The sequence below is a fragment of the Haliotis rufescens genome, unplaced genomic scaffold, assembly GCF_023055435.1.
Source record: "Haliotis rufescens isolate VD_foot unplaced genomic scaffold, xgHalRufe1.0.p SCAF_3, whole genome shotgun sequence".
Classification (NCBI taxonomy): Eukaryota; Metazoa; Mollusca; class Gastropoda; order Lepetellida; family Haliotidae; genus Haliotis; species Haliotis rufescens.
In genome coordinates this window covers 38,355,074-38,499,252 of record NW_025964001.1, presented here as the reverse complement: position 1 = coordinate 38,499,252, position 144,179 = coordinate 38,355,074, and the positions used below count along the sequence as shown (strand labels likewise).

At 40.1% G+C, this 144,179-nt stretch overlaps 7 protein-coding genes across 8 annotated transcripts; 4 read left to right on the top strand and 3 right to left on the bottom strand.

Annotated features, from left to right (window-relative positions):
• Positions 1-9,576: 9,576 nt before the first annotated feature.
• LOC124118394 lies at positions 9,577-15,698 on the bottom strand. Its single transcript, XM_046480501.2, has 5 exons — positions 15,392-15,698; positions 14,680-14,766; positions 14,077-14,282; positions 12,447-12,524; positions 9,577-11,344 (listed from the first exon to the last, which is right to left on the bottom strand). Exons 1-5 carry the CDS (start codon positions 15,675-15,677, stop codon positions 11,249-11,251), a joined length of 753 nt encoding a protein of 250 aa, XP_046336457.2. The 5' UTR covers positions 15,678-15,698; the 3' UTR covers positions 9,577-11,248.
• A 26,394-nt stretch (positions 15,699-42,092) lies between these two features.
• LOC124118403 lies at positions 42,093-55,658 on the bottom strand. The gene is made up of 6 exons (XM_048402939.1): positions 55,381-55,658; positions 47,481-47,772; positions 46,770-46,856; positions 46,142-46,347; positions 45,166-45,243; positions 42,093-43,870 (listed from the first exon to the last, which is right to left on the bottom strand). The coding sequence occupies exons 2-6, from the start codon at positions 47,764-47,766 to the stop codon at positions 43,775-43,777; spliced, it is 753 nt and encodes a 250-aa protein (XP_048258896.1). The 5' UTR covers positions 47,767-47,772; positions 55,381-55,658; the 3' UTR covers positions 42,093-43,774.
• Positions 55,659-58,879: 3,221 nt separating this feature from the next.
• LOC124118553 (calmodulin-like) lies at positions 58,880-66,378 on the bottom strand. 2 transcript variants are annotated; one of them, XM_046480730.2, is made up of 5 exons: positions 66,111-66,378; positions 62,467-62,491; positions 61,721-61,855; positions 59,781-60,020; positions 58,880-59,223 (listed from the first exon to the last, which is right to left on the bottom strand). In XM_046480730.2, exons 1-5 carry the CDS (start codon positions 66,111-66,113, stop codon positions 59,198-59,200), a joined length of 429 nt encoding a protein of 142 aa, XP_046336686.1. In that variant the 5' UTR covers positions 66,114-66,378; the 3' UTR covers positions 58,880-59,197. The 2 variants fall into 2 exon arrangements, with proteins under 2 accessions (XP_046336686.1, XP_046336676.1); XM_046480720.2 differs by lacking the exon at positions 66,111-66,378 and adding an exon at positions 62,916-62,942.
• Positions 66,379-71,506: 5,128 nt separating this feature from the next.
• Positions 71,507-105,699, top strand: LOC124120286 (calmodulin-like protein 12). The gene is made up of 12 exons (XM_048403409.1): positions 71,507-71,649; positions 72,669-72,696; positions 73,730-73,873; positions 74,657-74,925; positions 76,395-76,422; positions 77,213-77,356; positions 77,653-77,898; positions 83,545-83,561; positions 101,985-102,015; positions 103,291-103,434; positions 104,301-104,540; positions 105,451-105,699. Exons 1-12 carry the CDS (start codon positions 71,647-71,649, stop codon positions 105,477-105,479), a joined length of 1,323 nt encoding a protein of 440 aa, XP_048259366.1. The 5' UTR covers positions 71,507-71,646; the 3' UTR covers positions 105,480-105,699.
• Positions 105,700-107,841: 2,142 nt separating this feature from the next.
• Positions 107,842-110,168, top strand: LOC124118466 (calmodulin-like). Its single transcript, XM_046480582.2, has 5 exons — positions 107,842-107,937; positions 108,105-108,141; positions 108,556-108,699; positions 109,190-109,465; positions 109,989-110,168. Exons 1-5 carry the CDS (start codon positions 107,935-107,937, stop codon positions 110,015-110,017), a joined length of 489 nt encoding a protein of 162 aa, XP_046336538.2. The 5' UTR covers positions 107,842-107,934; the 3' UTR covers positions 110,018-110,168.
• A 1,728-nt stretch (positions 110,169-111,896) lies between these two features.
• Positions 111,897-116,748, top strand: LOC124118536 (calmodulin-like). The gene is made up of 5 exons (XM_046480695.2): positions 111,897-111,977; positions 112,899-112,929; positions 113,694-113,837; positions 115,956-116,198; positions 116,531-116,748. Exons 1-5 carry the CDS (start codon positions 111,975-111,977, stop codon positions 116,557-116,559), a joined length of 450 nt encoding a protein of 149 aa, XP_046336651.1. The 5' UTR covers positions 111,897-111,974; the 3' UTR covers positions 116,560-116,748.
• A 2,310-nt stretch (positions 116,749-119,058) lies between these two features.
• Positions 119,059-142,335, top strand: LOC124118562 (alpha-actinin A-like). The gene is made up of 12 exons (XM_046480743.2): positions 119,059-119,180; positions 119,758-119,794; positions 120,474-120,617; positions 121,239-121,481; positions 124,916-125,059; positions 126,098-126,340; positions 131,604-131,747; positions 132,316-132,464; positions 139,562-139,592; positions 140,124-140,267; positions 140,903-141,145; positions 141,905-142,335. Exons 1-12 carry the CDS (start codon positions 119,178-119,180, stop codon positions 141,931-141,933), a joined length of 1,554 nt encoding a protein of 517 aa, XP_046336699.1. The 5' UTR covers positions 119,059-119,177; the 3' UTR covers positions 141,934-142,335.
• Positions 142,336-144,179: the final 1,844 nt, after the last annotated feature.

Here is a 144,179-nt window from a genome sequence, read left to right as displayed (position 1 = left end):
TATAGACGTTTATTTGTTGTTTAACGCCGCACTCAGCATTATTCCAGCTATATGACGGCGGTCTGTGAATAATCGAGTCTGGGCCAGACAATCCAGTGATTGATATCATTAGCATCGATCCACGCAATTGGGATCGATGACATGCATCAACCAAGTCAGCGAGCCTGACCACCCGATCCCGTTAGTCGCCTCTTACGACAAGCATAGTCGCCTTTAAGGGTAAGCATGGGTTGCTGAAGACCTATTCTATCCCGGATATTCACGGGTCATATTGCTAGGGACACAATTATTATAGTGAAAACAAAATCATCAGCGTGTACATCGCAGATTCATGAATCATATCCCTTCATATTCAACGTAACACCGAATGGTGATGCTTATATATTTTCTTTTTCACGTTTGGATAATAAATTTTCTGAAATGATTCATAATTTACCATCGCGCTCTTATTTACCAATAAAAAAACCCATCGAATTTATACTCAATTAAAATTAAGATATCGGATATATGATTATTGAAATAATTTTTCACAAATTTAGAAAGGTTCCTTACACCTTCAATAACGTAATGCAGGCAAGTTCCCGAAAATTTACAAATTTTATGTTCGCTTTGGTCTTAACCTTGGTATGAATGAAAACATCAGGAATTGTTTACTTGGTAAGGTGTAGTTATCTATAAGGAATAAATGTGCAAGATATTTCTTCAATTGGCCCTTTAATGAAGCACTGACTGTTAGAAATTGTCCACCCTCTTTACAGTGCCATAAGCTAAACCAATTCAGTATGCTCAATCTTAAGAATGAAGTTGTTTCATTTTAATGTTCTTGAGTTATAGGACCAAACATATTTGTTGAGCTGTTCCTTCAAAGGAATGACTCAAACGGGTTCACTTAAATGGGATGTTTTTAAAAACAACATCTGTCCTCGAAAATGTTTGAAATATTATTTTGGCCTCACAGTTTTTTGTATTTGGAGAAATAATGTACGCAGCCGGAGCCGTACAGCGGAATCTGCTTAGTGCAGGGATTTTTTATGATCATGGAAAGGTGTTTGTTGCTTTTATTTATTGCCGTGCTGATTGAAGATGCGTACTCAAACGTGTCTGAAACAAATTTCCAAGACCCAAATAGTATCAAATGGTAGCCTCTTAAAGATTTGTTATGCCATGATGACAAGGAGGTATGCACGTGTATATCTATGGAAACGTTTAATGATAAACTATGTTTGTGATTTGTTACATGCACTATGATCTCTATGTCGGAGACACGGTAGACTACTTTTTCTCTTTAACCACACTTACTAGTATGTACTGACGAACTTGTATTAGTAAGTATTTAAGTTAATTTTAATGTGTATTATGTAACCTGGCGTCTTTCTTATTAGAGAAGGGGTATTGGGGAAGCCGAGTGGTTCAAGCCTTGGCTCATCCCGCCGAAGACCCGTGTTCGATTCCCCACATGGGTATAATGTGTGAAGCCCATTTCTGGTGTCCCCCGCCGTGATATTGTTGGAATATTGCTACACGCGGCGTAAAAACATACACAAACATATTAGCGATCATCTATTAAATGTTCATGATACCATGTGGTTATGATAAAGAATGAAACTGGGACATTCAACCGAGTAAATTATCTTTTAAACCGTTTTGAACTTTACACACTTATTTCAATTGATGTGTGCACACCGACACATGGACGCAAACAGCCGCCGGCATTTCACCAGGGTCTTGTGTGTATTACAATCACTCAAGACCCACAAGACATCCTGCCTCCGTCCCAGTAGAGTATCCGGATGTATGGTCACCATGTCAATAATACCTGACTTAAATATGCAAAGTATTGATCGTCTTCACCAAATGTCTCGATGTTGCTGACTCGTAGATGGTTGATTGTAAGTGGTGAACGGTATGTCGTGTTGTAGGTAGTTACGTACATTGTTGGTTGTAGGTGGTGAATGGTTTGGTTTATTGTGGGTAGTTACTTACATTGTTGGTTGTAGGTGGTGAATGGTATGGTGTATTTGTGATATTTGTTCATTTGTTTGTTTGTTTGTGGTTTAACGCCGCACTCACCAATGTTCGAGCTATATGACGGCGGTCTGTTAATAATTGAGTCTGGACCAGGTGGTGAACGGCATGGTGCAGATCAACATAAATACGGCATGGTATAGTGACCCCGAGCCGACCTGTCTTAGTTCTAACCCCTAAAACCCAGTGCCATATATAATAAACGTTTATTTTTTCTTCCCAACGCAAAGACGTTACCTTGAACACATAACACCGGAATTATGATGGTAACAAATCTTGTGAGAAAAGTCTGTAAAGAACTACCTCAGTAAGTCAGACACAATGACAAGACGTCAAAATGGCCGACACGATAAACGTGACGGGAGAGATTTCCGAAATTGTTAATGAACCTGTGGCGGTTACATGTGTTAGTCATCATTGATCAACTGACCGATTATTGAAAGGTGAATAAAGATGTGTCAAACAGACACAAAGGTAAATTCAAAGATTGCTGGAGACGGTCAATGCCAGCCTAGGTACGGATCGAGTCGATACTACGATAGTTTATGTGTGCATTTCTTTGTTTGTTCATTAGGATAGGCCGTAGCGAGGATATTCGTGAACAATCATGCAGTCACGCTCTCTGACATTTCTCAATGTATACTGAAACGCTGAGACCAAGAATAAAGGTTCTAAATGATCAGAAAGAACGCTCATGTATGTTTTTGTGCTTAGGAATTCCAAGGGGTTTGGAAGTAGTCCGTCAGTGTTTACGTCATGAAAAAAAGAACACGGTCTCGTGAAAAACGTATAAACGTCAAATTGTGTCGTTCATACACTTATGAGAACGTCAACTGCGCGGGCATGTGACCGACCTCTCCTCCAATGGAAAAGCCTATATCGTGTAAACGTCAAATTAAAAAAATATAAACAAGTGACGACGCCGAATAACTTACCCCTGCTATATTACTTGCTTTGTTTGTCTATTTGAATTTCTATTTAATTAAATCTATCATATCATTGATATAGTAAGAATGTAATGGAGAAGTTGGTTGATTTCCCGTTAATTCGCAATCATGAACCAATCTGATTATCTAAACAACAAAGTAAATTCATCTGGAAAAAAATGGTCCGTCGTAAATCTTTTAAAAATGAACTATGATGACATTCTCAAAGACATAAACAAATGTATGAACGTTACTACGTTTGCGGTTAGAGGGCAAATTTCAAGATTCTTGTAATGGCCGCGCCCACACTGGTGGCAGCGATGTTACCGAGAGTGTAACGAAGGTGTCACGCGCTGGGAAGGAACTTGATGCCATACAATGACTCGTTGAGTACTTGCTGTTGTTTGACAATTGTATGTCAACATACTGTTTTCGCGATCAAAATAGCAATCCTCTAACGGTGACCTGTCAAACTTTTCCATACGTTTTTTCGGCAATATTCCCAGTCATGCGCTTATTGTTATTTTTAATTAGAATATATCATCTGGTAAAATACTAGTTTCATGAACATGAATTTAAAACAAAATAATACTGATCTCATTTGAAAAAATAAATACTTTTAAATTATTTTTGATTGACCCAGTATTTTGTACGTAAAATATGATCTAAATATCAAATCAATTTTAAGAACGATTTAGGTATTATGGTAATACTTACCGGTTGGTGTTATATTTTCAAAGTAGATCGTGTCCGCTTTTGTCGTCGCCGACAACGTTGTTGTGAAAACCGTAGAGTGTCCGGTGCAGTCAGCAGAAGCTTTGTTGAAAAACACAGACTTGCAGTTCGGATCCCCCAAACAGGCAATAATGCAAGTGGATAAACGCCCAGAGCCTTTCCTCGACCAAAGAGCGGAGACCTTCACAACATAACCGTTGAAACCTTCCAGTCTCATGAAATAACCATGTCGTATGCCCCCACTTGTTAGAACATGCCGAATTAAAATGATAAAAATGAAGATAACCGGACAATATCTTTTGACGTCCATCTCCACCAGAGAATGTGTACAGGAGGATGAAAAGGCTTCAGTGAATTTGTTCGTTATCTTAAACAATACATATCCACGACGGTTGCTTTGTTCACTCGACAGCTTCGTTTACTTGACATGCTCCAGAGCTTCGATTGGGATGACGGTCTATCCTGTTGCACGGAATCACCACGACGGTCGTCCCTTATGTCTGAACATGATAACTATTTTTAATGCTAGAATATGTCGCTTGGGGTACATTGGGACATTGGCACCTTTATTCTCGCCAGATCTATGGTCACGCGGCAATGCTCAGTCACCGTTTGACTGACTCCCTGTGTGACAATATATTGCTTTTGGAAGCCGAGTTTGTTGTTTTCAGTATTGGCTTGGATTTTCCACAATCACCAGTAGGTATAGTGATACGTCCCCATGGTCCCATTCAGTATGCAGACTATCCTACTGTTGAATTATCGTAATTTCAATATCAACGACTGTATTTCTTACTTGTTGTTTAACGCTGCTCTGAGCAGTCGTCCATCTTTACGACGGCGTGGGACATATCACACCCCGGAATCCCCACTGACCAAGGCCTGTAGTTGATATACCTGACTGTTTAGGTTGATGGATGTCATTTCTAACTTTAATGTATCACTGATGTGTCTTTTTACCCATAATTGTCGCTATGTCTAAAAATGCAGATCTAAAATAATCTTCTCATTGACTACTTCCCAATGAGTGTTACAACCAATAAGCAGGGGGTGTAAGGGATCACCCATTTAAGATTCTGGGTGTGTGTGTGTGTGTGTGTGTGTGTGTGTGTGTGTGTCAGAACGACCTTTCATCCGACAGTGACAGTTGGAATGTGTTTTCTAATCATGCAACCTCGAAAACGTTAACACGGAACGACAGTTACGGCGAGTTCGTCTGAGTCTGTCAAAATTCCATGGGATAAACATTTGAACCGAGGAGGCGTTGCACACTTCGTGGGAAGCACTGCCATACAATCGCGACCAAATATTAGACATTCCGGAATGTTCGTTTGATCAGTTTTCATAAAGCTCGAGGAAGCTGCTTTCAAATTGGCTGATGTCGACTTTTTGTTAGTCATTTCAGAGGTCGGTCAAATTTCGCGAAGGGTCGTTCTGACGTGACCCGTAATGGGATGTCCTGATTTTAATGAGATTGAATTGTTGCATGAGTTTCAATTTCTTTTCAGTTTTTTTTGTACTGTGAAACATATCCATTCACTATTAGTTGTAATATTTAATAAAAATTGTCAATGAAATAATACTTGGTTTTATATGAGTATAAAGTTAGTATTCAGTTTGGTTTAACGCCGCTTTAAACAGTTTCAGATATATCAAGGCAGCCAGCTTAATGTGGGAGGAAAGCCCAAGGTGTGCAGGCCTTAGTAGCACTTTGTCGAGATCCAGTATCATAAATTTGTGGCGTGCCCAAGGGACGCAAGTCTGCATGGCGAATTGCGGCGCCATAGACGACTGGGCACAGGAAATCAAAGATCACGAAATCAATATGGACTACCCTGGAATAAAGTGCGATTCACTTTTTGTTTTTTCGGAAAGTTACTGTGACTCAAAGCACTCGTGTGTGGGATTGAGTTAGGATTGAACAACGGAAGTATACAAGCACAGTGCACTTCGTCCACTACTAGAGAAATGAAGATTGTGCAAAAATGCCTGATTTGCCTGACTAAATACACTTAATTATTCAACCCCAGAAGATTTGAATAGTCTTGTTTGTGGAAAAATACAAAGACATGCAAAGTGTGCAAGGTTTGAAAGGGAGAAAAGTTATACTTTGCATTCAGAAGTCTTTAGTAGATACTCTTGGTCCTGAACTATTTCTTAGAATATTTGACGTGAATGTAATAATTTAAATATTGCTTTATGGATCAGAGGTATGGGGGTCGATCAAACGATAAAATGGAAACTGCACATATCACTGAGAAAAAAAGTCTTGTGAATTCTAGTTGCTTAATATTTTTTGTTTGTTTGTTTGTTGTTTAACGCCGCACTCAGCTTAATAAGTAACAGCGGCAAGAATATTAATAAATCGCGAATTTCTATCCTGTCTGGTAGATTTCACGAAGATGCTGAAGATTAGTAAATATCACTTATTCAATTAGTATAATTCACTTGTTAAACCACACTGTAAAATTGTGTCTGTCTAAACACATTTAGGGTCTTAAGCACACGAAATGAGCTATCGCCACAAAGCAAAAATACGACCTAAACACAATATCCTCATTATCCAAACAGAATTTAAACATCTTTAAACATGTTTAATAATGTGCATATCATCAGGCTTAAAGTCAAATATGGATGAAGTGTATAATATATATATTGAAATAAGATGTGCAAATCAGTTTCACAGGCACTTGCATAACACATATACCACCAGGACGTACAACGAACTTGGTACGATATTAAAATTAATGAACACATAAAAAAAGCTAAGGGTGACTAGGAAAACTGACAGTTGTGACTACAAATCAAGAGGTTGCAGGTTCGAATCCCACCGATGTTTAAAATTCTTTGTGTTCATCAATGTGTTGTTGCTGTACACTAATAGTATTTTTCTAATACAGTAGTGAGTCAATTGTTTGATAGGCATTACTTAGAAGTTGACGGATGACAAGATAGACACAATTGTATGGATAACAACTTCTTTAATACTGTGAAAAGCGACGTTTCGGTAGAGATCCTTATACCGTTGTCAAGCAATATATATATATATATTATATCACGGCGTGTCAGCTTAATGTGGGAGGAAATCCCGAAGTAATGCAGGCAGGTCTCAGACGTTTACCACTTCGGTGAAACCCATGAGCAAGGGTATGGTGCTGACAAACCTAGAAACATAATCAGGGCGAACCGCGATTCGAACCAGCAATCAAAGGCTTCTGTCCAAGGGACGCAACTCTGCACAGCGAATCGCGGCGCCTTAGACGACTGGGCCACCCGTGCAGTGAACCTGACAGTGAAAGTATGTATCTGATTACTACTTAACCCATTTAGAAAGTGACGATAGGCCATATTGTGAAACTAGAACTAAGTTATGACACAGAGGAAAGTCCCCCAACATTTTAGTGCTGAGTGGACAGTGAAATTCAATAAGTTAAACTAAGTAAACTTTAAAAACTATTTTTGTTAGTGATATTGGCGCTTTCTTGGTATCAAGATACCTAGCCCTTACCACATAGTGCATGAAGAGTGCGGTCGATATCCATTATCTATTTATGCATTCAATTGAATATTACTGTCAATCCAGGATAAGTTGAATCAACTCACAAAACGCTTTTGAGGCGCACAGATGTTTGGCAAACATATTTGGTTTGTTACAGGTAGAGAGGGTGTACGCATGTTGTGAACGTGCAGGTCATGACATATCTGAAAGTAACCACCGCATTAGAACACCGCAAAGCAGTTACAAGGCTAAGACTCAGTGCTCACGACCTTAAAATTGAGAGAGGAAGATACTTTAACACTCCAACAGAAGAAAGATTATGAACCTTCTGTGATTTTGATGAAATAGAAGATGAGGAACACTTCCTGTTACAATGCCCTCTGTACAAAGACCTGAGACAGGAACTATATTCATCACCAATATTGGCTATGCACATGATATCTCTAAAAATACTTTTAAATCCACCAGAGCCTTTTGCCAAAAATTATCTCCAATTTCATTCACAAAATGTTCAGGCAAAGAAAATCTGCATCTCCTCTCTAGCAATATTATCATAGCAATATTTTTATTCTTTTGTGTATATGTCAATGTTTCATTAGTCATGTTCATGTTTTGTACCCTGCCCCCTGTGAGTGTTTATGTACAATATATATTCTTCTTCTGACGATGAAGGTGACTCGTGGACTCGTGTTGCTCAGAAGACTAATAAGAGGCCGATTTGACTAGTCGATACATGACTACTCTGAAAGTCGTTTGATAGAAGTTAATTACAAACCAATAAATATGTCAAGACTAGGTAGGCATTGCCAAATTATACATTCTCGAGAAGTGTCCTATAATGATATAAATTAAATGACTCTCAAAGCACTTTTCAAATCTAGCATTGTCACTGGTCTGTCTGTATCTGTGCTAAAGCACATCATGCATCAGATTATCCAGTTGTCTCGATTCCCGTGTGTGTGCCTGTATGTGCGTGTCCGGGGTGGGGTTGATTGGGTCGACTTGGGGCTGATCTTAGATGTTTACCACTTTAGTGAAACTAAACCGTATGATGCAGACAAACCTGGATATATTATCACGAGGAAGCGGGATTCGAATCACCAACCATTGAGACGCTTAATTTATCTCCATACATTTGATCAACCATCACCTATACCAGCTTCTCGGACCGTGGACTGCCGGTTTGGAATAGGTTCTCTCTTCCACACGATTGTTGTAATTAGGTGCCAGAATGAGGGAAAATGCGGTTTAACCTCGCGTTAAAGAATATTGCACTTGCATAACAACGACCAGAATGACAATCGGATGACAGTGTGCCCTCGTGCCCCGACCGCGTTGATCGTTGGACATGCTGTCAATCATCACTGGCCGAACTCAATTTTGTACCGGCCGCTTACACAGCTTAACATCGTTTGTACCAGATCCCTTTAATCCGAAAACCTCTGGAACGTCTTGTTGGGAGTGTCAGTGGGAATATACGTCAAAACAACTCCGCACACTGCACCTATTATTAATTAATCATCTGCCCGTCCTCGTGAAATAGGGGCGGTCGGGTAGCAAAGTGGTTAAAGCGTTAATAAAGTAAATATTGACCTGTTTATCATGTCACTAACCCACTGTGGAATCTCCCAACCCCACATTATGCATTTAGGAGGCGGTGGGGTAGTCTAGTGGTTAAAGCGGTGGCTCGTCACGGCGAAGTGAGTGAGTTAAAGTTTAACGTCACGTCGGCAATATTTTAGCCATGTCTCGTCACGGCAAAGACCGACACAGTTCAGTGAGTGAAGCCCATTTCTTGTGTCCCCCGACGTGATATTGCTGAAATATTGTTAAAAGTGGCTTAAATCCATATGCAATTACTTACTTGTGATGCAGTTGAGTGAATTCGAAGTTGAATATCGCTATCTCGAACTAGTGGAATGATGATAAATTACATTTTCGACACCTGTATAATCGTGTTAATGGGACATCAATCACCGACAATACCAAAAGGTAAATATTTTATTTCATAAACAATTCATTAAGATGAAGGTAGAATTGACTTTTATAAAGTGTCCGATCTGAAGTTCAGGGTTTCAGCAATCTACATGTATATCCGAACGTTATATCGAGTGAGTGAGTGAGTTCGGTTTTACGCCGCTTTTAGCAATATTCCAGCAATATCACGGCGGGGGACACCAGAGTTATATCGAAGCATATTGTGCAAATATTATGCGTCGCTATATCGTTTCGTCAGCGAAAGATGACAATTTCGATACTACTGACCTTCAATTATTGCAGGCCGAGCACTAATTTGGGACACGATGTCCTAATTGCCAACTGATGAATATACTGTGAGTCTGAATGTCGGCTTTACGGAGCTAAAAACCCTGTAAAAACAGCACGCAAATGTTTGGGGAAAATACTTTATTTTCAACAACAAATTGACAAATATCGCTATGTTACACAATGAGATCTTGTTGACAGGTGGGATTATGTTACAAGTTTAAGTATTTGTGCCGCACGTGAGGTTTAAGAACAAATAGCATGAAGGAATCAAAATCTGGAAGAGAGAAAATACGGAATGCCTGTGGGGACAAAAGTGCTCCATGCTGAGCGTTCAATGACAAGAAATAAACACTTGTTGGATTGTCCAGTGATTTGTGGCTCAACCTGTTTTATGTCCAGGAGGGCTGTGGTATTTGGATGAACATTTTGGAGGCTTGCATCTGACGGTTCACACTGGTTGATACTAATCACGAATAATATAATGTTTATGTCAGATCATGAATTCAACGATGTTGATGATAGATCATGAATTTAGCTTAGTTTGTGTTAGGTAATGAATACAACGTTGTTTATGAAAGATCATGAATAAAACATAATCTATGCAAGATCGTGAATATAACAAAAACACAGTGTGCAGAGCGGGTAGGCGTTTGATTTGTGCTCGAAGCATTGAACCTGCATTAAAGCACTCACTAAACAATACATCATCGACATAACAACAGCAGATATGTTGTTTCTTCCTGCCTCATCAACAACAAAACGTCAATAATATAATACTTAAAATTTAAGTAAAAGGGTTAGAGTTCTTGCAGTATGTAACGCAACGATAACGTTGTTCTAAAAAACGGGATAAATAATTTGCATATTTTAAATAGATAGTTTATCACATGGGTTGGGGTTGTTAATAAATGTAATGCACGAGGTTTTTTTCTAAAATGTGATTGATAAAGAACACAACTTAAATTCAGTATTGAAAGATACAAACAACATGAATTTCACTTTGACAAACACGAATCACAGCTTGTAGGGTAATAAGTTTAATATTGCACATGGCCCAGCCTTCATCACGTGACAAAACAAGGAGATAATAACCGATAACATAGATATCGAGTTTGTAAGGATTTTAACAAAAAAACAAAAAACAATGGAGAATACCATGAATAAGTGGTAGATTTGCAATCTGAATTCAATTGCTATAATGTTGTATTTCTTTCAAGGTAATTGAATCGAATTTGCATTGTGTTCAAATGATTGATGACTGGTATACTACACAAGAGCCCTGTAAACGTTTGGAACATATTCAGATTCACCCGAATAGCTACACAGAGTCATAGATAATGTTGGGACGTTGTTCAATAACTGTCAAATAGATGGATACACGATTCCAGCTTCTTAATGCTATTAAAAGCTGACCTTTTGTTGTGATACTGTTCTTTAATAGCCATACAGATGGTGTATCCTCATTTTTTGGACAGTATCCTACTTGTTTGTTACTGGATATTTACATTTTAATTTAGATAATATGGTGCTCCCTAGTATTTGATTACATCAGCAAATGTTCTAAGGGAGATAACTTCTCTGACAAGGTATAACACCTGCTAATGATTTTATTCATCACTGGCCGTGTTGGCATTTTTAACATATAATACTGTTGCCATAAGCCTGATTCACGTGCGTCTTACCGGTCTGTGTTAATTAATAAATGTAAACATAAAATGGCATCCATTGCGGTCGGAAGAGCTGTTGCGCAGGACCGGAAGTCAGCACTAAGACTGAGCAAGTTGTGCTTCCTTTTCTACTGGTGCTTGTACTTAATGACAGGCGACTTTTTGGCAACAACTCTCATTTTCTGGCCATGGAAATATGGGTTTGGAAGAGACTCCCCAGCAGACTGAAAAAGAATAGAAGAAAAATAGAAGACGGCGCCTGACTCTGTCACGTGGTATGAAACAAGGCTGTTGATTTGTCATCTCTTCTTACATTTTGGAAAACTGAAGCAGAGATGAACATCTTTTAATAAAGATTTTACTGACGAACGGTTAGTGAAGTGACATTTGAGATGTGATTCACATTTATCATAACTTAACTATGTATGTGAAACTTAAACCACTGACGCACTGTACATGTGGCAACATCTTGAAGACATACATGAATGTACCAATTCCTTATGTTATGTGGCAGTGGAGGTACGTATATTTGTTGTGATTATGAATGCAAATGATTGAAGCGCTCGAAAAAATGTCTAGGGCCTGCGGCAGCGGCCAAAAAATGAAATTTAGTTACTTCTTGTGGATGACAGGCTTAATCGTTGAAGAAGTTTCGGATTGAGAAGGTTTCTAGAAAGCTGGCTGTACGAAGGGACTTTGGGCATTTTACGACCTGACTTGCGTCTTATGTACATGCCAAGTGCGGATTTGATTCCTATCAGAAACACCAAGATTATGTCAGGTTTCAGGATACAGGCGACCCGTGAAGGTTCGGGTTAGAATAGGTCTTCAGCAACCCATGCTTGCCGTAAAAGGCGACAAAAGTGACAAATTTCTGAATATTCGTGAGTGAACTATCATTAATAACAGGGCCTGATACTTGCTGCTGCTGCCACGTGTTTGACCCATTGTTTGATTGTAAGTCTATCGCTGTGTTTCAATATAGTGTATTGATTATTAATTGATCCTGTGTGGACATTACTGATTCCACAAATTAGTTCTGTGGTTACCGCTGTCCGGATTTACCTCTGCGTTTTAAATTCGAAATTACCTCGTAACAACTATTTATATTATTCTAATGAGTATAGTGTTATTACTTTGTACTCGTGCTTAACAACATCACATTAACACCCACGAGGCACTGCCACATAAAGTATAGTCTCTGTTTGGGCATGCTATTTGTGGTTATTGATAAATGCCCGAGGCGCAAGACTGGTCACAGGCAACAAGTGTTCTGACCCTAGGTCATTCTTGGACAGAAGGTCATACTTTCCTGACGTAACTTACTCTTTTATTCCGGCTGAGCTCGGGCGACTTCTTGGCCACGAGTGACTCTCTCTTGGACTCATCAGGCATGAAGGAGTTCTGGAAGAAAAGGGCAGGTTACTATAAGATTGAAAACATTGAAAAAATGTGTCTACCTGTCAACTAATTTAATTCCGAAGACCTTCGATGGTGGTTGAATTAACTCCTAATGTCGCCACCATTTCGAAGGGTTGGGACCTGCTGGTTGGTTAAAGGATTTGGGACCTGCTGGCTGGTTAAAGGATGTGAACAGTATTTCTGTGATATCACGGCTTGTGGAAGGGAAGTCCGACGTGACCCACGTCATGGATGTGTCAACGTGCATGTTGACGGGGAATTAGCTCTTGGGGGAATAAAGGACAAAATCGACATCACTGTCCCGGAACGCTTTATGCACAACATGTAAACAATAAACAACAATTGCACAATGAGCGGAATACCTGCTCTGACAACACAAACACAGCAATGAGCGGACTTTCCAGCTCAGGCGTACAAGAGGTGAGCGGAGCTCCAGCTCACCTCAGGGCGTTTCCTACGAGCAGCATATCCTGCTCGAGGTCGTCCCTATGCCAGCACTCGGAATACCAAGCCTGACTAACACCGTAGTAACTGTGTAATGGTAGCACATATATAGTAATGAACAACAATGGACAGACAAAGAGACAACGACGTTGCTTTGGACATATGGGCGTGATTAACAAACACAGTTCATGGGATGATCAATTAGGGCAATAAATGCCATACTGTAAAAAGCAGTAGTTAAAGGTAAGTGATATGGTAGTCCAGGCTGACTGACAGTCAAAATACAATGAAATGTTGATGAGGATTAACAACGGGGATTAGCGCCTAAAACGTAATGACAATTAAGTTATGGAGACATGGCTACAGGGTAAATTGCCCTTGAAGTCAAATGTACTGCAGACAATGGTAGTCATAAATCAGTCGCTATGACAGATGTTACAACCTAGGTCAACCTATGATCAACCCTATATCATAAATAGGGAGAATCTGGATCCTGGAACGACGAAGAGACGCAACTCTTCAGACTGGAGATTCACACAGACAAAAGAAAATGGATATGGGATGATATAAGCCCGGACGACATCATCCTCTATACATCCAGCCCTCGCATGTCAGTAAACCTTCCCTAACTCCCGGATCCATTCCCGTAGTTTTCGCAATCTTAAATTACCTGCCCTTGATTTCTAGTTGCCAAGTTCATGGGCTACGCTACTAGGTCTAATGTAGCAATCATAATGCGAGTTACACACCAGCCTCAATGTTCGGTTGGCCAGTCCCATTGATTATGATCGAGTTTGCGAGAAATGAGACATTGAAAAACCGACGCAAAGGAATCCCTCTTGATGGAAAGGGTGTCTTCGTGTCCATGTAAACCGGCGGTGGCTTTGGTTTCTGGGTAATACGAGTTACCTCCCTTAACCTTTCCCTGTCCCTTATGTCGGCGTTTGATTGGTCGGCAAAATGTTATTGAAAATCAAGAATGGGTGATTTGCGATCTCAAGAACAAGGGTAATGGATCCAGTAGTTTTAACGAAATGCTTGCCCTGGACATATAGGGGATGGGTGACATCACCAAGTACACTATACTTACTAAATCAGAGGCTCCGAGTGTGTTGAGTTCGGCCATGACCTGCTTGATTGCGGCGCTGTCACCCTGGGATTTGCTGCTGACGGTGCCCCGACCCTCGGGACAGGCGAGCATGTGCTCTGTGTCACACGGGCAGTCCTGCTTCGCCATCAGCTCACGGTTGTAATCAGCGGTGTTGTTGAAGTGCTCCACGCAGTTGTTGTCTCTGGCTACAACATCACGCACGACGATGGTTAGATAGGGAAGATGTGTAAATATCGGAATAACAGCTTCTTGCTTGCTTCTTCCTAATTTAATATATTACAGAATGTTTTGATATTGTGGGATTTGCAGTAGGGGAGGGAGAGAGATTTGTACGCATCGTTCTATCAGACGGGGCAGGGGTAAGGTAGGTTGTAGTTTGTGTGTGGGGGGTGGGGTGGGGAGGGCGTAGTAGATGGAACTCATCCTTGTATCCGATAGGGCAGGGATCAGGTAAGTTGTAGTGGGTTGGTGGAGGGGGTGGGGGCGGAGTAGGCGGTACTCGCCGTTGTATCTGATGGTGCAGGGAATAGGTGGGTCGCAGTTGGGATGGGGGGCGGGGGCGGGGGCGGGGGCGGAACTCACCATTGTATCCGATGGGGCAGGGGTTAGGTGGGTTGCAGTAGGCTGGGAGAGGTTTGTCCGTCTTGGCTTTACCTCCAGCTGCTCCACCTGCAATAAATTATAAATTATCATTTACTTTACAAGAAGGACTTTCTTGAAAAAATCTGACGATGATTGTTTTGTTCTTCCTGCAGACAATAAGTCTTTTTTGAGGGGTGGGGGGCTAATTTCTTTATTGTAAGTTGGTTGGTTGGTTGTTTAACGCCGCACTCAGCAATATTCCAGCTATATGACGGCGGTCTGTAAATAATCTAGTCTGGACCAGACAATCCAGTGATGAATATCATGAACATCGAGCAACGCAACTGGGATTGATGACATGCATCAACCAAGTCAGCGAGCCTATCCCCTCCCGATCCCGTTAGTCGCCTCTTACGACAAGCATAGTCGCCTTTTACGGCAAGCATGGGTTGCTGAAGACCCATCTACACCGGAATCTTCACGGGTCTTTTTTTATTTTAAGAAGTTATTTAACACATGAATACTTTGTGTGTTGGGATATGACCGGTTGAAATCGGTGATTTAATTATTACATGTCTGTTGTTGTGCTACAAGGATCTTCACTACCAAGTGGTTTCAATGCATTCTTCCTACTACACGTTACAGGAAAATACCAACACTAACATAATTCTGAATAACCTTTAACATTCAAAACAGGCCCTAAGGCCCTCACCTGTTATAGACTGAGATCCAAACAGAGAGCTCTGTTCAATGTGTTCCTGGTCACGGAGATGCGTGCCCCCAAACTGGGGGTACTTGTACATTGCGTCACCGTAAGGGGCGGCCCAGTCACCGCTGCGGCTGTCAATATCGTCCCCAGTGTAATCGTCGAAGTTGTTGAGGTTCTGCATGCGGTAGAGGCGGGCCAGGTCGACAAGGGTGTCATAAGAACGGTCGAGGGAGAGCTCGGCTACACTGAGGGTCACGGCCGTGGCCAGCACGAGAAACAGCTTCATCATGGTTGGCTGGAAGAGAATAATAATAACAATAATGATGAATATAAGATGATGATAATGATAAAAACTAATGACTACCACTTCGACGACAACGACAACGTTATGATGATTTCAGATCACATATGCCATCATAACTGGAAATGACTAGTTTGGAGGTCATGGGAATGTTTTTCAAATTGGTATGAACGTTATCAGACATGTTGTAAAAGTAAAAGAAAAATACTTCCCGAATACCCCTTTGATATTTGTAATGTTATTGAACTGGGCCTCAGTATGAATATTTATAAAACAATTACAAACCCTTACCTTCGAAATTTTCGCCGTAATAGAGGTTCAAATAGAGTTACCCTTCGAGCATTATGAAATCCATTGAAGAATACCTATCACATATTTTGAATAAGGATCTCATGTATCACAAATGCGGTGCAATGGATATTAATGGCTCAAATGGCCGATTGCGTACTCATAACATCAACTGTTTGGGCTATTCAGATTCGATTATTTACACGCTTTCGTATAGCTTGAGTATTGCAAACTTGCATTATTGCTTGATATCGTAATTAATAAAAGCATTCACTTACTCACACACACCGTTTATAGCATTTTACAATCAAAACGCGCATTGCATAAAACAAATCTGTTAAAAAAGAAGCAATTTATCTGTATCAGATGAAGAACGCAATGGACTTTTAGAACTGGTGTATGCTGTACAATGTCAGATAAACGTCCTTGCATAACAGAAGCCATTCTACACCATTACCCTACATCCCGTCACATAGAAATGTCACAAGTCAAACATCCCAAGCGTTGCTTGAAGAAACGCAAAGAGCAAGGGTGATCCTGTTATTGATGTGTACGGTCCACAGGCACTGAGCAATGAGTTGATTAGCCCTGTTAACGATTCCTTGAAATAGGAGCGCTCTCTTCTTCATCCCGGCCATACGCCAGGGACACAACCGTGCAATGAGAGTAAACAGGTCGGAAGATTGTGCGCGTCGCATAATTACACCCACCAGTTCTTGATTATAAACCAGACTGAAATTCTGATTGTTAGGATTCAGGAGACTCCCTGGAATGCTTTGTTTTATAGGCAAATTGTTCGTTCGTCTTGTCGTCGGAGGCGGTGGGCGAATCCTTGAAACAATATTGAAATTACAAAGCGACAAAAAACATTTCCAAAATGTCTACAAAAAGCAGAGTCAGTTGTATGATTCATACTGAACTGACGGCCAAAAGAATCTTTACCATAGTTTTAAATCGCTAAAAGATAGATGCATGAAGCAAAATTTATAAGAAGGATCAAACACTCAACGAAATCAACATTTAATATGACAGGCATACAGCATCCGATATTGGCAAGACATTGAGTTGGGGTAGCAAAAACAAGCTTTCAAAGTAAGGGACAAAGGGCAAACACTTCTAAAATCGCTTAAGTTCAATGACAAGTCACATTGATAGCGTGTAGTATGAGCCCATGCCCATCTCAATGACGATAATGTTTGGGCTGTCAATAACTGTCCCCTGTAAGGTCTGTAGAGTCCTGAGCCTTGAGTTGCCCGGCCAATGTCTGTCGACTAACTATATGCCCTAAGGCATTCGTCGCTGATGACATCTGGAGATGCAAAGTACGCTAGTACTGGTTTTCATTGGGCGTAGTTACCCTGGGTCTTAGCCTATCTGATGTCTGCCCTGTCAGCAACAAGGGAGCAACCAAAAGTTCGAGCAATGTGGGCATGGGTGGCTCCCATCATATCCGGGGCCCGCTCGCGTTGTTCGGGTGTCAGTCGTGGATTTCTGGTGGCTTTTGATCAGTGTGATTATCTGACATGTCGTCCGTATCATTTATATTCCCTTATTGCACGTCTAGTTTCGGCTGCCAAAGCGGCACGTATTTTTCGCATTCTCTACAAGAAATACGTGTCATGGACGTGCATCACTTTCTGCATAAAGCATTGTTGTGTTTTGACAATGTGTTTTGCTTTGATTTAGTTTGAACTTGTGTTTTTAAATTTTTGCAATTTCATTTTTAATGTTACTGGTAAAGTTCTTTTGTCCGTCCGTTTATATGATGTGCTTATGAATGAATATCGCGAAGATCCGGTATTATAACTAATTGATGATTAGACATAAACATATGTTTAAGATATGGTTGGAATCGTACAATTGATTCTGCTTTAACAAGAATTTCACTATGATTATGTGTTTTGTTGCTTCTATATTTAGATTCATCAGTTTAACCTTTGAAATTGATCACCTCACCGCTGCAATCACTGGAACTTTCTACATTCTGGTACATATGATACAATATCTTTTAACTAAAGCATTTATCCATGACAAGCTTATGGCATAAAAACATGACAAAATTATGCAAATTAGATATGCAAATTAGATAACCGGAATTGGGACCTTTTTTTGCTGGTGCACGTGAGCAGGTGTTCAAAACAATATGGATACCTTTGATGTTTGATGTTGGAGACAAAGTTTTAATAGATCAAAGGGGGAGTGCTACAGTGATACCAGTGTTGCCAAATGGATATTTAAGGTTAACGGCTGATGGTACCGAAATTGAATTTGACTGTGATGAAAGCAGATTATCAAAAATTCCCAGTGACCAACGTTTCGTCATCGAAACACCATCGTCGAACAAGGCGAAGCACACGACGAACACAAAGCCTAAAGATCTCCAAGGAAGATTTGTCGCTGTTGAGGACGGCATGATCGATGGCGTGATGCCAGACAATCAAATCAAATATTGCAGATAACCATACTAACCCTGACCAGCACAAGTAAATATCCAACATGTTTTCGCGAAACACTCCATCCCACACTGTGACATCCCAGTTTGTTGATGATATTCCTGTCATGCAGAGCGACCCCTCGCGTTATGTCCAAATCGTCAGTAGACAACACAGTCAGCGGTCTCAAATTATGCATGTTATACTATGTTTGCTGGTGGAAACATAATGATTAATCTCGTTAAACATGCACGCCCGATGCCAGTCAAAAGACGCCGGATTGTCATTGAAAGTGACAGTAACAAGAGTTAAGAGGTTGTTTACTTTTGGTTTCACGGTAACTTCACACGGCAATGGAAAACATGTATCACTGCGCACTAAGATTTCGACAAGTTACTGAAGTTAATTTTAATGCATGTATGTCTTCAAAGGGAAACAATGATTTAAAATAAAAAAAAAGAATTCATCACTCGTGTTTTTTGAATATGGGAAATATCATCCTCGTCCTGTTAACCGGTTAACTAAGACTCAGTTAAAAAAACACTCGTGATGGATACTCTCTTTGTATTAGAGGACCTGATGTAATTATATATTGAGTATAAATATATGTTAAGCTTATACGCATATGACGCAGTTCAATCGAGGTACTGAAGTTAGTGAAAACTATATTACTATTTGAAAGAGGAATTACCTGATACTGACTTCTTTGTTTGTGGCGATTTCATCGGTCGCACGGGTGTTGAACTTGATTATATTTACCTTGACGCTGCTGATAACCTCCCCTGAGAAGATACCGTGTATGTTAAAGTTGAAGCTCCACCTTTGTAACCGAATCGTATAAACAAAGACAGTGGTTTTAACAATTGTGGTAGAGAACTTCTAGATCTGTGTAAAACATGATAGATGTAGACACAAATGGATTAAAAGTAAAGCCAAGTTATATATCTTTTAAATATATTTAGAAAATATTCATCCTCAGAAAATGATGGATGTTATAACAAACCAAAGACTGCATTCCGTAAACTTTGTAAACAAAAACAACTACAACACAAGAGGGTAGTCATCGATTAACTCCATCAGGCAGCAAGGAACAGTGACTGTACAGCATTTTGGCATCTTGTAATATTTATCCTCTCGGTCACAGGAACCTAGTATAAGCCCCTCCTCTTGGTTAGATTATTGTAAGGAATTCTTAAATGATTATTGTCTTTGTCAAGACGAAATTTTATCAAGTGACTTTACAGAACAAGATGTAATGAATGCAAAAAGAAATCTTTAGAACAATAAATGCCCTGGGGATGATGATTACTTCTGAATTCTATTAAGCTGCTGAAGATTCCCTGATTCCTGGTGACTACCCAGAATCGTGGAGCACCGCAATAATATTACCATTACAAAAGAAAGGTTCTGTCAATGATCCTAATAACGTTCGAGGTATTTCCATCCTCCGTGTTTTGAGTAAAATGTTTGCATATATTTTTAACATGACGTTTAGATTTGTTTCTTGATGTAAATGGATTGATTGATGAATATCAAAGAGGAATTAAAAAGGTTCACTCGACTATCGATAGCACTTTTATCCGATACAAAAGTACGTATGAAAATGTAAAGCTACTGTAACATATAATCATGGTAAGAAACAAAGAAAGAGTTCTTGTGGTGTGAAACAACGCCGAACCTTAAGCCCCGTGCTATTTTCTCTTTTTATTTATGAACTTGTAGCATATATATAATATATATGGTAAATGTAATCAGGGTATATTTATAACAAAACACACGTTTAATATTATTGCATTTGTACTTGGTTCTGGTGGCAGATAGTGTTATTAAGCAGACAGTATAGTCATCTTCGGTCAGTGTTGTTCATTCTTCTTACTGAAGGAAATGTTTTACTCTTATTTACTTATATCCTTATACAAATGCCACTTAGGAACATTTTCAAATTGTTGTGGAATTCCATCATGGAATTTTGTGATGGACGGCTCTTTCAGTGGCACCAATCTGCTTTGTCACAGTCTCCGTGAAGAGCCAAGTACAAAAACAAACATGTATGAAAGGAAAGAATTAAGTTAATGACAATATTGTCGGCACAGAGATATGTACAAAGTTGATCAAACAAAATCCGATATTAATGGTATTGCAGATGTCAATCATAGACAAAGAAGTGGCCATTAGATTGAATTCTGCGTAGCCCCGTATCTTGTTACGGCATATGTCTTCGCCGGCGACAATATATGCTAACGTTCACGGCACATATTGTCGGCATTCGTCAGAACAAAAACAAATAAACTTGGAGATGACGATGTTGTTTATGATGATGGTCATGTTGATTATAATGATCATCATTATTACATTATAGAAAACATGTTTGACTTATATTCGTCAATATGCCAATTTGTCTGCGGCATCTATCTCGAACGCTATACAATCTAGCTTCACGAAACTCCATACACTTATTGATCACATAGAGCACTGGTGCCTGTTGCTATTTGGAGATTTTCCAAAGTTGTATTTTGGAGAGTTCCACGTCAACTTTGAAAATTGACGGACAGTGTCATTTCTAAATAACCATGTACATCTAAAACTATACAACCCAGCATATTTCTTAAAATTACTTTAAAAAATTGTTTGCACTTGTTTTGCTGGTATTGGTGCTTTGAAATATTTAGCGTTTTTATAGTATTACTTTTTTACTATTGCTGGGCGGGATCCAATACTTAAAAAGTGTAGGCCTACATGACAACTTCATAAGCTTGTGTGTCAGGTGATGTATACACGCAGGGCATGTATATATGCCTTTGGATTCAGAGATGCATATTCCAAATTTTACTGTTTTTATTTGGAAATATAAGCAAACAATAATATAGAGTAGAATGTTGTAGAAATTAAAATAAGTGAAACAGTATATATTTTAGTGTTTCATATGTACAGTAGATGAGAATGTAAAAACAAGAATTCCCCAATATAAATATCTCTCCCCTAAATATATTATATCATATATTGTGCAGAATAGTTTAATAAACATACTTAGCATAATAGAAGTGGTATTTAAATAAATATCATATAGATAAACATATACAAAAGTACACAGACATTACAAAGTTTTACAGATAAAAATATACCGTAACAGCAATCAAAATATATCTAACTGGTTTTTATAACTAGTGTACGAGGGATGGTCAGAAAGTTCTAAGCTTAACAAACAAAATCAATAATTGTGAAAATGTTTGAAATTGTATTTTGCAACATAATCTCCCTGCTTTCCACTACACTTCTCATATCAATAGTGAAGTTTTTTCCCTCCATACTCGCCAGCACACAAAGTCAGCGATCTAACCCTTCTGGGAGCAGTGCCAACTTGTCAGAGGGGTCCACAAATTACAGTACGTGATCTTCACTACCAGTCGTTTTAGTGGAAGCCTCGGCGGCTGAGTTGGTCAGATCGTTGACTTTTTGTGCTGGCAATTATGTGCCTCACTCTAGCAGTGTGGGTTCGAATCCTGTGCGTGAATCTGTACTTCACTTTGAAAGTGTTATCCCAAATATAACATTTGTTACATTTGACCTCTTTCTTAATGTCATTGTGTGTTCAAACTCAAACAATGTACTAAACTGACTAGTTCACTTTGTTATGGCCCATAGATGAAAGTTAGTTAGGCTTATAACCTTCTGACCAGCGCTAGTATCAGAGGTATGCTCCAACACTACCCATTTCATAAGACAAAACAATTGTGGTTTCTTGTCGCAGAATTATATGTTAAGTTCAATTTGTATTTCAAAATAAAACAGTTTTGAGATCATATCCATTCTTTTAGAAGTAACAATTTCATCTAATTACTGTACACTGAAGTCCAATGAAAGTATAATGTACAGCTTCTTCCATAATGGTGTCCGCCTTAACAATATCCTGAGTCATTTAAAAATCAGTCATATCTATCTGCTTTCAAATCACTGCATCCCCGGCATATATCGTCGCCGGCGATAATATGTGACGATTGGCGACAATACGTGCCGTGAACGTTGGCATATGTTGTCGTCAGCGACATAAAATTAATATACGCCCGAAGACAATATATGCCTTAACACATCTGCTCACACATGAAATATTCTCCAATATATAGATAGTTTTCACATTGCTGGTTCTTTATGCATCTGAACTGAATTTTTGAAGATTAGTGAAATAAAACACGAATATAAAGATAACATTTACCACATGGTGACGTCCTTACAAGTAACATTCTCAAACTTGAAGGGCGCCTGTCTGATCTACATGGTTCAACAAGACATTACTGCGAGGGTATACGAAGATTATTAAGAGGGAACGCGAGTGTATAGAGAGGGAACGGTACAGATAATTTATTTTATCCATGAACTTCTGTTCTTTTGTCCACTGTGTGGGTTAGGTATTTTGAGAAAAAAAGATTATTTAGTAATTTGAAGGAAATTGTAATAAAATAATGATAATTTTATGTCCATCTAATGCATTTAAGCTCTCTATCTGAGTGGTATTTAGGATAAAATATACATTCTGTTCATCACTAACCCCTCAATTCACAATAAGAAGATACGTTTGACTTAAGCAGGTGTCTGACAGAGAAAGTGAGATTCAAAAGTAGAACATGTGTAGGAGCTGTATTTCATCCCTTTGAAAAAGGACGTATATCCGCAACTTTGTCCCGCTTTGGGATATCCACTAGTCCATATGTCGTTGTTGTCCATGATGGCGCCGTTAGTCCAGTAGAATTGCCCGTCAGTGCTACTGCGGGTGATACCTACCCATAGCGAATTTGCCAATGACTTTCCTGAACTTCTCCTGTCTTTAAAGAAAGAGAAAGAGCAATTTCACTTTCTAATGAACCCCTGTAGTTTATATTGATCAAGGCATAATGTAAATGCAAATGATGGCAAGATGTGACAACCAGCCACGTTAACATAGAGCTATGATAGCTGAAATCATTCACAAAGAAAGAAGTGAGTGAGTGAGTTTGGTTTAACGCAACTTAAAACTCTATTTCAGGTGTCTAACGGCGTGTCAACTTGATGTTGGGGGAAAGGCAGAAGGGTAGTAGTGTGGTGCTGACAAAACTAGACACACAATCAAACCCACAATCATAGGTGTCTAAGGGATGACGCCTTTTCAACAATTCATCGACCTCAATCGACCATTCTTTAATCCCCCAAAACCCCGAAAATTTATAAAGTTTTGATTTTATTAGTGACAATTTAAACTTGAATGAAACAAACAAAATTAATTAAATCCGTTAATCAGGTACAGTAAGGTACGCTAAAGCTCTCAGATATCAATACATGGAAGCCTACCACATACTGTCTTGCAAGATACACGCTATTTCTGACAAAACAGTACCATTCTTGTATACTCACTATCTAGGAACATCTTCACTGCGTCGAACCTTTCCTGTGTGTCCAGTGACGCCATATCGCCTCCATTCTGTATGCATGTTGTGCGTGCGGCATTCCAGTTTTTGTAAGAGTCAAAGTATGTGTACGTGACTGGTCCTGTAAACGGAGCTGCCGTAGTTGTAGTGGTGGTGGTTGTGGTGGTTGTGGTGGTTGTGGTGGTAGGCGTTGTAGTTGTAGTGGTGGTGGTTGTGGTGGTAGGTGTTGTAGTTGTGGTGGTAGGCGTTGTAGTTGTAGTGGTGGTGGTTGTGGTGGTAGGTGTTGTAGTTGTAGTGGTGGTGGTAGATGTTGTAGTTGTAGTTGTAGTGGAGGTGGTTGTGGTGGTAGGCGTTGTAGTTGTAGTTGTGGTGGTAGGTGTTTTAGTTGTAGTGGTGGTGATTGTGGTGGTAGGCGTTGTAGTTGTAGTGGTGGTGGTTGTGGTGGTAGGCGTTGTAGTTGTTGTGGTAGGCGTTGTAGTTGTAGTGGTGGTGGTTGTGATGGTAGGTGTTGTAGTTGTGGTGGCTGTGGTTGTTGCGGTAGATGTTGGAGTTGTAGTTGTGGTGGTAGGGGTTTTAGTTGTAGTTGTCGTGGTTGTAGTTGTGGGAAGTGTTGTAGTTGTGGTGGCTGTTGTTCTTGCAGCAGTTGTTGTAGCAGCAGTTGTTGAGGCAGCAGTTATGGTTGGAGTTGTTTGATCTAAACAGAAATGTTATTATTATATAATACTTCAGTGTAAAAGACATAACACTTGGTATTTCACTGCAGTGAACATAACACTTGATATTTCACTGCAGTGACCATAACACTTGATATTTCACTGCAGTGAACATAACACTTGATATTTCACTGCAGTGAGCGTAACAATTTGACGGAGCTATTGTCATACAAAAGTTACCTCCCCTTACATTGTCTCCCTTTGTCGTAAGTGACATGTCATACATAAATTGATGACGCTCTTTTTACGTTAAGTCCACATTGATAAGGCGAAATAATGACCGACGGTCGTTTTTTCAAGTTAAAATCTTTTCTTGCCGTTTGTTATTCTCTCGAAAATGTTTCTTTAGAAACTGTAAATTTCTCTCGTCAATCGACTGTTCGTTTCGCAAAGTGCCATTTTTGTTACTTGACCAACGTATATTCTTTCGCTTCCAACAGCTGGCGGTCTCCTAGTTTTCAAGAATATTTTGTTGTTGTAAAAGTTGATTTTGCATATATATGATATAGTCATCCCTAAATGAATGATAAAGAATTTTCGCGACACTAAATATTTTTTTTATACTTTTGGATATATTTTTAAGATTTTGCAAATATGAAAATACTTTTTAAGTAGCAAATACAAGGGTTAGTGAACCATCCCTGGGTTAGGTAGGTAGAATTTACGTTTCAAGGTTTTACATTTGTGATGAAATAATTAAATTTTCTGGTAGACAAGTACACAAAAAGGGATATTCCATGTGAGAAACATGATATTTCACTCGACACATGAAATATCCTCTATTGTTTGAGGTAGAGGTTTGTAAAAGAAAATATATATATCTTTTTCAAGAACTCCACTGCATTCAGGCTTTTTCGTTTACTAGAATTCTGTCATACATGGGCAATTGAATACAATTAGGAGGTAAACATAGTGTGTTTTTAATGTAGAGCTAGATTAAACTGAGGTGTGTCCTTAACCTGCATGAGACATATATTTCTACTCTACAACCACAAAGATAGTAAACATCATTTGTTCATACCCACTGTCCTAGGAGACTAAACATAAAACGTCTGCGACAGAGAATCAATATTAAATTGTGATAAAACCAGGTTTTCGCGATGGTACCCAACATAAACACATACAAAGACAAGTCAGTTTGTCACCTGGATAAACACAGGAACATATGGCATAAGTACAAAATAACATCGGATATATTTTTTGTCACTGTTGCGTCAATTTGAAAAATGTCCTCCTCGTGTCTTCCATAAACCATTTTGAAAGCTTTACTGAACAAGAGTCCTGATGATCCTCTTTGAAATCTTGGTTGAAAGAGCGTGCTCGGTTGTTCCTCAAAATGTTGTGAAATGTGGACACACTTTATCTGAATGCATATATTTAAATATGAAAGAGAAGAGACGGTTTCACTGGTATCTTTTATTATCCGCCGCCGGGTCAGAATGGCCGAAGGGGGATTATGTCGTGGCGCAGTCCGTCCGTCTTCATTTGCCTTATTATGAGAGAGAGTACTAAGCTTGTGAAATCAACTACTCCTACAGTTTCCAGAGAATATCCCTGACACTCTACACACATGATGTCGACATGTTGATGATATGCATATCGCAGTCCCGTTTTGTTTCGACTAATTTTGACAGAGTTACTGCCCCTGTTTTACGGAGCTTCATAAAATCTACTCCTCCTCCAGTTTCCAGAGAATATCCCTGACGCTCTACACACAAGATGTCGACATGTTGATGATACGCATATCGCAGAAAACTCGTTAAAAAAATTCATGCGGGGGATGTTGTGCTCTCTGATCAGCACTCTTGTTGTATTTGGAGAAAGAATGTTCACAGCCCGAGCCGTACAACGGAATATGCTTAGGGCAGGGATTTCTTATGATTATGGAAACTTAAGTATTTTTTGCCTTGCTGATTGAAGAAGCGTACTCAAACGTGTCTGAAACAAATTTCCAAGCCTCAAATAGTATCAAATGGTAGCCCCTACTGCCCCTATTTTACGGAGCTTCATTTGCCTAATTGTGAGAGAGGGTACTAAGCTTGTGAAATCAACTCCTCCTACAGATTCCAGAGAATATCCCTGACACTCTACACACAAGATACCGACATGTTGATGATACGCATATCGCAGTCCCGTTTCATTTCGACTAATTTTGACAGAGTTACTGCTCCTATTTTACGGAGCTTCATTTGCCTTATTGTGAGAGAGGGAACTAAGCTTGTGAAATCAACTCCTCCTACAGTTTCCAGAGAATATCCCTGACACTCTACACACATGATGTCGACATGTTGATGATACGCATATCGCAGTCCCGTTTTATTTCGACTCATTTTGACAGAGTTACTGCCCCTGTTTTACGGAGCTTCATTTGCCTTATTGTGAGAGAGGGTACTAAGCTTGTGAAATCAACTCCTCCTACAGTTTCCAGAGAATATCCCTGACACTCTACAACATGATGTCGACATGTTGATGATACGCATATCGCAGTCCCGTTTCGTTTCGACTAATTTTGACGAGTTACTGCCCCTATTATACGGAGCTCCATTTGCCTAATTGTGAGAGAGGGTACTAAGCTTGTGAAATCAACTACTCCTACAGTTTCCAGAGAATATCCCTGACACTCTACACACAAGATTTCGACATGTTGATGATACGCATATCACAGTCCCGTTTCATTTCGACTAATTTTGACAGAGTTACTGCCCCTGTTTTACGGAGCTTCATAAAATCTACTCCTCCTCCAGTTTCCACAGAATAAACCTGACGCTCTACACACAAGATGTCGACATGTTGATGATACGCATATCGCAGAAAACTCGTTAAAAAAATTCATGCGGGGGATGTTGTGCTCTCTGATCAGCACTCTTGTTGTATTTGGAGAAAGAATGTTCACAGCCCGAGCCGTACAACGGAATATGCTTAGGGCAGGGATTTCTTATGATTATGGAAACTTAAGTATTTTTTGCCTTGCTGATTGAAGAAGCGTACTCAAACGTGTCTGAAACAAATTTCCAAGCCTCAAATAGTATCAAATGGTAGCCTCTTAAAGATTTGTTATGCCATGATGACAAGGAGGTATGCACGTGTATATCTATGGAAACGTTTATTGATAAAATATGTTTGTGATTTGTTACATGTACTATGATCTCCATGTCGGAGACACGGTAGACTATTTTTTCTCTTTAACCACACTTACTGGCATGTGCTGACGAACTTTTATTAGTAAGTATTTAAGTTTATTTTAATGTGTATCATGTAACCTGGAGCTTTTCTTATAAGAGAAGGGGTTAAAGCCTTCGCTCATCCCGCCGAAGACCCATATTCGATTCCCCACATGAGTGCAATTAGTCCAGTAATTAAAAGGTCCAGGTTCAACAAAATTGACGGAAAAGGTTTATTGCTGGATTTTGGTGCCTTGGCACCTATACATTAAAATAAAAAATAGTTTACCAAAATCGGCCGCCAATAAAAGTAATAATAGTCATAAACGTGGAACCAATAACATTAAAAACATTTATAATAATGCTTCAAATTGACAAAAAAAGTACATAAATTAGTTAATATCAGTAATTCTTGCAGAACATGAACCGATTTATTATAATGTTGACGTTTTACATATAAAATCATCCAGTTTATTGTCTTCACATAAATAATCAAGTTAGAAAAAAATATAATTGAAAAAACCCAAAGTATTCCCTTCTTCAAAATGGCGGCCGAGCATACAATGTTTTAAAGATAGACCTCAAGAACATAAAGGTATGTATAAGCTATTTTTCTTTTATAGCTAAAATGAAAACTTGTATAATATATAGTTGATTGGCTCTAGAGAGCAATAACTGATGAAAATATGAACAAATATAAAAATAAAATTTGAAACAGAGCCTTAAAATTAACATCAACATTTGTTTCAAGGAAAATCAAGGGAGATAATCCAAACTCCGGGAAGCAGTTATTTTTCTCAAATGGTATTAGCTTCTCAGAAACTTAATTAAAAGTCAATTCAGAAGATATAATCAAGACATTTAGCACACAAATCATTTGCTATAATCGGAAAAGCAACATGTGTATCTGTACACATGTAAACCATATTTCTATCAACTGTTACTATTCGCAGGTGACTATTCTCAACTGAAGGTGTCCTATGTAGATCACAGATGGCGACTTGTTTGCTATGTATGGAACCAGTTAACCTGGACAAAATCCAGGATTATGTGAAGTTGACAGCAAAATGCTGCTGTAGCATTAATAATGCAAACAGACTGCACAAATTAGATGCACCAGACATCATATACAACTGTAGCCTGTTGGTACACAGACAGTGTTGAAGTATGCATATAAATCCAAGGGCAATCAAAGTAGCTGAAAACTCTTCGATCATATGTTTAAGCCTTAAATTTTGAAACTCACTGTTTTCTATGTGGTACATGTATTGACCAGGATGTTGCATACAAACATCCATATAGAAGTGTACTTCAGCCGTACGATGGCTCTTGAGTTACTCAACGTATGTCAACAAGCAAGATGATTGGGCCAAGATGGTACAGTCAAGTATCGTGCCCATATACGATCTACCAGCTGAAGAAGCTATCCATCACCATGCTTGTGATAAGAATTTTCGGAGAGGGACAAGTATACCTGCAGCTTATATTGAACATGAGGAGGCTCCACCAAAGAAACGGAGACTTGGTCGACTGAAGTGTATGTCCTAGATGACAGCATTTGAGATTGCCATTTATTACTTGGAAGAGAATGATGATGAAACGATTCCTTTGGACAATTTGCATCACATTATGAAGTCAATGAGTGCACTAAGTGATGATCAACTACACACTACATCTCAGCTGAAAAGGGAATTCATGAATCACTATGGGAACAAGGTATTCATAACTACAATCAGGCAACAACCTAACATTGCATCACATGGACAGTTTGATTAAAGTTGGGGGAGGATACATTCATACGCAGGTAGAGAGCATGTTGAAACATGTTGATGTGTATCTCGACAATGAGCAGATGGCATTGATTGACACTAATCTTGATTACCTCCCACATGCATTACCCATCCTCCTTCAAGCTATCATCAAGAGCTGAAACAGTCAACCCCATACTGCGTCATTGGGTCAGGCAATAATGCATTCGACATGTCCCCATCATTTCTGCCTCCTCGACAAGTTTGACAAAGTATCACACTATAACACAAATATGGTCATCGTAATTTAGTGGATATGATAAGCCAACTCGGTTTCAGCTCCTCGTAAATTTAGAAAATTCTCGGTGACCACTCATGGTGTTCACCTAATCAGAGACATTGCAGATACATTCGTGCAATACCAGGCTGGTTATATAGATCATGCCAGCAAAAGGTTTGATGGCACTGGCTCAATCCATGCCATGGGCGAGATGGTGAAACGGAGGGTACCAAGAGTTAAGGTGGACTTGGATGATGTTAAAAAAATCAACAGTGTCAAACTATTCTCACAAAGAAATCCAAAGGCAGTACTGGCGAACATTATCTATCCACCAATTGGTGACTTCTGTCTTGATGAAAAGAATAGCAAACTAGATATTTTGTGGAGTGCGCCATTTCTGTGTGTGTCGACCACTGTGTTCCGGTTGCATGCAGTTGCTCCATTCTGACATTCCATACCCCAGGAAGAGCTCATATATAATCTTGTCGATTATCAACATGACACCAAGTGACGAATCCTGTGTCAGATCAACGCTGGAGTATATTTCCAAACATGCCAGACGACATGGAATTACACCGGTTATTACAATCGACCAGCAACTTTGGTGAATTGCATACATGATCATCGAATCACGGCCAGCTGATAGCCCCTTGCATCAAATAGCCCTGGTCTTGGGGGGATTCAATACTGAGAAGAGTTTTGTGGGTACAGTTGGGAATCTGATGGCTGGATCTGGGTTAAAGGAGATTATCACTCAAGTATTTTCAGAGGGTAGTACAGATCAGATGTTGTCCGGCAAATCAGTGTTACAAGCTGTGAGGGCTCATTTCTTGAGGAACCACTTCTGCAATGCTCTTATCGTGTTTAATGGTTATTTTGGTGTTTTTCGACCAAGGATGAGACCCATCAGAGAAGAACTGGAAGTGAGATTGGAGTAGATGTGGATTTCACACCAGACATGATTCTGAAAATGAAGAAAAAGACCTTTTGGCAAATGAAAGAAACAAACAGAAATTCATCACTATGTTGGGGTCAAAAATCGAAAAAGGTGGGTTTTCAGATCAAACACTCATCCGGAGATGCTGACTATGACATTGCAATGTCTGCTTGTACATTGGCTCAAACACAGCCTGTGGTAGTGGTAGGGAATGACACCGACCTTCTCATCCTGTTGCAATATCACTTCAGACCGGATACCATGAGGCCATCTTTCTTCAGACAAGTGCAAAGATCATTGACATCTTCCTCCTACAGATGATCCTTGATCCTAATCTCAGCCATTCTTTTCTCTTTGTACATGCATTGTCAGGGACCGACACAACATCGAGGCCATATGGCATAGGGATGGTCTCAGGAATATTCAAATGTTTTCATGGTGACAGGTGGAAACCATGCAGAAATCGAGAAGGCTGGTAATCAGGCACTTGCAATCCTCTACGGCTGTATGCCTGGCTTGGATTTGAATTCTGAACGTGTGACAAAATTCACTGAGAAGGTATGTATCAAGCTCAAATTACCTACCCCTTCCACACCTTCCACTGACATCAGATGCTGCCAGATTGCCCAGCCAACGAATCTGACTCCAAGTGCAGACCTGGCTAGGTAACAATATGGATGCGACAGAATGGGGCTGGACGCTTCACAAGAGCAACAAGGGCACTATATTGAAACCAATCACAAGGCACCAAGCTGTCACTCCTAAATTTCTGTTGAAAATAATCAGATACAATTGCACTGGAAAGTGTGATGAAAACACATGCTCATGCAGAATTTTTTTGTCTACAATGTACCTCAGCATGTGGACAATGCAAAGGGATGACATGTTCAAATGGACCAAGTCATCACTTTTCTGACATTACTGAATAATCGTCTCTTCATGTCCAGTATATGAATGTGAATATAAAGACTGTCTTGAACTTTAGACATTTAAATTGATAGTAAGTTTGACTTGTAAACTGTAGTATTGCAGGGTTATTCCCTCTTTATAAGCCCGTGTTAAGTATTTTGTAGTCCGCTATGGAACAATTGCATTTTTTTCACATTTCGGGGAGCCGTAATTTATTTCTGTGTAAGATTTCACTTCAAAATTGTTAAATTTATATTCCCTTGCTTGATCCTATGAAGTTGATTATAAATAGAGTCATCATCCATGTTTAGATTTTGATTGATTCTTTTTTTTAAACTTTTTCGATTTTCGTTTGTATTGATGGTGGCCATCTTGGATTTGACCTATTTTGGGTGTTTCCCCAAGTCAAATTTTGGTAAACTATTTTTTTTTGTAAAGTAGACCTATCAAGGCAGTGAAATGTGTTAAAAAACCTTTTCCGTCAATTTTGTTGAACCTTCATGAAAAATAAACCTTTAATTACCGGACTAAATGTGTGAAGCCCATTTCTGGTGTCCCCCGCCGTGATATTGTTGGAATATTGCTACAAGCAGCGTAAAAACGTACACAAACATATTAGCGATCATCTATTAAGTGTTCATGATACCATGTGGTTATGATAAAGAATGAAATTGGGACATTCAACCGAATAAGTTTTCTTTTGGACCGTTTTGAACTTTACACACTTATTTCAGTCGATGTGTGCACACCGACACATGGACGCAAACAGCCGCCGGCATTTCACCAGGGTCTTGTGTGTATCACAATCACTCAAGACCCACAAGACATCCTGCCTCCGTCCCAGTAGAGTATCTGGATGTATGGTCACCATGTCAATAATGCCTGACTTAAATATGCAAAGTATTGATCGTCTTCACCAAATGTCTCGATGTTGCTGACTCGTAGATTGTTAGTAGTGAACGGTATGTCGTGTTGTAGGTAGTTACTTACATTGTTGGTTGTAGGTGGTGAATGGTTTGGTGTATTGTGGGTAGTAACTTACATTGTTGGTTGTAGGTGGTGAATGGTATGGTGTATTTGTGATATTTGTTCATTTGTTCATTTGTTTGTTTGTTTGTGGTTTAACGCCGCACTAACCAATGTTCGAGCTATATGACGGCGGTCTGTTAATAATCGAGTCTGGACCAGGTGGTGAACGGCATGGTGCAGATCAACATAAATACGGCACGGTATAGTGACCCCGAGCCGACCTGTCTTAGTTCTAACCCCCTAAAACCCAGTGCCATTTATAATACACGTTTATTTTTTCTTCCCAACGCAAAGACGTTACCTTGAACACATAACACCGGAGTTATGATGGTAACAAATCTTGTCCCTTTATTTATACTTTCAAGACTGAATAAATTCATTTCAGCGAAAGCGCGTGTGGGTTTATCGGCAGATCATACCAACTCGCCAAAATATTTACCTGATGACCAGGTAAACGGTATTGTCGCCTGAAACGAACCTTAGTCGTCAGAAAATGGATGTCCATATATCCATAAGTAGTAAATATATATATGTAGTCTCTATTTCCCTATTTAAGAAACAAACTACTCTTGGTCGTTGTTTATGCAACACTGCAGGGAGAATAAAATCCTGAATATTTTCACGCTTCCTCACTTCCTTTGCACGAGGAACTTCTTGGATTTAAAAAAAATATCATTTAAGGATTGACTTTGTTCGGTTCATTGAGGTATGAAACTTCATAGGACCTGTCAATCAAGGCAAGAGACGAGAAGCACAGCAACAGACTAACGAACCGGATCAAATATAGGTTCGGGAGAAGGCGGCTTTTTCAAATGACTTGGTCAATTACCGCCAGATTCAAACATTAGTTCCATGAGAACGGGAAGACACAGATGGATATGTGCGGGTTAGAAATGAAACCTGAAGACATGAAATATAAGTCTGTCATATTGGGATTCCCAGACATTCCGCAGTAATAAAAGTAGTCGGCTTCGGTTGGCGTGGCTTATTTTTTTAAATTCATTGGGAAATGAACACATTCCGGCGCAGTGGTGACTTAGCTGGTCGCATGGAACTCTGGGCAGGAGAGTGTGAAATGAATGCAATTACACTTGACCACTTCAACTAATCAGAATGTAGGAATTACAATGAACACAACGAAAATTTAATTATTTGAAAATGATTCGGCTTAAGGGTCTTTTGATACCAGTTTCTTCCTCTGCCGACATGAATCTCACATAAGAAAACCTTCATTTGTCTATAATGTCCGGCCCTGTGTCTATCGGTAAGCAGTTAACTTACACGACGTCATCACAGGTTTGAAGACGTGACGTCATCTAAAGCATGACGTCATATATCAGTTCAACTGATTGTTTTAGCTCGGATAAGACATCATTGCAAACATGACGTCATGTAACAATGAGAATCTGTCACTGATCTGAGAAGACGCCACGGATTTGGGTGCCGCCATAGGTCTACATTTATTTCACAGATGCCATACTCAAGCTCCTCACAACGATTGCCCGTTCGCGGAGCTCTCTATACTAGCGCTGCCACCAGTCAAAACTCCTCACTGTGATAGGTGGCCACAACCATGTTCGGCCCTCACTCTATGAAGGTTCATACTCCAATGAACTCAAACAAAGTGAAAGTCATTTCTTATAAAAAAAATTTCACAATTTCTTACCTCAAAAGATGTAGGCCAAGATCTAAACATAATTTCATTTTGTACGTGTGACTTCATCTTTACATACAACAACCTGTTATGTCGCGGAATAAATTAGATCCTCAAAAAGAAAGGTGACATGAGCGTATGGATACACAACTTGCTCTTCAGAAACATCTTGCGCAACACATGTGTTCAAATAATATCACCGTTAGATGAGAAGGTCTGAGAAGAACGACCTCAGTAAGTCAGTCACAATGACAGCGCGTCGTAATACAGTTACATCAAGTACAAGACGTCAAATGTGTTAGGCATCATTGATCAACTGGCCGATCTTTGAAAGGTGATTAAAGATGCGTGAAACCGACAATAAGGTAAACTCATAGTGTGCTGGAGACGGTCGCTGTCAGCCTAGACACGAATCGATTCGATACTGACGATAGTTTAGATGAGCATTTCTTCCTTTGTCATTAGGGGAGACCGTAGCGAGGATATTCATGAACAATCATGCAGTCAAACCCTCAGACGTTTCTCAATGTATATTGAAACGCTGAGACCAAGACTAAAGGTTCTAAATGATCAGAAAGAAGGCTCATGTATGTGTTCGTGCTTGGGAATTACAAGGGGTTTCCCCAGGACTGTGGAAGTAGTCCGTCAGTGTTTACGTCATTAAAGAACACGATCTCGTGTAAAACGTATGAACGTCAAATTGTGTCGTTCATACACTTATGAGAACGTCAACTGTGACCGACCTCTCGTCCAATGGAAAAGCCGTATATCGTGTAAACGTCAAATTAAAAAATATAAACAAGTGACGACGCCGAATAACTTACCCCTGCTATATTACTTGCTTTGTTTGACTATTTGAATCTCTATTTCATTAAATCTATCATATCATTGACATAGTAAGAATGTAATGGAGAAGTTGGTTGATTTCCCGTTAATTCGCAATCATGAACCAATCGGATTATCTAAACAACAAAGTAAATTCATCTGGGAAAAAATGGTCCATCGTAAATCTTTTAAAAATGAACTATGATGACATTCCCAAAGACATGAACAAATGTATGAACGTTACTACGTTTGCGGTTAGAGGGCAAATTTCAAGATTCTTGTAATGGCCGCGCCCACACTGGTGGCAGCGATGTTACCGAGAGTGTAACGAAGGTGTCACGCGCTGGGAAGGAACTTGATGCCATACTATGACTCGTTGAGTACTTGCTGTTGTTTGACATTTGTATGTCAACATACTGTTTTCGCGATCAAAATAGCAATCCTCTAACGGTGACCTGTCAAATTTTTCCATACGTTTTTTCGGCAATATTCCCAGTCATGCGCTTATTGTTATTTTTAATATTAAAATATATTATCTGGTAAAATACTAGTTTCATGAACATGAATTTAAAACGAAAAAAAACTGATCACATTTAAAAAAAATAAATACTTTTAAAATATTTTTGATTGACCCAGTATTTTGTACGTAAAATATGATCTAAATACCAAATCAATTTTAAGAACAATTTAGGTATTATGGTAATACTTACCGGTTGGTGTTATATTTTTAAAGTAGATCGTGTCCGCTTCTGTCGTCGCCGACAACGTTGTTGTGAAAACCGTAGAGTGGCCGGTGCAGTCAGCAGAGGCTTTGTTGAAAAACACAGACTTGCAGTTCAGATCCCCCAAACAGGCAATAATGCAAGTGGATAAACGCCCAGAGCTTTTCCTCGACCAAAGAGCGGAGACCTTCACAACATAACCGTTGAAACCTTCCAGTCTCATGAAATAACCATGTTGTATGCCCCCACTTGTTAGAACATGCCGAATTAAAATGATAAAAGTGAAGATAACCGGACAATATCTTTTGACGCCCATCTCCACCAGAGAATGTGTACAGGAGGATGAAAAGGCGTCAATGAATTTGTTCGTTATCTTAAACAAAACATATCCACGACGGTTGCTTTGTTCACTCGACACCTTCATTCACTTGACATGCTCCAGAGCTTCGATTGAGATGACGGTCGTCCCTATTGTCTGAACATGTTAAGTTAACTATTTTTAATGCTAGAATATGTCGCTTGGGGGACATTGGGACATTGGCACCTTTATTCTCGCCAGATCTATGGTCACGCGGCAATGCTCAGTCACCGTTTGACTGGCTCCCTGTGTGACCATGTATTGCTTTTGGAAGCGGAGTTTGTTGTTTTCAGTATTGGCTTGGATTTTCCACAATCACAAGTAGCTATAGTGATACGTCCCCATGGTCCCATTCAGTATGCAGACTATCCTACTGTTGAATTATCGAGATTTCAATATCAACGACTGTATTTCTTACTTGTTGTTTAACGCCGCTCCCAGCAGTCGTCCATCTTTACGACGGCGTGGGACATATCACACCCCGGAATCCCCACTGACCAAGGCCTGTAGTTGATATACCTGACTGTTTAGGTTGATGGATGTCATTTCCAACTTTAATGTATCACTGATGTGTCTTTTTACTCATAGTTGTCGCTATGTCTAAAAATGCAGATCTAAAATAATCTTCTCATTGACCATGTATTGCTTTTGGAAGCGGAGTTTGTTGTTTTCAGTATTGGCTTGGATTTTCCACAATCACAAGTAGCTATAGTGATACGTCCCCATGGTCCCATTCAGTATGCAGACTATCCTACTGTTGAATTATCGAGATTTCAATATCAACGACTGTATTTCTTACTTGTTGTTTAACGCCGCTCCCAGCAGTCGTCCATCTTTACGACGGCGTGGGACATATCACACCCCGGAATCCCCACTGACCAAGGCCTGTAGTTGATATACCTGACTGTTTAGGTTGATGGATGTCATTTCCAACTTTAATGTATCACTGATGTGTCTTTTTACTCATAGTTGTCGCTATGTCTAAAAATGCAGATCTAAAATAATCTTCTCATTGACTACTTCCCATTGAGTGTTACAACCAATAAGCAGGGGGTGTTATTAGGGATCACCCATTTAAGATTCTGTGTGTGTGTGTGTGTGTGTGTGTGTGTGTGTGTGTGTGTGTGTGTGTGTGTGTGTGTGTGTGAGAACGACCTTTCATCCGACAGTGACAGTTGGAATGTGTTTTCTAATCATGCAACCTCGAAAACGTTAACACGGAACGACAGTTACGGCGAGTTCGTCTGAGTCTGTCAAAATTCCATGGGATAAACATTTGAACCGAGGAGGCGTTGCACAGTTCGTGGGAAGCACTGCCATACAATCGCGACCAAATATTAGACATTCCGGAATGTTCGTTTGTTCAGTTTTCATAAAGCTCGAGGAAGCTGCTTTCAAATTGGCTGATGTCGACTTTTTGTTAGTCATTTCAGAGGTCGGTCAAATTTCGTGAAGGGTCGTTCTGACGTGACCCGTAATGGGATGTCCTGATTTTAATGAGATTGAATTGTTGCATGAGTTTCAATTTCTTTTCAGTTTTTTTTGTACTGTGAAACATATCCATTCACTATTAGTTGTAATATTGAATAAAAATTGTCAATGAAATAATACTTGGTTTTATATGAGTATAAAGTTAGTATTCAGTTTGGTTTAACGCCGCTTTAAACAGTTTCAGATATATCAAGGCGTGCCAGCTTAATGTGGGAGGAAAGCCCAAGGTGTGCAGGCCTTAGTAGCACTTTGTCGAGATCCAGTATCATAAATTTGTGGCGTGCCCAAGGGACGCAAGTCTGCATGGCGAATTGCGGCGCCATAGACGACTGGGCACAGGAAATCAAAGATCACGAAATCAATATGGACTACCCTGGAATAAAGTGCGATTCACTTTTTGTTTTTTCGGAAAGTTACTGTGACTCAAAGCACTCGTGTGTGGGATTAAGTTAGGATTGAACAACGGAAGTATACAAGCACAGTGCACTTCGTCCACTACTAGAGAAATGAAGATTGTGCAAAAATGCCTGATTTGCCTGACTAAATACACTTAATTATTCAACCCCAGAAGATTTGAATAGTCTTGTTTGTGGAAAAATACAAAGACATGCAAAGTGTGCAAGGTTTGAAAGGGAGAAAAGTTATACTTTGCATTCAGAAGTCATTAGTAGATACTCTTGGTCCTGAACTATTTCTTAGAATATTTGACGTGAATGTAATAATTTCAATATTGCTTTATGGATCAGAGGTATGGGGGTCGATCAAACGATAAAATGGAAACTGCACATATCACTGAGAAAAAAAGTCTTGTGAATTCTAGTTGCTTAATATTTTTTGTTTGTTTGTTTGTTGTTTAACGCCGCACTCAGCTTAATAAGTAACAGCGGCAAGAATATTAATAAATCGCGAATTTCTATCCTGTCTGGTTGATTTCACGAAGATGCTGAAGATTAGTAAATATCACTTATTCAATTAGTATAATTCACTTGTTAAACCACACTGTAAAATTGTGTCTGTCTAAACACATTTAGGGTCTTAAGCACACGAAATGAGCTATCGCCACAAAGCAAAAATACGACCTAAACACAATATCCTCATTATCCAAACAGAATTTAAACATCTTTAAACATGTTTAATAATGTGCATATCATCAGGCTTAAAGTCAAATATGGATGAAGTGTATAATATATATATTGAAATAAGATGTGCAAATCAGTTTCACAGGCACTTGCATAACACATATACCACCAGGACGTACAACGAACTTGGTACGATATTAAAATTAATGAACACATAAAAAAAGCTAAGGGTGACTAGGAAAATTGACAGTTGTGACTACAAATCAAGAGGTTGCAGGTTCGAATCCCACCGATGTTTAAAATTCTTTGTGTTCATCAATGTGTTGTTGCTGTATACTAATAGTATTTTTCTAATACAGTAGTGAGTGAATTGTTTGATAGGCATTACTTAGAAGTTGACGGATGACAAGATAGACACAATTGTATGGATAACAACTTCTTTAATACTGTGAAAAGCGACGTTTCGGTAGAGATCCTTATACCGTTGTCAAGCAATATATATATATATATTATATCACGGCGTGTCAGCTTAATGTGGGAGGAAATCCCGAAGTAATGCAGGCAGGTCTCAGACGTTTACCACTTCGGTGAAACCCATGAGCAAGGGTATGGTGCTGACAAACCTAGAAACATAATCAGGGCGAACCGCGATTCGAACCAGCAATCAAAGGCTTCTGTCCAAGGGACGCAACTCTGCACAGCTAATCGCGGCGCCTTAGACGACTGGGCCACCCGTGCAGTGAACCTGACAGTGAAAGTATGTATCTGATTACTACTTAACCCATTTAGTAAGTGACGATAGGCCATATTGTGAAACTAGAACTAAGTTATGACACAGAGGAAAGTCCCCCAACATTTTAGTGCTGAGTGGACAGTGAAATTCAATAAGTTAAACTAAGTAAACTTTAAAAACTATTTTTGTTAGTGATATTGGCGCTTTCTTGGTATCAAGATACCTAGCCCTTACCACATAGTGCATGAAGAGTGCGGTCGATATCCATTATCTATTTATGCATTCAATTGAATATTACTGTCAATCCAGGATAAGTTGAATCAACTCACAAAACGCTTTTGAGGCGCACAGATGTTTGGCAAACATATTTGGTTTGTTACAGGTAGAGAGGGTGTACGCATGTTGTGAACGTGCAGGTCATGACATATCTGAAAGTAACCACCGCATTAGAACACCGCAAAGCAGTTACAAGGCTAAGACTCAGTGCTCACGACCTTCAAATTGAGAGAGGAAGATACTTTAACACTCCAACAGAAGAAAGATTATGAACCTTCTGTGATTTTGATGAAATAGAAGATGAGGAACACTTCCTGTTACAATGCCCTCTGTACAAAGACCTGAGACAGGAACTATATTCATCACCAATATTGGCTATGCACATGATATCTCTAAAAATACTTTTAAATCCACCAGAGCCTTTTGCCAAAAATTATCTCCAATTTCATTCACAAAATGTTCCGGCAAAGAAAATCTGCATCTCCTCTCTAGCAATATTATCATAGCAATATTTTTATTCTTTTGTGTATATGTCAATGTTTCATTAGTCATGTTCATGTTTTGTACCCTGCCCCCTGTGAGTGTTTATGTACAATATATATTCTTCTTCTTCTGACGATGAAGGTGACACGTGGACTCGTGTTGCTCAGAAGACTAATAAGAGGCTGATTTGACAAGTCGATACATGACTACTCTGAAAGTCGTTTGATAGAAGTTAATTACAAACCAATAAATATGTCAAGACTAGGTAGGCATTGCCAAATTATTCATTCTCGAGAAGTGTCCTATAATGATATAAATTAAATGACTCTCAAAGCACTTTTCAGATCTAGCATTGTCACTGGTCTGTCTGTATCTGTGCTAAAGCACATCATGCATCAGATTATCCAGTTGTCTCGATTCCCGTGTGTGTGCCTGTGTATGCGTGTCCGGGGTGGGGTTGATTGGGTCGACTTGGGGCTGATCTTAGATGTTTACCACTTTAGTGAAACTAAACCGTATGATGCAGACAAACCTGGATATATTATCACGAGGAAGCGGGATTCGAATCACCAACCATTGAGACGCTTAATTTATCTCCATACATTTGATCAACCATCACCTATACCAGCTTCTCGGACCGTGGACTGCCGGTTTGGAATAGGTTCTCTCTTCCACACGATTGTTGTAATTAGGTGCCAGAATGAGGGAAAATGCGGTTTAACCTCGCGTTAAAGAATATTGCACTTGCATAACAACGAACAGAATGACAATCGGATGACAGTGTGCCCTCGTGCCCCGACCGCGTTGATCGTTGGACATGCTGTCAATCATCACTGGCCGAACTCAATTTTGTACCGGCCGCTTACACAGCTTAACATCGTTTGTACCAGATCCCTTTAATCCGAAAACCTCTGGAACGTCTTGTTGGGAGTGTCAGTGGGAATATACGTCAAAACAACTCCGCACACTGCTCCTATTATTAATTAATCGTCTGCCCGTCCTCGTGAAATAGGGGCGGTCGGGTAGCAAAGTGGTTAAAGCGTTAATAAAGTAAATATTGACCTGTTTATCATGTCACTAACCCACTGTGGAATCTCCCAACCCCACATTATGCATTTAGGAGGCGGTGGGGTGGTCTAGTGGTTAAAGCGGTGGCTCGTCACGGCGAAGTGAGTGAGTTAAAGTTTAACGTCACGTCGGCAATATTTTAGCCATGTCTCGTCACGGCAAAGACCGACACAGTTCAGTGAGTGAAGCCCATTTCTTGTGTCCCCCGACGTGATATTGCTGAAATATTGTTAAAAGGGGCTTAAATCCATATGCAATTACTTACTTGTGATGCAGTTGAGTGAATTCGAAGTTGAATATCGCTATCTCGAACTAGTGGAATGATGATAAATTACATTTTCGACACCTGTATAATCGAGTTAATGGGACATCAATCACCGACAATACCAAAAGGTAAATATTTCATTTCATAAACAATTCATTAAGATGAAGGTAGAATTGACTTTTATTAAGTGTCCGATCTGAAGTTCAGGGTTTCAGCAATCTACATGTATATCAGAACGTTATATCGAGTGAGTGAGTGAGTTCGGTTTTACGCCGCTTTTAGCAATATTCCAGCAATATCACGGCGGGGGACACCAGAGTTATATCGAAGTATATTGTGCACCCATATGTATCGGAGCAAGGGTAGATCGGAAATGTTATGCGTCGCTATATCGCATCGTCAGCGAAAGATGACAATTTCGATACTACTGACCTTCAATTATTACAGGCCGAGCACTTATGTGGGACACGATGTTCTTATTGCCAACTGATGAATTTACTGTGAGTCTGAATGTCGGCTTTACGGAGCAAAATACCCTGTAAAAACAGCACGCACATTTTTGGGGAAAATACTTTATTTTCAACAACAAATTGACAAATATCGCTATGTTACACAATGAGATCTTGTTGACAGGTGGGATTATGTTACAAGTTTAAGTATTTGTGCCGCACGTGAGGTTTAAGAACAAATAGCATGAAGGAATCAAAATCTGGAAGAAAGAAAATACGGAATGCCTGTGGGGACAAAAGTGCTCCATGCTGAGCGTTCAATGACAAGAAATAAACACTTGTTGGATTGTCCAGTGATTTGTGGCTCAACCTGTTTTAGGTCCAGGAGGGCTGTGGTATTTGGATGAACATTTTGGAGGTTCTGACGGTTCACACTGGTTGATACTAATCATGAATAATATAATGTTTATGTCAGATCATGAATTCAACGATGTTGATGATAGATCATGAATTTAGCTTAGTTTGTGTTAGGTAATGAATACAACGTTGTTTATGAAAGATCATGAATAAAACATAATCTATGCAAGATCGTGAATATAACCAAAACACAGTGTGCAGAGCGGGTAGGCGTTTGATTTGTGCTCGAAGCATTGAACCTGCATTAAAGCACTCACTAAACAATACATCATCGACATAACAACAGCAGATATGTTGTTTCTTCCTGCCTCATCAACAACAAAACGTCAATAATATAATACTTAAAATTTAAGTAAAAGGGTTAGAGTTCTTGCAGTATGTAACGCAACGATAACGTTGTTCTAAAAAACGGGATAAATAATTTGCATATTTTAAATATAAAGTTTATCACATGGGTTGGGGTTGTTAATAAATGTAATTCACAAACAATGCGAGTTTTTTTCCTAAAATTTGATTGATAAAGAACACAACTTAAATTCAGTATTGAAAGATACAAACAACATGAATTTCACTTTGACAAACACGAATCACAGCTTGTAGGGTAATAAGTTTAATATTGCACATGGCCCAGCCTTCATCACGTGACCAAAGAAGGAGATAATAACCGATAACATAGATATCGAGTTTGTAAGGATTTTAACATAAAAAAACCCAAAAAACAATGGAGAATACCATGAATAAGTGGTAGGTTTTCAATCTAAATCCCTTTGCCATAATGTTGTATTTCTTTCAAGGTAATTGAATTGAATTTGCATTGTGTTCAAATGATTGATGACTGGTATACTACACAAGAGTCCTATAAACGTTTGGAACATATTCAGATTCACCCGAATAGCTACACAGATTCATAGATAATGTTGGGACGTTGTTCAATAACTGTTAAATAGATGGATACACGATTCCAGCTTTTTAATTCTACTAAAAGCTGACCTTTTGTTGTGATACTGTTCTTTAATAGCCATACAGATGGTGTATCCTCATTTTTTGGACAGTATCCTACTTGTTTGTTACTGGATATTTACATTTTAATTTAGATAATGTGGTGCTCCCTAGTATTAGATTACATCAGCAAATGTACTAAGGGAGATAACTACTCTGACAAGGTATAACACCTGCTGATGATTTTATTCATCACTGGCCGTGTTGGCATTTTTAACATATAATACTGTTGCCATAAGCCTGATTCACTTGCGTCTAACCGGTCTGTGTTAATTAATAAATGTAAACATAAAATGGCATCCATTGAGGTCAGAAGAGCTGTTGCGCAGGACCGGAAGTCAGCACTAAGACTGAGCAAGTTGTGCTTCCTTTTCTACTGGTGCTTGTACTTAATGACAGGCGACTTTTTGGCAACAACTCTCATTTTCTGGCCATGGAAATATGGGTTTGGAAGAGACTCCCCAGCCGACTGAAAAAGAATAGAAGAATAATAGAAGACGGCGCCTGACTCTGTCACGTGGTATGAAACAGGCTGTTGATTTGTCATCTCTTCTTACATTTTGGAAAACTGAAGCAGAGATGATAATCTTTTAATAAAGATTTTACTGACGAACGGTTAGTGAAGTGACATTTGAGATGTGATTCACATTTATCAACTTAACTATGTATGTGAAACTTACACTGACGCATTGTACATGTAGCAACATCTTGAAGACACACACGAATGTACCAATTCATTTTGTTATGTGGCAGTGGAGGTAGTTGTGCGTATATTTGTTGTGATTATGAATGCAAATGATTGAAGCGCTCGAAAATTTCTAGGGCCTGCGGCAGCGGCCAAAAAGTAAAATTTAGTTACTTCTTGTGGATGGTCTAAGACAACCATGACAGGCTTAATCGTTGAAGAAGTTTCGGATTGAGAAGGTTTCTAGAAGGGTGGCTGTACGAAGGGACTTTGGGCTCTTATGGGCGTCTTATGAACATGCCAAGTGCGGATTTGATTCCTATCAGAAAACACCAAGTTTATGTCAGATTTCAGGATACAGGCGACCCGTGAAGATCCAGGGTAGAATAGGTCTTCAGCAACCTATGCTTGCCGTAAAAGGCGACTATGCTTGTCGTAAGAGGCGACTAACGGGATAGGGTGGTCAGGCTCGCTGACTGAGTTGATGCATGTCATCGATCCCAATTGCGTGGATCGATGCTCATGATATTAATCACTGGATTGTCTGGTCCAGACTCGATTATTTATAATACTGTAATATTGCTAAGTGCGGCAAACAAACCAGCCAAATCAGGATACAGGCTTGTTTCAAGACATGCAAAAGTGACAAATTTCTGAACATTCGTGAGTGAACTATCATTAATAACAGGGCCAGATACTTGCTGCTGCTACCACGTGTTTGACCCATTGTTTGATTGTAAGTCTATCACTGTGTTTCAATATAGGGTATTGATTATTAATTGAACTTGTGTGTACATTACTGTTTCAACAAATTAGTTCTGTGGTTACCGCTGTCTGGATTAACCTCTGCGTTTTAAATTCGAAATTACCTTCTAATTATATTCTTCTAATGAGTATAGTGTTATTAGTTAGTACTCATGCTTAGCAACATCACATTAACACTCACGAAGCACTGCCGCATTAAGTATAGCCTCTGTTTGGACATGCTATTTGTGGTTATTGATAAATCCCCATGGTTCAAATGTTCTGACCCTAGGTCATTCTTGGACAGAAGGTCATACTTTCCTGACGTAACTTACTCTTTTATTCCGGCTGAGCTCGGGCGACTTCTTGGCCACGAGTGACTCTCTCTTGGACTCATCAGGCATGAAGGAGTTCTGGAAGAAAAGGGCAGGTTACTATAAGATTGAAAACATTGAAAACATGTGTCTACCTGTCAACTAATTTAATTCCAAAGACCTTCGATGGTGGTTGAATTAACTCCTAATGTCGCCACCATTTCGAAGGGTTGGGACCTGCTGGTTGGTTAAAGGATTTGGGACCTGCTGGTTGGTTAAAGGATGTGAACAGTATTGCAGTGATATCACGGCTCGTGGAATGGAAGTCCGACGTGACCCACGTCATGGACGTTACAACCTAGGTCAACCTATGATCAACCCTATATCATAAATAGGGAGAATCTGGATCCTGGAACTACGAAGAGACGCAACTCTTCAGACTGGAGATTCACACAGACAAAAGAAAATTGATATGGGATGATATAAGCCCGGACGACATCATCTTCTATACATCCAGCCCTCGCATGTCAGTAAACCCTCCCTAACTCCCGGATCCATTCCCGTTTTCGCAATCTTAAATTACCTGATTTCTGGTTGCAAAGTTCATGGGCTACGCTACTAGGTCTAATGTAGCAATCATAATGCGAGTTACACACCAGCCTCAATGTGGGGTTGGCCAGACCCATTGATTATGATCGAGTTTGCGAGAAATGAGACATTGAAAAACCGACGCAAAGGAATCCCTCTTGATGGAAAGGGTGTCTTCGTGTCCATTAAAACCGGCGGCGGCTTTGGTTTTTAGGTAATACGAGTGACCTCCCTTAACCTTTCCCTGTCCCTTATGTCGGCGTTTGATTGATCGGCAAAATGTTATTGAAAATCAAGAATGGGTGATTTGCGATCTCAAGAACAAGGGTAATGGATCCAGTAGTTTTAACGAAATGCTTGCCCTGGACATATAGAGGATGGGTGACATCACCAAGTACACTATACTTACTAAATCAGAGGCTCCGAGTGTGTTGAGTTCGGCCATGACCTGCTTGATTGCGGCGCTGTCACCCTGGGATTTGCTGCTGACGGTGCCCCGACCCTCGGGACAGGCGAACATGTGCTCTGTGTCACACGGGCAGTCCTGCTTCGCCATCAGCTCACGGTTGTAATCAGCGGTGTTGTTGAAGTGCTCCACGCAGTTGTTGTCTCTGGCTACAACATCACGCACGACGATGGTGAGATAGGGAAGATGTGTAACTATCGGAATAACAACTTCTTGCTTGCTTCTTCCTAATTTAATATATTACAGAATGTTTTGATATTGTGGGATTTTAGTAGGGCATCGTTCTATCAGACGGGGCAGGGGTAAGGTAGGTTGTAGTTTGTGTGTGGGGGGTGGGGTGGGGAGGGCGTAGTAGATGGAACTCATCGTTGTATCCGATAGGGCAGGGATCAGGTAAGTTGTAATGGGTGGGGTGGGGGTGGGATGGAGTAGGCGGTACTCGCCGTTGTATCTGATGGTGCAGGGGTTAGGTGGGTCGCAGCGGAACTCACCATTGTATCCGATGGGGCAGGGATCAGGTAAATTGTAGTGGGTTGGTGGAGGGGGTGGGGGTGGAGTAGGCGGAACTCACCATTGTATCCGATGGGGCAGGGGTTAGGTGGGTTGCAGTAGGCTGGGAGAGGTTTGTCCGTCTTGGCTTTACCTCCAGCTGCGCCACCTGCAATAAATTATAAATTATCATTTACTTTACAAGAAGGACTTTCTTGAAAAAATCAGACAATGATTGTTTTGTTCTTCCTCCAATAAGTCTTTTTTGAGGGGTGGGGGGCTAATTTCTTTATTGTAAGTTTGTTGGTTGGTTGTTTAACGCCGCACTCAGCAATATTCCAGCTATATGACGGCGGACTGTAAATAATCGAGTCTGGACCAGACAATCCAGTGATTAATATCATGAGCATCGAGCCACGAAATTGGGATCGATGACATGCATCAACCAAGTCAGCAAGCCTGACCCCCCGATCCCGTTAGTCGGCTTTTACGACAAGTATAGTCGCCTTTTACGGCAAGCATGGGTTGCTGAAGACCTATTCTACCCCGGAATCTTCACGGGTCTTTTTTTTATATTGTAAGTCGCCATTTAACACATGATTACTTTGTGTGTTGGGATATGACCGGGTTGAAATCGGTGACTTAATTATTACATGTCTGTTGTTGTGCTACGAGGATCTTCACTACCAAGTGGTTTCAATGCATTCTTCCTACTACACGTTACAGGAAAATACCAACACTAACATAATTCTGAATAACCTTTAACATTCAACACAGGCCCTAAGGCTCTCACCTGTTATAGACTGAGATCCAAACAGAGAGCTCTGTTCAATGTGTTCCTGGTCACGGAGATGCGTGCCCCCAAACTGGGGGTCCTTGTACATTGCGTCCCCGTAAGGGGCGGCCCAGTCACCGCTGCGGCTGTCAATATCGTCCCCAGTGTAATCGTCGAAGTTGTTGAGGTTCTGCATGCGGTAGAGGCGGGCCAGGTCGACAAGGGTGTCATAAGAACGGTCGAGGGAGAACTCGGCTACACTGAGGGTCACGGCCGTGGCCAGCACGAGAAACAGCTTCATCATGGTTGGCTGGAAGAGAATAATAATAACAATAATGATGAATATAAGATGATGATAATGATAAAAACTAATGACTACCACTTCGACGACAACGACAACGTTATGATGATTTCAGATCACATATGCCATCATAACTGGAAAAGACTAGTTTGGTCATGGGAATGTTTTTCAAATTGGTATGAACGTTATCAGACACGTGTAAAAGTAAAAGAAAAATACCCCTTTGATATTTGTAATGTTATTGAACTGGACCTCAGTATGAATATTTATAAAACAATTACAAACCCTTACTTTCGAAATTTTCGCCGTAATAGAGGTTCAAATAGAGTTACCCTTCGAGCATTATGAAATCCATTGAAAGTTACCTTTCACATATTTTGAATAAGGATCTCATGTATCACAAATGCGGTGCAATGGATATTAAAGGCTCAAAATGCCGATTGCGTACTCTTAACATCAACTGTTTGGGCTATTCAGATTCGATTATTTACACGCTTTCGTATAGCTTGAGTATTGCAAACTTGCATTATTGCTTTATATTGTAATTAATAAAAGCATTCACTTACTCACACGTACCGTTTATAGCATTGTACAATCAAAACGCGCATTGCATAAACAAATCTGTTAAAAAGAAGCAATTTATCTATATCAGATGAAGGACGCAGTGGACGTTAAGAACTGGTGTATGCTGAACAATGTCAGATAAACGTCCTTGCATAACAGAAGCCATTCTACACCATTAGAAATGTCACAAGACAAACATCCCAAGCGTTGCTTGAAGAAACGCAAAGAGCAAGGGTGATCCTGTTATTGATGTGTACGGTCCACAGGCACTGAGCAATGAGTTGATTAGTCCTGTTAACGATTCCTTGAAATAGGAGAGCTCTCTTCTTCATCCCGGCCATACGCCAGGGACACAACCGTGCAATGAGAATAAACAGGTCGGAAGATTGTGCGCGTCGCATAATTACACCCACCAGTTCTTGATTATAAACCAGACTGAAATTCTGATTGTTAGGATCCAGGAGACTCCCTGGAATGCTTTGTTTTATAGGCAAATTGTTCGTTCGTTTTGTCGTCGGAAGCGGTGGGCGAATCCTTGAAACAATATTGAAATTACAAAGCGACAAAAAAACATTTCCAAAATGTCTACAAAAAGCAGAGTCAGTTGTATGATTCATACTGAACTGACGGCCAAAAGAATCTTTACCATAGTTTTAAATCGCTAAAAGATAGATGCATGAAGCAAAATTTATAAGAAGGATCAAACACTCAACCAAATCAACATTTAATATGACAGGCATACAGCATCCGATATTGGCAAGACATTGAGTTGGGGTAGCAAAAACAAGCTTTCAACGTAAGGGACAAAGGGCAAACACTTCTAAAATCGATTAAGTTTAATGACAAGTCACATTATAGCGTGTAGTATGAGCCCATGCCCATCTCAATGACGATGATGTTTGGGCTGTCAATAACTGTCCCCTGTAAGGTCTGTAGAGTCCTGAGCCTTGAGTTGCCTGGCCACTGTCTGTCGACTAACTATATGCCCTAAGGCATTCGTCGCTGATGACATCTGGAGATGCAAAGTACGCAAGTACTGGTTTTCATTGGGCGTAGTTACCCTGGGTCTGCCTGTTCTTAGCCTGTCTGATGTCTGCCCTGTCAGCAACAAGGGAGCAACCAAAACTACGATTATGTGTTTTGTTGCTTCTATATTTAGATACATCAGTTTAACCTTTGAAATTGATCACCTCACAGCTGCCATCCTTGGAACTTTCTAACTGTGTCTCGAGAACACCTCTCAATGACTAACATATTTCTACGATTTCTATCTTCACTGGAAAGCCGAATATTTGGAAAACCGCCTTCTGAATTAAGGCAATATGCCGCAGAAAGGTGTGTGAGTGAGTGAATGATGATTGACGGAACATCCGGCAACAGTCCATTTATGTCACAGTGACCTGTAAGTGAAAGCATGAAACCAGTGAGTGAAAGCATGAGCACCAACACACTCCATCGATGAACCCTGACCACTTGATCCCCATTTTAGTCGTCTCTTACGGGATCAACGAGGCACTGAGAAATCCATAGCTGTGTTTGTTTGCATGTTTGTTGTTTAACGCAGCATGCAGGAATTTTCCAGCTATATGAAGACGCTCTGTAAATAATCGAGACTGGACCAAACAGTGCAGTGATTGATATTACGAGGATCGATCCACGCAAATGGGATTCGATGACACCCGATCCCGTTAGTCGCCTCTTACGACAAGCATAGTCGCCTTTTACGGCAAGCATGGGTTGCTGAAGTCCTATTCTGACCCGGATCTTCAGGGGTCATATTGCCTGGGACACAATTATTATAGTGAAAACAAAATCATCATATAGACACACGTATATTTTAACTGCATAGAAGGGTGGAAGTTCATAGTGTTGCATGAATGGCTCGTATTAAATGCGTGAAGCACATAGGAATTCTAAATTGAGTAACGTAAATATTGTTTTTGAAGAAATAAAAAATATGGGCATAAGCTGTCGGAAACAAGATGGAACTATATTTGTAGACAGAAGGGATAGGCGATCTAAATGATGAATAGCCCATTGGAAGCCATGACTAGAACAGATTGTGGCTATTTAAGCAATTGGCATTTCACGTACAAACATTTACAGCCATATTTGTAACCATGGCAACAGAAACACTTCAATTATACTCCGTTTACAAAGTTTTCAGAAATAGCACAACTCCAGTTGCATTGAAAATAGTTTCAGTGTGACAAACACGCGAGAAGAACAATGGATTCTCAGTGGAACATATCACAATCTTCAAATCTCCAGCACAACAGAATATCATTGGGTTCTGACGTTGGGATCTACAAAAGTACATTGTTGCACACGATCTACGTCACTTACATGTTATGGGAAGGTTCTGGAAAGGAGTCTTATTATACATGGAATCTCCGTCAAAAGGTTAACAGTTAACATAAAGCAATAACTTCATGTCTTCTTATCTTGCTGGTAGTGGACGTTGTCCGTGACTGAGAGGTGTGCACGTCATCGCCATTGCTGTATGTAAAGTATGTATGGCAGTTTCAACCTCAGCATTGATATATGCACAACAAAGGCATGCTATCGTAAAAATCTGATGATAAACAAAATAATTGTTTAAGTAGACGTGATAAGTCTTGTTGTGACAGATGATGGGTTATGGCGTTTTGTAACTATCATTTCATCGGCATTATTAATCCAAAGAGATTCTGTCATTGTCACGAAAGCGTTCATCACAAGGCTTGTCATAAAATATGTTAACCTTTCCCATCTGAAAATGAACGTGCGTGACAATTGTGCTTGACAAATTGTCCTTTCTTTTCAATTCAGGCATACATTGCATATACAATTGTCAATAGCATCATTAAGCCACTCATATTAATGCCAGTTATATCATTAAGGTGTGTATGTCATTGTCAGTGACATCATTAAGGCGTGTATGTCATTGTCAGTGACATCATTACGGAGTGTATGTCAGTATAAGTGGTATCAGTAAGGCGTGTATGTCATTGTCAGCGGTATGATTAAGGCGTGTATATCTGTATAAGTGGTATCATTAAGGTGTGTATGTCATTGTCAGTGACATCATTAAGGCGTGTATGTCATTGTCAGTGATATCATTACGGAGTGTATGTCAGTATAAGTGGTATCAGTAAGGCGTGTATGTCATTGTCAGCGGTATGATTAAGGCGTGTATATCTGTATAAGTGGTATCATTAAGGCGTGTATGTCATTGTCAGTGATATCATTACGGAGTGTATGTCAGTATAAGTGGTATCATTAAGGCGTGTATGTCATTGTCAGCGGTATCATTACGACGTGTATGTCATTGTCAGTGATATCATTACGGAGTATATGTCAGTATAAGTGGTATCATTAAGGCGTGTATGTCATTGTCAGCGGTATCATTACGGCGTGTATGTCATTGTCAGTGACATCATTACGGAGTATATGTCAGTATAAGTGGTATCAGTAAGGCGTGTATGTCATTGTCAGCGGTATCATTACGGCGTGTATGTCATTGTCAGTGACATCATTACGGAGTATATGTCAGTATAGGTGGTATCAGTAAGGCGTGTATGTCATTGACAGCGGTATCATTACGACGTGTATGTCATTGTCAGTGATATCATTACGGAGTATATGTCAGTATAAGTGGTATCATTAAGGCGTGTATGGCATTGTCAGTGATATCATTAAGGCGTGTATGTCATTGTCAGCGGCATCTTTACGGAGTCTATGTCAGTATAAGTGGTATCATTAGGGCGTGTATGTTATTGTCAGCGGTATCATTAAGAAGTGTTTGTCATTGTTAGTGATATCAGAAAGATGAGTATGTCATTGTCAGTGACATCATTAAGGCGTGTATGTTATTGTCAGCGGTATCATTACGAAGTGTTTGTCATTGTCAGTGATATCAGAAAGATGAGTATGTCATTGTCACTGGTATCATTCAGGAGTATGCCATTTCCATTGGTATCCTTAGGACGTGAATGTCATTGTCAGCGGTATCATGTTCGCATGTTCGCCATTGTCACTAGACATGCCAGCAATGGTAAACTGTCAACAGCAGCATAGAAATTGATACAGTTATAGCATGAGAACGTTCTCTCCATAATCATGAAAGTAATCATGTTCTTGTAAACATGTTTAATTAACACTACCCGTTGTGGTGGAGTTTCACAACATCTCAGTTTGGTTTGTATCACGCCTACTTCATGGTACCTAAGCTTCGAGTCTCGGTCCTTTGCTCACCAATAAAGGGGCCATGTGTTCACACTTTATTTGAGCACAGAGGTAATTAGCAGGCAATGTGTTTGGGTATAATGGGACTGTGTAGCGAGGTAATACAAATTACCACGTCCATCCATGGATGTAAGATTATGTCATGCAGTGTGACGGAGTTGCAATATTAATACGCGCTATAAGTGGTCGATAAATAATCCAAGTTGCCAGAAGCTAAATGCAGTGTAAATGTAAATATTGTAGTAGCATCAACATCGGGGAGGAACTACACGTCTTCTGATCTATGACACATTTTGCGGATTGATGGAACTTCATTCCGTCCCTTCTTCCTCATTTGTTCATCAAGCCACAAGCCGCATTAACCTCTTTGATGCAATATAAGTAATTCACATAAATCCAACAAGTTTCGTAACAACACAATAATATAACATATCATGTACTCTATGTGTGCGATATGTATTTTCATATATTTAACGGGCGGTGGGGTAGCGTAGTGGTTAAAGCGTTCGCTCGTCACGCCGATGGATCGGGTTCGATTCCCCATATGGGTACAATGTGTGAAGCCCATTTCTGTTGTCCCCTGGTGATATTGAGGGAATATTGCTAAACCCCTACTAACTCACTTCCACGCTCATATACAAATATTGTGTTTTAAATCGTTCTGTGGGTCTTGTAGCCAAGACATTTTCAATGATCTGATATTTCGATCTTTCCAAAATACATAAAATTACTGTCACACGTCAAGTGTATATTCAGCAACTGGTAATCCAGGATAGGTTGGACCAACTCACAAAACGCGTTTGAGACAAGTAGGCGGCGCAGAGAAGTTGGGCAAATGTATTTGTTATAGGTAGGGAAGGTGCACGCATGTTGTGCACTGTCAGCCCGTATCAAATAGATCACCCTCGAATAACCAGTTCTTGTTTGTTTCGTTTTAGCGACCATCTTTTCCAGTAAGTTTCGTACAATTCTTTTTCACCAGGGATGAGTATATTTTTTTAATGAAAGAGCAGGGTTAACACACTGGGCAATACTTAGAGTAGCTTGCCATTTCTTTCAGACATTGATATATATAGAGAATCTCACCCGAGTGTCTTTTGATATCAAATATATCAACACAAGTTGATAAAAGTGGAAAGATTCCGAGGCTTGCCGAGGATATTTGCCACTTTTATCAACGAGTGTTGATATATTTGATATCAAAAGACACGAGGGTGAGATTTTATTTATCATTCAACATAATTCTTCCAACTTTTCAGTTTGTAGACAGTAATTAGGAGTGTCTTCAGTGTAAAAAGTACTGCTAACAAATTCAGTGGCAGAGCCATTATTGATGTCATTTGATTGTGACGTCATGGTAACCAGTGACGTCACAATGGTCTGCAAAGCATTGTGATGTAATTTCATTGCAGCGGAATCTACAGTGTAGATATCGCTTGATCTCATCCAAGCGATATCTCCTGTGGGAGCCAGTTTTGGATGATAAACAATAGATATACAGATGGAAAATCTATCAGCCGCTTGTTTTTCTGACCGAGGATTACCTTACAGACGGACCGCCTCCGTGGTCTAATGGTAGAGCGTCCGCCCGGAGAGCGGAAGGTCCGGGGCCGCGTCATACCAAAAGACGTTAACAGATGGTACTTGTTGTTACCCTGTCTGGCGCTCGGCATTAAGGGTCTAAAACAAGGACTGGTCGGCTCGGAGTCAGTATACTGTGTCTGAGTGGGGTATTCATGTTAAACTGCGGCATGGTATATCCGTGTGCTAGCACTAAAATTCGGCATCAGTACGGACTAGTACAAGCAGCCACACACACAGATACACGTGCATGCACGTTGCTATATAAGTGCAATAATCTTGGACGCGACGTTAAACCCCATTTCACCTCACCTTACAGACCGTATACAGCTGTCTATTACTGACAACGCAAAACAACATTCATTCAGTAACTAAGTCGTATTTTAGAGACGAACGACAACATGTATGGATACTAGAAACTGAAAAAAATTAATGTTATTAAACGCCATGCAATTGATCATGATAGGCTAAAGATGCTACATAAGGGTTAACTAAACTCTCACTGAATCAATACCATTTATGACTTTTGCCCACGCAATCTGGCTTGTGTTCACGGTGATGTCTTGTAAACGGCGATGGGTAACAATGGCTGTGTGTGTTTAATGGATGATATGATGCCCCCTACAGTGTTGTGATGAGGTCACTATCGACTGGATCGACACCTTTGGGCATATATTCGACTGACAATCGCCGCATGAGGGCGTACCATGACGAATAACGGCTTTGTGTAACGAGAACCACGATGCGACACATTGACTCGACCAGATAAACACAGTCTCCGAGACGATTGCTTTTATCGATTTTTGAAGTGATGTCAAACGTTTTGGATATTTCATGAATATTTTATCTAGTATTTTAAAATTTGGTTTAAAATCTATTCCACCCCCTATAAAACTCGAACAGAAAGAACTCTTATAGAGTAATCAATTATGTTAAGATTAAGACGATGCTCTAATTATATCTAGCTTGTTTCTGCATCAAAATTTACACGATCTATGAAATCACCTGTTATTGGGAATATGGAATGATTGCTAGAAATCTCTAGTCTACGAACAATACTGAATATGTATATCAACAGTAGTCAGTATTCTTCACGTTCGACATATGTCGAGGAGAAAGCAGTAAAACCACACGATTACATGCGCAAAGATTGGTGCCAATATGTCCAGTGTTTTGGTTAGATTCTAGATAGTCTACAACAACATTCCCCTATTCAAACGAAACATGTGGAATAATTGTGCTTACCGTTTCTGGTGACTGCCCTGTTGAAAGATGGAAGAAAAATGGCCGACTATTGACGTCACAACGGGTCCTCGTCAGTTTCACTCAATATTCATGGAACATTCGAAGATGGTCAGTTCGTAGAAAAGAAAACCATGCGCCTATTGCACTGCTAGGGTGGAATGGATGCTGCTAGTTTTGCAATACAACCCAGTCTGACTCAGGAACACAGTCGTCTGGAGGTGTGTCTGTAAATGGCAGATGCAAACTGCTATTTGTCTGACTAAGTGCCAAATATATCGATTAGGAAGAGCAATTGAATGCGTTATTCGGCAAACCTCCCCGTGGTGAGAATGGCGTCTCCGTGTTGCCATGGCGACCATGTAGCAAATCGATAGTTGCTTCGCGGTAGACCTAGGTGAGAGGAGTTCGGACGTCACACAACTGTCATAACAATTAGCACTTAGAATCGTGGAGCCTGTGTATGGTATTAATCCTGTTTACAGGATAGCATTGCGACACCAGTCTTCTAATGGGTTATATCTGAACACGGAACCTTGGAGGGGGTGATTTAAGCTAAAACCGGGAGCAAAATACAGTAATTATGGACACAATTGCTCTTTCATGTGATATTTTGTATATACTAGTATCTATTTGTAGACGTCTTTTCTCAGATTCAGGGCTTGGAATAAATCAGCTGCCTTAATTTCATAGATGGTTTTGTACTTTTAAATTGAGACGGAGGACCCGAAGGCTGGAATGAACTGACTTGGTGATTTCGAACTGATGGAACCGATTTCGAGATAACTGTACTGTCGAGATAAATTATCGCTAAAGACCATGACCTACGAGGGCTGGTTGAAAAGTTCTAAGCCTAACTGTGAAAGACCCGTACCAAGTCGATGGTTTTCATTTATGTCTCCACATAGTCCCCTTCCAGGTTTACACACTTTTTCCAGCGATGCTGCAAAGCCTGGATGCCGGTCAAGAAGAAAGTGTCTTCAGCCACCCTAAAAAAGTCATTCACAGCGGAAATGACGTCATCATTACTAGGAAAATGGCGACCGGCTAGTTCCTTTTTCAGTTTGGGAAATAGGTGGAAGTCTGACGGGGCCAAATTGGGTGAATAAGGGGGATGGTCAATGAGTTCGAAACCACAATCATGGATCGCTGACATGGCAACCACCGATTTGTGAACAGGAGCATTGTCTTGGTGGAACAGGACTCATTTAGTGAGCATTCCCCGTCGCTTAGCTTTGATAGCTTCACGCAACTGTCTCAGTAGGTCAGCATAAAATCTTCCATTGATATTCTGGCTTTTTTCAAGATAGTCAATCAGCAGAATACCCTTGGAATCCAAAAAGACTGAAGCCATCACCTTTCCAGCAGAAGGAACCGACTTGGTTTTTTGGGGGGCTGGTGATTCCGTATGCTTCCATTGTTTAGACTGAATTTTGGTTTCTGGTTGAAAGTGATGAATCCAGGTCTCATCCATGGTTACAAATCGGGCCAAAAAATCATCGGGATCTGCTTCAAAACGGTATAAATTGTCACGGGACGTCAGGAATCTGACACGTTTCTGATCCGCTGTCAAGAGCTTTGGCACCCATCTTGCAGAAACTTTTGTCATTCCCAACTCGTTGGTGATAATGTGCTCAACCCTCTCATGAGAGATGCTCACAACACTGGCAATATGTCGAGTGGTCAATCGTCGATCAGCCATCACCATGTCATGCACCCGGGTAATGTTTTCCGGAATGGTTGCTGTTGAAGGCCTTCCTGCACGCTTGTCATCGTCAAGGCTCTCTCTGCCAGGCTTGAATTCCGCAGCCCACTTCTTTACAGTGGAAAAGGAAGGGGCATCATCCCCTAAAGTGGAGACCATGTCAGCATGTATCTGCGTTGGAGTTAGCTCTTTCAGTTGCAGGTACTTGATGACTGCCCTAAGCCAGTTTTGTCCATTTCTGGTGATTTCAATCGGTAGGTTCACAAGATGGTCTGGTACAAAGACGATAATAACACTACAGTTGCAGTTCTTATGTCTATGATTCATTAAATGATTGTACTTGTTGGTGGCAAAAGTTTCTTTCAATCCGATTGAGATATCCCACTTAGGCTTAGAACTTTTCAGCCAGCCCTCGTATATTGTGTTGTAACATGTAGTCTACCTATCAGGGGGACGTGCAAGATGATTGCACTCATGTAGCGACGTGCAGGTGTGTGATTGCCTGCACCGGTGTGGCCGGTTTTACAGTGCTAGCCCACTGAGATACCAACAATTTCATTCGCCTTCATTGCGTCAAGAGTGGGTGAGTGAGTGGTGCTATTCCAAACACTCCCTTTCGCTGTGACGTCACTATAGCCCTCTGGGCGTCTATCTGGCACCCTGTCACGTGAATGGAGAGTCCATGTTGTGAATTTAGCTGTAGTTGCGATTAATATTTTCTCAAAGAAATGTTGCGACCATTGTCTATGTCATCACTGAATACTCCTGTCGTACCAATTTATGTAATGAAATTTTTAAACAAGAAATGCACCAAACACATGCAGCATCTGAGTTCGCAGAATCTTGATAATTGCTGCTGCTATATTACGGTCACAGAAAAGAGTAAGTTGTCTATTAATCAGCTGTAAATATGTATCACACTATGAAACTTAAAATGTCCCCCCTCGTGTAATGGCTATTGAGTTATATGTATAAATTCTTTAATATGCCAAATATGATGTCTTTGGGCCTGTTGCCTTTAGAACTTTTAAATAAAATCATTTTATAACAATACAAAGTAGGGGCCAACAGATGTCGTCTTAGAAAACATCGAGCCTATATATGTAAAACTTCTGATATAACGTCGCGTTCAAAATAATTTCACTTATATAGCATGCGTGCGTGCGTGCGTGCGTGCGTGCGTGCGTGTGTGTGTGTGTGGCTGGCTGCTTTTACTGGTCCGGACTAATGCCGATCAGTCTTTGAGCCCCTTAATGCCGAGCGCCAGACAGGGTGACACCAAGTACGATCTTTTAACGCTCTCCGGGTGGACGATCTACCACTAGACCACGGAGAAAGTCTTATCCCGATTGAGCATGTGAAGCTACAGGTTATAATGGACAACTAACCACTTTCACCTGTTTTAGGTGCATATTTGCATAAGGTTAGCGCATGCATGTGTGCGTGCGTGTGCGTATGTGTGCGCGTGCGCGCATGTGCATGTGTCTGCTTGTGTCGGTTTTATAGCGCTCAGTCCAATAAGAAACCATGCTGCAGTTTAGCATCAATACCCCACTCAGATATCTTTAATCGTACAATCCTTAAACGATTTTGGTACGAAGCCGCCAAAATATGACTGAGAATGTGTAGATTTTTTGAGCCACACATGTAAACAACTCTCAACGCCTGATTGTCACACGTTTTGCTCAGTTTTTAGATCATGCTAAGTTGGCCCAAAAAGTCTTCATAATACCCCACTCTATTCCCATTTATACTCATAAATTAAGGTCTTTCGTGAATATAATGCGAAGCACATTCTTTATAATATCATAATTTTATTTACAATCATAACACTCAATATAACATGTATTCTTGATGCGGTGATGCGGGCAAAAAGGTGACTTGGTTATCATATTCATCACATTCGACTTATGTTAAAGTTTGATGCTGTATATATATTATGTGAATATACCACAGACATGATTATAATTGTACCAGCTGAGCTGATTTAAAAATTGGGGAAATTGGAGGCGACAGAGTGCGGTGTTCATCAATGGCATCATCAATGGTCCCAGAAGAGATGGTTGTTAGGCTGATGCTGGTTGGTTGGTTCCTCAGTCACATGACCACCACAAGTTATCTGGTCATCAGGTAGATGAAATCTGTGACAAGAAAGATTAAAAATAGCAGATCATTATTTGTAAAACACTTAAATAAAATCGCTCCGATTTTCTTTACAAAAATATGTTTCTGAAAACAAATGGGTAATGAAATTAGAATAAAACACACACAAAAACAAAGAAAAAAATGAACACCATCTTATATCCCACTCATTGAAAATATGTATATTTTGCTAAGGTTCCCTATTTCTGTATGGCGCTGTCGGGCAAAGAACCCCGGATCTTCACGCTTTCCGGGCGGACGCTTTACCACTAGACTACGAAAGCGATCTGGGCCCCGTTCTACAAAGCGATCTTAGCGCTACGATCGTCGTAAGTCAGTGTTAAAGAATGGGAGTTACGATCAACTTAGAGCTAAGATCACTTTGTGGAACGGGGCCCTGTTCCCATTGCGCGGTTAAGTCTGTTTGTATGCATATTATTAAACGAAATAACATACTAATGCTGTCTATATGTGATTGAGTTCTATGTTTTATTAAGTTAGGTCCTGGGTGTCAAACAGTTACAATACAACGCATCGGTTCCCCCCTTCTCCGCACCTGAACACGTGATGTTCCCTGTTTTATCAATGTCCAGCTCCTGCAGGAGAACGTTGAACTCATCGTCCGTCATTCTGTCTCCCAAGGTTGTCAACAGGTGGCGCAGTTCTGTGGCGTTCACGTTTCCACTTCCCTCTCGGTCAATGACCTCGAAGGCCTCTTTAAGTTGTCTGTTGGTGTCTGACGGTTGAATTGAGTCCGCCATTCTCTGAAACGTCTTCAAATCCACCTTCCCGCGTTCTGTATGTGATGTGTAGAATTAGGTATATAATACATTCACTCATTACCAGTCAGACTAAACAACTTTCTCACGAGCATAATAATGTAGCACGATTGTGTATTTCTGTTTTTCTTCTTCTAAATTCCAGTTATATAACGGCGGCCCGTAAATATTTGAATCTCTCCCAGACAAACCAGGAATTGGCAAAGCTTTCCGCGCACGACACACAAAACTGAGCCTGTGACGGACTCCATAAAGCGGTCTTGGCACTAACACGATCGTAACTCCCATACTTTTATATAGACTTACGACAATCGTTGCCTTGACCTCCCGATCCATTTAGACACATCTTAATACACGCAAAGTGGTCCTGGGACCTATAATTGTAACCTAGAGTTCCCATGAGTTCGGGGATGAGGGCAGTAACCATTACACGCTGTAAGCTGGTTCGCGAAACAGTTTTTCCACAATAATGTCGCATATAAGGTTAGGTTCATGTCACTTTGAGTAATCTTACAACGCAGGTCGCACACGTTTACCACTTTGCGGAAACCCACGAACACGGGTATGGTACCGAGACACCAAGGATTATAATGTGTACGAATCTCGGATTCGAACCCGCGATCAGCATCTTGGCACGAAAATGGGAACGCAACTCTGCTCAGCGAATTGGCGTGAATGAGAGTGAGTGAGTGAGTTGGGTTTAACGCCTCTTTTAACAGTATTCCAGTTATATCGCAGCGTATCAGCTTAATGTGGGAGGAAAGCCCGAAGTGATGCAGGTCTCAGACGTTTACCACTTCGGTGAAACCCACGAGCACGGGTATGGTGCTGACAACCCTAGAAACATAATCGGGGCGAACCGGGATTCGAACCCATAATCATAGTTTTCTGGCGCGCCCAAGGGACGCAACTCTGCACAGCGAATCGCGGCGCCTCAGACGACTGGGCCACCCGTGCCCCCGCGGGAATGAGAGACCGGACCAAACATTCTATAGCAAGTTATTGTTAGTAAATTCAGTTCATATCAGACGTCAACGCCAGAGAATAACCAGTCTCGGTTATCTGCCGAAACAGATTCCACTGGGCGCAAAAGGCAAAATAGCCAAGTCAGTTATATGAATTGATCACTGAAAATCAGTGATGACACATAATGTTCGCGAAACACTGGATGCATCTTCAGCTATTAACATACCCTTTGAATGACGGAATTCAGCTCCTTCACTTGGGTGCCCGTGAAGATCCGGGATAGAATAGATCTTCAGCAACCCATGCTTGACGTAAAAGGCGACTATGCTTGTCGTAAAATGCGACTAACGGGATCGGGTGGTCAGGCTCGCTGACCTGGTTGATGCATGTCATCTTTTCCCAATTGCGTGGATCGATGCGCATGATATTAATCACTGGATTGTCTGGTCCAGACTCGATTATTTACAGACCGCCGTCATATAGCTGGAATATTGCTGAGTGCGGCGTTAAACAACAAACCAACCAACCAACCTTCACTTAAGGAACTTCAAATATTATGTTTTCATGTATGGTTCGAGCGAAAACATGGCGAAACATGAGGCGAAACATGGGGCGGAACATATAGCGAAACATATGGCGAAACGTATGGCGACAAAGGACATAGTTACTGCACCATGGTTAAAAGATAAGTATGTAATAACAGCTACCACTACTAGGCGCCCATGATTCAGAGACATTACATTGAACTCACTCTCAACTTGAACACTTCTCATCAGCGCCGTCAGTTCTGTATTAGTGATCACGTGACCAAGTGCCCGGATGGGAGTCCCAATTTCATTGGCTGGTATATAGCCATCGCCATCTGAGTCAAACATTTTGAACACATCTGAAAAAAACCATATGTTTAGATTTATTTACGATGCCATTATAATTCATATTTCATTTAAACTATTACGAGGGGTTGCGTTTTGTGCCAAGGTTTGATAGCCATGATGAAAACCATGGATCATAATCGGGCAAAACTGGGATTCATACTCACGACCAGCTTATCCTGGCACGGCAAAGGGAAGCAACTGTCTTGGGAGTTTTGGTGGCTTTAACCACTGCGTGATCCGTGCTCAGGACTAGCATGAACATTGGTATGTATAACAAGGCTTGTTTTTTGGATGTGTAAAGACGCCCAAAAGATCTGTACTGAAGGGTCGAAGTATTAATGAAAATATCTGGTTTTGCAGCTGAAAATAAATCCATACAAAATCCCAGCAACCCCTCCCCCTACCTCCACACACACACGTACGCACGCACACACACGCACGCACACATACACACACACACACTCCTCCTTCCCCAACACACGCACGCACACATACACACACAAACACGCACACACACGCACGCACGCACGCACGCACGCACGCACGCACGCACGCACGCACGCACACACACACACACACACACACACACACACACACACACTTTTAAAGCAATTGTACATACCGGGAACAGATACGGCCTCGTTCGTCTGAAAATGAAAAACATTCAGTTAATTCTGATCTTGGTTTTTAATGTTTGAAGATAATAATGTTCAAGTGAAGAAAAAACATAAAATACGCCAACATTCGACCAATTTCCTTCTTGTTGTTGTGGTATCAATCCACGTGCACAAACTTAAATCAATCGGCTCGATCTTGCTTTTCACACCAGATAATCCACCATATACTGGCCTGTGTGGACCGTTTCATGGTTTCTGGGGTATATTTAGTGTATTGTGGATATCAATGGTGGTATAACGGGGAACATTTGCTGCAGGGGACTTACCACCTTTCATCACAGAGCATCTGACACCACACATCGTGTCATTGTGACTTCAGGGAAATCTATATTTCGTTTCAAACCTTTACACGCGTTAGCTACAGCATTCTTTTGATAACGTCAGTACAACTTACACCGGACACCATCTGTTCGATTGGGGCGCAGGTTGCGCCGTGTGTTCTTCTGCCTATGTATACCTGTGATGCTCCTTCGCGATGCGGTCTATCAAGGCAGGTTTATTGCAGATGACACTGGGACAACCTGATAATCTACTTAAAGATTAAAAGGCAACTAGGAACGTATTTACATTCTTTTCAACCTTTGATCGTGAAGCTTAAGGTGAGGTGGGTAAGCCTAGTGGTTAAAGCGGTCGCTCGTCACACCGAAGACCTTGGTTCGATTCCCCTCTTGGGTACAATGTGTGAAACCCATTTCTGGTGTTCCCGGCCGTGATATTACTGCAATATTAAATAATACGGCGTAAAACAATACTCACTCACTCGTAAAGCTTAACGTAACGTGATGCTCTGTTAACCCTGGACCGGAGTCTTGGATTACATGTTGAGTTATCCGGACTTTGAGACAAGCGGAGATAACTGACTAGACTTAATTCCTGATTGTTTGCAACACAAAGGCTTTCCACCCTAAGGAGGCTAAGAAGCCGTCATATTACTGAAACTGTTAAACCAAACTCATTCACTCACAAATGACGCAATGAAAGTGCTTGAAATTGTTGTACATGCAGGGGGCACGAGTGGCCAAGTCGTCTAAGGCGCCGCGATTCGCTGTGCAGAGTTGCACACCAGAAACCTATGATTGTGGGTTCGAATCCCGGTTCGCCCCGATTATGTTTCTTGGTTTGTCAGCACCATACCCGTGCTCGTGGGTTTCGCCGAAGTGGTAAACGTCTGAAACCTGCATCACTTCGGGCTTTCCTCCCACATTAAGCTGACACGCCGCGATGTGACTGGAATAATGTTAAACGCGGCGTTAAACCCAACTCACTCACTCACTGTTGTGCGTGCTGTCGCCTAGGAAGAACTCATTAACGTATTGAAATAAAGCTTCTGAATATTTCTTTTACAAACTGTCTTCATGGATGTAAAGCGTAAGCTATCTTTTTACATTCATATCTACATGGACTAATGTTTGTTATTTATTTGTGTATGTGCCTGGGCCCCGATCTATAAAGCGTTCGTTGCTACGAGTAATGTCTCTTTTTACGAACGGTTGTGACGCGAGTGCCTGATAAGTGTATCCGTCGAGCTTAGTGGCCTGAAGGGTTTGCTAGATGCGAGTGGGAATATTTGTCCTGATATGGTTTATTGAAACATATAGACTTGACCCGTCAAATGACCCTGCGTTATAGCTGTGCTACCCGGTGTGTTTAGACAGAGTAAGTAAACGGTGTGTTTGGGCGATGCTGTAACAGGCCGGGAACGTCATCATGGTGACTTCTTTAGTCCAAACTGTTTTCGGCGAGTTATTATTTTGAAACAGTGTATGTAAGATAATTATTTGGTATAGCTCGATAATAATAATGAGAATAATCAACCACTGTTGGTTGCCACACGTTTCATGTAAAATACCTCTTAATATGGTGTAACTCCTAGACGAAAAGTAATAAAAAAACTTATTTCTATTTTTAAATCGAGGTCGGTCACAATTTTTTTTTTGTCAGAGTATAGTATACCAGCGTGTGGGAGACCCTGGTTAGAATTCTTCCCAAACAACCAACGCATGTCGTAGGATTCGAGTAAATGGATCGGGAGGTCAGGTGACATGTTTGTACCCCATGTCTGCACCCCATGTCTGCACCCCATGTTTCCTCTGAGCATGTCATTCTACCCCGACGGCACACAAAACAAACAAAACAAACAAAGCGTACTCGTTAAACCAGCCAAAGGTAATTCTATAGGTAAAGTAAAGCTATTATGGAAAAGCCAACTCCATGTTCTCCTTTTGTGAACTATCCTAAGTAAACAATGCATTATGGAGGACAAAACACATTGTACAAACATTATGTCCATTTAAATATAATAATATTTTATAACAGTACAAATATGTGTTTCGGATGCTGTTAACTTGTCAAGGGTCTGGGATAAGCCCAGGGTTTATGATCTACAGTTGGCGTCAGTGACTGCAATGACCTGATTGGAGCAGGTCGCGCTACACCTGCACCTTCACCAGGCCCTGTTATCAGGAGTGTGTCAAATCACTTATACTTCTTATAGCTTATAACTCGGCAACCATGGACTGTTCAGTATATATATGTTAGAGGGAATATGTATAACCAGGGAATATGTATAATCTCTGAAATTTAGGGAATATATTTAATGTCTGATTCACTCAGGGAATATACATAATCCCTAACATTTTCAGGTATTTTACATATTCCCTGATTTAACATCGAGTTTTTTAGACATATTCCCTGACATTACTTTTGAGGCTCTTATATGGTCAAATGTGATATAAAAAAACCCAAATTATTTATAAGAAGATAAATTTATTTGACATGATAACGAATACCTGTCACTTAACTTAACAATTAGTCTTCACTGTAATCAAAACAATGCAAATATTATATATTACAGGGTACATGTATAACAAATTCATGCATGCAATATTAAGTTTAATGTTAACGTGTTGTCATTAATAATCTCTTGAAATATATTGTTATTGGAATATTAAATGTGATAAAAAATGAATATTCTTAAATAATCACGTGAAATATCATTGAAATTAGCTTTGTGAAAGAAATTAGCTATACTAATAAATATATTGACATTGAAATCTACAGAAGGCTAAGCTGTTTACATGAGGGTTTTTTATGTGTGACTAATCGTTTATCATGTTGAGCGATGATGTTTAACATCTTTGTACTTTGGAGTCAACGCTCCTTATGAAATGACGCCTCGTCATATTCATTGTAATCTCCGCTGTGCTTAAGACCATCTAGTAAGGATTAGGTACGGGGTTTGCATAACACGACAGGTGTAAACGAAGAAATGAAGAGACAGGTCTAAACCAGCCCCAAGAAACGTGGAGCGATGTTGTTTCATACATTTGATATTATAGCAGCTTTAAAAAAACCGCATGAACACCAATAGAGTTGGTATCGTCGCTGATAACGTTGCACTACAGCAAGAAACCCGTGCCCCCATTTCTCAAATGTGAAATGAAACGCCTTTCATTTTACCTATATCTAAATATTTCGTTACATACAAACAGCGCTAAAGTAATTATTAACCAATACTCACTTTTCAAAACTGCTACATGTCATTTTTGAATGGTTTTCGTGGGTTAAATATGGTCAATATTACACTCACCATAGGTATGTCTTTGTCAGGCTGCGTCGGTGGCAATGCAGTAGTTGTATACCAACAGTACTCGCTATAACGTGCACACAGCTTCGAAAACCCGATAAATACGCGCGGTGCTTGTAGAACTGGTTAATCCTCACCTGTATGTACCTACGGTATGATGACTGAGGATTAACATACCAGGGAGGATTGTCTCGGATAGATAACACTCTAGGATTACGTACTGCAGTTTTTCTTTCAGTGGGACAAACCAAACACACAAGAAGTGAAAGCAGTGTGATGATAAACGTCGTGGGAGTGATCGGCAGGGCGGAGCCTGCATGAGCTTTCAAGACTACCCCGGCGTTATAGCGGGTATTAAGATGACTACTACTGGTTAACATGTTATGTATGAATGCATGTATAAATAAATAAATATCATACCGAGGAAATTTGGTAGAAATGTTGGTTTCGAGGTTTGATATTGCTGAATTACAAAATTCTTTTTTAGTTGTTGTAATGTTCTCCGAATTGGTTTATATCTGTATATACGTGCGGAGCACGACCTTATTATGCATAACGTTGTTGTTTGTTTGTTACTTCGCACCGCACTCAGTAATATTCCAGCTCTATGAAGCGGTCTGTAAGTAATCGAGTCAAACCAGTGATTGACATCATGAGCATCGATCTACGTAATTGGGATACGATGACTGGCATCAACCATGTCAGCGAGCCTGACCACCCGATCCCGTTAGTCGCCTCTTACGACAAGCATGGGTTGCTGGAGATCCAACCCGGCTCGTGGTGTAAAACCAAACGTGGGACGCATAAAACCCTATTTACCATTCGTGATCACGCGACTCATAATATTTGCGGACCGCGTCCGTGGTCTAGTGGTAGGGCGTCCACCCGGAGAGTGGAAGGTCCGGGGTTCGATCCCCGGCCGCGTCATACTAAAAGACGTTAAAAGACGGTACTTGTTGTTACCCTGTCTGGCGCTCGGCATTAAGGGGCTAAAACAAGGACTGGTCGGCTCGGAGTCAGTATAATGTGTCTGAGTGGGGTATTTATGTTAAACTGCGGCATGGTATCTCAGTGGGCTAGCACTATAAATCGGCATCAGTCCGGACTAGTACAAGCAGCCACACAAACACACACACGTACATGCACGTCGCTATATAAGTGCAATAATCTTGGACGCGACGTTAAACCCAATTTCACCTCACCTATAATATTTGCGACAATCCGGAGAATTACGAGGAGCTAACGAGGTTACACTGTGTAAAACGAATGGCAATGGTCGCTATTTGTCGGGTGACCTAAAGCCATATTAGTATATAAGTTCCCTTGAATATAGTGGATGCTTTAATTGCCGAGTTTTACACAGGTACGTGGGGGCGAAGTGGGTTTTGTCCGGTGTTTGTGTAGCTAGACTGATGTTTTGTTTCAATAATAGAGATTACAAGTATTTCCCAGCCTGGTAAGAAAGGAGATAAGCCGATTTAATGATGTTCCGGCCGACCTCCAGATATGGCGTGTTGTCGCCGAGGACGTAACGCCCAGTTTCATCAATCAACTCTCATGGTCGTCATCCTCCAGGCGATCTTAGCGTTACGACTATGCTTTAACATCACCGCATTTAAGTGAGTGAGTGAGTGAGTTTGGTTTAACGCCGCTTTTAACAGTATTCCAGTTATATCAAGGCGTGTCAGCTTTATGTGGGAGGAAAGCCCGAAGTGGTGCAGGTCTCAGACGTTTACCACTTCGGTGAACCCACGAGTACTTGTATGGTGCTGACAAACCTAGAAACATAATCGGGGTGAACCGGGATTCGAACCTACAAGCATAGTTTTCTGGCGTGCCCAAGGGACGCAACTCTGCACAGCGAATCGCGGCGCCTCAGACGACTGGACAACCCGTGCCCCCAACCACATTTAAGACGAAATGTATTTTCTGATATCTTTAATCATTATTAGGACTGAGGACTTAGGACTATATATTTTGGACCGGGCCTCGTCTATGTACCGTTCGCGTCATGTATGCCATATCCTTATCTTCTATAGACATACTACTTCCTCCCTGTATTCTTGAGGACCGTATTGAGGAAAATATGTAGTGCAAAAACACACACACTCTCTAATCAATGAAAACTACACGACGTGTGGAATCTGTGAGTGGCATGTGTCGACACGAAATTATTGATTTAATTCAAACGGTAAATTTACATGTAAATGAAAGATCGTGACTCAGGTGCATGCTATGTGATTGTACAATGTCATGCAATGATTTACAGTAAACCTGCTCCTTCTTAAATGGGGCATGTGCTCCATTGTCTGGAGACTATTTTTAGTCTCGACAAGTGCAATTTATGACAGGTGTTAATCACAGATATTATCTCTGAGTAAGTAAGAAACAATTTAACTGTTTGATTGATATACGTCATAAAACTGGAGTTAGTAGATAACAAGAGTGGTGCTCGAGCGACTTGGAAAAAACCTTCCTCAATTCCATCACCCGTAATGGGACGTTCTCAGATCTTTGTTTAGCGGTAGCGATCACTAAGATTTGATTTTAATGAGATTGGTTGATTAAGGATAATATATATTTACCCTTTTTAACTATTTTTTTTCTAAAAGTCCAATCAGTCCGATCCCATTAACTATTACTCATATATGATCGTTGGTGGAAGAAAAATAAAGACCTACTGACTTCTATTTAATAACAGTGTCGTCATGGATCTAATATGTGTAACACTTAGCTGTTATAACTCTTTGTTATAATTACCCCTTATAACTCTTCGTTACAATTACCTGTTATAAAAGTGCTGTGTTTCAACGATGCATGTTATAACGATGTTGTGTGATATGTGAGCCACCTTTTTATAATCAACATGAGATTGGTAAGTTTTTTTGCCTCTAAATACTCGTGTCTCGACCCGCCACAGCAGTGATTGTGACTGTGAATGGTAGATCGTATGGCGTATTTTATAACCCATGATTGTCGTAAGACGCGTCCGAATGATGAGATACGGGGACTTGGATGATAACGAGTCATGGAAACCCTAAGTCGTGGGAGGATGTTCGTAGTATCAAACACTGGTTTGTCTGATTCAGTTTGGTTATTTACTGGTCGCCATGATAAAGTTGGGATACTTCTGACCTGCCATTTAACAACATTCACTCACTCATGGACTGCCCCGTGAAGAACCGGGGTAGAATAGGTCTTCAGCAACCCATACTTGCCGTAAAAGGCGACTGTACTTGTCGTAAAAGGCGCTGACTGGGTTGATGCATGTCATTGATCCCAATTGCGAGGATCGATGCTCATGATGTAAGTCACTGGATTGTCTGGTCCAGACGCAATTATTTACAGACCGCCGTCATATAGCTGGAATATTGCAGAGTGCGGCGTTAAACAACAAACAAACAAGCAAACAAACACTCAAAGACTCCCATGTTGTGACATTCTGTTGAACTTCGGCCGCTGTCACATTGCTCTAGCGACCGACTTAATCTCAGGCCATTAAATGTTAATACCGAATCCTCAAATCAGTGAACGTTATAGCGGGGTCTCTGCTTACCCATGTGGAAATCATAAACTTACATATTTGTCGCAAGGCTACTGCTGTCGCGAAGCTATCACAGAGCAATAATGGCCAATTATCCCTGACACGTCACTGTATATACATGTAGGTATGCGTTTTTCAAACTGGAGACTTCTTGCTGTGAGCAGGGGCCTAGAGAACCCATCAGTGACAACATGGCCTCGTGCAAATTTTCTGCAGATTTTGTTTCTGAAAAAGACGCAATTTTCAGATAATAATATTAATAAAACTTTTGAGAAATTGTATGATTTTTATCATTTTTTAATTAATAGAATTTTTTAATCGTTATTTGCTATGTACGATAAGTGGCAAAGTGGCGCTGATGATAAATGCTTGTAATTTATGTGACCCCCCCTCCCTCTCCCCCTCCCCCTCCCTCTCCCCCTCCCCCTCCCTCTCCCCCTCCCTCTCCCCCTCCCTCTCCCCCTCCCCCAACTCTTTCCCCCTTAAAATAAATAAGAAGAAACAAATCTTAACATACCAAAGGTATCTGTCATCACAAGCGACACATTGATAATACATTCATTCATCTGTGCAACATACATATCTTTGTAGTGTCATTTAGTATCATATATATATAGACGAGGCAAGTTATAAATTTATCGTATTATTATGAAAGATTAAAAAAAGATATTTTCAAATGTACGCCTGAAGCGAATAAGCAGCGAAGGCCGAAGTTCTCATGCCTGAACCGTTGTAAGGGAGGTAACTCTACAATCACTAATCGTGATTCCTTGTGCGAGAGTTGTTCAGTTCCGTAATCAAACACGACAACATTGGTTCGATCCCCATATGGACAAAGTGTTGTCCGTGCATGCTTTGGTTTTACTTTTGTATTGCGTTTTATTTTGTCAACTGAATCACACACATTGACACGAATGTCACATTTACATTTAGATATTAAACTGTTTTCGTAAAATATATTACGAGAATTCAGAACTAGGATTAGCAACATCAGACACACATTTTGGGCCTTACGTCGCGACAATCAAGAGGATTTAACATCCTCAAGCTGTATCTGTACATGAAATGCAAAAAAGTCACAAAACAGAACTCATGACATTAAAAAACAACAGTTAATAGACCTTTCACTCATAAAAAAACCTCTTATTTTTATAGAAACGACTAACCACTGATTCATTACATCCTTTCCCGCACCAACACGGTATAATGGCGACGCGACCCAAATACAGTCTGCAGCAAAGTCATTGTCTGACACAAGTATCTATCACAGACAAGTGTCTATGCTTATGCTTGCATTATCGCGAGACATGCATATCTGTTGATTTGCATATCTCCATGGTAACTTGTCGCATATTGAAAGATAAAATGCTTGAACTTCGTCACTGCGGCAATGATTAAACAATTATGTCGTCTGCTTGTTCACAGGTACCTCGGGAGCAGTCATTGTCAACGCCAAAAACTCATTAAATTTTATAGCTTGTCACAAGCTCAATTGAAAATATTTAAAAGTGAAATGAAATCATGTGATTGTTTCTCATTGAATTTTAAGGCCTCTTTGACTCCCTCACGTGCATATGAACTGTGAAACCTCGTTAATCCGGACCCCGATTATCCGGACAACTTGCCTTCCAGAACCTGATGATCCCGATGCGACATTTCTCATGATTCGCTATACCATGTTGTTTTTCTTTAAAATCCGGACGATTTGACTCCAAATGATAACCAGATTAACAAGGCTTCGCTGTTTAACTTCCTTATCACTATGACACAGATACCACGTTTAATCAACGTTTATTATAATATATCACCACTTGAGACTAGTCAATCAATGTGATCACCCCTGGAATGTTGTGACCTGTGATGACGACCCCACGCTATGCGAACAATTTGAAGCAATGAGCACTCCCTCTGATATAAACCCTCAAGCCATCGTATTCGCTTGAGCTTGTGATGGTTATATCTTACTAAATATTGACAGCTCGATTCGGGATCAAAATGGTAAGTTGCCTCATATACATCTGTATAATAATTCATAATACACATACATACAAATCACGAAGCGTAATAATTGACGCATTACGCTACAAGATATACAGGTTTAATGTAGTATTTTGATTTGCTATATAACAACACATTACAGGTTATAAGTGCACGCCAAACTCGCAGGACTGAGTGAATTTACTTCGCTGTTAATTATGTACTTGATATTCCTTTGCAGCTTTTGACACTTATTGCACCAAAAAAGTTATTGAACGGAAATCCACAGTGATAATTTAATCCCTGAGATTTCAGGAGCATGGTTATGATAACATTGTGGCACATGTGTCTTAGTGTTAGATAAGAATCAGGCCAGTCAGTGACAGGCCTTCCGACTGTAGGCTCGGCGAGCCCCCTGATAAGAGTCAGACAGGCACTACGATACAACCAGGATGTCCTAGCACATACTTACAAAGTTGAAACATTTTAAAACAGAGACGATATAATGTTGCGTCTTATTGATGGATAATATTTTGTTGGCCCAGTGGTAGGCGTGTGCACTCGCAACGTGAAACTCCAGGTTTCGATCCTAAATGATACAATATTACATGAAAGGTGTTTCTGACGTAAGTAAGTGAGCGAGTTGTATTTTACGCCGTTTTTAGCAATATTCCAGCAAATTCACGGCGGGGGGACACCAGAAGTGGGCTTCATACATTGTACCCATGTACAATCGAACCCAGGTGTACGGCGTGACGAGCGAACGCTTTAACCACTAGGCTACCCCACCGCAACTTCCCACTTAAGACATTACTGACACTAACGTTAAGCATTGTGTGCGTGCGTGCGTGCGTGCGTGCTTGCTTGCGTGCGTGCGTGCGTGCGTGCGTCCGTGCGTCCGTGTCGATAGATAACTATTTCAAGACATATATACGTATAGTGTGTGCGCATATTCATAATTGAAATGTATGTACGGTTGACGGCAGAGAATTTGAACCAATGTGATAAAACATTGTACTTTACATAATTCATATTTTCAGAGTCAGTTCACAGAAGAGCAAATATCAGGTACAGTATTTTGTTAACACTACTATCCACATAACACAAGCAGTTGGGTTGGGGGTTGGGAGGGTTCGGGAAGTGTTGGGGAGGGGAGTAGGGTGATCAAAGTTAACATCAAAAGTATAAATCAGGGTGATATTAGTTACCAGCACGGTATGGAATGTATGGAATTCTGCATAAAATTGCCATAGAGAGTTTGAGTTGGTATGGGAAACTGGACACGATAATAAGCTTTTGTTTGTTTGTTTGTTTGTTTGTTGTTTAACACCGCACTAAGCAATATTACAGCTATATGACGTCGCTCTGTAAATAATCGACTCTGGACCAGATAATCCAGTGATTGACATCATGGGCATCGATCCACGCCATTGGGATACGATGACATGCATCAACTAAGTCAGCGAGTCTAACCACCCGATCGCGTTAGTCGCCTCATACGACAAGCATAGTCGCTTTTTATGGGTTGCTGAAGACCTATTCCACCCCGGATCTTCACGAGTAGCTTTTGTATGTGCTTCATTAGCACCTTTGCCAATAGCCATTCAAATAGTAACACAGTCCTCCACCCCAGTTATTGTTCATTTGATATGTTATTTTTGATTTGGGAAAACAAATCCCAATCATAATGGTCCCAGAAGCTAAATTGAAGTTATCAGAAAACGCAATTCAATGCAACAAAATGCAAATGCTACGAAGAACCATTACATTAAAGCCTTTGGCAATAGTGGGACCCAGTCGTCTAAGATGCCGGAATTCGCTGTGAGAAGTTGCGTCCCTTGGGCGTGCCAGAAACCTGTGATCGTGTGTTCGAATCCCTGATTATTTTTCTCGGTTTGTCAGTACCATACCTGTGCTAGTGGCTTTCACTGAATAGGAATACGTCCAAGACATGCAGTATTTATTTTCGACTCTTTGCCACATCAATCTGACACGCAAGACTAAACCACAGCGTATTCTTCAAATCGCCGTTAATCCAAGCTCAGTTCTGATGTTGAACCAGTCAGCAATGATCTGTATAAACGTTTCCACCTCTGTACAGAGTTCCGGGAGGCCTTCAGCCTGTTTGACCGTGATGGCGACGGGAAGATTACGTCGAAGGAGCTAGGGGTGACCATCCGGTCGCTTGGGGGCGCTATCACAGACGCCGAACTCCAGGTGATGACGGATGAGGTGGACCAAACCAGTACGTCACAACCAGAATTAATTCTGCAATCTCATACATGCACCACATATATGTGTGATATTCATAAAGGAAACTGCTTCCGATTTTCAGTTGTTTGTAAACATGAACGTCAAAATGGTACATTGCTTATCCTCTGTCCACAGTTTAATGGCATGGCGATGTCAGGCTTCAATTATTGTCCTTATTCGCTGTCTTCAGTGACGCGACAACCCGCAATAATTAATATCGGTCCCAGACTGTTCTCCTGCTGCAAGCTGACAACCTGCTAAATGTCACTGAATCTGTAAAATTTCAGCCCGGGCCAACTTTCCCGATGTCGGAGTAACCATTGTCAACGGAAGTTTCGAGCCGAAACACACACACACACACACACACACACACACACACACACACACACACACACACACACACACACACACATCGTCCTTGAACTTGGGGTTAAATCATGGGAAGCTGGAGTCAATACCGTGTACATATAATGGATAAAAGGCAATGTCTAATAGTTCATTTAAGCTATCACAAGTTAAACCAAAATCAAATTGGCACAAGGCGAACAATCTATATGACCAAGGCACTATATTCTCCTATTAACCTTCCGGGTGATGGAAAACGTAGACGGCGAGGCCATATGCATTTCTTGGCTAGGAGCCGTAGTTCAGTAATACAGCGTCATCGCACCATACTACTACTACTACTACTACTACTACTACTACTACTATTACTACTACTACTAAAACTTATAATAATAATAATAAAAAGTGTAAATATTTCCCCCTCTGACAGAGAAAGGCCTGCTTGACTTCCCTGACTTCTTGACATATATGGCTCGAGCCTTGAAGGGACAAGAGTCTGAAGAAGAGCTGCTGGAGGCTTTTGCTGTATTCGACAAGGACCAGAACGGCTACATCAGCGCCGCGGAGCTCCGCCACGTGATGACCAACCTGGGTGAACGACTCACAGACGACGAGGTGGAGGAGATGATCAGGGAGGCAGACATGGACGGCAACGGCCTGATCAAATATCAATATCAAATATTGTGGTGTCTCGTGGTGGTGTGTCGCGGTGGTGTGTCGCGGTGGTGTATTGTGGTGGTGTGTCGCGCTGGTGTATTGTGGTGGTTTGTCGCGGTGGTGATTTGTGGTGTTTTGTGGTGTATTGTGATGGTGGTGTGTGGTGGTGTATTGTGATGGTGTGTGGCGGTGGTGTATTGTGATGGTGGTGTGTGGTGGTGTATTGTGGTGGTGTGTGGCGGTGGTATATTGTGATGGTGGTGTGTGGTGGTGGTGTATTGTGGTGGTGTGTCGCGTTGGTGTATTGTGATGGTGGTGCGTGGTGGTGTATTCTGGTGGTGTGTGGTGATATGAAGTGGTGTGTTGTGGAGGTGTAATGTGGTGGTGTATTGTGATGGTGTGTGGTTGATTGTTGTCCTTTGTTTGTCCAAACATCTTTTGATGTGAAAGTTAGGTGAAACGGTCTATGTATCTTTTGAGAAGTGAAGTGCGGTGCGGTGCGGTGCGGTGCGGTGCGGTGCGGTGTTTTCATACGGTATTTAGCAAATATTTCGCGGGGACAGTAGAACACAAGAGCACTGGACGCATACTCTCAGAGTAATTACATCAGGAACACCAATGTCATACTGTTTTAATAATCACTTCTGTATAGTATTGTGTCAATAAAACTTTTATAAACCAGTTTCTTCGTTTGTTTTGCATGTATACCAAAGACTAGATATCCCCCTCATTAAAACACATGAAAAAGTATTGACCTTTGCCATAAAGTATTGTATAGACAAGATCATAAATAACGTTTAATGAGACAATACATGTTCATGTTATTTTTTCTTTGAAACTGATATCGATCTTGCCTGTTCACAAACTCTAACTCGTCACAAACGTAAAGGGATATGTGGGTTGGGGACTTGGGTGGGTAATGGGTTGGAGGTTGGGGCGTTGGTGGGGGTATGTGTCAAACCAGTCCTTCATAGATTGACGGTAACAAATATTTATGCTTATCATCACACTGCAGAATGTATGTCCTGCTCCACTCTTAACTCTCTCTGACACAATGCATGTCTGCGCATGTCATTATGAAACAGTTCGCCACAATGACTTCTCCCTACTTAAACGTGTTCTAAACGCATGCGATAACGGCTGTCAGTGTGTGACTATGCTGCAAGATAAGAGTATTTATCTCTGCCAGTGTTACCTTTATCACTGATGAACCAAGACATGGTATGTACTGTAACGCATGGCCAGTGTATTTCCTTTCAATGCAGAATAGACATTCAATAGTGAAAGTTAAATGATGGGCACTAATAATTATCATATACGTAAATCTTATTTTAAATTGTTTTTTTACGCAATGTATTGAGGACATCATTTCCACTAGGTTCGAAATGCGATAGATCCATACGAGTATAACGGTACACCACTTACTTAATTCACAAACATTTTCTAATGGTAGTCTTCGAAAGGCTGCAGAATTTCCTACTGACGCTGGGTTTTAACTACGTTTCTTTCAGGCGCGAATGTCAGAAAAACAAAAGGCAGGTAGGTGTTATATTTTTTTCATGTTATTTTTTTAGTACAATTGTAGGCTTTTTAAGATAATAGCGTCAACCTCGGACAACCTGGAGACTCGCTTCCACTATCTCAAGGAATTCACTTCTCTGTCCTCAGCCGACATGTTGTGTTATCTTTAAAATTATCTATGAAGTACATGTAAATGCACATTATTCATGACTTACACCACGTGTGCACACGTGGGGTGCACAAACTTAGGCTTGATAAACGAGGATTCCCGGGTCAGCCGGTCGTCAAAGGGACATTAATTAATGACGTCGCGCTGTTGTTGCAGTTGGGCTAAGAATTCACTGGCCATCCTGAACGTGTATTTAAACAAGTAAAACTAACACTTCTGTAGGTCATTATGCAAAATTGTGGAGAAATTATATATCAACCATAAGATGGTCGCAGAAAGGCGCATAAATCAATCGTCGCTGTTGATTGCGGAAATAGAACCATCTCGCCCCTTCGGGGCCCGTTGATTCCACTTCCGGAATAAACACATTCGAATGAAATCTCCCTTACTAATTCGTTGTTCAGAGATGCGCCTATTTATCATATGATAGGTGGTTTAGCCCTCTTTCACCGTCGTTGTGATTCTTGGTTTGTCAGTATCCAGACAGTATACGTTAGGTCGTCAGTTTCGTGACAAAAGACAAGCGTAGTTTCCACATTAACCTGAGACGCATTGATATAACTGAAATACTGTTCTAAGCGGCAGTGACCCAACTCACTCACTTAACCAAGAGAGCTGAAACCTGTTCTCCGTGTTCAGAGTACCAGGAAGCGTTTGATCTGTTCGACAAGGACGGTGACGGCACCATCACCACGGCGGAACTCGGCGACGTCATACGCAGCTTGGGTGGCGAGGTGACGGAGAGTCAACTGGCAGATATTGTGAAAGAGGTTGACACCAATAGTAAGACGTGATAGTAATCATAGGTCTCATTTTTACAATCGTATCTGCAGTAAGGGTATCGGGATACCCATTACGGTGTTTTTGACGTTTATGATTGGCTTGCATTGCCAGTGTTTTAACGTTTCTGACAACTGTGATTCAAAGAGAAATTACAAAAATATCAACAATATATGGATAAAAATTATTGAAATTATAACCCAAATTCACAAATCTAGATAATTACAAAATCAAAATACGCTGCTGAATAACGTTGAAGAAAAGGAATAATAAAAATACACTAAGATTATTTTCTTTAGAAAACGGCAAAATTGAGTTTATCGAGTTTGCAACGATGATGGCTGACACGGTGGAAGAACAGCAGTCGGACAGTGAAATGTTGAGGGCATTTAAAGTGTTTGATAAAGACAATAACGGCTTCATCAGTAAATCCGAGCTCCGGCAGGTCATGGTGTCTTTGGAGGGTCACAAGGTCACCGAGCAGGAAATCAACGAGATGATCATTGAGGCGGACGTGGACGGTGACGGCAGGATCAACTACGAAGGTTGGAAGGGCAGCTTGGAAGTGGGTGGGATGGGGTGGTTTTAGAGAGTTGGAAGGGGCTCTTGGGGGTGGCAGGGTGTTTTGGAGCATGAAAAGGGTTTTTGGAAGTGGGTGAGCTTTGGAGAGTTAGAAGAAGTCTTGGAAGGTGTGATTTTGGAGGGAGTTGGGAGTTGGGTGGTCCTGGAAGGTGGGAAGGTGTCTTGGATGATGCAAGTTGTCTTGGAAGGTGGAAGGATGTTTTGGAGGATAAAGGGGGATATTGGAAGCTGAGTGGGTGCTTTGGGGAGTTGGAGGGAAGGATCACGGGAGGTGGGAAGGTGTCTTGGAAGATGAGAGTTGTCTTGGAAGGTGGGAGGGTAGTTCTGGAAGGTGATAGGGGCCTTGGAACGAAGGATCGATTTGGGGGGTGAGAGAGGTAATGAATGGTGGATGGATGTTTGAAGGCTGAAAAGGGGTAATTGGAAAATAAGAGGTTGCTTTGGTGGGAGTTAGAAGGAGTCGTTTTGGGAGGGAAGGTCGAGAGGGTGCTTTTGGAGGGTGATAGGGATCTTTGAAGAGGAGGAACTCGATTTGGAGCCTGAGGGGTTCTCAGATGGTGGGAGGGATATTTTGGTGGATGAAAAGCGGTATTGGAAGTTTTGTAGAGTGATATTGGACACCGGAAGGTGTCAGGCTTGTTATCGAAGGTCAGCGGCTCTCAGAAAGTGGGAGGGCGATTTTGGTGGGTGAGAGAGGATCTTGGTGGGTGAGAGGGGGCCTTGGATGCTGGCAGGAGGTGTATTTGAAAGTGAAAGTTGTAGTGTGGAAATGTGGTGTGTTTAGTGCACTGGTGTGAAAGTGTTGTAGTGTGGCACTGTAGTGTTTAGTGCATTGGTGTGACACTGTTGTAGTGTGGTCATGTTGTGTTTAGTGCACTAGTGTGACAGTGTTGTAGTGTGGCAATGTAGTGTTTAAGGCATTGGTGTGACAGTGTTGTGTTGTGGTAATGTGGTCTTTAGTGCATTGATGTGACAGTGTTGTAGTGAGGTAATGTGCATTTAGTGCCATGGTATGACAGTGATGTTGCGTGGTAATGTGGTGTGTTTAGTGCACTGGTGTGACAGTGTTGATGTGTGGCACTGTAGTGTTTAGTGCATTGGTATGACAGTGTTGTAGTGTGGCAGTGTAGTGTTTAGTGCATTGGTATGACAGTGATGTTGTGTGGTAATGTGGTGTGTTTAGTGCATTGGTGTGACAGTGCTGTAGTGTGGTAATGTGGTGTGTTTAGTGCATTGGTGTGACAGTGTTGTAGTCTGGTAATGGTGGTGTGATAAGTGCATTTGTGTTGTAGTGTGGTAATGTGTTTAGTGCATTGGTGTGACAGTGTTGAAGTCTTGTTATGTTGTGTGTTTAGTACATTGGTGTGACAGTGTTGTAGTTTGGTAATGGTGGTGTGTTTAGTGCATTGGTGTGACAGTGTTGTAGTGTGGTAATGGTGGTGTGTCTAGTGCATTGGTGTGACAGTGTTGTGGTGTGGTAATGTGGTATGTTTAGTGCATTGGTGTGACAGTGTTGTAGTGTGGTAATGTGGTATGTTTAGTGCATTGGTGTGACAGTGTTGTAGTGTGGTAATTTTGTGTGTTTAGTGCATTGGTGTGACAGTGGTGTAGTGTGGTAATGTTGTGTATTTAGTGCATTGGTGTGACAGTGGTGTAGTGTGGTAATGTGGTATGTTTAGTGCATTGGTGTGACAGTGTTGTAGTGTGGAAATGCGGTGTGTTTAGTACATTGGTGTGACAGTGTTTTATTGTGGTAATGTCTTGCGTTTAGTGCATTTGTGTAACAGTGCTGTAGTGTGATAATGTATTGTGTTTAGTGCATTGGTGTGACAGTGTTGTAGTGTGGCAGTGGTGTGTTTAATGCATATGTGTGACGGTGTTGTAGTGTGGTAATGTATTGTGTTTAGTGCATTGGTGTGACAGTGTTGTAGTGTGGCAGTGGTGTGTTTAATGCATATGTGTGGTAGTGTTGTAGGGTGGCAATGCGTTGTGATTAGTGCATTGGTGTGACAGTGTTGTGTTGTGGTTATGTGGTGTGTTTAGTGCATTGTTGTGACACCGTTTTAGAGTGGATGTGTTGTGTGTTTGGTGCATTGGTGTGACAGTGTTGTAGTGTGGTAATGTGGTGTGTTTAGTGCATTGGTGTGACAGTTTTGTAGTTTGGTAATGGTGGTGTGTTTAGTGCATTGGTGTGACAGTATTGTAGTCTGGTAATGGTGGTGTGTTTAGTGCATTGGTGTGACAGTGTTGTAGTCTTGTTATGTGGTGTGTTTAGTGCATTGGTGTGACAGTGTTGTAGTTTGGTAATTGTGGTGTGTTTAGTGCATTGGTGTGACAGTGTTGTAGTGTGGTAATGGTGGTGTGTTTAGTGCATTGGTGTGACAGTGTTGTAGTCTTGTTATGTGGTGTGTTTAGTGCATTGGTGTGACAGTGTTGTAGTTTGGTAATTGTGGTGTGTTTAGTGCATTGGTGTGACAGTGTTGTAGTGTGGTAATGTTGTGTGTTTGGTGCGTTGGTGTGACAGTGTTGTAGTCTTGTTATGTTGTGTGTTTAGTGCATTGGTGTGACAGTGTTGTAGTTTGGTAATTGTGGTGTGTTTAGTGCATTGGTGTGACAGTGTTGTAGTGTGGTAATGGTGGTGTGTTTAGTGCATTGGTGTGACAGTGTTGTAGTCTTGTTATGTGGTGTGTTTAGTGCATTGGTGTGACAGTGTTGTAGTTTGGTAATTGTGGTGTGTTTAGTGCATTGGTGTGACAGTGTTGTAGTGTGGTAATGTTGTGTGTTTGGTGCGTTGGTATGACAGTGTTGTAGTCTGGTAATGTTGTGTGTTTAGTGCATTGGTGTGACAGTGGTGAAGTGTGGTAATGTTGTGTGTTTAGTACATTGGTGTGACAGTGTTTTAGTGTGGTAATGTGTTGCGTTTAGTGCATTTGTGTAACAGTGTTGTAGTGTGGTAATGTGTTGTGTTTAGTGCATTGGCGTGAAAGTGTTGTGGTGTGGCAGTGTAGTGTTTTGTGTATTGGTGTCATAGTTGTGTAGTGTGGTGATGTGGTGTGTTTAGTGCATTGGTGTGGACAGTGTTGTAGTGTGATAATGTGGTATGTTTAGTGCATGGATGTGACAGTGATGTAGTGTGGTATTGTTGTGTGTTTAGTGCATTGGTGTGGCAGTGTTGTAGTGTGTTAATGTGGTGTGTTTAGTGCACTGATTTGACAGTGTTGTAGTTTGGTAATGTGGTGTGTATAGTGCATTTGTGTTGTAGTGTGGTAATGTGATGCGTTTAGTGCATTGGTGTGACAGTGTTGTAGTTTGGTAATGTTTTGTGTCTAGTGCATTGGTGTGACAGTGGTGTAGTGTGGTAATGGTGGTGTGTTTAGTGCATTGGTGTGACAGTGTTGTAGTTTGGTAATGTTGTGTGTTTAGTGCATTGGTGTGACATTGGTGTAGTTTGGTAATGTTGTGTGTTTAGTGCATTGGTGTGACAGTGTTGTAGTGTGGTAATGTTGTGTGTTTAGTGCATTGGTGTGACATTGTTGTAGTGTGGTAATGTTGTGCGTTAGTGCATTGGTGTGACAGTGGTGAAGTGTGGTAAAGTCGTATGTTTAGTGCATTGGTGTGACAGTGTTGTAGTGTGGAAATGTTGTGTGTTTAGTGCATTGGTGTGACAGTGTTGTAGTTTGGTAATTTTGTGTTTTTAGTGCATTGGTGTGACAGTGTTTTATTGTGGTAATGTCTTGCGTTTAGTGCATTTGTGTAACAGTGCTGTAGTGTGGTAATGTATTGTGTTTAGTGCATTGGTGTGACAGTGTTGTAGTGTGGCAGTGGTGTGTTTAATGCATATGTGTGACGGTGTTGTAGTGTGGCAATGCGTTGTGATTAGTGCATTGGTGTGACAGTGTTGTGTTGTGGTTATGTTGTGTGTTTAGTGCATTGTTGTGACAGTGTTTTAGAGTGGATGTGTTGTGTTTTAGTGCATCGGTGTGGTAGTGTTGTGGTGTTGTAATGTGATGTCTAATGCATTGGTGTGACAGTGTTGTTGTGTGGCAGATGTGACATTGTTGCTGCACAGTTGTCTGTCAGTGGTGTATTGTGGCACAACAGGTGTTATTATTATTATTATTATTATTATTATTATTATTATTATAATTGGTGTTGTTGTTCTTCTTCTTTAGCAACCTTTTTATTATTTCGCCTGTTCAAAGACGCCGGGCACTGAGAGCAATCGAAACAGAGATGTTGGGTTATCTAGATTCATTTTACAGGATCACGAAAAGAATCAACACTTTTACACACTCAAAAAGTGATGCAGCCAAAATAGAAAGGGGCTAAAGAAAGAATACCGATGTTGTTTTATATGTAATTGAAAATTGAAAGGACTGTGGTTAATTTGATTCTGCATATTTAACCATCACATATTCCTGCAACAGTTTGTTAAAAGTAGCCCGTGGCTTGGTAATTGTGTGTAAAAATATACTGGTTCAGTGAAGACTTGGGTAAGAAATGAATTTTCAACTACATGACCCCTACCATAAATATGTGCCGGAAACAGCAAATTTATTGATTTTCAAAGATAAAATGTCTAAGATACTCATCAGAAGTTGTATATGTGCGATTTTAAAAAAAAGTTAAAAATCAAATTATATTTTAAAACATAGAAGCATGTAAAAGTAATCTTTGAGTGTCCACTAAGCGACAGTACGGTTAATTTTCTAGATATTATATCGCTAACTTAGGATATTTTAAACTGAAAATCAAAGATGACAAAATTAACTGATAGGTGTAGTTTCTTTTGCGCCTCAGTTTATGTTGAGAAATTTCAGTGAGAAGCGTTCCTACGTGGCGCGTGATACACACAGGATCGACAAGTAACATGTGTAGCGTACGTTGCGTACGTAGCTCACATAATGAATCTAAGACAACTGAATTCGTGCACGAAATATCAGAATATGCAAAAGGAAAACACGGACAGAGAACAAATGCATTTCCATTCATCCTTCCACAAACGATGCTTCTTGGTATTACCGCACATTGCTCGGGGGTCAGACTTCATCTTGGGAGTTAACAGCCTTGTTTTGTGTTGACGTAAAATCAATCTCATGAAAATCAGACCTTAGTTCTCGCTACCGCTAAACAAAGATCTGAAGACATCCCATTACGGGTCACGTCAGAACGACCTTTCATCCGACCAATCAGAGCGTCGCTTACCAGATTATGAAAGTGACAGTCGGAATGTGATTTCTAATCATGCAACCTTGCATTGAAAACTTTATTCCGAACGATAGTTACGGGTTTAACGACTGAATCCATACAATCTAGGCCATCTATTAGCCATTCCAGAATGTTCTTTTGTTCAGGTTTCAAATTTTTAATCGAGAATTTGTCAAAATATGTTTTGAAGCGTAGTCGCCAATTTGAAATTAGTGCCGTAAAGCACGAGAAAGCTGCCTTCTGATTGGTCATTCCATTGGTCGGTCTGACGTGACCCGTAATGGGATGTCCTCAGATCTTTGTTTAGCGGTAGCTAGAACTAAGATCTGATTTTAATGAGATTGACATAAAATGGGTAACACGTTCAGGTACTTACAGAAATGTTCCCGTGTCTGTTTCAGAATTTGTGCGGATGATTGCTACCAAATAACCACGGGTGATGCACTATGACGGAGGAAAACGCCTGGATAGTATATACGTATGGATAATTTGTGCTTCATCGTTCGGTGCTATACCACTGTATATGTATTTTTAACGTTGACTTTCTAAACAGTACAACGTACCATCATCTGTATTATGCATGATTGCGACATATGACGTTGTGTTCAACTTGATGTGGATGTAGCAGACAACATTAAAGATGAAGGTGCCAGCTGCTTAAATTCTCCTTCAATCGAGCCGAGGTTGCTACGTTGTGTGTCTGTGATGTTCTCCTGTCGATGTGTAGTGTCCCAAATCACGGTTGCACGAAGAAGTTAGGCGAGACAATTTTGAAACTTTTCCCTTTAATCGATTTTTTTAAAGGGTCTCTATCAATAAATTTATTTTTTTTAAATACCTATATTAAACCTACCCCTTTTTCTACCTTCTTAACATTTTGAGAAAATATGAAAACATTATTTGAAATTGATTTTTTTATTTTTTATTTTTTTTTCGATCTACCGACCTGATGCTTTGGGCCCAAAATTCGTAAAGCGAAAAAAACAAAAAAAAACAAAAAAAAAATACACAGAAAAAAAATGGCCAAAGGGTCTCCTTATCTTTCTTTACATTACCTAAATATTGATCAATTGGACGCAAAGCCTGCTGATTATTGACAGTAGTTAAGTCAGTTTCGCCTTTAACGAAGTCGGATATATGGAAAAGCCGGTTTTAAATAGGTTTTTCTTTAATGCATGGGTGAGGGCTAGCTCAGCGGTCAAAGCATTCGATTATCGACCCGAGAAGCCGGATTCAGTTCCCAGTATGAAGCCAGTCCTTGGTGTCATACGTTGTTATACTGAGTGAGTGAGTATGGTTTTACGCCGCTTTTAGCAATATTCCAGCAATATCACTGCGGGTGACTCCAGAAATGGGCTTCACATTGTACCCATGTTGGGAATCGAACCCGGGTCTTCGGCGTGATGAGCGACGGCTTTAACCACTAGGCTACCCGATCGCCCCTTGATATATTGATGAAATATTATTTACTTTTTGATACACAATTACTGATAGCAAAACATTGTGACGATCTGATCAGATTCTTATCCTCAACCAGTGGTAAATAACACAAAATGGATCGATAGCTTTCGGGGACAAACACAACTCGTGTACATCCCCTTATTTAATGTGTATTAATTTTGACTTCTCACACAATCAAATTTTAAACAAGAACGGCAACACGAGACGGGAAGCTGACAACACCTTCGCTTTCCCTGGCACCGTTCAATATCAGCAAGGGAGGTTACTCTTTCAGGACTGTTCACCGCGTGACACGATCCGACAGTTTTGCCTTTCGTTTATTGATCAAATGACGGGCGACGTGTTATATTCTGGACGTAGTGATCAACACATAAGCTTGATCTATTAGATTAGACACATACTAATGTCCAGAAAAGAAGCTACATCTTGAACGTTTTCTTTTTGTAATCAATACTTTCAACGCAACAATTCCCGTATGTCACTGGAGACATCACGTGGGAGACAAGTCATCATAAGTTTTTTCAAGTAATCAATGGCTTTATCAATCATACAAAAAAAAGTTTTTAAAAAGGGGGAAAATGCGGCCTGAAAGATTAGCTGTCAACAGGGATACGAATTCTCAGAAGCCAAGACTTTCTATCGTTGGTCAATTCTATCATGAAAAATTCCTATCGTTGAAAGAGTCACCACTCATCACTGCTTCATAAGGTTTAATTAAACGACGAAGTCATTCCTCAATGTAAAGGGTAGTATTAAGCCTTCATTCAATGGCACCAATTTCGAATTCCTGATCGGGTGAAGACGGTTTTTAATCAGTCAGGACGGTAGCGCTCCTGTTGAAATCACCCAGATTAACTGATTACTGTACGTAGCAACAGCAACGAATTAACGCTCCAGGCTGAAGGCAATATCAAATATGACGTCAGTGGTAATACATTTGTTCTTTTTCTAGGCTTTTTTTGTGCCTTTACTGACACGATTTACTATGGTCTTATCTTGACTGTAGGGGTACGACATGCCCCATATAAATCATTTTGGTCCACGATAAACTTGAACGTGATTTTCAAAATGTATTATAAATCAACCACACTTGAATTAGATCATTCTGCAACTCTATAGTGCTGTACAACTCGGCCCATAAAATAACCTGCTTGTGACTTTGGTATTCGACTCATTATCAAGTAGAGTGAGTGAGTATGGTTTTACGCCGCTTTTAGCAATATTCCAGCAATATCACGGCGGGGGACACCACAAATGGGCTTCACACATTGTACCCATGTCGGGAATCGAACCCGGGTCTTCGGCGTGACGAGCGAACGCTTTAACCACTAGGCTACCCGACCGCCCCTTATCAAGTAGAAGAGCCGGGCTTGAACTGGTCTCCAGCATCCCATGCTTATCGTAAGAAGCGAATGAGGGGATCGGGTGGTCCGTCTCGCTGAGTTGGTTGATGCCTGTCATAGTTTCCAATTTGCGTAGATCGATGCTCATGATGTAAATCTCTGGATTGTCTGGTCCAGATTCGACTATTTACATATCGCCGTCAAAAAGCTGGAATATTGCGGTGTAAAACAACAAACTTTATTCAGTAGCAGTGAAAAAGGAACACCTGAAACAACAGAATAAATGAATGTGTACAAACACTACGTGGCTAATAGGAATATGTTGGTTTGTTGATTGTTGTTTTACGCCGCACTCAGCAATATTCCAGCTATATGACGGCGGCCTGTAGATAATCGAGTCTGGACCAGACAATCCAGTGATTGACATCAAGACCATCGATCCACGCAATTGGGATCGATGACATGCATCAACCAAGTCAGTGAGCCTGACCACTCGATCCCGTTAGTCGCCTCTTACGACAAGCATAGTCGCCTTTTACGGCAAGCGTGGGTTGGTGAAGACCTATTCTCCCCCGGATCTTCACGGGTCGATTGACATTTTGAGCATTGACTCACGCAATTGGGATATGAACCCACCCACCCAGAACTTTTCGGAGAATGTTAAGACTTCCCAACACTGCAACCTTCTGCATTACCAAGATGGTCAACGAGCTGTATTCCTGGTAGCAAACCCAGGTACTCTCCCATTGTTAGTCAACAGATTGGGAGGTACCAATCCTAAGGCACCGAGAAAAAGTCGGACAACTTGGAACTTTCGAAAGTGGGGTCTGCATATTTGCCATGTTTTTCATGAATCTTGTCAATCACATTAGTTTCAAAAGGGACAGAAAATTCAGTGATATTCAATTATATACGGGTCAGTAGTAGTAGTATCAGTAGTAGTAGTAGTAGTAGTAGTAGTAGCAGCAGCAATGGTGGAGGTAAAGAGCAGTGTTGTAGCCTTGCAGTACAAGTACGTTTGGTAGTGTTATAAATTACTTTTGGTAGTGTTATAAATTACGTTTGGTAGTGTTATATATTTGTATAAGTATTTGGTCTTCAGAGCCAATTTGGCATATTTCATAAAGCCAAACAGTGTGTGAGTGGTGTATCACGTCTTTTTTTAGCAATATTCAAATATTATCACAGCGGGGCTCACACATTGTATCCCGGAGGGGATTCGAACTCAGACATTTGGCGTAACGAACGAAGCTTTAACCACTCGGTTACATCACCTCCTCTTACCGCCCTACCAAACAGTTGGTCATCAGATGCGGAGACATTGCCATCTGTACATATATAGCAGAATTCCGCTGAAGAATGAAGTCGCAAAAACAACTAAACAACCTGTAGAGGACATATCACATCGCGACTACATTACCGAGTTACCTCCCTTTACCTGTACACGGGATTTCAGTTGCCGTTGGTGGGAGACAGATTGCTTAACTTAGAGGACAAATCACATACACACTCCATTGCCGAGTTACCTCCCTTTACCTGTACACGGGACCCCCAGTTGCTTTTGGCGGGAGACAGATTGCTTAACTTATAAGTTGCTTCGGAATTTTAGAAGAAAGTTGCGGTTGTGTTTGTACAAGTCACACATACATAATTGTTTGTTTAATATTTCGTACACCATGTATGTTTTAACAATGATAACATTGTCCATAAATGGCGAAGTCGCGATTTTTAATCTCTCAAACAGAGGGCAGTTCAGGGAGTATTTTTAGATAAGAACATTCCTCACCCGTAATTTTGAAAGCACAACATGTAGATAAATTGAAAGCATGTTTGTCGACAACTTCGCGAGGTCCAACATTACAAACGAAGCAGGAAGGTCCCTCAGATCTCAGGACACCTGAAGATAAGGGAGGTCAACGTTTGAGTTGATTGAGAGGGGGTATGGTGTTGACTGAGAAGGGGTGATGTTGACCCTTCAGTGACGTGGACGCCATACACAAACCTGTCTAGATATGTACATCACACAGGCTTTGATAGCCACCTCCTGTCAGCATACGCTGTCCTTTGCCTTCACTGACCACCCTCGGACCTTCGGTTGACCTTCTGTATCTAACCCCAATCTCCCCAAGCGTGGCAATGGAATCCGCAAAGATTTATAGATCTTTCAAAAATAGAAACTTACCCAACTAGACATGTGTATTAAGCGGTCCCTCATTTTGAAGTGTCCCTTCTCCATTTTATCAAAGACTTCTGCAAAAGCCATTGCAACAAAGGCTGTCTAAAATAGGAAACAAGGTAACACTATTTTCAAATTTTGTATACTAACACGTCTAGCCGTTGTAACCTTCGCATTTTTTGACAATATAAACTGTCGGGGAAAGAAAAGTATTCAGCTGAGAATTGGAATTGACTTAAAACTTACAAACGTTACTAAAACTTTAATTACTGGGCTGGAAACAGTCGCCGAATTATGGCAAACTTAAGATCCAGACAACTATACCCAAATCAAATACACCATCATCGAATAACAGATGGTTGTCTTATTTTTAGCCATCATCAAACATGGTGTGTACTTTCTTTTGTCCTGCAGCCTAGATGCTACATCGGAAAATAGATTAGCAGGTATATTGACACATCAACGAAAAGAACCAAAATAAACAACATATTATCAGATTTAACAAACTTAACAAACACGACAAACTAACATGAGATAATGTCTGAATAGATAAAATATAGAAATCGATTTTCCTTATCTGTCAACACGTATACGGTACAAAGGCTATTGCGTGTCATTGAGTAGGAAATATGGAGCCCCGTGTCAAACAAAGTACTTCTTGGACAAGTGGATTATAAATCAATGAATTGTCCTGATTGTCGACTAGATATCATAATATCTGTTAGATCTATATGATATTAATGCATAATGTTCCTTAAATAGTGTCACTGGCCTCTCGTATAAATATATCCATATAATAATAACATTATTATTCTTTCAAGGTTTTTTTAAAATGATTTAATACCGTATTCGACGTAATAAGCGCCTAGGAAGCTCTCAAAATTTGAAATAGGGGGCTCTTATTAGAATATTATTTTGGTAAAAAAAAACAGATTTGAAAGATAAATTTCGTGGTTTATGCTGACAGCCTGAAATGTTTATGTACGACAGATATATTTTTCCAGAATTTAATTGTCCATGATTAAGGGTGCATATAACACACGAGTGCGTATTATACACGAATAAATAAGTCTTGTGTGCATTGATCAATCGGAAGGGGTGCCAACTGGGATTGTTCACTAGCCAATATATTAGCAAATATCGCCGTTGGCGCTTATGAGAGCGGGGCGCTTATTACGTCTAATACGGTATTTGAATATTTTGAAATGAATCGTGACTACGACCGGGATGATTATAACTCCCATAAGTGGAGATCTGTGAACTAAACAGCTACATACACAGGAAGATATGATACAAATCTCAAGGTTGACTTGTGTTGAAAGTCAACATGTTAAATCAACTGTAACGAAGTACCGTGTTGTCTGCCCACAACATGGGATTTCTTTGTGTTTAAAGTAACCGACAGCGTGACTTTCACTGGGTTTGCAAAGATTCAAGCCGGATCAAGCTGTGATAAATAGTTCTGTTTTTAACACGGCGGTATTAATATTTAAGTATATGGGATAGGATTAAATGCCCGGGGGTTGGGGGTGACCCTGAGGCCAAACTGCACGTGGTCCTCTGTACAGAGCACAGGTCACACATCAGAAGGTAATCAGCGTCGGTCACGCAGTGTAGGTGGATGGGTGACTGGTCGGCAGCCTGACTCCCAAGTTTCCAGGGTCTCGGTCTTACACCACAATGAGGCAAATGCATGTCTCCTTAGGCAAGTAACTTTGTTCTAAATATGCCTCTCGTCACCCAGCAGTGAATGGGTACCTGGTAGGAGGTGTGATCGTCTAGACCCTCACATGCTGCTTGGGTATACTCACCCGGAGCTGCAAATGAAAATCCACGGAAACTAATAATAATAAATTATGCGTATTTGAGCAGTTATACATTGGGAAGTGCCCTATGTACAAATTCATATGATATAATAGTATGACAATTCTTCTACTGCAACTGTTGCCCTATTCGTCACACTATTAATGTTAAATACCTCCCGTTTTGATATGAATATGTTCATATATAATACATACACATATGTCAAATGAAATAATGCTCTTGTACTATAACAATACAAATTAAAATAACTAAGAAGTTGAGCTGTATGTAAATACGAGTTTGGTTAATGATTAAACATATTTACATCCACATTATGAATTTGGCGTATAATACGCCTTCCGCTACAACTAGACATAAGAATTAATACAAATGTGAACCCAACCCCACCACACACACACACACGTACACACACGTACACACACGTACACACGTACACACGTACACACACACACACACACACACACACACACACACACACAAGCCCAGGCCCGTACACGCACGCACGCACGCACACACACACACACACACACACACACACACACACACACAGACGTACACACTGGATATTATAACTCATTCGGTTGTAAACCCCACTTAACTACCCCCATCTCATATTAGAGAGAGAGAGAGAGAGAGAGAGAGAGAGAGAGAGAGAGAGAGAGAGAGAGAGAGAGAGAGAGAGAGAGAGAGAGAGAGAGACCACCCTTCCGTTTAACATTCCTACAGGCGCTTCTGGTGAAGGCGATGTCGAAAACCGTCGAACTATTATCATCAACCTCAAAAATAGTTTTAAACATCCGTTTTGAGGAGAAGAAAAGACATTCATATGACCTCATTTCGCATGTTTGTACAAGCCTTTCGCATGACCTAGTGTGTACAGCGCTGGGAGCGGTGTCTACAACCGGTACTACAGGTAGATTCTGTCGCATTGCGGGGAAATTGGTCCAATCAGATGCGAAAGAATGCGTGACGTGTCATACCCTGTGAACTTTGATCGAACCTGTCCGATGAATGGGACAGGTACATGAGTGACTATCTTGGCGGGAAAACCACCAAACACGAGGGAGGGGGGAAGGGGGCGGCGTGTGTGTTGGGGAGGGGAGGGGTGTGTATGTGTCTGGGTTTAGATGTGTATCGTTTCTTTGTTTGCTTCCCACTGACATGGAGTCTAATAAACCACAAAACACGAGATAGTCGATATGGTGGAGATCTTGCGAGATCAATCACGCAAATTACACTTTTTTAGTATTCAAAAACATATTATATCTATCATCAATCTTTGTTTGAAATGACAGCTAACCGGATGTGCATTGATTATTTCGTAGACGGGGTCACTGTCACAGGCTATATGTGAAGGCAGTTTCAACCATGGCATTCTATCAGACACTTTAAACATGATGCTCTTTCGTTCTATATTCACATACTTTGAAAAAGCCTTCAACAAAATATATTCTGAACAAATGAAGTTAGGGATCGTGATGATTTATAAAATTGTGTGCTGAGTCTTCACGACAACAACATATCCCTCAAAATGTTCATGATCCGTAACTATTTTTGTTCAGTATATAACTTGTTTTCATATACGTACATATCGATATTTATTTGCTACCTTCCTTCTGTGGATAACGTTAATCTCTCTTTACACGACACGATATATTTTACATTAGATTTACAGAAAGTGGGTTAACGTCCCAATCCAGAAAATTCGTTTTAATGTTGGACGATTTCTATATATCCGTTAACTGGCACAATATATCAGTACGCTGACAGCGGTATTAAAGTGTAGCTATATAAGCTGTTAAACACCTGCTTCACCGGTATAACATATCACAAAGTCGACTGCATTTTGACAAGACACAGCTGTACACAAACGCCCACTACAATTCGCTCCTTTAGACTGAGAAAATGTTGAATATACAAACGTAGCATTTAATTGTTTAGGGATTTCAAAATGCAATTCTAGACAAGCCAAAGAAATGAATAGGCTTCGTTATCTATTATTACCTTTTACTTAAACTTTCATTTTGGAAATGTAATGCAGTTTAATGTTTGTCACGTGCATCCTAATGCAGTGTAGAATAGGAATGCGCAGTGGATAGCGCATTCAGGTGCATTGTGCATGCATGTGATGTCTTCACGGGGATGGGATGGACGTTTGACTTATTGACTTTCTGTTGTGAACAGCGTTTCATCTCTCCATGACGGTGTTGTTGAGTAGGCAGTGTGGTCGTTCAATATGTATTTGATGCCGTGGAGTGTTTTACAAGTCTTCTGAGTTCGTTCTGTTTGTTTTGATTATAATAAACCCTTTAAAACACTCATTTCCGCATGTATGCATGGACAATATATAACGTATGACATAAACAATACACAGTTGCATGGATGCATGAACAATACATAACCTATGACATAAACAACACACAGTTGCATGGATGCATGGACAATATATAACGTATGACATAAACAACACACAGTTGCATGGATGCATGGACAATACATAACGTATGACATAAACAACACACAGTTGCATGGATGCATGGACAATACATAACGTATGACATAAACAACACACAGTTGCATAGATGCATGGGCAATACATTACGTATAACATAAACAATACACAGTTGCATAGATGCATGGGCAATACATAACGTATAACATAAACAACACACAGATGCATGGACAATACATAACGTATAACATAAACAACACACAGATGCATGGACAATACATAACGTATAACATAAACAACACACAGTTGTATGGATGCATGGACAATACATAACATATGACATAAACAACACACAGATGCATGGACAATATATAACGTATGACATAAACAACACACAGTTGCATGGATGCATGGGCAATACATAACGTATAACATAAACAACACACAGATGCATGGACAATACATAACGTATAACATAAACAACACACAGATGCATGGACAATACATAACGTATAACATAAACAACACACAGATGCATGGACAATATATAACGTATGACATAAACAACACACAGTTGTATGGATGCATGGACAATACATAACGTATAACATAAACAACACACAGATGCATGGACAATATATAACGTATGACATAAACAACACACAGTTGCATGGATGCATGGACAATACATAACGTATAACATAAACAACACACAGATGCATGGACAATATATAACATATGACATAAACAACACACAGTTGCATTGATGCATGGACAATACATAACGTATAACATAAACAACACACAGATGCATGGACAATATATAACGTATGACATAAACAACACACAGTTGTATGGATGCATGGACAATATATAACGTATGAAATAAACAACACACAGTTGTATGGATGCATGGACAATACATAACATATGACATAAACAACACACAGTTGCATTGATGCATGGACAATACATAACGTATAACATAAACAACACACAGATGCATGGACAATACATAACGTATAACATAAACAACACACAGTTGTATGGATGCATGGACAATACATAACATATGACATAAACAACACACAGATGCATGGACAATATATAACGTATGACATAAACAACACACAGTTGCATGGATGCATGGGCAATACATAACGTATAACATAAACAACACACAGATGCATGGACAATACATAACGTATAACATAAACAACACACAGATGCATGGACAATACATAACGTATAACATAAACAACACACAGATGCATGGACAATATATAACGTATGACATAAACAACACACAGTTGTATGGATGCATGGACAATACATAACGTATAACATAAACAACACACAGATGCATGGACAATATATAACGTATGACATAAACAACACACAGTTGCATGGATGCATGGACAATACATAACGTATAACATAAACAACACACAGATGCATGGACAATATATAACATATGACATAAACAACACACAGTTGCATTGATGCATGGACAATACATAACGTATAACATAAACAACACACAGATGCATGGACAATATATAACGTATGACATAAACAACACACAGTTGTATGGATGCATGGACAATATATAACGTATGAAATAAACAACACACAGTTGTATGGATGCATGGACAATACATAACATATGGCATAAACAACACACAGTTGTATGGATGCATGGAAAATACTTAACGTATAACATAAACAACACACAGATGCATGGACAATACATAACGTATAACATAAACAACACACAGATGCATGGACAATACATAACGTATAACATAAACAACACACAGATGCATGGACAATATATAACGTATGACATAAACAACACACAGTTGTATGGATGCATGGACAATACATAACGTATAACATAAACAACACACAGATGCATGGACAATATATAACGTATGACATAAACAACACACAGTTGCATGGATGCATGGACAATACATAACGTATAACATAAACAACACACAGATGCATGGACAATATATAACGTATGACATAAACAACACACAGTTGCATGGATGCATGGACAATACATAACATATGGCATAAACAACACACAGTTGCATGGATGCATGGAAAATACTTAACGTATAACATAAACAACACACAGTTGCATGGATGCATGAAGTATGGATACACAAACAGCAGCGTATAAACGTGAGGACTGCACGCCTATATTGAACAACATGTGCATGTGAAGTATAGCCACGTGTATACAGTAACATACAGACATTTAGTATAGACACGTGCATACAGTAACATATAGACAGGAAGTATAGCCACGTGTATACAGTAACATATAGACATTAAGTATAGACACGTGCATACAGTAACATATAGACAGGAAGTATAGACACGTGTATAGGGTGACATATAGACAGGAAGTATAGCCACGTGTATACAGTAAAATACAGACATTAAGTATAGACACGTGCATACAGTAACATATAGACAGGAAGTATAGACACGTGTATACCGTAACATATAGACAGGAAGTATAGCCACGTGTATACAGTAACATACAGACATTAAGTATAGACACGTGCATACAGTAACATATAGACAGGAAGTATAGACACGTGTGTTCAGTAACATATAGACAGGAAGTATAGCCACATGTATACGGTAACAGATAGACAGGAAGTATAGACACGTGTATACAGTAACATATAGACAGGAAGTATAGCCACGTGTATACAGTAACATACAGACATTAAGTATAGACACGTGCATACAGTAACATATAGACAGGAAGTATAGCCACGTGTACACAGTAACATATAGACAGGAAGTATAAACACGTGTATACAGTAACATATAGACAGGAAGTATAGACACGTGCATACAGTAACATATGGACAAGAAGTATAGACACGTGTATACAGTAACATATACACAGGAAGTATAGCCACGTGTATACAGTAACATATACACAGGAAGTATAGCCACGTGTATTCAGTAACATATAGACAGGAAGTATAGACACGTGTATACAGTAACATTCAGACATTAACTATAGACACGTGCATACAGTTACATATAGACAGTAAGTATAGCCACATGTATATAGTAACATATTGACATTAAATATAGACACGTGTATACAGTATAACATATAGACATTAAGTGTAGACACGTGTGTATAGTAACATATAGACAGGAAGTATAGACACGTGTATACAGTAACATATACACAGGAAGTATAGCCACGTGTATACAGTAACATATAGACAGGAAGTATAGACACGTGCATACAGTCACATATAGACAGGAAGCATAGACACGTGTATACAGTAACATATAGACAGGAAGTATAGCCACGTGTATACAGTAACATATTGACATTAAATATAGACACGTGTATACAGTATAACATATAGACATTAAGTGTAGACACGTGTATACAGTAACATATTGACATTAAATATAGACACGTGTATACAGTATAACATATAGACATTAAGTGTAGACACGTGTGTTCAGTAACATATAGACAGAGAGTATAGACACGTGTATACAGTAACATATACACAGGAAGTATAGCCACGTGTATACAGTAACATATAGACATTAAGTATAGACACGTGTACACAGTAACATATACACAGGAAGTATAGCCACGTGTATACAGTAACATATAGACAGGAAGTATAGCCGCGTGTATACAGTAACATACAGACATTAAGTATAGACACGTGCATACAGTAACATATAGACAGGAAGTATAGACACGTGTGCTCAGTAACATATAGACAGGAAGTATAGACACGTGTATACGGTAACATATAGACAGGAAGTATAGCCACGTGTATACAGTAACATATAGACATTAAGTATAGACACGTGTATACAGCAACATATACACAGGAAGTATAAACACGTGTGTCCAGTAGGATATGGACATTAAGTATAGACACGTGTATACAGTAACATATAGACAGGAAGTATAGACACGTGTATACAGTAACATATGGACATTAAGTATAGACACGTGTATACAGTAACATATAGACAGGAAGTATAGTCACGTGTATACAGTAACATATAGACATTAAGTATAGACACGTGTATACAGCAACATATTGATATTAAGTGTAGACACGTATATACCATAACATATAGACAGGAAGTATAAACACGTGTGTCCAGTAGGATATAGACATTAAGTATAGACACGTGTATACAGCAACATATTGATATTAAGTATAGACACGTATATACCGTAACATATAGACAGGAAGTATAAACACGTGTGTCCAGTAGGATATAGACATTAAGTAAAGACACGTGCATACAGTAACATATAGACATTAAGTAAAGACACCGGTATACAGTATAACATGTAGACATTAAGTAAAGACACCGGTATACAGTAACATGTAGACATTAAGTAAAGACACCGGTATACAGTATAACATATGGACATTAAGTAAAGACACCGGTATACAGTAACATGTAGACATTAAGTAAAGACACCGGTATACAGTAACATGTAGACATTAAGTAAAGACACCGGTATACAGTATATCATATGGACATTAAGTATAGACACCGGTATACAGTATAACATGTAGACATTAAGTAAAGACACCGGTATACAGTAACATGTAGACATTAAGTAAAGACACCGGTATACAGTATAACATGTAGACATTAAGTAAAGACACCGGTATACAGTAACATGTAGACATTAAGTAAAGACACCGGTATACAGTATAACATGTAGACATTAAGTAAAGACACCGGTATACAGTATAACATGTAGACATTAAGTATAGACACCGGTATACAGTATAACATGTAGACATTAAGTAAAGACACCGGTATACAGTAACATGTAGACATTAAGTAAAGACACCGGTATACAGTATAACATGTAGACATTAAGTAAAGACACCGGTATACAGTATAACATATGGACATTAAGTATAGACACCGGTATACAGTATAACATGTAGACATTAAGTAAAGACACCGGTATACAGTAACATGTAGACATTAAGTAAAGACACCGGTATACAGTATAACATGTAGACATTAAGTAAAGACACCGGTATACAGTAACATGTAGACATTAAGTAAAGACACCGGTATACAGTATAACATGTAGACATTAAGTAAAGACACCGGTATACAGTAACATGTAGGCATTAAGTATAGACACCGGTATACAGTATAACATATGGACATTAAGTAAAGACACCGGTATACAGTAACATGTAGACATTAAGTAAAGACACTGGTATACAGTAACATGTAGACATTAAGTAAAAACACCGGTATACAGTAACATGTCGACATTAAGTAAAGACACCGGTATACAGTATAACATATGGACATTAAGTATAGACACCGGTATACAGTATAACATGTAGACATTAAGTAAAGACACCGGTATACAGTAACATGTAGACATTAAGTAAAGACACCGGTATACAGTATAACATGTAGACATTAAGTAAAGACACCGGTATACAGTATAACATATGGACATTAAGTATAGACACCGGTATACAGTATAACATATGGACATTAAGTAAAGACACCGGTATACAGTAACATGTAGACATTAAGTAAAGACACCGGTATACAGTATAACATGTAGACATTAAGTAAAGACACCGGTATACAGTAACATTTAGACATTAAGTAAAGACACCGGTATACAGTATAACATGTAGACATTAAGTAAAGACACCGGTATACAGTATAACATGTAGACATTAAGTAAAGACACCGGTATACAGTAACATGTAGACATTAAGTAAAGACACCGGTATACAGTAACATGTAGACATTAAGTAAAGACACCGGTATACAGTAACATGTAGACATTAAGTAAAGACACCGGTATACAGTATAACATATGGACATTAAGTATAGACACCGGTATACAGTATAACATGTAGACATTAAGTAAAGACACCGGTATACAGTAACATGTAGACATTAAGTAAAGACACTGGTATACAGTATAACATGTAGACATTAAGTTAAGACACCGGTATACAGTAACATGTAGACATTAAGTAAAGACACCGGTATACAGTATAACATATGGACATTAAGTATAGAGACGCATGTAAACATCTACGTGTAGTACATAAGGTATAGATTTAGAGGTGTGTGTACTCATTGCATTATTGTTTCTTTATCGTTTAACGCCGCACTTAACACCACGCCAACAAAATGACGATAACTTAAAATTGACCAAACAAGCCATTGGTTGATATAATAATTATGCTCAAAACGTTCAACGATGTCGGGATACGATGACAAGCTATAACCGAGGCTCCCCACCAAATAACCATTCACCGAGGTTATCTACCAAATCACCGAGTCTCTCCAACAAATCACCGAGGGTCTCCATGAGATCACCGTGGCTATCCATCAAATCACCGTCGCTATCCACCAGATCACCGTGGCTATCCATCAGAAAACCGTCGCTATCCACCAAATCACCGTGGCTATCCACCAAATCACCGAGGTTATCCACCAAATCACCGAGTCTCTCCATGAAATTACCGTGGCTATCCTCCAAATCACCGAGGTTATCCACTAAATCACCGAGGTTATCCACCAAATCACCGAGTCTCTCTACCAAATCACCGAGGTTATCCACCAAATCACCGTCGCTATCCACCAAATCACTATGGCTATCCACCAAATCACCGTGGCTATCCACCAAATCACCGTGGCTATCAACCAAATCACCGAGTGTCTCAACCAAATCACCAAGTCTCTCAAACAAATCACCGGGTCTCTCAAACAAATCACCGAGGCTCTCCAACAAATCACCGAGGCTCTCAAACAAATCACCGAGGCTCTCAAACAAATCACCGAGGCTCTCAAACAAATCACCGGGTCTCTCAAACAAATCACCGAGGCTCTCCAACAAATCACCAAGGCTCTCCAACAAATCACCGAGGCTCTCAAACAAATCACCAAGTCTCTAAAACAAATCACTGTGGCTGTCCACCAAATCACCGAGTGTCTCCACCAAATCACCGTGGCTATCCACCAAATCACCGACGCTCCCCACTAGATCACCAAGGTTATCCACCAAATCACCAAGACAATCCACCAAATCACAATGGCTTTCCATCATATCACCGTGGCTCTCCATCATATCGCCGAGGCTATCCTCCAAATCACCATGACTATCCACTAAATCACCATGGCGCTCCACCAAATCATCGTCGCTATCCAACAAATCAACGTGGCCATCCAACAAATCACCATGGCTCTCCAACAAATCACCGCGGCTTTCCAACAAATCACCTAGGCTATCCTCCAAATCACCATGACTATCCACCAAATCACCACGGCTCTCCACCCAATCCAAATGGTCGCCTGTTGAGGCCAGCCTAGGTTGTTGGAGACCGATTCAAACCCGGAATCCATGACACTATATGAACATGAATGACACCCTGTTCATAGGTTTATCTACTCTCGTGCAAGCATATACCATTCGGAAGCAAATATACATAAATCCCCAGAGGGTATATCTAGGCATAGAATGGTGGAAGCTACTGGTCAGACGGCAAGTTTTGGGAAAATATTTTGTATAGAGATTTCAGCATTTTCTTTTTGTATGTGTTTGTATTATTTTTTGTTATGGTATTTGGTACTTATTACAAAACGAAACCGGACAATTAAAGACTTAGTTCAAAAAGTGCCGTTCTAGGGTAAGCAATCAACACTTTTGATGGCAGCCTTCTGAGTGAAGATACCTCATAATTGATATTGAACGTTACACTATCATATAGTGGATGGCTAACCAATCCAATCTTGTATAGCACGGATACTAATCCACATATAGTGTATCGCATATGCCCTTAATAATATTAAAACAATTCCACTAATCATTTCAAATTACATGTGAGTGAGTGAGTATGGTTTTGCGCCGCTGTTACCAATATTCCAGCAATATTACGGCGGAGGACACCAGAAATGGGCTTGTACCCATGTCAAACCTGAGTCTTCGGCGTGACGAGCGAACGCTTTAACCACTAGGCTACCCGACCGCCCCTCAAATTACATGTGTACAACCAGGAATTGGACTAATAGGCATCCAAAATAAGTGTATGATACCTGCGCAAGGCGACCAAATTCATAATCAAGGTATTTGATTACAATTACTTAAGGTGTCCTTTTCTCAGTGACTTAGATTACATAGAAAAGAATTTAAGATCAGAGATAAATTACACCAACGTCAGAAAGGTTTTTTTCTATATATCCGCGGGGAATGTTCACGACGCGAAATATCTTTAATGGATATCAAGTCTACATTGAGGTCATATTACCTTTGGTCATGAAAGGAGATATCAATGACTACGTATCCTCAACCAAGCACTATAATAACATCCTAATTCTGACCACACAAATATACTTATTTTCATGACGTACAATCTCCTTGCCGCCGAATATATATAAAACGACGAACACAGTATTAAGAAATAAAGTTTTGTTATCTTCTTTGTTGAATGCATGTCATTTAATAACCGAGGATATATACAAGAGGTACAAACGCATTGGCAGTGATAACACTATAACACGTGTCTGGTAGGTTTGGTGAACGTTTGATGAGATATTTTGTCTCTACAGATATTTGGTAGATACTTCTCTCATAATGAGCAAGCTCCGTATTGCCCAAGGCAAGTATGAGCAGGGTTCAGTTGCAGTCGATATTCAGAGCGGAACATCATGGTGAGTGTATACACTTGATTCAAATATATGACTTTTGATTTGTTCATTATATGGTAATGCGATGGAAGTTAAACATAGCACTATGATATCTTTAAGTGTGATATCTGGTGTGAAACAACTTGATTAGGGTCGTAAAATATGGAACCATCTTCTTCCAATGGTTTGTGTCCCATCTTAGGGACGCGGTTGTAACTCTCTCTTACATGGCTGTCATGCTCATGGCGACGTGGTTTGCTCTGAGGTATTTTTCGAAATCAGGTCTCTTGAGGAATTTGTATTAAGTTTTGTTCTGCTCAACAAAGTTCAGTCAAGTCTCGTTTAACCGACACTCGTTAATCCGACAACCGACTTTATCCGACACTAATGATGGGAACCGATTAAATCAGTGCTATTTAGACCCGGTAATCCGACAGTCCGACACACCTGATTTGCAACGAATTACCGAAATCACTCATTAATCAGTCTCGTTAATCTGACAGTCATCAGCGTACTCCGTGGTCATCTGCCCTCGAGTACACTGCCCGTGTTTTAATGCGAGACGTGTCAGTTGGTAGCTGCATATTACCACAGCTGCAGAGAAAAACTTGAATAACAATAAACAATCAATGCTTTTGATAAAGAAAACAGGATTAATCACATGCTTAGACTACCTCAATCTCATTAAAATCAGATACAAGTTCTTGCTATCGCCGAGGACATCCCATAATAGGTCACGCCAGAACAACCTTTCGCGAACCTATGTCTTATAAAGTTGCACTGTAGTATATTATTGATGTTATCTGTTCGTATTATTGCCTTAAGACCAAGTGTTGCTTTGGATAAAACAATTTGTCATTACAGACAGAGCAGATGACACAAGAACAGATTTCAGGTAGGTACATTGTGTAGTCCTACAATAGTAAATGAGTGAGTGAGTGAGTATGGTTTTACTCCGCTTTTAGCAATATTCTAGCAATATCACGGCGGGGGACACCAGAAATGGGCTTCACACATTGTACCCATGTCGGGAATCGAACCCGGGTCATCGACGTGACGAGCGAACGCTTTAACCACTAGGCTACCCGACCGCCCCTACAATAGTAAATGAGTGAGTGTTTGTGTGAGTGAATTGGATTTAACGCAGCTTTTAACAGCATGTAAGTTACATACGCCAAGCTAATGTTTGAGGAATGTCCAATAAGATGCAATATGATGAAAGTCTTTACGCGGACGTGGTGCTGACAAACCAAGATTCTCGAAATTGCATACCTTGGACACGAACCCACGGCCATGGGATCCTTAAAGGGAAAGATGGAGGTCAAAGCTGATGTAATGAAGTGAATTCTGAATGACAATGTTTGTAGGTACAGTGACACAGCTATGTCACACATTGGAACTAATACAACGCAGCAATAATTTCAAGGTCTTAATGAGTGAGTGAGTGAGTTGGGTTTAACGCCGCTTTCAACAGTATTCCAGTTATATCGCGGCGTATCAGCTTAATGTGGGAGGAAAGCCCGAAGTGATGCAGGTGTCAGACGTTTACCACTTCGGTGAAACCCACGAGCACGGGTATGGTGCTGACAAACCTAGAAACATAATCGAGGCGAACCGGGATTCGAACCCACAATCATAGGTTTCTGCCGTGCCCAAGGGACGCAACTCTGCACAGCGAATAGCGGCGCCTTAGACGACTGGGCCAGCCGTGCCCCTTCAAGGTCTTAATGATATGTTAGTTACAAATTTAAGCGTTTCCATATTAAAAAGTTACTCTTTTTAACATCTTCCATTTAACATTACATAGTAAATATGAAAAAAAGATTACTGCACTTATAAAGTGCCTATCTGCTTGTACGAGTCCAGACTAATGCCGATTATTAGTGCTAGCCCACTGAGATACCATGCCGCAGTTTAACATGATTACCCCACTTGACACAGTACACTGACTGGTCCTGGTTTTAGCCCCTCAATATTAAGCCGAGCGCCAGGCATGGTAACAACCACTACCATCTTTTAACGTCTTTTGATAAGACGCCGGGGATAGAACCCGGACTTTCCGCTCTCCGGGAGAACACTCTACCCTCAGACTACGGAGGCGGCCATATTAGTGGCGACAAAACAGAATATGATAACGGTTATCAGGAAGATGATGACATTATGTTTACAGAATTCAAGGAGGCGTTCGGTCTTTTTGACAAGGATGGTGATGGGAGTATAACGACCAGCGAGTTGGGGACGGTAATGAGGTCCCTAGGGCAGGAACCTTCACAGACAGAGCTGCAGAACATGATCAAAGAAATAGATGTTGATGGTAAGATGTCAGAAACCAATTCAACATAAATAACACATAACTCCATATTGTGCTACAAGCAAGCCTTCAGCCACATTTAAACATCATTCGAGTTACCTACAATTAATGTGTACAGTGACATCTTGTTAACTCGTATTCCTACACATTTATAAATAGTTTAAGACGATGTTACGCTACGATGCAGTCTGGAGACGTATATTGTTACATCGGCATTCGACATGCCTGCATATGAACTATCGGTCAAAAGAAAGTATACACCCATGTTTGATGGTAGCTAAAAATGATGGTCATTCAATGGTGAGGTATTTAATACGACCTTGCGTTTGCAATGTTTCGACGACTGCCTTCAGCCTAGTAACGTTTTGATAACGCTTATAAAGTTTGGGTCAAATCAAATTTTCACGTGTAAAGTGTCTATCTTTTGCCCGGTAGTTTATATAACTTCGATTAAACGAGGCTTCACTACATTGATCATACTGTTGGGATCATCTGTACTGTTTAACCTTTCGGATTTAGTTCGGTTATGTTTCTATTGTATGGATAACAATATCATAAGTAACGTAATAGGTATTCCATTTCATTCGAAATATTTTCTCCAACCATCTACCCTTTAAATTATCAAAATATCCGAAAAGCTAGCTTATCTTTTAGTTATTAATTCACTGATTTTCAGAGATCCATTCATAAAATTGTCATTACAATTTTGCCTTTTACAAATTGTAGGGTCTGTTTCGGCAGCTATTCAAGACGTTTTGATTTTTATTATATCTCATACGCACGAGACCTGTTATATTGATAACTTGTGTTTTACGAATGATCACGGCCAATATGACATTGACTACTAACTTTAAGTTTATTTTGTTTAGGTAACGGATTAATAGAATTTCCTGAATTTCTTGCCATGATGGCCAAACGTATGAAATCTGACGCCGATGACGAGATGAGGGAGGCATTCCGAGTGTTCGACAAGGACGGCAACGGTTTCATCAGTGCAGCTGAGTTGAGGCATGTCATGACAAACTTGGGCGAGAAGTTGACAGACGAGGAAGTAGATGACATGATCAAAGAGGCAGACACCAATGGCGATGGACAAGTAGATTATGACGGTATGGTTGTATTGAAATTATCATGCCTGGCTGGCAATAATGTGTAGATGTCGAAATTAGACACGTGTGAGTGGCATTTAAAATGAAACAACCATAGAATTGTAATCATATGGAGAAGTATTTGATATGGGTATCATGGTTATGTTCTTGACCTCAAGTTTTCTGCGTTTCGGCGACTGTTTTCAGCCTATTTACGTTTTGAAAACGTTTGTAATTGTTTGATCACATCCAATATTCAAGTGTATACTTTCTTTTCCCCACCAGTATTAAACGAGGAACGCTGATCATACTAGTGGAAAGTGTCTGCTTGTTTTGTTCGGCAGTTTTCTTCATGTTTATTTCCGAATGAAAACCTCGGTATATTTACATATCACTAGTCTGCGATAACAATAACATTAATGCAGTGCTACACCAACTACCAGAAGGTGACATATCGTTAGGCATCATTTGTATACAAAAGTGTTCTCACTTTACTTCAGTTTTATTCAGTATAATTACTATAATATGTCACTGTTATTCGATGGTTTGCCGCTTGCCATCTTCCCGAGGCAAATGAGTTAACTGACTATTAAAGACCCGTGGCAACTGGACTGTTATGGTCAGTTAACCCCCATACCTCGAGAAGATGGCCACAAACAAACAAGGACAAGGACACTCGGTTTGAGTATTATCTAAAAAGAATGTGTACACGTTATATTTGAATTACATTTATGATACATATTCTGATGTCAAAGCGAGACTCGTTAATATGAAATACAGCCATCTTTATGCATTATGCAATGAATGGCCGTGCCGTCTTCTGTGGACCTTCAGTTGAACCGTTGGCATAGCCAGTATTATTACTGAATAAACTTAAGAATACAACAGGATATTTGCTCTCAGTATTACATTACTACTGTTATCATTTCAGAATTCGTGAGGATGATGAAGAACCAGTAATGTTCTGAGGGAAGGTCTTCATACCAGCTTATATAATCCACTTGTTTCATATTTGTGGGTCTATATTTCTGGGTCTCGTACACCTTCCAGTAACAACAAACAAGTGATGTGGAATCAAGTATGAGTTATACGGAACATGCACATACTACCATTTCATCATATAATGGATAGCGTGAAATCGCCCTTTCCCTTCTGAAGAAGTTACTCAAGACTATCCAACTGTGGGTTATTGTTGAATAAATTTATGATATTTTATTTAATTTCAGTGAGTCTGTGTTTTTGTCCCTAAAACAATATCTTCTCCATAATTTCTTCACCGTTCTACACCAACCCTATTCTCCTCTAATATTGTCTAACTCTGTTCTACTTTGGTCCTTCTCCGTTCTACATAAGAGCTTCCAACTTGCACCCCATCGTTCCCATTCTTTCAGTATACCGTTCTACTCTAGTTCTTCTCCTTCCTTTTCTTCTCTTCTCGGCACGGCTCTTGCTCTTCCTCGTCCTAATTTAGCTCTTCTTCATTGAACTGTAGCGTAGCTCTTCTTCTCTGTTCGGCTGTACCCCCATCCCTTATTCTCCGTTCCTCTCCAGCGCTTCGCCGCTTTTTCTAGAATGGCTGTCCTTAATTTTACAATGGGTCGTCCCCGTTCTTCTTCATCTGTGCTTCATTCTACTAAGGCTCTTTACCGTTACACTCAGGTTCTGCTCCGTTTTACTCTTGTAAGAGGTTTTAAGAAAGTAATCCTTATGCATTCTGCTAAGGTTATTTGCCGTTACACTCAGATTCTGCTCCGTTTTACTCTTGTAAGATGTTTTAAGAAAGTAATCGTTCATGCATTCTGCTAAGGTATTTACCGTTACACCCAGGTTCTGCTCCGTTTTACTCTTGTAAAAGGTTTTAAGAAAGTAATCGTTCATGCATTTTCTTTATATCAAACTAATATTTTTTTTATATGTTTTACAATAAGATAATAAATAATAATCAGTACAACAAAAAATACTTGTAAAACAAATCGGTTGTGATGAGAGATAAAAATAAAGTACGTTGACTAACTAAACAACTGTTTTTTTCACGTTCGGTGAGGATTTAAGAAACAACGAGATATCCTGGTGTGAGTGTGTGTTTGTGTGTATAAAACCCATTCACGGCATCTTTGAGGTCAACGTTGTCGTTATAGCCCTTTCCTCCTTTCTACCCTAGCTCTTCCCTGTTTTACTCTGGCTATCGCTGTTCTTCCCTAGCTCTTCCCCGTTTTGCCCTGGCTATCGCTGTTCTACCCTAGCTCTTCCCCGTTTTACCCTGGCTATCGCTGTTCTACCTTAGCGCTTCCCTGTTTTACTCTGGCTATCGCCGTTCTGCCCTAGCTCTTCCCCGTTTGACTCTGGCTATCGCTGTTCTACCCTAGCTCTTCCCCGTTTGACTCTGGCTATCGCTGTTCTACCCTAGCTCTTCCCCGTTTTACCCTGGCTATCGCTGTTCCACCCTAGCTCTTCCCTGTTTTACTCTGGCTATCCCTGTTCTACCCTAGCTCTTCCCCGCTTGACCCTGGCTATCGCTGTTCTACCCTAGCTCTTCCCTGTTTTACTCTCGCTATCCCTGTTCTACCCTAGCTCTTCCCCGTTTGACCCTGGCTATCGCTGTTCTACCCTAGCTCTTCCCTGTTTTACTCTAGCTCTTCCCCGTTTTACTCTAGCTCTGAGCCGTTCTGTCCTAGCTCTTCCCCGTTTTACTCTAGCTCTTTCCTCGGTTTTACACTAGCTCTTTTTTTTCCTACTTTAGCTCTTCTCCATTGCACTGTAGCTCCTCTCTGTTCTATTCCAGCTCTTCCCCGCTGTACTCCAGCTCTTCCTCACTATGCTCAAGCTTCAAACAAACACTTATCAGACATAACAGAAAAGGTATAGCAGTCAGAATTAAATAGACCATTACATTCCACAGCACCCAGCCCAAACCACCGTTTTCCAAACATATCACATATGGAACAACCATGCCAGAGTTCACATTGACATATACCACTTTGTGAAGTGAACACATATACCCAGACACTCCGAATTACTATTATCCAAAACGGTCATAACAATTTCACTGTGCATTGAAAGTTACCATTGCATGTTTGAACTACACCATAGCGATTTAAGTCACGCATTACATGTTTCAATGTATCCTTTGTACGACCAGCAAAGCCTTGGCACTAACAATCTAAGTGCTTCCCACCTTCACTAACTCTCCTGCAGAGACTTACACAGTCACAAAAGACGTCTTCTCTCTTTTATTGTCAACATTTCAGTTACAACTGCTTTTTTCGTCTCTGAATTATAGCAGTCTATGTTCTATACAGACTGTCGATAAAAGCTGTATAAATGTTGGACCATACAGAGAACATAGTCAGGCAGTTTGCCATTTTGGGTGTGTATTCTTACGGCTTCACCTGTGCAACTAGTACCTGTAGACATCATGGTAAGTGTAAAATTTACTGCTCCCATTAACGCCGCTTAATTAAGTAATTACTGTTTGAGCATTTATCGCTAATGAGAGTTAACGTTTATATTCAAATTGTCACTAAAGTTTCAATGCTTTTTTAATGGAGACACAGCTGACGTCATGTAAATTCTCATTGCTTTCAGCAATCTGAATACGAGCTATCGGAGGAACAGATTAAAGGTAATGAATGTTATACTCGCAGTCTATACAAGGCAAATTAGAGACTTCACACCAAGCAATAATTTATTTGCGTAATTATTAGGACGTGGAACAATGCCATACATTGTGTTGATGCTATTTTAATCTTTAGAAGATGGATGTGATTTGTCCATCAATTATGTGTCCTGGTGAAAATAATAGTGTCGAATAAACATCTTCGACCAAAACATTGACCCTGACCTTCAGGAATGTGTAGCTCTGCGTTTCATTGAATTTGTTTTGAGTACGAAATGCTGTATCTGGATAAGATGTAATTAACATGCATGCCTGCATGCTGTTTACCACACTAACGGACATAAACTGTTGTCATTTTTAGTTGTTACACTGGTAACATTTGACTTGAACACTAATAATATGTACTCATCATACACTCAGATTTTACAAACGCCTTCAAAGAGTTCAGTGGAAAAGATGAAGGAACTATTGCAACCGAGAAGCTGGGAGCAGTGTTGACGAAACTGAACCTGGACTTATCAGATGTCGAGCTCAAGGAAATGATCAGCGAAGGAGATCCTGACGGTACATTTAATGTTTTTCTCAAATGAGTCACAATCTTAACATAACATTAGCCTCCAAAGCATCATTCGCATAACCGACGTTATTAACTGATCATTTTGAGAAATGAAACAAAAGATTCATTATCAGTACTAAAAAGCGGCATCTCTAGAGGATAATGAGTGAGTTAAAATTTAACGTCGCATCGGCATTGTTTCAGCCATATAGCGACTCTAGAGGATTAAAAATTGATCTTCCTAATCGGACTTCTGTTGGTCGAAAGTTTCAGACCGGTTTAGACAGCTGTCCGAATCGGGAGATACAGAAATAGAATATAAAGATAAAGTTGAACGAAATGTTATGTATCGTAATAAGTTTGGAACTGTAAATGTGGTCGTGTGTTGACAGAAATCCGGAATAGTATGATAAGATTCCAATGTACATGTATTACATATTACTTATATTTCCCACACACTGCTTCATTGATAATTTACGCCATATCTATTTTTTTCAGGAAAGGGCACACTAGACCTTCCTCAATTTCTTAACATGATGTCAAAGAAGCTCAATGAAGAGGAGGATGAAGAGGATGAAGATGAAGAGGATGAAGATAGTGAGGAAGAATACAGAGCAGCATTCCGCCTTTTTGACAAGGATGGCGATGGTTCTATCAGCGCGACTGAAGTGAAGGCGTTCCTTATAAATATGGGCGAGAACTGGACCGAGGAAGAAATTGACGACATGATCAATGAGGCTGATGCTGATGGGAATGGAGAAGTCGACTACGAAGGTGAGCATCACATCCCTGAACCCCCCCCCCCCCCCCCCCCCCCCACACACACACACACACCACACACACACCCTTCCACTCCACTCCCCCAACCAATACAATCAAATAAAGTTAAGCAACATGCCCATTCAGCCTATTGTTTGTGGTGAAATGTTTCCGTCATCTGTACCGTGACCGTGACCTTCACGAATAGTAAAGACGAAATCACAGGTTTCGCGAGCACCTGGTGTCATCGGTGTAACGTATTAGTGATTCTGGAACGGACGCCCCTATTCTGTTTTATTGTCGTGTGGCAAAGACACTGAAAGTTTGACATTGTTACTTACACTGCTGACAACGGGCATAACACACCATCACAAATGCTGATGATTGAACCATCAGTGATGTCGCTTTTTTTCTCAGAATTAATATACGTTATGCCTATACACATCACGCAAGGCTAAATTAAAATATATATATATAACATCCCTATTTTTTTATTGTCTCCTGCAAACTGATTTATATCATCTTCATTATGTTTCAGAATTTGTGAAGATGATGAAGTCAAAGTGAGTTCGAGAGGATGGGAAATATATATAAACATGGTAGACTCATCAAGTGGACCTAGCCAGGAAAAGGACGCTATAATATCCATACATTTCATTTGTCTCTCATATCAACTCAGCATGTGTACGAGTCAAAATAAACGCAATTGAAACAATTTCATAATTCGTTCTTGTGCTTCTTTGTTGGTAATGACTGTTTGAATTGAGTCCAACTTAATGTGTTCAAACTTGCCAATATCATATGATAATAGTTGCAATGCTCAATGCTGAAATTAAAGTACAAAATGCATGTACGTGGCAGGTTAGGTAAGTTAGTGTATAAAAGGCAAGTAGGATCTTCTATCTATTCAAATTGTATTACACATCCATGTTGATGCGACTGAGTGAGTGTTTGATAAGCTTGAGATGAAATCCCGAAGTGATGCAGGTTCCAAACGTTCACCACTTTGGTGAAGTGACTACCTCTATTGAAACACATATCGTCACAATACGTCTGTTGAAACTGTTACTAGTCGATTCCCAAATTGAAACAATATGTTAACCCAGAAGTCGGTACGGAAAAAAAACCTCAAAGTGAAACCAACAAACAACCAATAATTGGAAAACAATCAACAATGGCACAAAAATTAACTAGGTTTACAAATCAATACAAGTTACTGCACAGCAATTGCAATGACAGTACACAATAACGTGGTTATACAATATCAAGTGACAGTATATAACATGATGGCAGTGGTCAGTGTCAAAGATAAAGATACAGTGGTGATAGCAAAAGTCAGTACCATAATATATTCACCCAGCGGCGACAGTGGTCAAGCTCCCCAGATGACCTAGACAGGGAATCAGGGTTGATGAGTGATCTTCACAAGAAAGCCGGTCTTGATGTGATGAAATGTGTAAAAGATACAAGAGACACGCTCTTGTCCTCTTGTATTCAGCCTAACTGGCTACTGGAAATTTCTACACAGTGCCCTCGCCTGTCTGGCCGCACCAGACCATTACAGAATATTCCACATCCACGGTATTCCGGAAGTTTACATATCACACTAGCATCTACATATAATAACTTCCTAAAACCTGCTTACGTTAAATAGTACTACATTCCTGACAACTAATCACCATCCAAACACAATGCAATGAGCGTTTACCGAATCCCAACAGAAACTATGTAACAGGGTTACAATCATTCTTCAACAATGAAATACACTGCCATATACAAAAGAGTGAAACTGAGACATTTGCTTCACCAAACATCCTGGGTACTAATATATGTCAAGGTATACGACGTTCTAAATTAACCATAGCGCAGATGCGAATTCTGATGCGAATATTGTCCCCAAAACAACATCGCCATTATGGCTTCACTGATTTCACTGTATCCTACACCACGTTACCATAACCACTGATAAGAAGTGTAACATCCATAATTCGAACCCACACTCTCTGAGTGAGGCACCTAATCGCCAGCACACAAAGTCAGCTATCTAACCCACTCAGACACCGAGGCTTCCATAAAGTTTTCGGACTTCCAGTTGTCCCGGATGAGCGCCAAAAGGTACTAAAATTTGTACTTTACTATGAAAGTGTTATCCCAAATACAACATTTGTTACATTTGACCACTTTCTAAAATGCATTGTGATAAGAAATGGTTTGACAGGTTCACGCTAGTTTTACACGCTTTCAATAACATATTGACAATAACACTTCATTGTATGATACAATACCGATGTTCAACACCTATAGAAATTCCACCTGCAAACATGTGCTGACAAAAGATGCCTCATATGACTGTCTGTCTGGTATAACTAATTTACCATATGAATTGCATGCACTCTATTTTACTTTCACATGTACATAATGGCTTTATAACTGTTGAATATACCAAGATAACATTGAGACAGGTGAGCCACTTTGGTCTGGTATTCTTGGGGCGACACCTGTACCAGAAACACCTGCAGACACCATGGTAAGTCGAGATTGTTATGTATATGCAAAGCTAAACTGGTTTTATGGCCCAATGTGTGGCTACATTGTAATTTTTATTAAATGTGCTTTTGGAGAACAATTTCTGTAATAATAATTTAAGTGATTTTAAAGACCAAACGTTAGACAAATTCGAAATTTAGATCTTCCTAATGGCTTTCATTTTTACAATATTCGTAGAGAAGAAGACAATTGAAGAAACATTGGCCCGTGATATATGCCATTGACTTGTTACATAGAAATGAACCAGTGAAGATCCGGGTGGGAATTGGTCTTCAGCAACGGGATCGAGTGGTCAGGCTCGCTGACTTGGTTGATGCATTCATCGTGCCCAATTGAGTAGATCGATGCTCATGATTTTAATCAGTGGATTGTCTGGTCCAGACTTGATTTTGTACAGACCGCACATAGCTGGAATATAGCTGCAGGTGGCATTGAACAACAAACAAGCAAAAAAAACCATAGAGATGAGTTGAGGTGAGGTGAAATGGGGTTTAACGTCGCGCCAAAGATGATTTCACTTATAAACCGACGTGCTGGCACGTGTGTGCCTGGCTGATTGTACTAGTCCGGACTAATGCCGATTTTATAGTGCTAGCCCACTGAGATACCATGCTGCAGTTTAATATGAAAACCCCACTCAGACACATTACACTCCCAGACTCCCAGCCGACATGTCCTTGTTTTAGCCCCTTAATGCCGAGCGTCCAACAGGGTTACAACGAATCTCTGAACGTCTTTTGGTATGACGCGGCCGGGAATCTTACCCTGGACCTTGCGTTCTCTGACGGAAGCTCTACCACTATATCACGGAGTCGGTCAACAGACATAGAAACTAATAGTAATATCCCAAGAATTTGAGGTTTTAATTCATCCTAAATGTTTCATTTCTCTTTTTTTTCAGGCGGACGTGTTGACCGAGAATCAAATTGCAGGTACAGTTGCATATTTTGCTATGCGTTTACACTGTAGCTGAAGCATACATAAACTTTTTGTTGGAAGTGTGTGTAACACGGTATCAATTCATCTGTGCAACTGATGGCTACAAATACTCCGATATGACACATTATAATAATCTATCGATCGTCATATAAATAAGGGGGCATGGGTGGCCCAGTCGTCTAAGGCGCCGTGATTCACTGTGCAGAGTTGCGGCCCTTGGGCACGCCAGAAACCTATGATTGTTGGTCCGGTTCGCCCCGATTATTTTTCTAGGTTTGTCAGCACCAGACCCGTGTTCGTGGATTTCACCGATGTGGTAAACGACTGAGACCTGCATCATTTCGGGCATTAAGCTTACACGCCGCGATATAACTGGGATACTGTTCAAACGGCGTAATAGCCAACTCGCAGACACACTCATGTAAATAAAAAAACGTCAGCGCCAGAAGGTTATCACTCTCGACGATCCTCCGAAACAGGTTCCATTGGGCGTAAAAGGCAAAATAGTCGTTAAAACTAAATGAAGGTATCACTGAAAATGACACGGTGTTTTTGCGAAAAGGGTAAGCATCTTCCGGTAGCATCCGCCATTCACACAATTTGCACAGAAAGGTATGTGCCTGTTTCTTGTAAAACGTGACGCTGATTATGGTCAGAAGATCAAGTTATATGTTCATATGGTTATCTGTGTTGAATTGTCTGTTTTGTATTGTTTAAATCGGGTGTGAGGGTCAAAATTATTTGTTCATCATTTTAGAAATGCGAGAGGCGTTTGGTCTTTTCGACAAAAATGGCGATGGAATGATCACGACGGCAGAATTGGGCGCTGTCATAAGGTCATTAGGACAGAATCCAACGGAAGGAGAGTTGCAGGACATGATCACTGAAGTAGACGAAAATGGTAAGACACATCGGGTTTTATTGGTTCCAAGATAAAACTACGTTTATCGCATATACATCATGAGAACAAATGACTAGTGACAACAGGGTGGACATTAAAAAAGTAATGCCTCATTAGTATTAGTTTATCTGTTCTAACAAATTGGAAGCGCGAATTCATACAAACAGGGGCGGCCGGGTAGCCTAGTGGTTAAAGCGTTAGCCCGTCACGCCGAAGACTCGGGTTCGATTCCCGACATGGGTACAATGTGTGAAGCCCATTTCTGGTGTCCCCCGCCGTGATATTGCTAAAAGCGGCGAAAAACCATACTCACTCACTCATACAAACATAAAACGCCAACGCCAGAGAATAATCGGTCTCGATTATCTGCAGAAACAAATTACACTGGGTGGGAAAAGGAAAATATCAGTGAAAATTTTATGAATGGGTCATTGTTGGAAACCTCCGCTCATTATAAACCTTGACACCAGACCACATTATGTGGACAACTGATTTCCCTACTGATACTGCAGGAATTCGTTCGCAATAAGGATATTTATATCCATGGCTATTTGATAAAAAAGATGTGGTCAGTGTTGTAGCACATCACTTATACAAATTATTTATAAGATAGCTACGCGACAAATTACAAAGAACGATGAAGAACGAAGTGTGGTTTATTTAGCGATAAAACATTGTATTATCATGACGTTATAAAGATTCGAACATGCGCTCGCAACTTGATGACATCGTATAGTGAACGACGTATTTTTGAAAGGGGGGTGTCTTGTGAGTTGTTCCCCTTAGATGTAGCTGGGCAACGCAGATAAACGCGATGGCCGAACGATTGCATCCAAAAACGGGAGAGATATGACAATCGGTATTGAGAAACAAATTTCAGGTAATTGACGTGAAATTGTGAGATTATGCGGGAAATACCCAACTGTGCATAAAATGGACTTGCCCGACATTGCCGAGGTCGGATTCTATTGAGATAGTCATCATTATAAAAATACGGGTATATGTTTTTAAAGCTTGAACATTTTCTCATCATCCTTAAAGATGCTTTACATGATGTTGATACACTCGGCTGTGCCTCTCATGGTTTATTCTCCCTGCAGTGTTTTATTGTGCGATAAACAACGACCAAGAGTCGTTTGTTTCTTATTCGAGATATCAACATGGTTTATTCTCCCTGCAGTGTTTTATTGTGCGATAAACAACGACCAAGAGTCGTTTGTTTCTTATACGAGATATCAACATGGTTTATTCTCCCTGCAGTGTTTTATTGTGCGATAAACAACGACCAAGAGTCGTTTGTTTCTTATACGAGATATCAACATGGTTTATTCTCCCTGCAGTGTTTTATTGTGCGATAAACAACGACCAAGAGTCGTTTGTTTCTTATACGAGATATCAACATGGTTTATTCTCCCTGCAGTGTTTTACTGTACGATAAACAACGACCAAGAGTCGTTTGTTTCTTATACGAGATATCAACATGGTTTATTCTCCCTGCAGTGTTTTACTGTACGATAAACAACGACCAAGAGTCGTTTGTTTCTTATACGAGATATCAACATGGTTTATTCTCCCTGCAGTGTTTTATTGTACGATAAACAACGACCAAGAGTCGTTTGTTTCTTATACGAGATATCAACATGGTTTATTCTCCCTGCAGTGTTTTATTGTGCGATAAACAACGACCAAGAGTCGTTTGTTTCTTATACGAGATATCAACATGGTTTATTCTCCCTGCAGTGTTTTATTGTGCGATAAACAACGACCAAGAGTCGTTTGTTTCTTATACGAGATATCAACATGGTTTATTCTCCCTGCAGTGTTTTACTGTACGATAAACAACGACCAAGAGTCGTTTGTTTCTTATACGAGATATCAACATGGTTTATTCTCCCTGCAGTGTTTTATTGTACGATGAACAACGACCAAGAGTCGTTTGTTTCTTATACGAGATATCAACATGGTTTATTCTCCCTTCAGTGTTTTACTGTACGATAAACAACGACCAAGAGTCGTTTGTTTCTTATACGAGATATCAACATGGTTTATTCTCCCTGCAGTGTTTTATTGTACGATGAACTACGACCACGAGTATCTACTGATTTGCTCTTTCCCTAGAGAGTGGGACCATTGAGTTTCCTGAATTCATGACAATGATGTCCAAGAGAATGAAGGAGGAAACCCCAAAGGAAGAACTTTATGAAGCTTTCCAAGTGTTTGACAAGGACGGAAATGGTTACATCAGTACAACTGAGTTGAGGCATGTCATGACAAACTTGGGTGAGAAGTTGACAGAGGAGGAAGCTGAGGAGATGATGAAGACAGCAGATTCTTCCGGGGATGGGCGAATAAACTATGCAGGTGAGTCAGACAAGAATATATAACTTCGCAAAATCTATTGACACAGAAATCCGAACAATATATGAATGACATAGTAAAACTTTGTAATTCGTGTATGAGCAGTACATTTATGTAATACTGGTATTTTCTGGACTAAATATCATGTTCATGGCATAGCAAGTTGGAAAACACGGCATCAAACATGTTTGGGAGATGGGATTCGTGAGTGTGGTACCTGTCTTACGATGCGGATTATCATCTCACATTAGATAACAGTAAATTCTTTTCTGTTTGTACATCTGATCAAATTAAATGAAGCTAATGAAGAATTATATGGATTTAATATTTTTCAGAATTCACGAAAGTGATGATGTCAAAGTGATTCAGGGAGGACGTTTGATGCTGATAAGTCGTCCAGGCGAAAGAATTCATTGCAGTGAAACTGGACTTTTCACCGTACATAAGTGCTCACGAAATTTACTGTTTTAGCTATAGTCAGGTGGGGTTTCTTCTTGTTCAAAACGACATCGGTTTTCAAGTGCATGTATTTCAATAAACAGTCTATGCATCATTCCATATCTTGATATTTGTTTGTTAGAATAAACTAATGTGGTAAAGAGTGAGTGAGTGGGTTGGGGTTAACGCGGTGGGAACAGTATTCAGTCTTATCACGGTATGTCAGCGAGGATGGTGGAAAGCCCAAAGGTATGGTTGTTTTACGTGTGTGTGTGTGTGTGTGTGTGTGTGTGTGTGTGTGTGTGTGTGTGTGTGTGACTGTGTGTTGTGTATGTGTGTGTTGTGGCCCGGTGTTTCTGTTTGTGTGTGTATGTGTGTGTGTCTTGTATTTGTGTATGTGTGTTGTGTTTGTGTATGTTTGTTGTGTTTGTGTATGTGTGTTTGTGTGTATATGTGTGTGTCTTGTGTTTGTGTAACTGTGTGTTGTGTATGTGTGTGTTTCTTACCGGTGTGTGTGTCTGTGTGTGGGGTGTCGGGTGTGGGTGTACCGTAGTGTGTTGTAACACATACTGAATGTGAGGTAGGTACTGCATTGAAAATACTATGAGGTACTCGCATCGCCTATTCTCGGTACAACATAGCGAAAATAAAGAGGAACAGTACAATCGAGATACCACCCTGTAGGCAGAATCTTAAATGATGTGTGTGTGTGTATGTGTGTGTTTTGTGTTTGTGTGTGTGTGTGTGTGTGTGCGTGCGTGCGTGCGTGCGTGCGTGCGTGTGTGTGTGTGTTTGTGTGATAAAGTAACGCTACAACTCCATCCCAAAAAAAACCCATAAAGCAGACCAAACAAACACCCCACCAAATATAACAACACCATAATAACACACAAAAACACAAACAAAAGAAAAGAAACATATTTACACACTTTTCAATAACATTAATGAGAAATTGATCATCTTTTAGAAACAATATGGAAATATATAATACATCATGTAGAATGATTTGCCTGTGACCTCAACAGCGACCTCAAAACAGAATAACTGTTGCTGATAATCTCTGGAGTAGGACATAACTCACATCATTTAAAGGTGCCATATTGCCCGTTCAAATAACTGATGAATGAATGTGTAAAATCTGTCACATCAATGTCTGTGACAGGAAAGCCTTATCAGGACAGTAAACTTAAGTTCTGATCGTTCTACAGCTACATCAAGTAATCATATTTCAAAGAATGGGTTATCAATTACAGTTCAATATAAAGATAAAACACCAAAAAGAAGTTATGTTACTAAAATATCTCAATTTCATAACATTTGAGGAAAATTGCCGTTACAAATATTTCCCGTTGTAGCCGCTGTGAACACATGTCGCATGCCTGGGATATATTGATTCATCACACGAAGCAACAGATGTGGGGATAAAGCAGTCTTGTATAAATATATTTGCAAAGCAAGATGTTTTGTTTGAAAATACACCACAAATTATATAGATTTGTGCCTATCTGCTGTAGTATTCGATGGTATTTGTTTATGAACCTATCTTTGAAGATTGATTGGACATTTAATGAGTTCTTACAGCAGACAGGCACAAATATATATAATTTGCAAAGCAAGAAGTTTTGTTTGAAAATACACCATGCCATTGCATAAATGACATTTCCAATCAGTCTTCAAACTGTTGGTTAATATATTTTCGCACAAATTCCCCGATTCTCAGGAAACTAATCAAAAACTAGAATTACTTTATACGGTACGAGTGCATTTATAGGAAAACGGAAGACAATCGTCAACAGGGCGTATCATTCTCATGTCAATACTTCCTAATATCGTCTCGTGGAAAAGTTTGAGGTATATTTAAAAAAAAAGGTTATCACTTTTTTCACTTTACCTGAATACAACTATGTATTTTGGAACCCTAATGCACGTGTTCTATCATCGTAATAAAATATATAGGTTATTGTTAAAGCCATTTCGAGTTCTTTTGTGTACATAAGTGTAAATTATTATAGCCGAAATCTTGTTTACTCAACCAAAAATCTGAAACGTCATTGGGACCCTCTGTGTCCTGAAACGTGTCCCGGGGCGTGGGCGCTCATCAAGTCAAGCATATGAAAAAGGAATTCTCCCCCACCTACCTGGTGGAACTATAAGAACACTTTACTATGTGACATATCAACAGTGACAAGGAACATATTCTCACAATTCAACACTAGTTGTATGACTCATGCTTTGGTGCTTTCAATTCTTTTTCTGTAATGACAAGTGAGTTGTTGGGTTTAGAATTTCAATGTTGAATGCCGATACAATCTTCACATGCATGAATTTAAAGAGTGACAAAGACGCTTCAAACTGCCAATTGACCGCATTGAAATAATCTTTATGACTGCACGAGTACAACTTGAATAGTGACAGTCTATTTTCTATTCAAAGGTTCAATACAAGTTTTAATTTGTTAAACGTAGTGAGAGCACGTTGAAACACACTGTCATTTTTGTTGTGCTCCTTGAGGCTTCAGCTGTGCAACTACCGACTGGAAACAACATGGTAAGTATCATTGAGGTACTTAATATACTTATCAATATCATTTACCGTATATTTATCGATTTCAATCTTACAATGAGTAAGAGGACTGTTCTTACATGTTCTCCTCAAGTGGCCAGCTGACGTATTTGAGAGATATTTTGACAGCCTATAACACTGAACAGATGGTGTATATCATTAAAATCGATAGAACATGCAGAATTATCAATACAATATAAACTGCCGTGCAAAGGAAAGTATATGTCTTTGTTTGATGGTGGCTAAAAATGAAACAAACAAGAAATGGTTGCTAGTATTCGATGGTGATGTATTTCATACGTGAATCATAGTTGTGCTTTGAACCTCAAGTTTGTGGTGTTTCGGTGACTGTTTTCAGCCGTTTTGATCAGTTTTGTAATGTTTTTGTCAAATCCAATTTTCATGTGATTATTTTCTTTCGCCCGTCAGTGTTTATTCAGGTATGCAATGTCGGATATTTTCGTGGTGATGTCATATGCTACTTCGTAGTTATGGGATATTGACTGACCATAGTTCATGTGTATCGATAACATACTCGATGAATATTCATATTCGTTTTCAGCAGTCAGCAGACCAACTTACAGAGGAACAGATAGCAGGTAAAGGGTTATTAGTATGAGTGAGTGAGTGAGTTTGAACAGTATGCTAGTTATATCACGGCGTACCAGCTTGATGTGAGAAGGAAAACCCGAAATGATAAAGGCGTAACCATTTTGGTGAAAGGGACTCATATGAGCTTGGTCTGACAAATTCAGAACTGTAAAGGTCAAATTTGGGTTTCGAACCCTTGATCATTTAGGAAACCTGATTACCCAATTCTACACAGCAAAGTGCGGCGCCCCAGACGACTTGACAGTCATTTAAATTAAATGTATTATGAGAACATTTTATGTAATGAGATCATGACAGCTTCAAATGATTCATAATTGTTTAAAGAAATAACTAAATGGACCTTATCTCTCTTAAAAGGGAACCTGTGGTTTATTTTGAAATTTGGACTCAAATCAGCATTGTGATGCATAAAACATTTCGTGCATGGCTTAAACTGACTGTTTCATTATTCATACTTATATATTGTTTAATATATTGTATATTTGATTGTATATTGATGTGATTTAGTTAAAATCGTTGATAATATGCAATGCATTTTTACATACGATTTTGTTCTCGTGAAATTCGTTTTAGAAGTTGGTTCTATATGAATTTAATTTTAAATAAACCTCAGAAATGTTAAAACTGTTCATGCATGTCTCCATATATCTTTTGGTCAAATGGCAGAATTCAAAGAGGCCTTCAGTCTTTTCGACAAGGATGGCGACGGAAGTATTACAACCTCGGAGCTTGGAACCGTAATGAGGTCACTCGGACAGAACCCCACTGAAGCAGAGTTACAAGATATGATCGCCGAAGTGGATGCTGACTGTAAGTAGATGACAGGACATCTACATCACACACAAACATTATCCCTTTTAATGTATATGGGGAGGAGGGGTAGCGTAGTGGTTCGCTCGTCATGCCGAAGGCGCGGGTTCGATTCCCACATGGGTACAATGTGTGAAGCCCATTTCTTGCTGAAATATTGCTAAAAGCTGCGTTAAACCAAACTCACGCACCTTTTAATATAATCGTCGGTAACTGAATGTCTTGTTAATTTTTGTAGGTTCAAGGTATTTCGCAGAGAATTTGGCGTGTCGAGATACAAAGAGTGACATTAATACATACATATACATGAAGACCGTCAATCTTTGGCACTATGGTACAAATGAAATGAGACAAACTCATTTCTATGTCTGCTAAAAGGATGGTCCATTGTACGATACCGGCTATGTCAGGAGCATGTGTGTATGTATCACTATCAAATAGGTCTGATGCCAGGTGTACCAAAGAAATGTTATGACAGAGACCATAGTCGATAAACGGCGGTGGTTATAAATAGGGAACAATATTAATTAAAGCTTGCATATTGTAATCTTCCATAGTGTATCAGCAAACAATATAACTTGTTCTGAAAACAAGATTCATATCTTAATCATCATACTTTAGGCAATGGAACAATTGACTTTCCTGAATTCCTTGCCATGATGTCCAAGAAGATGAATGAAAGTGATGGGGACCAGGAAATTAGAGAGGCATTCCGAGTGTTCGACAAGGACGGCAACGGTTTCATCAGTGCAGCTGAGTTGAGGCATGTCATGACAAACTTGGGCGAGAAGTTGACAGATGAGGAAGTAGATGAAATGATTAGGGAGGCAGATGTTGATGGTGATGGACAAGTAAACTATGAAGGTAATTTTACCATAGCTGCCCTTAAAATATAAAAAAACCAATGTCTGTTAAAGCATAACAGTATGGAATTGTATTATGGTATATGCTTGGTATTATATTAGGTATTATATACTACAAAACAAGATAAAGAACAACAACTGAAGCTGGTATGTTGCAATAACCTCCAGCCATGACAGATTAACTGTAATCCTATGAAAAAATCCGGTATTCTTTTACTTATTTTGAGTAGTATAGTTATTATGTGCTGGTATTGAGCGTTCCTGTTTATAGCAAAGAACTGATAATTTCGGTATGCATAATTTAAAATCATGAAAAAATGTTATTTCGATTGATTTCTACACAACTGTGTACTCTGTATGTAATATATTTCAGAATTTGTCAAGATGATGATGACGAGGTGAATCAGTGATGTTCCTACATGCAAAGGAACATCTCGGCGGGACACACTGGGATGACTTTTTGTTGCTGTTGCTGATATTTAAGATTCCATTTGTTGCTGTTGTCGGTGTGCTAGATTTAATTTGTTACTGTTGTAAATGATTCAGATTCAGTGTTTATTCGCGTGCAACCAAGAAGATGCGACTTTCAGCTTGGGAGAAATTATATATACAAAATATATTGCATATTGCATATATACAAAAGTCGAGCAAAATAAACATTAACTATCAGGGAAAAATCATTACCTAACAAACTACTCTATATGTAAATTGCAAAGCCGTCGTAACATATAGTCGCGCCAATAGCTTGTCCATATTTAAAATAGCGTGCTGTGTTTGATAGTGTTTTTCAGATTAAATCCTGTATGTAAATGGATGACTTTGTTGATTACTTAAACTGTTTAAACCAACAGATGTAGAGCATGTTTAACGTGAGGTACGTATAAATCGCATTGCCGTATTGAAACTATAACCGTAACAGTAGGATCAAGAATAGTGAGTGAGTATGGTTTTACGCCGCTTTTACCAGCACATATCACGGCTTGGGACACCAGAGTGAGTGAGTGAGTGAGTTGGGTTTAACGCCGCTTTTAACAGTATTCCAGTTATATCGCGGCGTGTCAGTTAAATGTGGGAGGAAAGTCCGAAGTGATGCAGGTCCCAGACGTTTACCACTTCGGTGAAACCCACGAGCACGGGTATGGTGCTGACAAATCTAGAAACATAATCGGGGCGAACCGTGATTCGAACCCACAATCATAGGTTTCTGGCGTGCCCAAGGGTCGCAACTCTGCACAGCGAATCGCGGCGCCTTTGACGACTGGGCCATCCGTGGGACACCAGAAATGGGCTTCACACATTGTACACCAATGATAACCGAACCGGGTCTTCGGCGTCTGAACTCTTTAGCCACAAGGCTACCCACCGCCCCAGTGAACGGAAAAGTAAACCTGAAAAGGAACTGAAATAATGGAGAATGATTAGGACATATCTTTAGTACCGTATTTCCCCTTTTAATTATTCTTTCAGTCATTACTATCCAATATGTAAATAATATTGGACCCAGCATTACTATAACCAGGTGAGCAAGATAATTCCAAAATCAGTATTTAGAATCTAGTATTGAGGAAGACAGGACTGAAATAATGATTTTAACGTTGTGTATGCCACCAGCCACCACTGACAGGCTTCGTTACAGATACGGATACCTTTATCAAGAAAGTGACACCCTCGATCAATCGATATTTGAATTACGACTATGACCTTCACAAATAACGGATACCTCCGGCATCATCAAATATGCGAAACTTTTGCGCAAAAATGACTATACTCCGTACATGTAAGTTATCCGTATCGTATGTGTTGGGACTTCTAGTGCATAGGGGTCTCGGTTGGCCCAGTCGTCTGAGGCGCAGCGATTCGCTGTGCAGAGTTGCGCCCCTTGGGCACGCCAGAAACTAATGATTGTGGGTTCGAATCCCGGTTCGCCCCGATTATGTTTCTAGGTTTGTCAGCACCATGCCCGTGCTCGTGGGTTTCACCGAAGTGGTAAACGTCTGAGACCTGCATCACTTCGGGCTTTCCTCACACATTACGCTGTCAAGCCGCGATATAACTGGAATACTGTTAAAAGCGGCGTTAAACCCAACTCACTCACTCACTCACTCACTCTAGTTCATAAGACCTTCTGTTTAATAGTTATGAAAAAACAAGTACTTTCATTATAACCTAGGTGTAGTTTACTAAAGTACTTCATTACTCTGCATTGAACATTATCTCCGTGACAAGTACATGTATTACCCTTACTTTTTCCTGAAATTATCAAAAAAAAATTATCAAATTTGAAACAAGTAATCCTAGAATAAGAATCCCGTTCACTAGACACAGACACGGATCAGTCCCTTACATTCAATTTCAGAACAACAAACAACAGGTTGTGATCATAGTACTTCATCATTGGGGAATAACTGACAAAATCCTACACTTTAGTTTGAGAAAAAAGTGGAACGGGTTTGTATTCATTTAATTTAAGAACTCAAAGAAATATTATCCCTTTTATTGTATCCCACAATGAATGAAGTCAAACAGATCAATGTCTCTGTTCAGTGTTGTTGGCAACTTCAACACAAATAGGCTGTTTATCTAAGCGAGGGGCGCTCCAGTTGCCAACAGCATACGCGTCCATTGTAACACGAACTAAGAAGAGAATGGCTTTACGAACAGCTTTTCTCGATTCCTCAATGCACACTTCCCCTTTAACACTTGGTTGAATATCAAGGTACCTGTAGTTGTCGGTGTATTTGAACATAATCGCTCAGGTCAGTCCGAGGGGAAGGTAAAGCAGCGGGAAGATCAAGGTTTCTTTATTTGAAATGGTACGTATCTGGTTAAAATACTATTATAAAATTATAATGAAGTATTTTTTTTCAAATGTTGTCATTTCACTTTTCAATTATGCAACAGTGAACTAACATTCACGTGGACATGTTGGGACATTTTTAATGAAATGATTTATTCAGTTGTGACTATAAACGCGAATATAAAGTTCACATGAAGTGATTGCACAGTACAGTCCAGAAATTCCATTATGGTGTACTTTCAATAAGTATGAATTTCGCTTCGGTTATTTTAGGAGGTTGCTATCACTTTAGTTGTCTGAGTCAATTCTGTATACATATCAATTGTACAGTATATTCCATGATTAGCAGAATAGTTTCTAGATGAGGAGGTATCAGTGTTTTACTCAGTGTTGTTGATTACTTACGTGTATATTTGTTTGCAATTCAGGCTGAGCAACAAACACAGTTAACAGAGGAACAATGTGCAGGTAGGTTGTCAAGGCCTCCCTCTTCACGGAATAGAAATCCCTGAAATAGACATGAGTCGGTTTGCAGTCAGAGACATTCAAAACCTGCACTGTGAAAAGGCAATGCTCAACAGACTTTGTCTTTCAATGCACCGATTTGCCTTTCTTATTTTGTGTTAAAATGATTGCAGAATTCAAAGAGGCATTTAGTCTTTTCGACAAAGACGGCGATGGCACCATCACAACCAAGGAGTTGGGAACCGTCATGAGGTCACTAGGTCAGAACCCAACAGAGGCAGAGTTGCAAGACATGATCAACGAAGTAGATGCTGATGGTGAGTCTGTTCATCTTGATAGCGCTTGTTGTACAGCAAAAAGGAATTTGAATTTATAATGCATATGAATATTAACATTGTATCACGCACTAAGGCATGATCAATACTCTGGTTAACAAATTTCTCGGCCCACTGTAGAGGATATAACCCAAGTCATCTGTTTGCCACCAGAAAGATTGTATTCCCGTGATCATTATTGGTTGTAGCAAAAGTGATGATAGCTTTAATAAGTCAACAACAACAACTACAACAACAATAATGATAATAATAATAATATAGTATCTTAAGCGACAGATGGTGTAGCTGGTTCATTTTATTACCGTCTTCGCCATGCTTGTGGTTTTGACACAGAGGTCCATCCATGTTTCGACCCAGAATATGTAGAGGGCGTCATGAAAAATGATAAATACAGAAAATCTTTGGAATAGACTCGTATACAGCTTCAGACGTATCCAGGCCAACAAACCTAACATTGTCCTTTTTAAAAATCCAATGAAATCATAAATGTTATTGAATTTTCTGTCCATTTTGACACAAATGTGATTGACAAGATTCAGGAAAAACCTGGCTTCCGAAATGCCACGCTTTCATCCCAAGTACCAAGTTACCCGACTCCCCATTGTTCTTGGTGCAATTGGTTTGCTACCTCCCAATCTATTGACTGACATTAGGAGAGTACCCGGGTTTGCTACCAGGAATACAGCCTTCTGACAATCTGGGTAATGCAGAAGCCTGCAGTGTTGGGAAGTCTTCACATTCTCTGAAAAGCTATGGCTGGCATGGGTTTGACTAGTCAGCGCTTCCTGGGAGAAGTCCCATTCGCTGTCTGTGCTGCGTGTAGAGGGAGCAAGGACCCTGAGCTGATGATGAGTCTAACCAGCCTGACTGTGCCAGGATCACCCAAACCCTCTTTGCTGGATTTATTTGAATCTGTAAATAATAAAGTCATGTGACAGGATTAAGATGAAAATAATTTCCTGTGTATGAATATAGAACTGTGAATGGTCTGACTGTTTGTTTTCTTTGCTTTGTTCCTAGGCAACGGTACCATAGATTTCCCAGAGTTCCTCACCATGATGTCCAGGAAGATGGGCAACAACGACTCAGACGAGGAACTGAGGGAAGCGTTCCGGGTGTTCGACAAGGACGGCAACGGTTTCATCAGTGCAGCTGAGTTGAGGCATGTCATGACAAACCTGGGCGAGAAGTTGACAGATGAGGAAGTAGATGAAATGATCAAGGAGGCAGATATTGATGGTGACGGACAAGTAAACTATGAAGGTACGTTGATGCCAACACCCGCATGTTTCTACATTTAGGAACAGACTATAAGTAGAAGCGACACAAAATTTCATCATCATAAGAAATCTCTACTAGAAGCAGACTCCATTGTACCACTCCGAATATATCATGTGTTTATGAATCACTATGAAATAGTGAGGTAACAGTTTGTTAAAATTTTGAAAATACAGCAACTGTTGCTGTTGACATCCCATGAATATTGTGTAAAGCATTAAATAATAATAACACGCACAGTGTGACGGCGACGGTGACGGTGACGGTGACGGTGACGAAATGATTCCCTGGAATATCGTGTGTAATATAATATTAACTTTATGAACATTCTCAATTTCAGAATTCGTTAAGATGATGTCCGCTGGCAAGTGATGTGCCCTTAAGTACCTATACAATGATGATATCAGGGATGACATTCTGTTAACTGAGCAACGCAGTAATGTCATGGTGAACCTGAGCAGATGCACATAGATCATGAACATTGTGACACAAATGGTGCCTTGTGTGAAGACCTGGGATCTACCTCACCAGATTGCTTACCCAGTATTAACTAATGTACTCATGATGGAATAAAACGATTTTTTGTATGTCCCTGGTTTATTATTGATTCTACCATTCACGTGCTTCGTATAAGGACTATTACGAGTAATACAGTACTCCAAGTCCACTACGGGGGTGTTCATTCTTGAATGACCAGCAGTTTTACAGAACGGTGCAATATGTACATGATCCAAAGCTGTAACAACTCGGATATTAAATGTTCTGTTTCCTTGACCTTCGGAGACAGTTTCGGGGACCAACTCTAACGTGACCTTCACCTTCAATTACGACGTTTACTGTCGTTTGGAGTGGACAGGCTCACCTCTTTCGAAAACTCATTTTGTCATCACTGTATCAAATAGCCAATTTCACTTCCATATTGTTTCAACGTATCATACATATAAATTTATAAATAAACACAAGGTATTATCACGTTTACGCCAGATCGCATTACGTTTACACCAATTGTGTCACTACTATGAAGGTTGGGTAGCTTAGTGGTTAGTTCGATCGTCAAGCCGAAGCCCCGAGTTCAGTTCCCTGAATTCCCGCTGTGACATTGCTGGAATATTGCTGAAAGAGGCATAAAACCATATTCACATTCTCATTGATTTAAGGACATCATTCAAGTAGACCGAGTGTGTTATTCCTGTAAACATTAGGTGTCGAAGTTTTGAATTTGTTGTTCAGTTGTGTCTGACTATGCTGCAACCACCATAAGACTGAAATACAGGTGCTAGGTAGCATGTCCACGTATACGTGCATCAACAGGCGAGACTGGTGAATATGCTCATTTGACATGATCGTCATATTAAACAGTGAAACATGGGTAATGTCTTCAGAAACCCATAACATAATCACAAAGAGTACACATTTTATTCATTGGAATAAAGCCACAAATCCCTTTCCATATCTTGTACAATTCCGACAATATCATGAGCATGTGTGAGCGTATCCTGAGCGTATTCTGCGCCACCGGTGGCACCCGTCACAAACACATGCAAAGGCAAGTCAATTGTTCACCTAAAAAAAGCATTGGAACATATGGTACAAGTCAAAATAGGAACTTGAATCGGACATCATTTTTGTCGATGGTGCGTCAAATTAGGAAATGTCCTCCACATGTCTACCATAAAACATTTTGAAAGCTTTACTGAGGCCTTGATTCATTGGAATCCACACCAAGATAACTACAGTAAAATACGTTTATAACGAACACGCTTATACCGAACTGACCGATATAACGAAGTTATTTTTTAGTCCCGGCCATTTGTTGTATATATGCTGTGTATATGCTTATAACGAACTACGGTTATTACGAATTAAATTAGTGGTCCCTTTGTGTTCGTTATAACCGTAGTTTGCTGTATGTTGAAAACTTAACTATTTGTGTATGACTCCACTGCTACTCAATAATGCATTACGACAGCTAATCAGGAATTCTCCTATGGACTCATGTTCCTCTCTTATCACAATTCTCAACTTAAGAGTATTTCACATATTGTTGTCTCAGTAAACTTCAGATGACATTTGCTTTCAAGTTTTGACAAAGTTCCCAGACCTTTTGAAGACAGATATGTAACTATGTCTACAGCCATCACGTTGAGAAAGAAATGCCTCATAGATCAGGGAATCAAATTCCTGAACTGAACATTGAAGGACACAAAGGAAACGTAATGAGCTACAGGTCATAATATAGAAGTGAGATCTTTAACGTGGAGACCGCCTCCGTGGTCTAGTGGTAGAGCGTCCGTCTGGAAAGTGGAAGGTCCGGGGTTCGATCACCGGCCCCGTCGTACCAAAAGACGTTAAAAGATGGTACTTGTTGTTACCCTGTCTGGCGGTCGGCATTAAGGGGCTGAAACAAGGACTGGTCGGCTCGGAGTCAGTATACTGTGTCTGAGTGGGGTATTCATGTTAAACTGCGGCATGGTATCTCAGTGAGCTAGCACTATAAAACCGGCATCAGTCCGGACTAGTACAAGCAGCCACACCGCGTGCATGCACGTCGCTATATAAGTGCAATGATCTTGGACGCGACTTTAAACCCAAATTTCACTTCATCTCACCTTTAACGTAGACCATGGCGTTACTATCAGAAAGGCAATATGAGTTACCTGTTAAAGGAGCATAGTCTCGGACAAATTGGCATCCCTAGCAACTTAGATTCAAGTCATTCAAAATTCTGCTGACCAACCCCTATTTAAAAAAAATCTAGTGACCTTTATTTCATTGATTTGAGCCACGAGCTAGACTGGAATGACACCACATTGTTGAACACAGTGCCTCATTAATGCTGCCAAATGAAACTATTGGTAAAGTTTTCATTAAACAACACGTTTGTTTATTCAGTAGTGTGTCAATATTACCGAGAGTACAATATAAACATGTACAGCACATACACTTTATATGCAGCAAAGTCTCACAGTCCCATATGTCCACTGCTGCATAGCTACCGCCTGTGTTCGAACTGGTATCCTATGCCAAAGACTATCTTTGTGAAGATGTCAACTGCCTATCAATACGACAAGTGTGTTTATTGAAACCTATAGAAGCCTTTCAATAGTTAAAAGAGTTCATAGAGAGAGGTTTGTACCAGGGCAACAATAAATGAGTCGACACAAATAGACAATCGTCCGTCACTCTCGTGTAGCCTACTGAAAGTGACGATAGATATATGTGAACTGAAGACCTCTGGTCGAACATCATGGTGAGTTTGTTTGTATTTCTTTGATTTATGTACCCCTGGATATTTCGGATAAGACCTGCAACCCAATAATCTGTGCTTGTCGAAAGAAGGCCGCTGAAATCGACCGTGTGGTCAAATTCGGTGACTTGGTTGCAACAAGACGACGCTGGGCGTTCATAATATCGACCACTGAGTTGTATGGCAAAATCGATTATTTTCAAGTCGCCGTGATAGAGGTGTAATAAACAATTACATGTCTTTGAAAGAAAGATCTCGCCAAAGCAATCAGCATTTTGGTAAATTTTGGCTTCTGCATCGCTGTTCCTACCTCACTGTATCCATCGATGAGTGAGTGAGTATGGTTTTGCGCCGCTTTTAGCAATATACCAACAATATCACGGCTTGGGACACCCAAACCTGGCTTCACACATTGTACCCACGTCGAGAATCGAACCCGGGTCTTCGGCGTGACGAGCGAACACTTTAACCACTAGGCTACTCGTAGCTATGTTTGCTTTTTTGGTGATGTGATGCCTCAGAAATTATACAATATATATATATTTCTACATATATATAGTTTGTGTGGAGTAGGCGACATATATGTGTACCAATTGTCATTATTATTGTAAAATAATGTGCTTTGAGATTTAACATTTCAGAAGACATATAATATGAAATAGGCTCACTTTAGACGATGCTTATACTGATACCATGTTTCTAACTATCTTTTAGTAATGCTTTACTTCATTGTGTTAGTGAAAATAGATTTGACATGAGAGTAAATTGCACACAACCTTATGTGTGGGTATAACCATGAACGTGGATAATATGCGCAGGTTGGGGGGTGGCAGTCGTCTAAAGCGCCGCCATTCGCTGTGTAGAGCTGCGTCCCTTGGACACACCAGAAACCTATGATTGTGGGTTCGAATCCCGGTTCGCCCCAATTATGATTCTAGGTTTGTCAGCACCATACCCGTGCTCGTTTCCTCCCACATTAAGCAGAAACGCCGTGATATTACTGGAATACTGTTAAAAGCGGCGTTAAACCCAACTCACTCACTCACACTCACCTCCAATTTGGTTTGTTTCTATTTGTACATTTACTTTACAATATGTTTCAGGCCGAGCATTTAACAGAGGAGCAAATTGCAGGTATTAGTTTACATATTTTATTACACACGTGACATTTATTTAGTAAAGTGACTGATGAGGTCTTCCAGAATCAGACGAGTATAACTTCACAGCATTTTCAATGCAGAACCTACCTCATATTCAGTATGTGTTACAACACACTACGGTACACCCCACACCCCACACCCCACACACAGACACACACACCGGTAAGCAACACACACATACACAACACACAGTTACACAAAAACAAGACACACACATATACACATAAACACACATACACAAACACAACAAACATACACAAACACAACACACATACACAAATACAACACACACACACACACACACACACACACACACACACACACACACACACACACACACACACACACACACACACACACACACACACACACACACACACACACACACACACACACACACACAGAAACACCGGGCCACAACACACACACACAAACACACACACACACACACACACACACACACACACACACACACACACACACACACACACACACACACACACACACACACACACACACACACACAAAATTCCAACTATACTTCAATTATTTCAAGGCGTGTCAGCTTAAGGTTGCAGGAAAACCAAGTTTTTCATGAAACGGGTATGGTGCTGGCAAACTAACAATTATAATCAGGGCCAATCTGGAATTCCAACCAACGATCACAGGATTCTGGACAGCGCAAGGGACGCAACTCTTCGCAGCGGATTGCGACGTCTTAGACGAATGAACCTGTGTTCACTACGACTATAGCATATCGATGTAAATATTTTTTGGTTATGTTCATAATGAAATGACGTCTTTGTGAAACGGGTCACTATAAAACACATGCATATCCCAGAGTTCCAGGAGGCCTTTGGACTGTTTGATAAAGATGGCGATGGTAGCATCACCACAATTGAGCTTGGGATAGTGATGAGGTCACTCGGGCAGAACCCCACGGAGGCAGAGCTACAGGACATGATTAACGAGGTGGACGCTGACGGTGAGTCCACTGTCACAGACGTTGACGTCATTGTACAACGGCACCAACTACATGCCAGCTTATAACGCCATAACTATTAAATGTGTTATAGAATGCTAAGCATCAGTTTAAGAAGAATTCAAGATTATCTTTCTTGTCTTTTTGGCTTTAGGTTAAGGATAGCGTTTGTACTCGGAGTATCTGATATGGACACTATACCTTAAGCAAAGGAAGAAGATATTTTACTCCGATAATAAAAACTTGATTTTTTTTAAAAAGACAGAAAATCAAATTTTTTCCCTAATCAAACGCAAGTGAGTGTACGAAAAGCCATGTTACATATACTTAAGTCAGTCCGTGCCTTTTTTGCACATATGTGAATATGCATAATATGAATGCAGCACTTGAGATTGTTTATATATTCATCGATCACATACAGGTAGTTCTATTGCAATATGATTATACATCCATACATTCACATGGGCGAGTTTAGTCCAAAGGATTTGACATGAAACTCTACATGTATATCAAAAGGGTTTTGTGAGCAGTCGACGCTTCCCCTTAACACTTTGTGTTGGCATTCCTGCAGGTAACGGCAACATCGACTTCCCGGAGTTCCTTACGATGATGCAGAAAAAGTTGAGTTCCAGATCGGACTCGGAGGAGGAGGTGAGGGAGGCGTTCAAGGTGTTCGACAAGGACTGTAACGGATTCATCTCCGCCTCCGACCTCAAACAGGTGATGAACAACCTCGGTGAGAAGCTGACTGATGAAGACATCAATGAAATGATCAAAGAAGCCGACCACGATGGTGATGGGCAGGTTAATTATGAAGGTAGGTTGTGGAACACGGTTATTTCTTTTCAGTTCACAATCACAATCAGGAAAGAGTGTTGAAGCTAAAGAGTGAGTGAGTGAGTGAGTGAGTGAGTGAGTGAGTGAGTTGGGTTTAACGCCGCTTTTAACAGTATTCCAGTTATATCGCGGCGTGTCAGCTTAATGTGGGAGGAAAGCCCGAAGTGATGCAGGTCTCAGACGTTTACCACTTCGGTGAAACCCACGAGCACGGGTATGGTGCTGACAAACCTAGAAACATAATTGGGGCGAACCGGGATTCGAACCTACAATCATAGGTTTCTGGCGTGCCCAAGGGACGCAACTCTGCACAGCGAATCGCGGCGCCTTAGACGACTGGGCCACCCGTGCCCCCTGAAGCTAAAGAGACGTCCTTCGGGTCCTATATACTACTCACCACAATGTAACAGTTAATTTAAGACTCACGTGAAACTGAAGTATTGAAAGAAAAAACAACAACGCAATTTTGATTGTAACGGAATATTTCAGCTTATGAACACCAAATTTAACTTCAAAGTTTGTTTAAATGAGCTGTGCCCGCGTCACTTGCAACAAATCATTCACAGCGAAGATGGTTCTCTTGCATGATGTCTTTTCTTGTACTTGTGAATGTGCCTCAGCGCCAGCGACAATTCTGTTTGCGCTTCGTCAGGAAGGAGTTGAGGGTAAATGTGGTTTCAATACAGTCGACGATTCGGTATAGCCGACTTCGTTATATGTAGTCATCTTGTGACACTTTTCAACTCATATTGCTTTCAGAGTTTGTGATGACAATGCTGATCAAGTAAGAACAAGACTGCATGGAGCGGTGGTGGCACGATGGTATGGATATTCTGAATATGAGGCAACAGAGAGGCGGTATTGGGAAGTGTCCTTGCATGATCCAATCTTGCATGAAGTGAATGACGTTACTGTTACTGACACTAATGGTACACTCATGCTGTGGACGATTACTGCACATCTCCTTGTGTGTTGATGTCTATCGGTGATGATATACTTTGGCACGGTTGTATTTTTCTGTCATCAAATAAAGGAAGTCATGTGAGGTTTTAGTTTTAAACGTATGTTACAATATCAGGAGGGAGTGAATGCACTGCGTTAAGTCGAGTTGATTTGAGTTGAAATCTTTTCAGCTATTTCTCTTTTATCTCGATGTGTCAACTTAATGTGGGAGGAAATCCTAAAGTGATATAGTTCTTTGACGTTTATCTAGAAACAAACCCTGAAAAAATCATAATCTGGAGGGATCTAGGATTCCAATTATTGATCACATAATCCTGGCACGCAAAGGGGACGTAACTCTGAACATCAGGTAAAACATAAAAACTGGGGTCGATTGTTATTTCATTGTTGTGCGACATCGAATTTCATTTTCATGTTTCGACAGCGGTGATTGATTTATTCTGGACCAGACAAACCAGTGATCATAAGAGTGAACATCGACCACGAATCGTGTTTACGAATACTCTGGTTCTGTTATACTTAGGTTGCCGTTGTATTCGACTCTAGGTCTACAAGCAGGGGGGCAGTGGAGGCGTATTCTCCAATGGAAATGAACCAAATAACCAATGCCTGTTTTTTTCTTCTTTAATCAGTTGATGTATACCCATGCTCGTATTCATTGTCACCCCAAGATATAAGCGTTTCACTATAGGGGTGACAATAATTTTGAGCATGGGTATATCTATTAGAGATTATATATACTCTTAAAAATAGTAAGGGATACTCGGAAATACCTTAAAATTTCCAAATTGTAAGAGATATTATTTTCTGGGAATATTGTTATGATAATAATGAAAGAATTGGGAACACATTTCAACCGGTAGTTAAGTATGACAGTAGATGTTATGACCGCGAACGATCTTGACCACTAAGTGTTTAAATAGCGAGACACAGGGACTAAACAGGGGATGGTCCTGTGCAGACTTCCTCGTAAATAGAGCGAAAAAAACCTTTAAATATCCATTAGAAATCTCTGCATAAAGCAGAGTCGATTGTACGATTGAGACCTCACATGATCATGTGTTTTTATATCACTATCAAATAGTGATGATACCAGGTCTTCGCGAAAAGATGAGCGTATCCTGCCCAACCGGTGGCACCATCACAAACACACGCAAAGGCACGTCAATTGTTCACCTGAAACATATGTAACAATTCACTGTAGTTCAAGTCATGATGATGATGGTGATGGCCAGATTAGTCCCCCAGTGCTCGGTGTGGGATGTAATATCGGCACCTATATCATAAACCATCACTTTGTAGGATAAAGATTCGTTTATTTATAGACTGTCGTATAATATACTGCTCAACTTTTGACAGGGATATTCTGAGTCAAGGCAGGGACTGAATGTGACAGATCGCTGGGAGTGGTTGTCATACAAATAGAATTCAATATTGCCTTGACACAGTCTCATATTCATCATCATTACAAATAATAAGTACTTTACAAAACATTCCCTTAACCGGCTGTTTTACGTTTTGTAAGAGTATGAAATATTTTCGTATCCCTATCAAAAGTTGGGTAGTATAGATGCAATGGTGCTAACTGTTGCTCTAGGGATCACCCCTACTGATGTAAGGTTTATTCATGAAAGTTCAGACCGACGGTTATTTACCTACGCATACATGTACGTAATAAGTCACTGCAGATTCTCCTCACACACCATAAAAGGAGTATAACAAGGAACACTGACCATGAAAAAGTAAAATGTCTAGTCGGCAAAATAGATAAAAAAATATATAAGAACAATACTTGACAAAAGGGTGTCAGTTGCACATCGTGCTGTGTGGTTTAAACTTAAATTTAAAAACACACTGAAACCATTATGAGTAATATGGGGACACGAGTGAAGACCATATCAAAACGCGTTCACTCCTGAACGGATATTTACCTGGCTCGTGTTTTATCACGTTACCTGTGTTCAATAAACCAGCCCTTCACTTCCCATTTACCCATAATGCACAGTACACCCTTCTGCCTAAATGCGGGTCACTGTTGTCGCATTGCGGCAGCCACTGCGACAGAACAGGTAGTGAAAATAACCCACAGGTGGGACGGTATGTGTCGCAGTACGGGCCATTGACGCAGGTGGGCCACTGGTTGACGGGGATACCACGCGACAAGGGCGGGGCAGTGGGGAATGAAGTAGACTCACTCGATATGCCCTATGCTTGGTTATTAGCCTTAAGTTGTTATTTGACAGTCGGGGTGGTCTACTTTGGGCATATCGATGATTTGATACATTAGGTTAAGGCCAATCACTTGAAGCTATTTTAACTCAAGTAAACACTGTTTAATCATGACTGTATAGTTATACATCCTGGGTTCTGCATCTCGATTGTTAAATGCCGGGCAAAAGATACACCCATGTTTGATGGCGGCTTAAAATGAAACAAACAAGAAATAGTTTTTCGATGGTGATGTAGTTGATACTGATATCATAGTTGTGTTTTGGGCCTTGAGTTTGCCGTGTTTCGGATACTGTTTTCTGCCATGTAACGCTTTGATAACGTTCGTACTTTTGGGGTCAAGTCCTATTTTAAAGTGTATACTTCCTTTTGCCTGGCAGGTTTTATTCAACAGAGGAATCCTTACAGTTCACCGATGGGTGTTTGATTTGGTTGTAATGATATATGTGTCCAAAACATACCTACGATCTACACCTGCAAATTTACAAATACAATGAAACATCTCCATTTCGGACCCCTTTAATCCGGAAACTACACAATCAGGACGACTGCTGCTCGGAACGTCTTCATAATTACGAAGGGATATTACGCGATGAGGTCATTAATTCGTAAATCCAGATATTTGTTAATCCGAAAAACATCTTTATCAACGGTAGTGTCGGATTCATGAGTAACTGTACTTAAGTATCTATCGTCCTGTAGTTATTGCAATATATATATCAATTAAATACATTGTCAAACTTTTATAACCTTTCAACTTGCAACAATGCCTTCTTTTGACAAGTGACTGCATATCATATACCTTCAGCATAATATCATCTATTTCATCCACATTCAAATCATTGTTTAGATACCCTATTTAAATCTATACCAGTGTGTACGTCAGGTCCAGACTTCATAATTCACCAACCGCCGTCTTATAGGTTAAATAAACATAGCGCGGCGTTAAACAATGCACAAGCTATATCGGTGATGCTGTAAACATCGTTTCGTAGGAGTAAGGACACAAATACTACACTTATATGACACTGCTGTATCCAATAAAAAGGTTTGCAATTAAATACAAATAGTTTACTATTACAGAAATGGTTTTGTTCCCAATTCAATGGTTTATATCGAAGCATATTCAAGTTGAACGTAATGAAACAGTCTACGTCATACTACGAGAGTGGCTGCCTAGTTACAGAGCTTAAACATACATGCATTTATTTAGTGCAATATAATGATTATTTATATGCCATTAGTACATTATAATGCCTGTATAAATAACCCATTTTGTCTCAGGCTGTACGTTACTCATTAACACAATTCATTCCATTGAGGAAAGGCTTGTATAGCGTGTACATATTCCCACAGTTGTCTCGTGTAATGGATTACTGCTTTCACCGGCGCGGGTCAAGGCCAACGCGACCATGGCTTGATCAGGAGCGTTGTTTCTTCAAATGGCTAATGCAGATTTCAATTACGATTGTCCAACTTACCTACACTACGTTAAAAGTAGGGAATTCAGTTGTCATCTACCCTATTTCATTTACCACATTTTATTTAGATTGAACTGTCATTACCTTACAGTAGAATGTATGTGTGACGAGTGAGACTGTTGGGCAGGATACGCTCACCTTTTGGAATCATCACTATAGGATGGCGAATCATAAATAAAAGCGACAAAAATATTTCCATAATTATAAGAAATCCCAGAATCCATTGTATGTGAATCACTATCAAATAGTGATGATACCAGGTGTTCGCAAAAGCGTGGATGGATTCTGCCGGTGGCACCATCACAAACACATGCAAAGGCAAGTAAATTATTATAATGTAGTTGGAATCGTACATTGGACTCGGCTTTAGCAGATATTTCATGTGATTATGGAAATAGTTTTCTCGCTTTTATATCCTAAATATTTATATTGTCCTTATGAATATGGGTTCGAATAACAAAATCTCCTCACACGCCAGATACATGCAACATATACACTTTGGATTGATTTTCGCCAGGTGCTAGAGGATTACAATATATTCCCTTGCAAATGCATATTCGCAACATGTAATGGATTTTCGCGAACACCTGGTGTCATTACTGATTTACAGTGATCCATTCATATGATTTTCACCGCTAATTTGCCTGTGAGGTCCAATGAAATGTTTCGTCGGATATTCGAGACTGGGTATTCTCTGGCGTTGGCATTTTACGTTTCACTGGTGATTCGCCACATGCCAGCTATCTGCAACATATTTCAAAAGAAAGGCATATTCAAGAGAAATTTAATAGATATTCCATTTGGAATGCATATTCGCCACATGCTAGAGGTCTGCAACATATTCATTTTAGACAAATAATCCGACGATTATTTCGTGTCTATTTCAGTAATAATCGTTATAAATCAATACCACTGTTAACCTTATATTTACCCAGTAACATATGATATTTAACGCCTATTGAAGATCCATATTCACAAGGAGTGTTAATTGTTCATATTCAATTCAAAGATTAAATGTCGCTAAACAACACGTTAATTTCTCACGACTGAAGGGTCATTTGATATTCTCGGGTTCCACAGTCCCAAGTCTAAGCCCCACAAACATGAACACAGCCCTTCTATATTGACGAACTGCCAACTTGAGACACTATGATCATTTATTACGAGTAGTTGATACGCCATAATTCTGATATGACACATGTCGGAGACACGATATGATCCATTACATATCAATAATCAAAAATACACTCGTGAGAACCACACATATCCACCGCAATATGAACCTTCACATTTGCACAGAAACTTTACAATACGGGTTAACAGGCAACAATGAAAGAAAGGGTTACACTGAAAGCAAAAAGAAAGCGACTTTCTCATGCTGTGTTTCGGCACTGAACAGGAGCAATTGTGGGGGGGTCGAGAGGTGAATTCTTTCTATTGAATTCCAAGTTGCTGGTAGTATTACAGCGTGCGTTTGGTATTACAATGCTCGACATAAACAGTTTGCATGACCTAGCAGCAATGTTCTGTCGGCCAACCTGCAACTAGACGGTGTTCACAATATTTACATGCTGGCCTGATTGATAACATATATTAAACATGGTAAGTTTATGTCATATCATATTTTCTTTGCGGCATTATTACTTGTATAAGATTACTATGCACTTAATTGCATGAGACTGTACGCAGGGGAAGCCATTCGTGTATACCATTGTACATTATTGACGATAGAACATTTGATTTTAATGTTGGTAGATTTATCATTAATACCGTTGTGTACCATAAAATAGAAGGATGAAGATATTAAATGTTTTGAATTCCATATAGTATTCAGTTGTTATTGTTCTATAATAAGATATTTGATATCACCCCTGATCAAAGGGGAGGTAATTCAGATTAACTCTAATGCTATTCCGGCATAATATAGTAATCAGACACATGATTTTATGAGCTGAGTATGTTTGACTGCGTCAGTTATCGACATTGTCTCTGTGCTTCAATTGCCTTTGAACAAATATCAGCAAGTCTTGTCCGTGCTCAAGTGGCCAGGGTGCAAATATTTGTTAGTTTGCTATGACAAAACCGTCTAAGATTGCCACACAAGGCTGCTTGTTTTAACAACCGCTGTGCAGTTGGTTAGCAAATATGCAGGCACGCAATGATAACTTTTCATTTCTCGGATAACCACTTTTCATTTCTCGGATAACCACTTTTCAATTCTCGGATAACCACTTTTCACTGGAAATTTACATTTCTGTGACAAGGCCAAATAATAATAATTATATTTCTTTCATTTATTCTTTTCAGGTTGAGAATCTTACCGATGAGCAGATTTCAGGTTTGTATATATCCATCGTATGATTAGTATTTGACGAACAACTGAGTCATCAATGAGTTACAGTTATCCATTCAAATAATTTTCACTGCTATTTTGTGTTTTATGCCCAAAGGAATTTGTTTCTTAGGACAATCGAGACTGGTTATTCTCAGTAGTTCAAGTGAGTTTGAACAATTCCTACCAGTACAATGAAACTATTTTACCTCGGTATCTACCTGTGTTATGGGGCGGTCGGGTAGCCTAGGGGTTAAAGCGTTCGCTCGTCACGCCGAAGACTCGGGTTCGATTCCTGACATCGCACAATGTGTGAAGCCCGTTTCTGGTGTCCCCCGCCGTGATATTGCTGGAATATTGCTAAAAGCGGCGTAAAACCAAACTCACTCGCTCTCTCACTACCTGTGTTATTTGAACTCTTATCAACATGTTTAGTAGATGGTTGAGTTATTATTCCAGACGGATGGAAATATATTGCAAAGGATGAGATGGGAAGGTCTACAGTAAACAATACAACATATGTACATTGTTTTGCAGAGTTCAAGCAGTGCTTTGCTTATATGGACAAAGATGGGGACGGTATGATCACCTGTAAGGAGCTGGGAACCGTCATGAGGTCACTAGGTCAGAACCCAACAGAGGCAGAGTTGCAAGACATGATCAACGAAGTAGATGCTGATGGTGAGTGGTTTACACCTACCGTTTAATGCTTCCTTTGTTTGTTTGTTTGTTTGTTGTTTAACGTCGCACTCAGCAGTATTCAAGCTATATGGCGGCGGTCTATAAAATAATCGAATATGGACCAGACAATCATCCAGTGATTGATATCATGAGCATCGATCCACGCAATTGGACGATGACATGCATAAACCTAGTCAACTAGCCTGACTACCCTATCCCGTTAGACAAGCATGGGTTGCTGATGACCAAATCTAACCCGGAATCTTCACGGGAACCTTATTATGTGTGAGTGTCAGATGCTACTGGTAGAGCAGTACATGATTACCCTTTTCGCGAACACCTTGTGTCATCACTTATTTTTATGATTCAATTCATGTAGTTTTCACCACTATTTTGCCTTCTGTGCCCAGTGGAATCCGTTGGCGTTCTTTATTTTTGATGAAATTTTAAAAAAAACATTTTTTTAAAAAGCCGTGTAATTACAATCGGTTAACTGATAGATAAGACGTCAATATAACTGACGGCTGAATTGGAAAAGAGTCAGAGAACATAAACACCCCATCTAAACACATAAAATGAGTGCTCAGGTCCCGTCTTTGATTTCGGCTCTAGGGCACGCTTTATTTCGTTGCTAGGAAACGGAACGATTGATTTTGATGAGTTTCTGACGATGATGTGTCGACGTATAAACACTTATGACGAAGAGAGCGAGTTGAGAGAGGCGTTTGACGTATTTGACCAAGATGGCGACGGCCGGATATCCGTAGAAGAACTGCGTGTGACCCTAAGGGAGCTTGGCAAGGTCATAGAAGACGACGATGTTCAAGCCATGATAACACACGCAGATATTGACGGGGACGGGAAGGTCAATTTTATAGGTAAGACATAATCATTTTAATGATATTTATGTGATAAAGAAAATGAAGGTATACCATTTTTTGTACATTTATTTCATTTCGAAATGTCATTTTAGGAATAAATCAAAGAAAAACACTAGTCGTAGTTTGAGTGAGTGAATATTGTTTTACGCCGCTCTTAGTAATAGTCGGTTGTCACTCATTAAACCCATGTGGGGAATCAAACCTTGGTCTTCGGTGTGACGAGTGAACACTTCGACCACTATGCTATCCCCAATCTACGTGTCTTTTGGTACTGTTATAATATCGTTATATCCAACATTTACTCAGAGCATCCGCCCGGAGAGCGGAAGGTCCGAGGTTCGATCCCGGGCTGCGTCATACTAAAAGACGTTAAAATATGGTACTTGTTGCTACCGTCCCTGGAGCTCGGCATGAAGGGGCTAAAACATGGATTGGTCGGCTCGGAATCGGTATACTGTGTCAGAGTGGGGTATTCATTTTAAAACAGCGACATGATATCTCAGTAGGCTAGCACTATGAAATCGGCATTGGTCCGGACTACTACAAACAGCAACACACACACACACACACACGTGCATGTACGTCGCTTTATAAGTGCAATAATCATGGACTCGACGTTTTTAAATCCCTCACCTCAACCCCTCAAAACAGCATCCTCTGTAAAAAAAATACCCATAAATCCCCTTGTTTGGAATTTTAGAAAATTATGAGTATTTGTATGCAAAAACATATAACAACGTTTTCTTTGTCTTTCAGAGTTCGTAAAAATGATGAAAAACGAATGAACCGGTAAACTCCCAAAGGCATGGGTAGGAATCATGTTGGCTCTCAGTGAAAATGAACCCTATACACAGGAGAAATCGAATCTTACAGAACACCATTTCACGAGGACGTTTTGCTCATGGTGGAGAGCCGTCAACTAGAGCTGCTAGTTTTGCTATGCAACACAGTCTTTGGTGAAATTAGTTCAGGGAAAAAAACTGTATGTAATCAAGATGTGACACTGATCTCCGATAAATCGATAACTGTAATGTTACATACGGAGTACGTGTCCTGGATGCGGAAGCTGAATACTCGCAGAAAATAAACGCGCATGTTTATTGTGTATACTTTTCTCGATAGATATCTTTTAGTTTGTTTAGTTTTTACCCTTGTTTCAATAAACGTTGTTTGATAACATTTTCAAATATTTGGTTGTGTCTTGAAAATACTTATAGACAAATACGGAGATAACGTGTCATTAAATGGTGGCTTGTTAGCATTTGTGGGCTGACGATCGTCTTCATCATACTCATCATCATGTCATGTCAGTTCGTAAAATCCGAAAACCTCCATACAGCGAACCCTCGTTAGTCCGAACTTGAGTACCGAAATGCCTTATGTAAAGGTGATATCACCCCGAATAATTATTTAATCCGTTACTTTAGACTAACTCATTGGGAATTTGCTTGGTATTGCTGGGTGCAGCGTTAGGCAACAAACAAGTACTATCCTTTTTTTGCGATCTGTCAGATACCATGCTTAGCATGGTAGATACCATAGTGGTACCATGCTTACCCTTTTCGCGAATAACTTGTGTCATCGTTGATTTTCAGTTATCCACTCATATAATGTTCATTAGTATTTTGCCTTTTCACGCCAAATGGAATCTGTTTCGGCAAATAATCCCGACTGATTATTATTGAATTTTCCGGATTAACAGGGTTTCACTGTACATGAGATGTGAGATGAGCAATTACTTTCTTGGAGCTGAGTATCCGTCATACTCTATGCACCTGTCATACTCTATGCACCTGTCATACTCTATGCACCTTTCATACCTTATGCACCTGTCATACTCTATGCACCTGTCATACTCTATGCACCTGTCATAGCTTATGCACCTGTCATACTCTATGCACCTGTCATACTCTATGCACCTGTCATACCTTATGCACCTGTCATACTCTATGCGCCTGACATACTCTATGCACCTGTCATACTCTATGTACCTGTCATACCTTATGCACCTGTCATACTCTATGCACCTGTCATACCTTATGCACCTGTCATACCTTATGCACCTGTCATACCTTATGTACCTGTCATACTCTATGCACCTGTCATACTCTATGCACCTGTCATACCTTATGCACCTGTCATACTCTATGCACATGTCATACTCTATGCACCTGTCATACCTTATGCACCTGTCATACCTTATGCACCTGTCATACCTTATGTTTCTGTCATACTCTATGCACCTGTCATACTCTATTCACCTGTCATACCTTATGCACCTGTCATACTCTATGCACCTGTCATACTCTATGCACCTGTCATACTCTATGCACCTGTCATACTCTATGCACCTATCATACCTTATGCACCTGTCATACTCTATGCACCTGTCATACCTTATGCACCTGTCATACTCTATGCACTTGTCATACTCTATGCACCTGTCATACCTTATGCACCCGTCATACTCTATGTACCTGACATACTCTATACGCCTGTCATACTCTATGCACCTGTCATACTCTATGCACCTGTCATACCTTATGCACCTGTCATACTCTATGCACCTGTCATACTCATAGCCTTTGGTTAAAATGGTGTCTGTGCTGATAATTGTCACGGTTTATAGCATGGCGTTGACAGATATGCAAATCTGATAAGTATCCTTTTTTGTACCTCTCATGTGAAAGACACATAGTTTGTACTGTGCATGTACCTTTAGCTGGAAGTGTAACGACTGATCTATACATGCTTCGCGAGTGTCCTTGGCCCGAGGCAATACATCGATGACACGTTGGAATAACACTAGTTCACGCCATGATATCGATATATCGACAGGCATGAGAAATGAAAACATACTGTATAACAATACATTTTACATTCGTGTTTATCAAAAATGCACTTTGTTTGAAATGAAACGTGGAAATGTCAATATTTTTTTTAATAAGGGGTATTTCACTGAAGTCCTTGACTACTTCCGCTGAATCTGTCAGGGATTTATGTGCCTGCAGCAAATGCCAGTCAAATTTTA

Bases quoted from the DNA above. Each gene is read 5' to 3' on its own strand.
- LOC124118536 (XM_046480695.2), top strand. The intron at 112,930-113,693 runs GTACAGTTGCAT...TCATCATTTTAG, and splicing joins GACCGAGAATCAAATTGCAG to AAATGCGAGAGGCGTTTGGT. The intron at 116,199-116,530 runs GTGAGTCAGACA...AATATTTTTCAG, and splicing joins TGGGCGAATAAACTATGCAG to AATTCACGAAAGTGATGATG.
- LOC124118562 (XM_046480743.2), top strand. The intron at 121,482-124,915 runs GTAATTTTACCA...AAATGATTGCAG, and splicing joins TGGACAAGTAAACTATGAAG to AATTCAAAGAGGCATTTAGT. The intron at 125,060-126,097 runs GTGAGTCTGTTC...CTTTGTTCCTAG, and splicing joins CAACGAAGTAGATGCTGATG to GCAACGGTACCATAGATTTC.
- LOC124118394 (XM_046480501.2), bottom strand. From the start codon at position 15,677: ATGATGAAGCTGTTTCTCGTGCTGGCCACGGCCGTGACCCTCAGTGTA. The intron at 14,283-14,679 runs GTGAGTTCCGCC...GTGATGTTGTAG, and splicing joins CTGCCCCATCGGATACAATG to CCAGAGACAACAACTGCGTG. The intron at 11,345-12,446 runs GTAAGTTACGTC...ATTCTTTTTCAG, and splicing joins AGCTCAGCCGGAATAAAAGA to TCTGCTGGGGAGTCTCTTCC.
- LOC124120286 (XM_048403409.1), top strand. The intron at 76,423-77,212 runs GTAGGTGTTATA...CTCCGTGTTCAG, and splicing joins GTCAGAAAAACAAAAGGCAG to AGTACCAGGAAGCGTTTGAT. The intron at 77,357-77,652 runs GTAAGACGTGAT...TATTTTCTTTAG, and splicing joins GAAAGAGGTTGACACCAATA to AAAACGGCAAAATTGAGTTT.
- LOC124118553 (XM_046480720.2), bottom strand. The intron at 61,856-62,466 runs GTATGTACAATT...GGTTTTTTTCAG, and splicing joins CGAGGCCGTATCTGTTCCCG to ATGTGTTCAAAATGTTTGAC. The intron at 59,224-59,780 runs GTGCGGAGAAGG...TTCTTGTCACAG, and splicing joins AGGGAACATCACGTGTTCAG to ATTTCATCTACCTGATGACC.
- LOC124118466 (XM_046480582.2), top strand. The intron at 108,142-108,555 runs GTAATGAATGTT...TCATACACTCAG, and splicing joins ATCGGAGGAACAGATTAAAG to ATTTTACAAACGCCTTCAAA. The intron at 108,700-109,189 runs GTACATTTAATG...TATTTTTTTCAG, and splicing joins CAGCGAAGGAGATCCTGACG to GAAAGGGCACACTAGACCTT.
- LOC124118403 (XM_048402939.1), bottom strand. From the start codon at position 47,766: ATGATGAAGCTGTTTCTCGTGCTGGCCACGGCCGTGACCCTCAGTGTA. The intron at 46,857-47,480 runs GTGAGAGCCTTA...AATTTATTGCAG, and splicing joins TGGATCTCAGTCTATAACAG to GTGGCGCAGCTGGAGGTAAA. The intron at 46,348-46,769 runs GTGAGTTCCGCC...GTGATGTTGTAG, and splicing joins CTGCCCCATCGGATACAATG to CCAGAGACAACAACTGCGTG.